This window comes from Corythoichthys intestinalis, chromosome 13 (genome assembly GCF_030265065.1).
Source record: "Corythoichthys intestinalis isolate RoL2023-P3 chromosome 13, ASM3026506v1, whole genome shotgun sequence".
NCBI classification, from domain to species: Eukaryota; Metazoa; Chordata; class Actinopteri; order Syngnathiformes; family Syngnathidae; genus Corythoichthys; species Corythoichthys intestinalis.
The window spans coordinates 21926703-22070063 of NC_080407.1; the positions used below are offsets into that span (position 1 = coordinate 21926703).

The 143361-nt window shown below is 40.1% G+C and overlaps 3 protein-coding genes and 3 long non-coding RNA genes across 6 annotated transcripts; 1 reads left to right on the top strand and 5 right to left on the bottom strand.

The window, feature by feature from the left end:
• Positions 1–6336: 6336 nt before the first annotated feature.
• LOC130928109 (uncharacterized) lies at positions 6337–8908 on the bottom strand. The gene is made up of 3 exons (XR_009066633.1): positions 8324–8908; positions 7600–7747; positions 6337–7330 (listed from the first exon to the last, which is right to left on the bottom strand). It is a non-coding gene; the product is annotated as an uncharacterized LOC130928109 (long non-coding RNA).
• A 6121-nt stretch (positions 8909–15029) lies between these two features.
• On the top strand, positions 15030–76486 carry LOC130927961 (zinc finger protein 160-like). The gene is given in 6 exon segments (XM_057854112.1): positions 15030–15436; positions 19789–19899; positions 35587–37557; positions 48431–48817; positions 62470–62862; positions 74974–76486. Coding segments are annotated over 6 exon segments (3963 nt in total). The 5' UTR covers positions 15030–15300; the 3' UTR covers positions 75939–76486.
• On the bottom strand, positions 16951–18928 carry LOC130928108 (uncharacterized). The gene is made up of 3 exons (XR_009066632.1): positions 18824–18928; positions 18496–18632; positions 16951–18257 (listed from the first exon to the last, which is right to left on the bottom strand). It is a non-coding gene; the product is annotated as an uncharacterized LOC130928108 (long non-coding RNA).
• A 24644-nt stretch (positions 76487–101130) lies between the features above and the next one.
• On the bottom strand, positions 101131–111600 carry LOC130928076 (oocyte zinc finger protein XlCOF6.1-like). Its single transcript, XM_057854303.1, has 2 exons — positions 111447–111600; positions 101131–102710 (listed from the first exon to the last, which is right to left on the bottom strand). The coding sequence occupies exons 1-2, from the start codon at positions 111556–111558 to the stop codon at positions 101482–101484; spliced, it is 1341 nt and encodes a 446-aa protein (XP_057710286.1). The 5' UTR covers positions 111559–111600; the 3' UTR covers positions 101131–101481.
• Positions 111601–117523: 5923 nt separating this feature from the next.
• Positions 117524–118916, bottom strand: LOC130928111 (uncharacterized). Its single transcript, XR_009066635.1, has 3 exons — positions 118721–118916; positions 118605–118655; positions 117524–118212 (listed from the first exon to the last, which is right to left on the bottom strand). It is a non-coding gene; the product is annotated as an uncharacterized LOC130928111 (long non-coding RNA).
• Positions 118917–119760: 844 nt separating this feature from the next.
• LOC130927965 (gastrula zinc finger protein XlCGF57.1-like) lies at positions 119761–124044 on the bottom strand (the record flags this gene model as incomplete). Its single annotated transcript, XM_057854119.1, has 1 exon — positions 119761–124044. A coding segment is annotated over one exon (1290 nt), but the record flags the coding sequence as incomplete, so codon positions are not given.
• Between the last annotated feature and the right edge of the window lie 19317 nt (positions 124045–143361).

Genomic DNA, 143361 nt, shown 5'->3' on the forward strand with positions numbered 1-143361 from the left:
TAATATTCCATCATTTATCCATAAACGAATGCCTTTTGGATTCATATCATGTCACTTCGTGTAATTACACACATTGCAACACCAGGATAATGAGAGAAATTTGGGTCAATTTCAAGCTAAAAAGACCCGCCCCCGAGATCCCGGAAATCTGGCAGATTGTGGGCGTGACATCAAAACAAGGAAACAACCGGCTCAGTGCTTTAGTACTGAATGCCGGCGATGATGGCGGACAATTACGTTTCTAGTTGCAGCGACGAATCCGACGTAACGAACATTCTTCTAACGGTGACGAGGAGAGTTATGAACCTTTCTTTGGTGTTTTCGGTTATCAATTTGAGCCCAAACGAAAGCCAATGCAGCCTAATGAAAGGATCATTGAGGGGAGCAATCACACTGATGAAACCCCGACAACAGTTCGTGTGGGAAACACCAAATGGTCTGTTATGCATTTCTTTTTGTGAAGCTGATACACCGTGACCGCAAAATAAAGTAATGTATAGAATAATTATCATTTAATATGCTATCATCGGTTTCGCTCCGCCAACCGACCCAAATATGAATGGGATTAGAGCTAGGGTCCCCGGTGTGATTTGGGTCTTTTTTTCACGGGCTGGTGTCCCTCTTTTATATTCAGTTGGACTCTCAATGTTATCCAATCATGCTAAAAAACTATTTACATCACAAACATACATGTGCAACACGGAAATGGCGTAAATTAACGCTTAACGACACGGCGAAGTCGTTAAGTGAGAGGGCTACGTGCAGTTGTGTGCGCCAAACATGGCAAACGTAAGTTAATATTCCTTTCTTTAAAGAAAGTTTGTAGTGTGTACTTAGGAATCGCTGCATTCGCGGTCCTTTTTAACGTTACGCGCATGCCAACTTTGTCAGAACACCGGCAATGTGCGGCAGAAAAATACAGCAAATATAAAATAGCATTTGTTTTTAGCCCCGTCGTGTTAAGAGCAGGGAAAAAATACAACTCACCCGCTGAATCAGTGGGAGGGCTGAGTTTGTTTCGTTGAGACGAGATGGGAGAGTGAGAGAAGCTAGCATCAAGCTAGCGATGTTGGAAATTGTAGCACAGTTTTCAGCGCGCTCCAAGCGATGTCGGCATATTCCGAAATGACTTTAATCCAGAACTTCGGTAGAGTTGTTGTCTCAAATGTACGTTTAAAGGGGATGTAGCGGCAAAGGGGGTGTGAGACATCAATAGAACCGTTATGTGCCAAGATAACAAATATTGATAAAGTTAACAAAAAAAACAATCACATTAATGAGCAATTATCGAAAATAGATCGAAAATGACGAACATTCCCGAAAGTGTTCCGGAAACAGCCGAATGGGGCGGCGACGTCACGACAAGTGATTGACAGTCGAGGCGGAGCCAGGTGCCATTGTTTTTTAACGACGAGAGAGTAGCGTTGGGGTTTGTTTGACGAAAACATCTCAAAAATGGTTCAAAACTGCTGTGCTATGTGGTGTACAAATAGCTATTTATTGGAATATAGTATCCATGAGTTCCCGAACGCGAAAAAAAAAGCTGGACTACGCAGACGATGGGTAAAGTTCGTCCGTGCAAAGAGGGCTAATTTTCTAGACACAGCCTCCGGCACGCTTTTCTGTGGTGCGCATTTTCCACCTGAAAGCTTCTCGAACTATGGACAAGTGAAATCTGATTTTGCTAAAAGATTGCTGCTCAAAGGAGATGCGGTGCCGACCATACACGCGCAGCGACCTAAATGTCCCGAGATATCAAAGAGGATGATGACTAGCAAAGGAGGCTAAGGCTAAGCAAAGGAGGGGAGCAGCCAAGCTCGAAATGGCCAGAGTGAGTACTCTTTTATAATAAAAAAAATGTCACGCATTGGATACAGGACTGGACAAATGTATACATTATCGTTCGTAAAATATATAGAACAAATCCTCTGATCCCATTCATATTTGTGTCTGTTGGCAGAGCGAAAAGCTATGATAGCGCAATAAATGATAATTATTCTATGCATTCCTTTATTATGCAGTCACGGTGTATCAGCTTCACAAAAAGAAATGCAAAACAAATCATTGGTGTTTCCCACACAATCTGCTGCCGATGTTTCATCAGTGTCATTGCTCCCCTCAATGACCGTTTCATTACGCTACATTGGCGTTCGTTTGGGCTCAAATTGGTAACCTAAAACACCGATTAAAGCTTCGTAACTCTCCTCGTCACCATTAGATGAACATTCGTTACGTCCTTCTACGTCGGATTCGTCGCTGAAACTAGAAACGAAATTGTCTGCCATCATCTGCGCCATTCAGTATTAAAGCACTGAGCCTTTTTCTTGTTGAAGAAACACCCCTCACTGTCAATTCTGAATTCTCTCTTATTGACAACGAGGGGTGTTTCTTCATGAGGGAACCTGGAATATGTGCAGGACGAACACAATGCATCAGGATAAACAGCTCAAAACACCTAATTCTCCCCTCACCAGAAGGAATTCTATTGATGCAGACAGGCGCTGCCCCCCTAGTGGCCGGTGGCACTCTCTTCACTTGTCGTGACGTCACGCACACAATCTGCCAGATCTCGGGCGCCGGTCGTTTTAGCTTGACAATCGAGCCAAATTTCTCTCATTTTCTTGTGTGTAATTACACGAAGTGGCATGATATGAATACAAAAGGCATGCGTTTATGGATAAATGATGGAATATTAAAATTTTCCCAGGGCACTACATCCCCTTTAAGTCGCCGTGATTTGCGATCTCTACGAGCTGATATTCCTGTTCCACAGACATGCTCGAATCACTCGATTTATTCACATATGGGTCACGAATTCACTCCTTCGCAGTTCGTGGGTCTTTAGTGATTGGGAAGTAGCATAAATTTTGTTTTCTTTGAGGTTGTAGGCACATCTTCTGGCTCATCAGGTTCCCGTTTCCCTGTAAAATTGCAAAATTAGCCCTCTTAGCACTGACGAACTTTACTCATTGTCTGCATAGTCCAGCTCTTCTCGCGTTCGGGAACTCATGGGTACTACATTGTGACAAATGGCTATTTGTAAACCACATAGCATGACAGGTTTGAACCATTTTAGCGATTTTTTTGATAAAACACGAACGCAACTCTCTCGTCGATAAACAACGATGGCACCTGCCTCGACCTTTTGTTTCCTTGTTATGACGTCTCCGCCCCATTCGGCTGTTTCCGGAACACTTTCGGAAATGTTCTTCATTTTCGATCTATTTTCGATAATTGCTCATTAATGTGATTGATTTTTTTGTTAACTTTATCAATATTTGTTATCTTGGCACATAACGGTTCTATTGATGTCTCACACCCCCTTTGCGTTTTCATACCCTTTAATAGATGAAAACAAAAATAATCCTAGGTTTCTGTTCAGCACTGTAGCAAGGCTGACAAACAGTCACAGCTCAATAGAACCTTATATCCCAACCACCCTTAGCTGTGATGACGTCCTAAAATTTTTTAACAATAAAATCGCAACTATTAGAAATAAAATAAATGAATTACTTCCAACTACTAGGTCTGTTAAAGTGCAGATTAAAAATTCAGAATCTCCTATAAACCCCTCTAAAATATTAAATAACTTTACCACTGTAGACCAAATTGATGTAATTTCAATTATAATGTCCTCCAAACCATCAACGTGCCTCCTAGACCCGATCCCAACCAAACTTTTTAAAGAGACCCTGCCTCTAAGTATTGATATTATCTTAAATATAATAAATACCTCATTAGTTACTGGCCACATGCCGCAGTCCTTTAAATATGCAGTTATTAAACCGCTTTTGAAAAAACCCACTCTTGATCCTGATATTTTGGCCAATTATAGACCTATCTCTAATTTACCATTTCTCTCCAAAGTCCTTGAAAGAGTGGTAATTAAACAGCTCTGTCAACACCTACAGGACAATAGTTTATTTGAACATTTCCAGTCTGGCTTTCGAGCTCATCATAGCACTGAAACTGCATTAGTCAAAGTAACTAATGACTTGTTACTAGCTGCTGACGTTGGATTAGTCTCGATCCTGGTTCTGTTGGACCTGAGTGCAGCCTTTGACACAACTGACCATAATATCTTATTGCAGAGATTAGAATGTGACATAGGCATTAGAGGAGCAGCCCTCTGCTGGCTTAAATCATATTTATCTAATAGGTACCAGTTTGTCTATGTAAAACAGCAATCATCACCGTACTCTAGAGTTAGTTATGGTGTGCCACAAGGATCTGTCCTCGGGCCCATCTTGTTTACGCTGTATATGCTTCCTCTAGGTAATATCATCGGAAAACATAGCATTAACTTTTATTGTTACGCTGACGACACACAACTGTATTTATCAATTAAACCTGAGCAGATCAGGCAAGTGGACAAACTAAGCACCTGCGTCCGAGATATAAAAACCTGGATGAGCACTAACTATCTTCTACTTAATCCTGAAAAGACAGAAGTCCTTATAATAGGCCTGAAAAGTGTGAGAGACTCTTTAGCTGCCCAGATAGTCACTCTGGACAATGTAAGTGTAGCCTCCAGCACCACAGTTAAAAACCTAGGAGTTTTATTCGACCCTGACTTATCGTTTAAAGCTCACATTAAACAAACCTGCAGAATGGCCTTCTTTCACCTGCGCAACATAGCCAAAATTAGAAATATTTTATCTAAAAGCGATGCAGAAAAATTAATTCACGCGTTTGTTACATTGAGATTGGATTACTGTAACTCCCTACTTGCAGCTTGTCCTAAAAGTTCTCTAAAAGGTCTTCAGCTTGTCCAAAACGCAGCAGCAAGACTTTTAACAGGAACCAATAGAAGAGAGCACATCACCCCTGTGCTCCAGGCCCTTCACTGGCTTCCAGTCGAGTTTAGAATTACATTTAAAATCCTCCTTCTTACATTTAAGACCATTAATGGGTTGGGGCCATCTTATCTCACCGATGCTCTGGTTCCATACCGCCTCAACAGAACACTCCGCTCTCAGAATGCAGGTCTACTGGTAGTTCCCAGGGTTTCTAAAAGTACTGTCAGAGCTAGAGACTTTAGCCACCAAGCCCCTTGTAGCTTCCAGCTAATATTAAAGAAGCCGAGACAGTCTGCACATTTAAGATTAGATTAAAAACGTTCCTATTCAACAAAGCTTATGGTCAGGCTAGTTGAAGTCTGAGTAGACTCAAAGTTTAGTCTAAGCTGCACTAGAAGCTATAAAGCTGGTGAAGTATAGCCACTGAGTTCTATCTCCTTTTTCTCACTCTACCTACCACTTATCTTACTTTATTTCTATTTTCCAATGTTAATATCTAGTTGTCTAGTCTCTTCATTACTAGTCACCCGGTGTCCCCTTTACCCCCTCCCCTCTGGGGAGGGACTATTTTTCAGCTGCAGCCTCCTGACTGTCCGGACCCCAAGCTGGATGGACGTCCTCGTTGCTACCCCCGTCTCATCTGGCTAGATGGACCTCTTCTTGTTCCTTTACTCCACTGCATCTTTACGGACTGTAACTTCGCCTGCTAATTCCCATCAGCGGTCCTGGGGCTTCCTGTCTATCCGTCCTGGGAGTGGATCTCTCCTGATTGTGGTACTCCCCAAGGTTTCTCATTTTCTCCTGAAGACTCTGGAGTTTTTGGAGTTTTTCCTTGCTGACATGGAGGGTCTAAGGATGGGGGATACCCAGGACTTGAATTTATTTATTCATCTTTGTTGCTTCATTTGCTGTGTCTGATTGTGTATCATATTTCCTCTGCAAAGCCCATTGAGACAACGTTGTTGTGATCCAGGGCTATACAAATAAAATTGAATTGAATTGAATTTTAAACACAGTGGAACATGTCTCTTATCAGAAACAAGAAATGCTGATTATTGGGGTGGACGCAGAGAAGGCGTTGGACTCTGTTTGGTGGACCTTTTTATACAAGGTATTAGACAAATTTAAATTTCACAAATCTGTAATTGATATAATCTCAGGAATATATAATAAACCATCTGCTAGAATAAAAATTAATGCGGACCTCACGGAGTCAATCGTATTACACAGGGGAAGCAGACAAGGATGTAATCTTTCGGCACTTCTCTTTGCGTTATTTGTTGAGCCGTTAGGTCAATGGATGAGGCAAAGAAAAGATATCAAAGGAATTATGATGGCTGGTGAAGAACAAAACCTTGCTTTATACGCTAATGATTTACTATTAACATTAACCCAACCTACACAAACATCACCAATAACAATAAAAGCACTTGAACAATATGGAACCTTTTCTGGTTATAAAATTAATGTAAATAAAACACAGGTATTAACTCTGAACTATAACCCACCCCATCATATTAAAGAGGAATATAAATGGAATTGGGATGCAGAAATGGTGAAATATTTTTATCAATCTGTCAGCAGTGAAATGCTCACAAAAGTGGGATACAGGCAACAAAACAATGTAAAAGTTATAGAATGTTTTAAAAACTGAAGCACTCCACAGGTGAAGAGGTTTATTGGTACTATGATATGGAAAATTAATTGGATGTAAATTGGCAATGGAGCCATTCTTGAAAGATGTTCACAAGCATGAATATAAGGAAATTGTTTTCCCATTTTTCATACAAATAATATGAATATTAGTATATCGACCAGAAAAATTGCATCATCTGATGTGCATGTAAATACTGAATGACCAACCTGATGAGCTTATGGTTAGTATCAATATGCATTAAGTGCAGAGGACCTGGAACAGAATATGTTCTCCTTGCAACACACGCCATGCTTGTCATTCTTGATAATACACCGACAGAGTCAACACGATGCATGGATGAAGCTATTCTTTGCCACTAAACTCTGTGTCCCATAGCTTGCAGTATTCCTTTCATAATTCTGTATCCCACATGCGGTGTCCTCGCCTTTACTGACCTCACCAAACTGTCAAGTTGTTCATTGGTTAGGTGACTGTAGGACAACTTGACGCAAACCCCTTTGTCATGCATCTGCCGTCTCACTGTTCTCTCAGAAACCCCAAGAAATTTTGCAATCCACGGCACTGGCATGGACATATCTACAAAGTTTTTAAGGTCTTGAATAGAAATATCAAGTTTTGGGCGTCCAGTCTCTCCATATAGCTGGTGAACCTGGTGAGTTAAACTTGTGTTGTTAATCCTAATAACCAATGTTGACAACTTAGTCAAAGCACTGATTTTATCGTGTGGCATCTCAATTTGGCTTGACAGTGTTCTTAATAGAACCATCTCCTGGTTGACCACAAACTGTAACTAGTCCACATCAAGCGGCAGTCTTTGTATGGCCTGTGAAACTTTGCCAAGAAGTCTCTGAAGATACACCCTTCTCAAGACCTCCTGCAATAAAAAAAAAAAAAGTGTATATATATATATATATATATATATATATATATATATATATATATATATATATATATATATATATATATATGGCTTAAACATGAATAGTACTCAAATGAACGTAGCTTATGCTAACTTGGAGCTTACCTACTCCTAGAGACATTAACAAAAATACCTTTCTGGATAACGCTACATCTCAGAAGTTAAATAGTTCCGGGATTTTGCCTATTTTTCTTTGCATTTTATCGTTAAAGAGTATTTCTTACCTGTGTGCCTGTACCTGCACCAGCAGGTTGCGCAGATGATGAGGACACCATTGTAAGGATTCAAGTTCTCAAACTGGCGCTGTTGCGCTGCGTTCGCGTTCTGGCTTGGATTTCGGACACATCGTTTCTTTAGGTAAAGGTTAACAACCTGGCATATTTTCCAAATGTTATTTATCAAAACTGACCAAGAATTGTCTAGAATGACATACAAAAGTCCCCCCCCCCCCCCCGCCCTTAGCATGACTTTAGCTTCAGGTATCAAGAAAACTATGTAGGCTACCCACGTTACCTGAAGGCAACATCATTCGGGGTTACTTTGATAGGCTGTCTCTCACAACTCAACACGCCTCTCGTCGAGGCCGCGCCCCCCCATGTTAAAACATGGCCAAAAGTTTTGAATCTGAAAAAAAAGATCTGAAAGCGAAAAAAAGATTCGAAAGTGAAAAAAAGATTTTAATGTGAAAAAAAATTGAAACTGAAAAAATATGATCTGAAAGTAAAAAAAAAAATTAAAACTGAAAAAAAAGACCTGATCGTGAACAAAAAATCTCTGAACCTGAAAATATAGACTCTGTAACTGGAAAAAATAAAATGTTTTTTTCGCTTTTGAAAGATTCAAGAATAAAACTTAAACATTCAGTATCAAACATTTTTTTTCAATCGTTTCTTTTTTTCAGATTACAAAACTTTTGGCCTTGATTTAACACCATAGATTTAGGCTTACCACACACTCTCCTGTTCGTGAAGTGTCGAGCTGTTAATTGGCGTCATGACGACATCTGCTGTGTCAAGCATATCGTCGTCATCTGACGCCTCAGGTTCAAACATGTAGGGATTAATTGTAGTTCATTTTTCCTGGGAGCCTTTGCCATCGGTAGCGTCACGTAAGAGCGATCCTGAATGGTTACCTTTGGTAGAAATATCACTGACATCGATGTGCTGCTATGCTAGCCGTGGATAGTCTTCTCTGTTGCGTCAGGAATCTACGTCACACTTCCGGGTTTGCGAAGGGACCATTAACGGAGTGCAAAAAAACTAAAAAAACGCAAATGATCCTTACCATTACGTGTTGATAATGTCATGGTTGTTTTGACGAACTCGTCCAAAATCCGGAAAGGTCTTCAGTTGCCCTTTAATGTGACAAATGTGGGGGAAAAAAAACATGAACGTAAAAAAAAGAGGTCAAAGCAACAACAAAAAAATTACATCGAAGCAAAAAACATTTTTTTCACGTCGAGGCAAAAAAAAAAGTTTTTACATTGACGCAAAAAGTACCACAGAGGATTAGGGCCAAATCGGGGAGTAATAAAAAAAGGGACAACGAGATTAAAGCTGTACTGGTGCGACGTCAATAAAATTATTACATAGGGTAAACCGCTGCGCACTTTATGTTCATGTACCCTAGTTGGGCGCTACGATGAAAAATCAGTATTATCTAATAATAATAATAATTAAAAAAAAAAAAAATAATAATAATATATAATATATATACCAAAAAAAATGTTATTCTATATCGCGTGTGCGCAAGGGTCGCAGTAGCGCACGGACACGCTGCCGTAGCTGGCGACGGGAGATATTGTGATTGCTCGCATCTGTTGTCGTTCCCACGTCTGGCTTCCACCCTGCAATCGAGAGATGCACTTGAGTACTTAAGTAATGAAGTAAGGAGTACTCGAGTACTTAAGTAATGAGTACACGAGTAATGAATTAATGAGTACTGAAGTATAATTACTTCAGTACTCATTACTTCACCTAACTTCACATTACTTATGTAGTACTCGAGTACTTAAGCATTGAGTACTCGAGCACTTAAGTAACAACTACTTCAGTACATAAGTAATGGGTACGTATGATATATAACTGCCCACGTGACATGGACCACGTAAAACTACAAAAGTACCTGCTTTAAAATGTACAAATAAAAATTAAAAGTATTTTCTCCTGATTCAAAAATGTAATATGCGTGTATATTATACACTCTCCCAAGGTGGTGGGAAAAAGAGGGCTAAGATCCTGTGGGACAGACTGATAAGGTGGTCGTGGCCAACCAACAGCTGTTGTGCCGAAAAATAGCCGCCCTGCGTGAAATATCCCCCCTTGTCGGGAGCGCGCACACGCCACTCGCACATCGATACACTACAGCGATTATACTCCAAATTCATTCAATGCTCGCTATCATTATTTGCTTTGTCATCGAGCCTGTAAAGAAATGACTTTAAAACAAGTTAAAAGAATTTACTTAGGCGAAATAAAAGTTTTCCCTTACCGATCGAAATAACACAGCCTCTCCATACCAATCGTTGGACACGTAAACGACTATCTTTTACAGTGAATATGTATTGATAAATGTTATGTGCTTTAATAGACCCTTTTACACCCAAGTAAACGGTCAATTTCTAATCAGACGAAACAGAAGGCGTTTTCTGCGGGCTTTGTGTTCATCATCACACCACACTTAGCATATGAATACATTTTGCTCTGCTTGAACTAATAAATCTCATACCTGAGCGATTCTCATTGGGATATGGTCGTGAAAACCTGTAGACAAATACATTTCTGTTCGAAGATGGTTATGTGGCCCAGTCCACGATTTGTTACCAAAATAATAATAATAAGATTAATAATAATAATAATAATACATTTTATTTATAACGCATTTTACATTTGAAAAACAAATCTCAAAGTGCACATTACCATGTAAAAAATAAGACTAAGAATAAAAGAGTAAAATAAAAACAGACAGAGATAAAATAAAAAACAAATCAGATAAAAGTAAGATAATCATAATAATTTTAAATGTCATTTAAAAAATAAATATACATTTGTTTAAAACTAGAATTATAAAAAATATAAACATTTGTTCAAAACCATTATTTAGCAGATTATGACATGTTCCCGTCAAAATCTTTTCTTTTTTTTTTTAAACATGAAAATAGTATTAACCTTAATGCACCATGAAGAAGGCAAGACAGAAGATGGATCGTTTGAGAATTATTGGTTGCCCTTGAAATTCACAACGGTTACTCATAGTTGGTCTACCATTTCACAGTTAAAAGTACTCCCTGCTGACTGCAACAGAACCTGTTTTAACCTGACCAAAACTGTCCCGCCTGTCTATTTCTGGCTGGGAAGGTCACACATCTATCAAACTCACTACAGTTACTCATACTAGGTCCACCGTTGCACAGTGAAAAACATTTCTTGCTGGCTGCAACAGAACCTGTTTTAAGAGGGAGGCCCATTTCAGGTCAAGTGCTGACCAAAACTGTCCCGCCTGTCTATTTCTGGCTAGGAAGGTCACACATCTATCAAACTCACTACAGTTACTCATACTAGGTCCACCGTTGCACAGTGAAAAACATTTCTTGTTGGCTGCAACAAAACCCGTTTTAAGAGGGAGGCCCATTTCAGGTCAAGTGCTGACCAAAACTGTCCCGCCTGTCTATTTCTGGCTCGGAAGGTCACACATCCATCAAACTCACTACAGTTACTCATACTAGGTCCACCGTTGCACAGTTAAAAGTACTCCCTGCTGGCTGCAACAGAACCCGTTTTAAGAGGGAGGTCCATTTCAGGTCAATTGCTGACCAAAACTGTCCCGCCTGTCTATTTCTGGCTAGGAAGGTCACACATCTATCAAACTCACTACAGTTACTCATACTAGGTCCACCGTTGCACAGTGAAAAACATTTCTTGCTGGCTGCAAAAGAACCCGTTTTAAGAGGGAGGCCCATTTCAGGTCAAGTGCTGACCAAAACTGTCCCGCCTGTCTATTTCTGGCTAGGAAGGTCACACATCTATCAAACTCACTACAGTTACTCATACTAGGTCCACCGTTGCACAGTGAAAAACATTTCTTGCTGGCTGCAACAGAACCTGTTTTAAGAGGGAGGCCCATTTCAGGTCAAGTGCTGACCAAAACTGTCCCGCCTGTCTATTTCTGGCTAGGAAGGTCACACATCCATCAAACTCACTATGGTTGAGTATGGTTGATTCAAATTCAAGACATCCTTTATAGTATATCAACTGCGTTGTTGTTGATAATATTACATCAAATATGATCTTAGTATTCTGAAACACAATTGATCATTTGTCCCTCACAATTGATCATTTGTCCCTCAAATCACCATATTTTGAACATTTTGAACTCTGTAGTACTGACTAGATACAGCAAGCCCAACGACACAAATATGGCTGCTGATTGACAATGCTGAAAATCTAGCTTTCATCACCGCTTACTCTGTGAACACCTTTGAGGTGAGGCCCTTAAAACCTATTAAGATGCATGGAAGGATTCCAATGTTTTTCAAACGCTCTAGAGAGTTGGAGGCAAATCTTACATCCTGTGTGTAAAAAAATATGGCGCACGCCATGGTTTTAAACTTTTTATGCAATAACCAGAGAACATACATGACAAAATTCAACACAACACAGCAAATTCACTCTTTCATAGTCAGTGTAAACCAGTTCCAAAGTGCAAACATGATATGAATTCTGTTGAAGGCCTTGCATCAATAGATCTCAATGGGAACAACCAAATAGTGTAAAGATTAAGCAATGTTTCCAAACACACATGTATACAAACAAACAAAAATAACAAGAGTAAATTACAATCAAATGAATAAATTAAATATAACATGTAAGTAATGTAAACAGTGCAAGCAAGTTTAACATATATGTATGGTATGAATATACTGTACATACAGGCTGGTTTAATTTTGACTATACAGTATAATATAAGAATTGTTGTTTCATGTATTTGATTTAGCCTTTCATCAAATATTGTATTATCAAATATATAATTCGAGGCACTGTTATTACTTTATTAATTCAGTGATTAAATATTGACATAGAAATGCAATGTAATCAACAAATGCAATGTCAACACCATAACCACGATTCAGATAGTCTAAGAGCTGAACTAATGTTTTGTTTGTCCTGGAGTCAGATTATTATGAAAATGTTTGATTGTGCAACGGTGGACCTAGTATGAGTAACTGTAGTGAGTTAAAACAGGTTCTGTTGCAGCCAGCAGGGAGTACTTTTAACTGTGCAATGGTGGACCTAGTATGAGTAACTGTAGTGAGTTTGATGGATGTGTGACCTTCCTAGCCAGAAATAGACAGGCGGGACAGTTTTGGTCAGCAATTGACCTGAAATGGACCTCCCTCTTAAAACGGGTTCTGTTGCAGCCAGCAGGGAGTACTTTTAACTGTGCAACGGTGGACCTAGTATGAGTAACTGTAGTGAGTTTGATGGATGTGTGACCTTCCGAGCCAGAAATAGACAGGCGGGACAGTTTTGGTCAGCACTTGACCTGAAATGGGCCTCCCTCTTAAAACGGGTTTTGTTGCAGCCAGCAAGAAATGTTTTTCACTGTGCAACGGTGGACCTAGTATGAGTAACTGTAGTGAGTTTGATAGATGTGTGACCTTCCTAGCCAGAAATAGACAGGCGGGACAGTTTTGGTCAGCACTTGACCTGAAATGGGCCTCCCTCTTAAAACAGGTTCTGTTGCAGCCAGCAAGAAATGTTTTTCACTGTGCATTGGTGGACCTAGTATGAGTAACTGTAGTGAGTTTGATAGATGTGTGACCTTCCCAGCCAGAAATAGACAGGCGGGACAGTTTTGGTCAGCACTTGACCTGAAATGGGCCTCCCTCTTAAAACAGGTTCTGTTGCAGCCAGCAGGGAGTACTTTTAACTGTGAAATGGTAGACCAACTATGAGTAACCATTGTGATTTTCAAGGGCAACCAATAATTCTCAAACGATCCATCTTCTGTCTTGCCTTCTTCATGGTGCATTAAGGTTAATACTATTTTCATGTTTAAAAAAAAAAAAGAAAATATTTTGACGGGAACATGTCATAATCTGCTAAATAATGGTTTTGAACAAATGTTTATATTTTTTATAATTCTAGTTTTAAACAAATGTATATGTATATTTTAAATGACATTTAAAATTATTATGATTATCTTACTTTTATCTGATTTGTTTTTTATTTTAGCTCTGTCTGTTTTTATTTTACTCTTTTATTCTTAGTCTTTTTATTTTTTACATGGTAATGTGCACTTTGAGATTTGTTTTTCAAATGCAAAATGCGTTATAAATAAAATATTATTATTATTATTATTAATCTTATTATTATTATTTTGGTAACAAATCGTGGACTGGGCCACATAACCATCTTCGAACAGAAATGCATTTGTCTACAGGTTTTCACGACCATATCCCAATGAGAATCGCTCAGGTATGAGATTTATTAGTTCAAGCAGAGCAAAATGTATTCATATGCTAAGTGTGGTGTGATGATGAACACAAAGCCCGCAGAAAACGCCTTCTGTTTCGTCTGATTAGAAATTGACCGTTTACTTGGGTGTAAAAGGGTCTATTAAAGCACATAACATTTATCAATACATATTCACTGTAAAAGATAGTCGTTTACGTGTCCAACGATTGGTATGGAGAGGCTGTGTTATTTCGATCGGTAAGGAAAAACTTTTATTTCGCCTAAGTAAATTCTTTTAACTTGTTTTAAGGTCATTTCTTTACAGGCTCGATGACAAAGCAAATAATGATAGCGAGCATTGAATGAATTTGGAGTATAATCGCTGTAGTGTATCGATGTGCGAGTGGCGTGTGCGCGCTCCCGACAAGGGGGGATATTTCACGCAGGGCGGCTCGTGATCATGGATAAGCAGCAGAGGACAGCTGTTGCCATCCCCGACGATCCCAATATCAGGAAAAAAGAACACGAGAAACGAATTCTTGCTGTGGCTTACCAGATCTGACATGTTCTGATTATGATTATGTTGTCTACTTTGCACCATCAGCTGTTTTATTCATTACAGTTGGCAAGTTTCTCATTTCGCTTTGAACTTCCATCATGCTTCAAACTCAGGGCTGCATAGGTTTATCGCTTCAGTGCACACAAAATTCAGATTATGAAAAATATGTGACAAAAAAAATACCAATATAAATATATCAAATGTTTGAATGTAAGGTATACAGGTTGCCATACACTGATTCTACTCACTCCTTGATGAGGGTGATACAGTCACAGCTAGCAAAGTGTAGCTTACAATTTAAAAGTATTATTGTAAATGTAATTTAGATGTTTAAGAATGAATATGTAGACCGATAAATATCATTGTATTTCTTGAAATTAAAATAATACCGCCAGAGGGCGGTGCTGAACGCACTGATTCCGGTGAAGAACTACACCTCCCATGATCCTTATAGGAGAAATGATAACGCTACGATCCCACTGTTGATTTTTTTTTTCTCTTATTCTGTCAAAATGAAGATTGAGTTTTATAAGAGAAACAATTTTATTTTGAAAGAGAAGTCGTTATTTGGCTGTTTTAAAAAAGAAAAATTATTATTATTGAATTAGGCGGGTGTGATTGGGCTGGAAAGAGACTGTCTTTCCCATCATGCAATCCTGGTCGGAAATGAAAAAGCCTGGCCAAGGCGGAGTAGTTTTTTCTTCGTGGACGTATTGTTTTTCCTAGATTTCAACCACTGAACTAAATCGAAGTCTCGACTACGTGTCCTGCATTAGCCACATTATGGAGTCAAACATCAGTCTTCAAGTCCGGGCACTCGTTCAAGTTTTGTCGCCTACTTTAGCCTAGCCTAGCTGGCCAACCGCTAACAAAGCTGCAAGGCACGACGTCAAGCGTTCAGAAATCAAAATATGTTCGCGAGAACTACACCGGCTGCATATAAGTTCCAAGAGGAACTCTGTGGAGTAAAAGAGGAGCTCCCACGTCACAAGGATTCGACTGTGTGCAAAATAATGCACGCAAAGGTTGTTCATCGCAGACTCGAAGGTTGGTTCACTTTCAATGATGCGGACCAGTGTGATGTGGGCCTTGTTTTCCCTAGTGTGGTAGAAAATGACAGTAAAATAAACACAAAGGGGCTGAAAACGAACATTTAGTGCAGGGAAAATGTAGCTCTTTAAAAACAAAAAAAACAAAACAAAAAAAAACAGCGGCCTTTCCTAAAACTTGACTTGGTCGCAGGCATGATGCTCTCAGTGCATTCGATTTTGTTGCCTCGTTTGCCAGCTTTAAGCCACATATTATGCAGATGTGACTGGGTTGTAGGCTCTTCTGTATGGAGGACCAGAGCTGCCAAAATTAAAATAAATCAATCAAAAGGCTAAATAAAAACGAATATAAATACAAAAATAAGAAATATGATACAAAAATTAAATGTAAATACAAAAATAAATATGGAAATAAATGGCTAATTAACTAAAAGTAGAAATAAAAAAATTGAATATATATACAAAAATAAGAAATTACATTAAAAATGTAAGAATAAATACAAAAATAAATATATTGATTGAAATAAATGTCAATAAATAAAAGCGCTTTGCCTTATATTATTTCATTGTCAGCGCCAACTTGCAAGTGGAAATGTAATTCAAATGAGGAGGCGTTCCTACATGTGTTGAACTATTCACCCATTGGTCGATCGACACGCTATTGCAGCAATCCTCTCGATCGACCTTGCCTGCCGGCCTGCCTGTTGCTGTCTAGCTTCGTAAAATAACGGGAAGAGACGAGAAGGTCTGTGTCCAAGCGATTACGGGAAGCTGGCAATCGATTGGATGAGGACAAGGTACGTATTAAATTGGTAATTTGGTGTGTGTTTTTTTTTTTTTTTTTTTTTTTTTAACTTTTTATTTAAGTTGAGGTGTGTTGAATCTATATCATTTTCCATAAGCTAATACCTCTCATTGGGTCTCAGGAAGGGGAGGCAAGGCAGGACACGGATAAATCTGCTAACAACATTAAACTCACAAGGAATAGTTTAGAGTTAGCGCAATTTAGTGGAGCTCAATTTACACATTCAAGTTTGTGTGGTTTACGCTCTTAAGGGCTTAGGTAGACGGCACCGGCTGGTGTCTCGTTTAATACTTTTGTAGCTAATCTGTTATACCATTTTGCCATTGTGTTGTCATCTATTTTCTTCTAGATACTTCCGAGGAAGGTTGGGGTGTCGTTCCTCAACAATAACAGACATCTCTCGTCCTCACTTATCTACATGCTTTTTTTTTTTTTACTCTAAAGCTTCCTGAAGACACAATTAATTTAAATTTCAGGGAATGCTGATGGTGAGCAGTTGGCCAGTATTAGGGGAAAAAGTTACTGACCTTAAGCGTCTCATGTTGGTGTCCAGTGGACAATTTTTTTTTTTTTTTGCATTCATAAACGAGTTAGTAGTGCTGGAAGTCCTTTTTTGTACATCAATTGCCTATTTATAATTTGTATTGTATCACACTGGTCATCAATAAAATGTTACTTTGCAGAAAAACAATCATTGCCTTTATTATTTCTTCACATTGCTGAGGTACTGTCACATCGACCACAACCAACATGCTACGCTGTCATTTCAAACAAGTCCAAATATTTGACGCAGGATGGATATTCTAACTGTAGACATTCAATACATTAGAACATTCTGACATCTGCTGAATTTCTTCAGGAGTCGAGGCCTGTCGCAGCTGCACTTCAGGGACTGACACCGACATGGGGGTGATGACCATGTGGACCATCACATATAACTCCAAATATGCAATTAGATGTTGAACCAACTAGTCCTAAAATATAACTAAACGTGCATACATCCTATATGGCAAATTTAGTTATTGATTAGCCTAACCTGTATCTGCCTAGCCCTAGACTGTGAAAGTGTTTATATCATTTAATTAAAAAGAAAAAATGGTTGAGGACAATGGACAAGACTTCAAAATGGAAAGGGTGACACTCAGATGTTACTTGTAGGTCATTTTACACATAACCTAAAGGTGAAAGTTCTGAATTTTTGACATTACCCATTCAGACATGCACTTTTGCAGCTGGGCAAAAAAAAAAAAAAATCTAAGCTCATTTTTACTCAAATATCAGAACAACGTGCAATTTTTTGGTCAGGGACATTTCATGCTTTTATTGGTTATTTTTAATGTTTTTGATGAGAAATTTGCACTTTACATTATCCCTTTTGAAGTTGAACTTGTTAAGCCATTTTCAAAGAGCCAACAAGCAAAGAGGGCGTGCCAAACCTCATGATTTGATTTTGATGGGTAAAATTTAATCCAATCATCTCCCAGAAGTGGCAACTAAAACTATACCAACATTTCTGCAATAACAGACAATGTGTTGTAGGGCCCAAATTTTTTTTTTGATTCTGAATTTTCTGAAAATTTGAGGGTTTCTTATTTTTGCAAGGCATAAACATCAACATTTAACTCATTGGCTGCCATTGACAGTGCTTGACACCCAATCCATTTTGACTGGGAGAGGCTGGCAGCGAAAGCACTCCAAATCAAAATGAATTAGATTCCTAGCTCGTAATAAAAAATAAAAGCATGAAATATTTAAACTTAATTTAAAATGGTCTATATTATATATGGGTTTATCTTTCCAGAATGGGTGAAAAAAATATGGTCTTAATTTATTTTTGTACTTTCTTCCTAGTTCCCCAACATAGAGCCTTAATTTATAAGTTTATGGTTGCCATAGATATGCCTTTGACTGTTGGGGGCTGGCACAGAATTTCTATGGCGAACAGTTTTTAGTTGTAGTGTGCGGATAATTCCCGGTGGATCCAGATGTGGCATGGATTGTTGCATACGAAGTCCTCCATGAAAAAACAGGAAAACAAGTTGCAATTTAAAAAAGTTGCATTGCATAAAAGCTGAAGAAGTAATTTCTTGTGTTTAAACAGGACTTTAATCAACAAAATGGTTTAACCCTCATGGCAAAATCATGATTCGGCTTGTTTGTTATTTTTTTTAACACAACTATTTCCTCTTGATACTTCATTTGAATGAATGAAAACTATAGTCCAAGTCAAAGTATTGATGACGTTCACTTACTTTGAACCTTTGTACGTTGGAACCGGAGATGTCCTTGCATCATTTTGAACCAAGAATTTGGATGAGATCCTGGGAATCCCTGTAATCATCCAGCATCCAACGTTGCGATGTCAGTGGAATTATTCAAGTCAGAGACTCTAAAAACAACGTTACATGGTGAGCAGGAATATTGTTTGCTTTCATGAGAACTTAGTTGTAACTTCTGCTAAGCTACACTGGAGCAGTTACAAATAGCTTTGATACCCGTAGCTGTCAGATATATATGGAGTGCAGCATGCCATACGAATAAGTTTTCATTTCAAAATATGCCACTGTCATACAAACTCACCTTATACCATGCTCTGACATTCGACGGTGGATATTCTCTCACTTCACACCAAGTAGGTCGGCTATTTCCCTTACTTTCAGACCCACGTCTGTCGTCTGTCGCAGGTATGGCTAGTAGATTTCAGAAATCGAATGTCGATCAGACGATCAACCAATAAGCGAATAGTTCAACCCATGGCACCCTTAGGAACGCCTCCTCATTTGAATTACATTTCCACTTGCAAGTTGGCGCTGACAATGAAATAAGTAAATATAAGGCAAAGCGCTTTTATTTATTGATTGAAATTTGTATCAATCAATATATTTATTTCTGTATTTATTCCCACATTTATTTTTGTATTCTCACTTTTTTTTAATGTAATTTCTTATTTTTGTATATATATTCATTTTTATTTCTACTTTTATTTAATTATCTATTTATTTTTAGTTTTTGTATCTTATTATTTTGTACTTATAGTCATTTATATTTCGCCTTTTATTGATTTATTTTTAATTACTTTTGTTTTTAATTTTGGCAGCTTTGGTCCTCCATATTTTATGAGACTCTTTTTGTTCATGTCTTCCTGATTTTTTTTGTGATGTTAAGCACTGTGAATTTATTTGTGCTAATGGCAAATGGTGTTATACTTGTATAGCGCTTTTCTACCTTTCAAGGCACTCAAAACGCTTTACACTACATCGCCATCTACCTACTGGTGACGCAGCACCAGTAGCAATGTGGGGTTCAGTATCTTGCTCAAGGATACTTAGGCGAGTTCATCAGGGCAGGGAATCGAACCCACAACCTCTGGGTTGGGGGACAACTACTCTACCACTGAGCCACATCCCCCCATTGTGTTGGATTGGATCACAACAAAACATGAACAAACAAACAAAATGGGCAAGGAGGAATTTTCTCCAACAGAAAACAGCTTTGGAGACACAAGTTAGCAAATAAAGAAATAAGATTTGTTTGTGGTCTTGCAGATCTATGTGTCAGCCAAGCCCATCGTCTTGAGCACCAGGAGTCTTGCGTCAAGGGGGAGGAGGAAGAGTCGCCATACATCAAGGAGGAGGAAGAGTCCGTTCCCATTCAAGGTCATCCCAGGCATTGTTTTTTTTCTTAAGATGAGAAAGAAATCCTTTTCATAAGTACAAAATGTCATTCAGTCTCATATAGTGGATTTGCTTTCTTAGTATCTGTGCAATGGACTTGTGAACCGACGTAAGGTTTACGCCACGGCATTGACTTGACTGTTGTTTGCAGATAGAAAGATTTCTTTCTACGTAAACAAATTTGCTTTGTTTGAAGTAATTACATGAGGTAGATTATTTACGCGCAATTACAAGTGTGGAACAGACACATTGAGTAGCGCAAATAACCACACCAAATCAAATGGAACATTTACTCATAGGGATGTGACAGTTAAAAGTGTGTGAAATTTCTGATTCTTAGATTATTTGCGATTCGGCCGCTAAAGATTCGAGAATGATTTACAAACATCCAAATTCCAATTATTTAAACATGCTCAGTAAAGCGGAACTAAAACACAGTCAGTGCGGTCTTCAGGACGCAATAAGGAACGGACCGAGCATACGCATCCACCACAACTCATGCCGTTAGATAGAAAAACGCCGACAGCCGCTACAAACAACGGCCAGTTGCTACAAACTTCGCCCACGTTGCTACAAATTACACCCGCTACGGTAGATATCACATGTATAGAGAACTAGATGCGAAATGACAGACTTGGTAGTGTTAGTAAACAGTTGCCATCTTAAAGCAGTTCACTTCTCAGGAAGGCCGTTTTGTAGCGAACCTAATTAACTTTTTATCTAAAATACTCCTAAATCGGCAAAATCTTGACTATAATAGATCTTTAAATGATGAAAAAGTTTTAAAACTTTCACATGTCGAAAGTAGACAGAACGGAACTAATGCAATAACGGGAGCAATTTTAACAACTTTAACGATAAATTCACAACATTAAAGTAATTGAATTTATCGGTAGTTTAAACCTGCTGATACAGAATGGGGAACGGTTAACTTGATACTGAAATAGTAGTTTATTTCAGCCGAGATGATTTTTGTACTATTTTTGTAACTAATGTACAAAACAATAAAAGCAGCTAATAGCTGGGCTCCGGGGGGGTTGTGCATGAATAATCGACTTTATCCCGCTGTCCTCAGTGTCCTCCCATAACCCCTTCTTATTTAATGCTTTCTCCTAATAAACGAGGCACGTTGAATGATCACAATGAGAGTATGTAAATGGTAAATGGAGAGTATTTATATAGCGCATTTATCTACATGGTTACCATGCCCAAAGCGCTTTGCAATAGCACACACATTCACACACCAATGGTGCTGCTGCCATGCAAGACGCTGCCAACCCATTGGGGGCAAATTAGGGTTCACTAGGGCACTTCGACAGAACTGCTGACCCTTTGCTCCCAGGACAACTCGAGCTACCAACTGCGCCACTGCCGCTGTCATACTCCCATGTGATACATTAAAACTTTTCAGACTCATCGACCGTGTCAACCAGCTGAACAGGACAGGTATTTAAAGGTTGCCAACAATTTCAAATGAACATTGACAGTCAAGTAAACACATAATTTCTCAACACTAGCTTTATTTTGGTGAAATTTACACAACGAATGCACGAAAATAAAATTCCTGCTGTGCAGTGTTGAACAAGTCGTATGTAGGTTACAATTTCTAAGGAACTTAAGGAAACATACATAACATGGTTGAAAATTAAAATAGGCCAAACCCTGATAACTGTAAAACAACACACAACTAATAACCAACTCCTGTCCCACTCAGAACAAGTCCAAATTGAATTGCACTGCAGTAACTCAACTATGGAAGCAGGTAGCCCGATATGCCCAATCCAAAGAGCAAGCACATTTTCTTTGGCACATTGTTCCAACGAGTCTGGCTTGTATTTGGACATTGTGGCAATAATAGGGAATGGGACGTACTATGTCATTGTTTGGATACGCCTCCATGCTGGTAATATCCTTTACTTCCTGTCCGGCAGACTCAACGGGGATTGTAACGTGTGGTAGAGCTAAGCGAATTCCTTCACTATATTAGAAAGAAAATACGGGTGTGTATTGTTGTGTTACCGGGTGCAACAGCGTCTCCCACGATAAAAAAAAAGGGCAAGGAAAACCGGTTTCACCGTTTTCCTGCATGGAGGACCAAATATCAGATCACGAAGGCACGACGGATAGCTTGGGTCGCAGCGGTTTGTCGGAAAAGCATTTCTTTTGATCATATTTCCGCTAGAATGAGAGTGTGTTCCCGTCATCTCTACTAAGTTGAACGATTTATGCACTGTTTTGGTTTCAATACGTTTTATTTTTTGTTTTTATTGTACCGTTGTGTAAATCTGCCTCGGTAGCAATACTCACCTACTACCACTACTCCCCTACCTTTTGTGTTCCTAGGTAAACCTGCAGATGAAATGCTGACAGCAGGGTACCCGCGGGTTATTAAAAACATTAAAAAAGCATTGAATTTAGTTTTCCATTATTAAAGGTATTAAAAGTATTAAATTAGCTGTTGTAAGTCTGGAATTTTTTCACCGTGGTCTTAATTTTCAAGAACATCTCAGTGCAACCTAAATTATATCCTTGACGGAAGTTTTTTTTTAAAAATCCATAACGAAGATGACGCACAGAATTTTTACGATGCGCCGCACTACAAATCAAAATGCAACTCGTGCGTGCCAAACCACCACAACCGGCAAAACGTAGAATCCATCCACCTCTGCATCGGGGGTGCGTCCATTTGTCGGTGGAACGAAAAACCCTGCAGGCAGAAGTATTGTGGATTCTGAACACCAAAACAGACCACCATGCATATACTTCAAATGAGTCCATTGATGATCTGTTTTGGAAATTACGTCATTTTTGGTCGGCATCGGCTGTTCACAATGTTGGTCATATTGTGTTTTGTTCCAGAAGGAGCGTTCCCGATGTCGTAACTGTCTTTAACGAATTTTCAGTTGGCAGAAAAAAAAAATGCACATTTTCTTAATGTTTAAATAGTCTACATATATTTTTGGCCATTATAAATGCATTTACACAATAAAATAACGCTGGAAAAGTTTGTTAAACATAATGTTGCTCACATCGTGTTTTTTTTCCGGAGGGAGCATTCCCGACTTCGTAACTGCAGCCAATTTAAGCTCATCAAGACTTTAAGATAGAGCTAAAATCGGGCCTAAAAAGTCCAGCCCAACCCGAACTGGTCTGCGAGTATTAAAGCCCGACCCGCGTTTAGCGTGATAACATTTGTGATGATGTCTGCATAAAAGCCTGTCTTTTATAAGTAATTCTCAGTTGGCAAGAAATAAAAACCGCACATTTTCTTAATGTTTAAATAGACTACATATTTTTATGACCATTATAAAGTTATTTACGCAACGAAATAACGCTGGAAAAGTTTGTTAAATATAAATAAACAGATGCGGTTTTGCGGACTCGCACAGGGGAAGATTAAAAAAGGCGTATAGGCACGCTCTGGCTCTGCAATGACCATACAGTGCCTTCTTTTTTTTTATCCAAATTATTTATCTTATAACAAGTATTCCTTAGTTTATCATTCATACATCGTTAATATATAGTTATTTCAAAAAGTTACCGAGAAAAAAACCTTGGCCCGGCCCGACGTAATAATTGACATTTTAATTTTGGTCATGTTTTCAGTTTAATTTAGCTGTTTCCAGCTTGCTATGTTTATAGTTGCGATGTTTGTTTACCTCTTTTCCTCTTACTGCGAAGAGGGAGGAGGTTACATCGGGCGCCACTATGATATTTAAGTCATCAGCCATCTGCTGTGACCCGGGAATTTAACGCCTGCTTTCATGCACACTGCTTCCCATGTCAGTCGACACAGGAAATTGTTTTCACACACAACTACTGCATGGTTAAGTCCCGCGATATTCCCGTTGTTTTGGAGTATGTATGTGATAGGGGCTCAAGTTACATCCAGATACTTTAGGTTGCAGTTTATGGGTCATGCGAAGGCAGTGGACCTGCTTAAACATTTCGGTTTGCCTTTCGAATAAATGTGAATTTTGCCGTTTTAACTCGAAAGTTAGCCATGTTCACTGGGGTCTTGGCAGGTGCACTAGCGGCTAGCCTGTTACAGAAGATGGCTGGTCTGAGTCCTGTCCTCCTCCTCTTTTTGTCCATAATTATTGTGTGCGTGTGTGTGTTTAAAAAAATTCTGACAGACCTTATAATGTTACTTTAATTGTGTTTTAATTGTATCTTCAATATATGTGCATTCTTTGGTCAAACACAGTTAGTAATTGAGATTAAATTTGATGTTCAGTGCTTTATTTATTTAATATGATTCAATATGATCTAAATAATGGGTGCGAGAAAATTATTAATTTTCAGTTGAAATGGCATTAAAAAAAGGTCTTAAAAGTCTTGAATTTAGATATATCAATCCTGGGGGGACCCTGGACAGTGTTGTAGACAAGAACTGGGACTGATAAGTTGCAATAGATTTATTTCAAGTAATGCAACTTCTTCAATACAAGATTTGAACTGACAGTTTAAAATCTTTAAATTAGTGCAAACAAGGCCCACCCTCTGACAGGGGCAGCAAATATTATATAATAAATTATAAGTAATATACAAATACAAGATTACAATAAACGTGTCTTTGTCAAAGCAGTTTAAACTATTTACTGGCCTTGGGTAAATTGCTAGACAGAATAAATATGTGCTTTAAAGTTTTTGCATTTCCATTTTAAGTATTGCAAGTTGTCCAACACAATATTTGAACTGACAGTTTAAAATCCTTTTAGTGCAAATGGCCCACACTCTGACAGGGGGCAGAAAATATTGTAATACATAATATAATACATTATAAAACGTTATATACTATATAAATACAAGATCACAACAAAACCTGTCTTTTTCAAAGCAGTTAAAAAAACATTCAGTGGCCTTAGGTAAATAAAGGCATATAAATATGTACATTACAGTTCTTGCATTTCTAATTTAGGTATTGCAACTTTTCCAACACTATTTGAATTGACAGTCTAAAGCAGACATGTCCAAAGTCCGGCCCGGGGGCCAAATGTGGCCCGTGGTTAAATTTCATCTGGCCCCCAGCCTCTGTCATAAAATCAATTACGTCTGGCCCGCACACAGACTTAATAAATTGGTCAGCAGTACTGCTACCAGCATATGAAGTAGCTTACACACTAAATGCTGCTCGTCATTTACCCACTAAAAGGCAGCAGCACTCTAAGCAACATTACCCCCCGTTACCCTTCATTCCCCATTTCTAAAATGGAGACAATCAACAAAAAAAAGAAAGTTGACTGTGACGGCCGACGCTTCAAAGATAGGTGGAAATTGGACTACTGTATTTCTTCTCTAAAATATGCAACAACTGTGTCTGCGTCACTTGCAAAGAGAGAGTCGATGTTTTTAAAGAGTTCAATGTGAGGCGATATTAACAAACAAGACACGCTGACATGTACGACAAGATTACAGGGAAGATATGTAGCGAGAAATTGAAGCTAGTTTAATTTTACAGCAGCAGTATTTCACAAGAGCCCGAGAGTCAAAAGAGAACGTCACAAATGCTAGTTGCGAGATTGTTGAAATAATTAATTTTGGGCTGTCAAACGATTAAAATTTTTAATCGAGTTAATCACAGCTTAAAAATTAATTAATCGTAATTAATCACAATTCAAACCATCTATAAAATATGCCATATTTTTCTGTAAATTATTGTTGGAATGGAAAGATAAGACACAAGATGGATATATACATTCAACATACTCTACATAAGTACTGTATTTGTTTATTATAACAATAAATCAACAAGATGGCATTAACATTAACATTCTGTTAAAGCGATCCATGGATAGAAAGACTTGTAGTTCTTAAAAGATAAATGTTAGTATAAGTTATAGAAATATTATATGAAAACCCCTCTTAATATTTTCGTTTTATTAAAATTTGCAAAATTTTCAATCAAAAAAATAAACTAGTAGCTCGCCATTGTTGATGTCAATAATTACACAATGCTCAATGGTGCTGAAACCCATAAAATCAGTCGCACCCAAGCGCCAGCAGAGGGCGACAAAACACCCAAAAACACAAGTAACAAGTGGACATGACACTGTGCTGTCATTTTAATCTGTTTCAGCGGGGCATGTGCGTTAATTGCGTCAAATATTTTAACGTGATTAATTTAGAAAATTAATTACTACCCGTTAACGCGATAATTTTGACAGCCCTAAATTTAATTTAAAAAAAAAAATAAAATAAAGCAAATGTGACACACAGAATGGCTTGCTAAAATTTGCTTAAATATATTGTTCTACGGAAAGGCCAAGGTCGGCCCTCCACATTTTTATCGCACCAAATCTGGCCCCCTTTGCAAAAAGTTTGGACACCCCTGGTCTAAAGTTTACATTAGTGCAAACAAGAATATATTATAAATAATAATAGAATATATAAATTCAATATTACAAAGGATCGTCTTTGTCAAAGTGGTTCAAAAAAACAAAAAAAAACACTTCACTGGCCTTAGTTAAATAGCCAGGCAGAATAAATATGTGTATTAAAGTTCTTGCATTTTCACAAGTTAAAAGCCCGCAGTCAATAGACACCAATCACCAACGTCACACAATCACGTGATCACTGTATTGTGCCGCCATATTGTCCATCATTGTGTGTCGTATTGTCAATGATCGTAGTTTGTAAAGGTGTATTCACTTGCAAATGATAGAAACCCCGTTGCTTTCAGATGCTGTAAACTCATTGGATGAGTTGCATAAAAGCCGTTATTTGGAAAAGCTTCGGTCGATCCAGTGCCAGATCCATGTTTGATGCCCAAACCGATGTTTTCTCCCGTCCGGTCCGGTCCCGTGCGTCAGAGCTCGTCCTGAGACCACAAAATTTCCAATCATACTCCAGTTTATGTCACGATGAGGAGTCGAGTAACCTAAATTGGCACCGGCCCGAATATAAACCGACATTTGGTCAGCTGACTGTCACCGTTGTCACGATTGTAAAATGAAATTTGATCGACAACGGGCCGGTGTGTGCTGAAAAATAGCTGCCCCGCGTGAAATGTTCCCCCTGCCGAGAGCGCTTATTTATAACGCTTTATTGACGTGAAAACATCAAATGTTTTCATGGACGCATTACAGTAATGGATTTACGACTGTAAGATCACTTTTAAATATGTTAGAAAGAATTCGTGGACTGGGCCACATAACCATCTTTGAACAGAAATGTATTAGTCTACAGGTTTTCACGACCATATCCCAATGACAATCACACAGGTATGACATTTATTAGTTCAAGCAGAGTAAAATGATACATATTCACGGTACAAGAAAGTCGTTTCCGTGTGGGCGCTGCCTTCAGGGGGGACATTTCATGCAGGGCGGCTATTTTTCGGCACAACACCTGTTGTTACGCTCACCTTCTTGCTGCGCGACCGTGGTGACGAGCTCCGTAGTCTCCTTATGATGAGGTCTGCGATCGTGTTGGCATCATATTGATGTTTTCGCAGCTGTCTAATGGCTGTCGACACAAACGCATCATGGACAGAAGACAGAGATAAACAAACCGTGCTGCTTTCGAGATTTGCTCTTTCAACAATGGGCACACAGCAACTACTAAAATGACCGTTTATCTTCTCTGTTACTGCAACCAACCGCCACACATCCCTTCACCATTTTAATTAATCAATGTTAACGATAGTCAGGAAGGTTTTTGGGTTCGTTTACTAGTCAGTGATTCCTTAGACAAGCAGAAAAACACGCAGTAATAGGAGGAATGTACGTAGCGGTAATATGTAAACACGATGAGCTGACGGACAATATGGCAGAACCAGTCCGGGGGGCGGAGTTGTCACGTCACGTGATTGGAGTCTATAGACAAGAAGGGCAGACCCAGATGGCGTCTGCTGCAGGGGCTTGTTTGACTCCGACACAGGACAAATGGAACCACTCAATTGAACAAATTTCTTTGGTCACTATCTCGCTTCTTGGATTATTTGACAATCGAGATGTGTTGTCAGCATTTCATATGCAGGTTTACCTAAGAACACAACAGGTAGGTGAGTAGTAGTAGTAGATGAGCATTGCTACTCGAGATGTCCCGATCCGATATGGGCAAAAAATGCGCATCGGTATCGGATCGGAACACGGGAAAAATTCCGATCCAGGTTTTTTTTTTTTTTTAAAGTCCGGTCCGGGTTTTCCAGCGCACCGATTTACATAATCCATTCCAGTTTTTGCTTCGGTTTCCCTAAAATCTGGTCCGCATTTCATGGCACACCTTCAACACACTACATTTACATTACCGTCTCCCAATTTACCGAGAGACTTTATCGGTAAAAAATGTCAGCTGTGTGGGATCATTTCACCTCAAAGGACGACAAAGACGAAGAGGCAGAGAGCAACATATGTCACAATAAAGTCAAGCGTAGTGGTAAAGCTGTAAGAAGTTTTAATGCAACCAACCTAATCAAGCATTTAGCGAAATACCACCACAAACAGTATGAGGAGTATGTTAAGAAAACCAAAGACAAAAAGAAAGGTCCTACGCAACTAACACTGGCAGAAACTTTTGCTATGCGTGACAAACTGGCACTCGACAGTCCCAAATCCCAGGAAATAACAAGAGTCATTGCCGAAGAATTCATTCTGGATGACGAGCCATTATCTCACGTGAGTAAAGACGCACCATCCAACACGCGATTCGGCCGCTGAAGATTCGAGAACGATTCACAAACATCCAAATTCCAATTATTGAAATATGTCAAGTAAAGCGGAACTAATACACAGCACGGTCTTCGGGACGCAATGAGAAACTGACCGCATTGCGTCCCGAAAGTAAACATAACTTGTCTTAGACCCGGGTAATGCCAATGCTCAACTCACGGCTTTAGCTCAACTCATGCCGCTGGATAAAAAACACAAGAATACCTGACTGCTGCTGACAGCCGCAACAAACTACGTCCACGTCGTTTTACTGGAGATAATAGATATCCTATGTATATAGAACCAGATGCTACACGACAGACTCGACTGCATTAGCAACATTGAAGTATTGAAAACCAGATGCGTTAGTAAACAGCCGCCATCTTAAAGCAGAAGACTTCCCTAGTAGGCTGTTGTGAACTTTCCAAGCGAACCTAATTAACTTTTTATCTAAAATACTCATAAATCGGCAAAATCTTGACTTGAATCTATCTTCAAAATAGTTTTAAAACTTTCAAATGTTGAAAGTAGACAGAAGGGAAATTATGGAATAACGGGAGCAATTTTAACATCCTTAACAGTTGATTCGCAAAATTAAATGAATTGAATGTAGTTTAAAGCTGCTGATACAGAATGGGGACTTGAGTATTTTATTTACTGTTTTAAAATGTTAACTTGATACTGAAATAGTTGTTTATTTAAACCTGAGAGGCTTTTTATACAATTTTTGTAACTAATGCACGAAACATTAAAAGCATCTAATAGCTTGGGGGATTTGGGGGATTTTCCACTGAGGTTCTTGGTGTGTTTTGCTTTTTTAAGACAGTTTACAATATTATTTGCACGTTTTACCAACTGACTATGCCATTTCTGTTTGTTATTTAGAATGTTTTGTGTTTGTCACTGAATAAACAGGTCAGTTTCTTGTTACCAACCGTTGTGTGTTATTCAAACTCACCTAATTCAGCTGGCTAGTTGTTATCAAGGGTACTAAAACCTTTTTCAACATGAGTCTGACAACTAAGTAAGGAGGCTAAATAACTTTAACACATGCTCAGATAGGTCGGTATCGGCCGGTATCGGATCGGAAGTGTTAAACAATATTGGTATCAGATCGGAAGTGCAAAAACCTAGATCGGGATGTCCCTAATTGCTACTGAGGCAGATTTACACAACGGTAAAAAAAAAAAACAACAAAAAAACGTGTATTGAAACCAAAACAGTGGATAAATCGTTCAACTTACCGGAGTAGAAATGGCGGGAACACACTCTCATTCCAGCAGAAATATGATCAAAAGAAATGCTTTTCCAACGAACCGCTGCGACCCAAGCCATCCGTTGTGCCTTCGTGATCTGATATTTGGTCCTTTATGCAGGAAAATGGTGAAAAGTGAGTCCAGTCTTCCTCGCCCTTTTTTTGTCGTGGGAGACGCTGCACCGGGTAACACAAAATTAGACACCCATATTTTCTTTCGAATACACCAAAGGAATTAGATTAGCGCTACCACACATTACAATTCCCGTTGAGTCTGCCGGACCGGAAGTAAAGGATATTGCCAGCATGGAGGCGTATCCAAACAATGACGTAGTACGTCCCGTTCCCTATACTAGACGACTGTATCCTGTTGTTGTTCTTGTTCTCTTATGGCATTTTGACCTCAGGGATCTGGATGGGGGGAGAGGGATGCATTTCCAATTCCAATTAAAACAATATTATATACCTGACAAGAGCATCTGAATATTTACAGTACTATGCGTGTTGTAATTCAACACATATTGGCTCAACCATGAAAAAGACTAATGTAAAGAGTCTGTAACTGGCCTGTTGAGCGTTTTATATAAACTCCTTGGCGATTGACGATTCAGTGAAAAATCGTCGTGGGAGCAAAAGTGGGAGAGCTGGCAAAGAATGTTAATAGTCGTTGTCAACCTACAAACTGACAACTTTACAGCAGAATAATGAAAAAGGTTCAATGTTTGAACGTCTATTACCGTCATTGCAAGTAAACGAGTTAACCCTTTAACACTGAACGTCTCAGCAGCGACGCATTTACGCATATCATTGACGCTTCGTCACGCTGTAATTACGTCACCCACGTGCCGCTGGTTGCTCTCATTTGAAAGTGCGGAAGTTGATGTCCACACCAGTTTTTATTTGAAGTCAATCGACCAAGTAAAACGGGAGATAATGTCATTTGAGTTTTATAGTTTTATTGCACATATAAATATGCATTAAAACGCTGCACGGACCATGTGTTTATCTCCATATTTCCATAATTTCTTGTCCTTTTTCAAAACCGAAAGCAGCACAAAAGACTACATATCCCACGAGCTGTTGTGATGTCAAGAATGACGAACCTAATGTGAACATTTTTAATAAATTGCCGAGCCAGGCGCCAACTAAGGAAAGGGAGACATGCGAAGTTAGCAAAGACCGGTTAGATTGAGCGAGCGACTTTAAAACCTGCAGAATGAATCGAAAACGAAATTTTACGCAAGCTATTGCATTATTACAGTAACTCAAGGAAGAAGATGAGCCGTATTTGTAATTGTTTTCCTCGGAAAAGTCGGCGTCTTGGCGAGTAGAAGTGACAGCAGCGCGCAAATGGCGAAAGAGTAGGCTGTGTGATGTCTGTTCAAGAGGAAACTTGAACTTGACTGAACTACTTGTCAGTATTTTTGAAAATACTTTTTTTCGATGTTATATTTTTTTCTTCACTATGAATCTTTTCAATTTTTATATAGACGTGTGTTCGAGATGCTTGATTGCATGTACGTATAAGCTTTTCATAAGGTGATGGGTACAATAGCTAACTTCACAAAGAGATATCCTCCAAACCCTTTTTGTGTTAGATGATAGATATAATTTTTTTTTTCCTCACTATTTTACACTGTATATAACCTGTTTTGACCATAGGCCAAAAACGCCTATGACCATACCTGCTGTTTGTGTTGAATTGTCAAACATAAAACTATTCAATCTTAGTTTTTTCTATCAAATGTTTATCCTAACAAATTGAATAAATATCATCAAGCTTCAAAACGGTTGGTCGAGCATGTTTGGTTGTCAATAGGACATCAACATTACAAATTTTGAAAAATTTGGACATGAAGTTCAAAGTGTCCTGAAAAAAGGTCATTGTAAATAGGCCTGAACGATATTGGAAAAAACTATTGTTGCAATTTTTTTGAGGTTTGCAATATATTGCGATATTATATTGCGATATTATATATATTTTTTAAAATCTTTTTTAAAGAAATTTTCACTAGATGACTTGAATAGCTGTTTGGAAATACTTTACTTGACACACCGTGACCACAGTGTATTCATATAATACCGTTTCATTTGTGAATGATGAAGATTGCTTTATGAAGGGATCTCGGAAGCCATGTCTGCACAAAATAGATCATTTATTGAACACAATATTTTACACTTCAACAGCAGCAAATACATTAAATGATAAATAAAAGAGCAGGTGCATTAGTCCCCTAAGTTTTTGACAAAATATAACAATAAATAAAAACTTCTGTAAAATAACAAAGTTGTAAACATATTTGAACAAAAATATTAAATATGACAAATAAAAGAGTTGTTCACAAACTATAAGAATAAAATAAAAACCTCAGTAAAACAACAAAGTTGTCAACATATTGGAACTTAAATATTAAATCTGACTAATAAAAGTGCAAGTGCATTAGTCCCCTGAGCTGTTTACACAAAATATTACAATATAAAACTGCAAAACGGCAAAAAAGTTGTAAAAATATTTAAACAAAAATATTAAGTGTCAAAACTTTATGTGCAGTAGTACTATATATAGTTATTTGAAAAATACGATTTACAATAAATTTAAATATAAAAGAAACAAACTCAATTGAACTTGTAAATAATTGACCTGAATAACTGCAAATAACTGATGAATAACAGAACCAAATATCCTGCCTTCCTGATAGCGGTCACATGAATAAAAAGAAGAAAAGACATTCCTCCAGCTGTGTTATATATTTGTCTGCATATCGTCCACCTTCTTTGCTCAGCAATTCTCAACTGGGTCTCATAGGTTTTTGGCCAAGACTACTAGTTTATCCACTATTGCAGGCTTGAGACAAGAACGTTGGCACGTAACAATGTTCCCACCTGTACTAAAAAGCCTCTGATGGGAAGGTCTTAGCAGGAATGCATAGATACCTGCGTTTTAAATGGTCCCACATGTTCGACAGATTACTTCGTGTTGATGCAACCATGGCGAGGCACTGTCGACAGGGCTGTTTTTTGTCCCTTATAGTCTTTTTCTTGCCAAAATACTTCCAAAACTCCTTTTGGAGACGGTCTTGCCTCGTTTCCTTGCTTCAACGTGTTGCTTTCTTGCTTTCACTTTGAGAACATCCCCTCCTCCCTCCGCTCTGCTGTTCGGCCCCTCCTCCCTCCACTCCGCTGCCGCGGGGGGAGGGAGAGGAGCCGCTGACTTGCTGGAGGAAAAGAGAAGCTGTGCGCTCTCCTTCCCTCTCCTTCCTCAAAACAAACGTTTGTGGATTTAAAAAAATGAAATGAAAAAACTATCGCACGTCCTTGCGATGGGACTATTGCGCATGCGCACATCGCGATGGCGATGTTTAAACGATATATCGTTCAGGCCTAATTGTAAACATTTTTTTCTTTGAAATATAAAGGCAACATCAAAGGCATGCAAATTCGGCCGAAATGGGCTTAGGTGTTAAAGGGTTAACTATCAAACAATGGGGAAAAAATGGGCTCCGTTACAGACTGTTAGGATAATCCAAAGTACAACCTTACAAACAGCAGGTCAATTAAGATTTTATGTCATTTTTAAACCTACGGGGAACAGCAACACGTCTTTACACTATGTATTTTTAGACAATCCAAATAGACCCTACCCACGTGACGTCACAACTCCGCTCTCCTGAATGGTACCGCCCAACTGTCCGTCAAAACATAGTGTTAACCTGTTACGGCTACGTACATCCCTCCTATTTACGGCGTGTTTTTCTGCTCCTTAACATTAATAATCAAAATAGTGAAGGCGTGTGTGGCTGTTGGTTGCACTAACAGAGAAGATGGAAGGAGAGACTTGAAGTTTTACCGTATTCCGAGGGATCCAAAGAGGAGAGCGAAATGGACGGCTGCAATTCGACGTGAAAACTGGGCACCAAAAAATCACCACAGACTATGTAGTAGTCATTTTATATCCGGTAAGATGCATTTGAGATATACTTAGAGGGTTTTGGGCTGACAAATAACCACAATTAAGATCATTGCTAGGCTAATCGCCGACAACATACACGTATGTATGTAGTAAGAGTGCTATCGCTAAACCATATAAACATTAAAAGCCTTAACTCCATTGACAAACGACATGAAATACATTAGACTTGACAGTGGATGTTAGCAATAACAAAAGATTTTGAATTGAAAATTTCGTAACTCACCTTTCCAAGCACAAGATAGATTCCTGCCGAATTTTCGTGGACGAGGACCTGTTTCACCCAACCAGCAACGAAGTATTTATAAGCCTCCAAGCTCTTGAAGTTTTTCAAATTTTCGTGAGAATAGGCTGATTTTGTGTGGACAAGATAATTGTAAATATCAGCGTAGCAGATGTCAGGCAGACAGGGCGAAGACAGTGGGTCGAAAAACATCGATTTGGGCATCAAATATGGATCTGGCGACTGTATAGAATGAAGCTTTTCCACATAACGCCTTTTATGCAACACATCCAGTGAGTTTACGGCATCAGAAAGCACCGGGTCTTCCATGAAATGCATTTTAAATTCCTCGATCAATTGAAACCAATGCTAATACAGAGACAAAATGACGGACAAGTGGGCGGAACCATACAGCGAGCACGTGGTTTTGTGACGTCGGTGGGTAGGGTCTATACAGGTGTGCTGTGTGATCAAATATGGCCAAATGTTCTCCCCATAACTTGATGTTAGCAGGCTGCACATTGTTTGCTTTCAAAGGCTTGTTAAAAATAGAAGGGCAAATAAACTAAAATATTAACTTAAACTCAGCTCTGGATTTACACCAAAAATGTGAAAACTACATGTTAAAATGATAACGGACCATTTGCTGAATAATACTATAGGTCTACGATATCTCAAAATGACTTGTAACAACTTACCTTTGCAAAAATATCAGTGTGTCGAACTTCAATGTGCCTTTTCAGATTCGTAGTACAGGTATTTTTTCCACCAAGTATGTGGCCACAGCCGCAACACATGTCTCCCACGGGGACAGTGCATGGCATGCTTCTTTCGGTCGGACTATAGTTAAAATGCGACTATGAATCTGCGCGCATGGAGCTGCCATTAAGGTTGATGTTAGATCACCGCTCATCTGGACTGCCTCAGGGGAAGGTGGGGGTGTGCCCAAGTCATGTGAATGACGGCTGGCTTGGAAGCAGGCTGACTGACTACAGCACAAAAAAAAAAAAACTGCGTGCACGACTATCAAATGTCGTTTTCAGGTCGTCATGAAAAAAAAAATGTTCGTTAACGACATGTTTTCGTTGTCTTCATTGTTGATGAAAACAACACTGTTTGATACCTGAGAGTATTTCCAAACCGCGGACATGTTGGCTGTGAGCCAGGCGTTTTTGCAAGATGGCGTCAGCCAGCATGTTGCTTCTCGCCGTGTTTTAATGAGATCATCACAATGGGACTAAGGTTTTTCACACGATTCAGTGGTAAACTTTTGGTCTTCAAAACATTTCAAGCGAAATTGCATTTTTAGCCATTTTTGGCCTATAGTTTTCAGCGTCGAATTTTCAATCGCATCTCTATACGAAACAATGTCTCTTATGTTTCAAAATGACATGACGTGTATTTTTTCCCTTTTATTTTTTAATGAATATTTTTTGAAACCCCACAATGCACTGAATCCGCGCAACGTGAACCGGGAAGTGGTGAGGGATCACTGTACTGGACAAAGAAAAGACTGGCCGATTTCACGGTGGTGGTCCATAAAATATATCAGTGGTTTTCTTGTGTCTTGTAGGTTTCATAAAATATCTTGGTGCTGAGCCAGAATCTCCTGGTGTTAAAGAGGATGTTGAGCTCCCCCAAATCAAAGAGGAGGAGGAGCCAGAGCCTTGTCAACAGAAGGAGAGAGAAGAGCACCTTCCAATCAAAAAGGAGGAGGAGGAGCTGCCTTACGTTAAAGGGGAAGAAGGTGTCGCCAGGTCGACGAGTGAGCCCATTAAGAGTGAACATGGTCCAAGAGAGGCAGGCACAAGGGTGCAGCCTCCAAGCGGCAGCAGCAGCAATACAACAGAAGGATTGCAAGCAGACATTTTCATCGCTCAGTCAGACAGAAACGGCACCACGTCACACTCGTCTTATAATGATAATGGTCATAAGACATCTCACAGTGACAACAAACTCTGCAAATCCCCTCGGGCGTATACGAGGAGCCACACTGGAGAAAAACCTTTTTCCTGCTCAGTTTGTGGTAAAAGATTTGCTCAAAAGCAAAACTTACAAATTCACGAAAGAGCCCACACTGGTGAAAAACCTTTTTCCTGCTCAGTTTGTGGTCAAAGATTTGCGATAAAGCAAAACTTACAAAGTCACGAAAGAACCCACACTGGTGAAAAACCTTTTTCCTGCACATTTTGTGGTCAAAGATTCAGTCACAAGAACAACTTAAAACGACACACAAAAACCCACACTGGCGAAAAACCTTTTTCCTGTTCAGTTTGTGGAAAAGGTTTTGTTCAGGCAGGAGACTTAACAAAACACACAAGAACCCACACTGGCAAAAAACCTTTTTCCTGCTCAGTTTGTGGTCAAAGATTTGCCCAAAAGCAAAACTTACAAAGTCACGAAAGAACCCACACTGGAGAAAAACCTTTTTCCTGCTCAGTTTGTGGTCAAAGATTCGCTCAAAAGCAATCCTTAAAAAGTCACGAAAGAATCCACACTGGCGAAAAACCCTTTTTCTGCTCGGTTTGTGATCAAAAATTTGCTGGAAAGAAAAACTTACTAAGTCACCAAAGAACCCACACTGGCAAAAAACCTTTTTGCTGCTCAATTTGTGGTCAAAGATATGCTCAAAAGCAAAGTTTACAAAGTCACGAAAGAACTCACACTGGCGAAAAACCTTTTTCCTGCTCAGTTTGTGGAAAAGGTTTTGTTCAGGCGGGAACCTTAAAACGACACACACGAACCCACACTGGCGAAAAACCTTTTTCCTGCTCAGTATGTGGTCAAGGATTCACTGAAAAGCAAAGCTTAACAAAACACTCAAGAACACACACTGGAGAAAAACCTTTTTCCTGCTCAGTTTGTGGTCAAAGATTTGCTCAAAAGCAAAGCTTACAAAGTCATGGAAGAATCCACACTGGTGAAAAACCTTTTTCCTGCACATTTTGTGGTCAAAGATTCAGTCACAAGAACAACTTAAAACGACACACAAAAACCCACACTGGCGAAAAACCTTTTTCCTGCTCAGTTTGTGGTCAAGGATTCACTGAAAAGCAAAACTTAACAAAACACACAAGAACACACACTGGAGAAAAACCTTTTTCATGCTTAGTTTGCGGTCAAAGATTCAGTCACAAGAGCACCTTAAAACAACACACAAGAACCCACACTGGCGAAAAACCTTTTTCCTGCTCAGTTTGTGGAAAAAGTTTTGGTCAGGCGGGAACCTTAAAACGACACACAAGAACCCACACTGGCGAAAAACCTTTTTCCTGCTGAGTTTGTGGAAAAGTTTTTGTTCAGGCAGGAAACTTGTCAAAACACACAAGAACCCACACGGGCGAAAAACCTTTTCCCTGCTCAGTTTGTGGTCAAGGATTCTCTCAAAAGCAACACTTAAAAAGACACACAAGAACCCACACTGGCAAAAAACCCTTTTCCTGCTCGGTTTGTGATCAAAGATTTGCTCAAAAGCCAAACTTACGAAGTCACGAAAGAACCCACACTGGCGAAAAATCGTTTGTGATCCAAGATATGCTCAGCAGCAACAATTAAAACAACACAGAAGAACCCACTCTAGTAAAAAATCTTTTTCCTGCTCAGTTTGTGGTCAAAAATTCAGTCACAAGAGCAACATAAAACGACACACAAGAAACCACACTGTGCTTAATGTGCCAATAATACTGCATTAAATCGACTTTAATATCAGAAAACATTGTCCAAAGAATTGAAATTGTATCATAAAATGAGTGATTTACACCCCACTTCTTCAAAGTACTTTTGTACATACTTGAAGAATACTACAATCTCCGGTTGGCTGTAAAATCCTTCAAGTTAAAGCCTGTATGTGAGGTTCCACCCTTTGAGTGGAGGTCAGAAAGGGGAAGATCAGAACTTTTGACATATAGGCTTAATTTTCAAGTTAGCGGGGGTTTAATTAGTCGGTGGAGGTGATTTTAACAAATTCTGTACAAAGTTGAGAATAATGGATACTGGCAGATCATAAGTCCATCTAACTAACTGACAACATGTTTTATTGAAGTTGCTAAGCCTGTCGTGACATGCAATGAGTCCATTTATCTTAAGGTAAATAAAAATGAGGGTGGTAATTTTCACGGCTGCGGAATGTCACCGCGTGCGTGTGTGCATACATTTCCTGTGTGCGTGCTGATGACATATAAGACTCCAGTTCTTTTAACAGATATTTATTTATTTAACAGCACCACAAGCAATGACAAAAAGCTTACGGTGAACATTTCAAAATAAACGTCACGCCATGTTCGTCATAAAAATAACGATTTTTGGACTTAATCCCACATACTTCAGAATTGATACTATAATATGTAAATACTATAACACTGTTATGTTACAATATGGATCCAAACACAGACTTTGAAATTAGAAGTATTTATTACAAAAACGAGAACAAAGGGAGCACGCCAAAATACGCGAGAGAAAAATGCAACGCAAAAAGGGCACGAACCTAGTCGGCGGGAGAACTAAGAGGAAGGCAACAATGGCCAGAAAAAGCTGTTTCAAATAACAGCAAAGTCCAACGAAAAATACTAACAGCAATGTGATAACAAAAAGATACAACCGTAACAGGCAAGAGATCTCCAGAAGACGCACACAGTGGTAAGCAAGCAAGTAGAATGTAATAGTCCGACACTCGTACACTGTGACAGCTGTCTCCAAATGTGCCACAGGTGTGGAGCACAGCCCTGCCCATCCAGCTGCATAATGTGCTGGAAAGGAAAGAAAAGAACTGAGAAGGCACATAAACATGACAAACACTACAGAATTCATATTCTACACTAAGAATAGCTTTAAAAAACACCCTTTATGAAAAATATGATTGGCAATGATTAGTTATAGTTATAATACGATTTTATATAGTAGTATAGCTACTATAATAATAATGCTAGATTTTTTTAAAGACTTGTTTTGAATAATGTTTGAAAGGTGAAGTCAGTGTTCTCAATCTGTTTACATTCCATTCTTTTGCACTAGTAAATGCCATCAGCATTTTACCTCATTGTTTATGTGTGATTAATTATTGTTATGTACATGTTTATTTGTACTTTATTAAAGAATTTAAATGTTCCAAAATGTTTTTGTGAATGAATAAGAGTCAACAAAAATTTCATTGCTAAAATAATTTTTTTTAAAAAGTATTAGATTAGCGGACTAATCATAAAAATAGTCGGCTGACTAACCGGGGGAAAATTACTCGTTTGGGACAGCCCTAGTGTACCGGAACATAATTCCACCACACCTGTCTCACCTTTTTAACCCCTGACCCATTTTCATGCCCGTTATTAAATAACTAACAAACTGCACAGAATTTGTTGAAATAAACTCCACCGACAAATTAAACCCCAGCCATGAACAGCCGAGTCAAAGCCCAGATCTTAATTCCACTGAGATGCTCTAGGGTGACTTGAATCGGGCTATACATGCAAGAAACCCTCAAACATCTCACTGCTGAAAGTATTCTGCGTTGAGGAGTGGGGCAAACTTTCTTCAGACCGATGTTATATCAGCCAAAGGGGGGTAACACTACCTATTAGGTGGTAGGGTGTCCTAACTTTTTCCTCAGTTAGAATATGCATTTTTGTTGATATATTTGGTTTAATGAGTAAAACAATGTTAATTTTTGTTGTTTACCTGCAATTAAATCACTTTTCCAGAGATAAAAACAAGATCACACATTGATATGTGAACATTTCTTAATAAAGAACCGAATATTTAATGGGGTGCCATAATTTTTTCACATGACTGTATGTCTGATCATTAATCTCTCCATTTTATCTGATATATCATCATTCAATGACTTTTTTTTTGGTAACTTGAGATATTACCAGGTAGGTTGGTAAATTTAATAAACAATTACATAATTTCAAAGGATTCAACAGCATCCGCTGCAAGGTTAGAAGGTCGTGAACATGATGACTTGGGAGAGGGTTTGAAGCCATCTATATCGGACAAAATTAGACATGCCACTAGGAATGCAAGCGCAGTATGGATCACATGATGCACATACTCCAGCTTTCCAGCAAAGAGCATGGCCAGAGCAGATCGCCTTGGATATGCCATACAGGAATGGGCATTCAGCCAAAGGCGGGTCTGCTCATGACATGTCATCCAAGAATTGGCGCCTTTTGCAATGCGCGTTGGCTCTGCGTCTCCACTCTCACAGTCCTGGTCGTTCGCTTACTCAAGTTGCAGTGAGTATGATTTTATCCTGTCAACAAACTCTTTAGATGTTACAGGAAACACGATAAAAACAATAGCAATAAAACTTGTTTTAATTTAGTTGGCCATTCATATTTGTAATGTTACCACCAGGTGGATCCCAACTGCATCATTTTCTATAACATGACATGTAATAATTATCTGGGAAAACGGTAAGTTTTAACCGTTTCTTTTTACTATATTGAGAACAAATGAAATCCCATTATCACTTATAAAATGCTATATCGGTGGATAATGTGCTTGCAAAAGACTTTTTGTTGCAATAGACAAGTTTCCTGAGCGAAACATGGGCGGCGCCATCTTTGAAAATTTCTGCTCCGAAAACACAGGAAAACACCTCTCTAAGCAGCTTTCTACTAGAGTTTACAGTTTAGCAAGTTCACACAGTTTAATGTTATGCTAACTCTGATGCAGGTCGGACTTTCAGTAGCAAATTTAGTGGAGTGTTCCCCACCTACACAACATTGGCATCTTTTTACATTACTGACAGTGGCTGGTGCTGCCGGCTGAAAAAAAAAAAACAACTTGAAATATCCCTCCTTTTTAAAGGGGGCGGGAAGGCGGCAAATTGACATGTATTTCAGTCGGGATTGTGTGAATGTGGGGGTTCTAGTCATCAGCCAATCAAACGAGCGTTTGAGGAAGAAAAAATGGACCGGCACATTCAGCAAGTGAAAAGGGATAAATGTAAGTCTGAACATAAAGTAATTCACTTAATAATGGTAGGGTCAATTCTATCCTAACAACACATGGGAAGACAATAATAAATTACCTTTGTAGCTGAATTCATTGTATAATCCAAATAAGATTGCTTAAAAGTTGGTGGGGACAATTTGAGCATCCTGAAAAGTAGCTAGTGTTTTTTCCCTACCGTCCCATTCCAAACCTACGCCCTTGCCCAATGTATGTAGTAAGAAGCATTTCAATTGCAATTAGACTAAGAAATAAAGAATGTATAATTGTAAAATAATTTTTAAAAAATTGCAGTTTTGCAGCGCCAAAAATCTTTAGAATATAATGTTAAAAGGACTTTATGTACCTCCAGCATTATGTCATGTCAAACAAATAGCAATTATGCATCAGCACAACAACAAAAAATGTCAATCATATCCACAAATATTTATGACATAAGAAAAAAGTGAATTATTCACATCCAAAACGATTTACAAAATGCAATTGCAAGCAAATATTTAAAATATATAAGAAAAAAAGTGGCAATTATTCACAAGCAAAAATTAACATTTTGTTTTGAATAATGTTTCCAAATTATATTTACAATGGGCGGCACTTTAGACCGTGTTTCTCCACTCCTGTATGGTTTCTTCAGAATCAGGACAATACCATTTCCCTTTTACTTGGCTATGACCAGTGGAGCAGTTTTTTGCCTTTCCACATTTTTGGCACCGGTATTGATGATTTTCTTTATATCGCCTTTTCTTTGGGGCTTCCCCTCTTGCCTCACGCTCCTGATCTTCAAGAGTGAAAGAGTCTGTGAATAGGCAAGATGGTAGTGAGTATACTGCTATCAGATGAGACACACTCAAATAGACACAAACCTTTCAGCTGCTTGCTGGCCAGGCACAGAACCAGCAGACTTGCGAGAAGTTCTCCAGGTTCCAGGCACGTTTTTAATTTTTTTATTTTAATGAATATTTTGGAGAAGCCTTGTCAGCTGGATGCAGCTTCAATATCTGGAAGATTTCATGTGTTGACAATGCTGTGACAGTTTAATTCAGGCCAACAAATCATCCACTGGCTCCCAATTAGCAATTATGCTGGCAAAAAAAGAAAGCACACAAAAACATCCTTCCAAAACCTATGTAAAAGAGATGAATTTATCAATGTGTCTGTGATCAAATGCAAGTTTAGCGGGTTGATGTTCAAAGCCGGCTTGAGTATCCAATGATGTATTAACAGCGCTGCGATCAGAGCTGTCAGAGACACCGCTTTCAGATGTGGCCTCCTGGAGGAAAAATGGAGGGCTATGCTTTTAAACAAGACAGTGAAAGGTTACATCATGAGAAAAGTTTCATTGCAATTACGCATACACAAAAAGGTTAACCTTAAACAACTAATATGGATAATTATTCATCTTAAAGTGCGTAGGAAAGGATAAATAAAACGTCTGAAATAGCATTATTATGTGAATTAGAATCATATTTTGAGATGATCCGACTATATACACAACAATTTGGCAAAGCGCAGATGACGAGAAATTAGTCTTTTAATCTGCCTTTTAGCCACGCCTATCATTATAGGGCTCTAGCGTCCCCAACTGGTGGATGACGTCAGCGGGAGAATAGTTTCATCTGATTTAGTATGCAGCCCATTGAGGGGGAATTATTCATAACGAGGAAAATGCGACAAAGAGAGCCGCAGAATGTCATTGTTTCAGTCTCTCTACTCCAATATTTTTAAATGATATTCTTTTTATCGAAGTATTTTTCCCAATTGCTAAATAAATGGTATGGTCATGAAAAATAACTATCTTGTGCTAAATGGAATATGAAATAATAAAAATGCATTTATGCAAAATTACTCCATAATGGTCAAAACTGTCGACTTCACCTTTACTGTCGAACCTCCCGAACGCTATATTATGCTGCCGTAGTTAGTCAGGCTTTTGACATTTCCCTGCCCCCCGGCTTCCGAGAATGTAAACAACCCAAGAGGCGTGACAGATAGCTGACATGCTAACCCGAACCGAGTGACGTCGCAAAGTCTTATTTTCGCTTTTCCAAGCGAAAAATCACACAAAACTAGCCCGGAGAGCCCTGGAGAGTACCGCCGGACAAACCGTCCAACGTCGGAGGAACGCGTAGCTGCCACATGGTCAACACATATATAATGAAAAATAATGCTTTACTACACGACGTGCAGTTGTTGTGCAGATTACATGACAGACAGAATGTGTCTTGGGTAGATAGAAAAGATCTCCTATCCATGATGAAATGTAAGTAAATAGTCCTTTATTTAAAGAAAATTTGCAGTGTTTACTTTGTAATCGCTGTATTCGCGGCTATTTTTAACACAAAGTTGCAATTTTCTGATTAGGTGGGAAATTTGACAGAACACCGGGCACACAAAGAGGGCAATAAACCGAGTATAGTGCTCTCCTGGCGGGGGGATGTGCGACAAGCCGCCGGTGTCATCTGCCGAGTGGAGAAGAAGCATGTCAGCCACAAAATGCAAGCCTCCTACGTATGGAAATGATCCCAGTATTTGACATAATACAAAACACGATGTTTACTCACTTGCTCGTAAGTCCAGTGGTCCCACAGTGATAGGGCTTGTTTTGGCCAATATCCACCGGTGAATGGGAACCTTTTGAAACCCCAAAAAGGCTCACGCCTCTCCCTGGTGCAGCAATTTTTTTCTGCAGCCGTTTGGCTGCTGTGTTGCGAAAAATAAACAAATTAATCTGCAAAATCAGCTGAATCCTTAGTCCTTTTCATACAACAGTACGGCTGGATAGTGAGAGGGGATTTAAAAAACTAAATAAATATAGCGATCACTTCCACACACATCCAAGCGGTTCATTTCATTCAGAAGCATAAAATAACGCGGAAAATATGAAAAAAATGCTTTTTGCTGTCATAGGCACTTTAATAAAAATGCAATTCGTGTAAATCAATTAATTGATTAATCCAACATTATAAACTGGGTTTAACTATTTGTCAACCTACTCAAAAGCAGTTATGTATTTATCAATAATAATTTTATTTTACAGTTGTCTTGAAGCTCAATGATGCTTTAAAACAAGGATGGAAGCACAATCACAAAAATAACAATAAAATATAAAAATAAAAAAGCATAGAATTAGAAGTTAAATTTGTGTATAAGAATCACATTTATAAGAGAAGAAGACAGACACAACAGTGAGAATGATAAAGTATCAATACATTAAAAGCAGATCGGAACAGACGAGGTTTTGGAGGGATTTAAACAGTGTTGTTAATAACGGCGTTACAATATAACGGCGTTACTAACGGCGTTATTTTTTTCAGTAGTGGGTAATCTAATTAATTACTTTTCTCATCTTGGCAACGCCGTTACCGTTACTGAGGACGGAAAGGCATGGGTTACTATGCGTTACTATATCGGTCGAAAAGTCTGAGGGAGACGGACTCACCGAGACGACAGAGCAGAGCAGGAGCGGGGAGGAGGCAAGAAAGTTGTGACGCCGAGCAAACGCGATGCTAGGTAGCTCCAATAATACATGTTGTAGCCGATAGCTGACAAACTACGCCCGCATGTTATGGTAGATATGGTAGACACGGTAGATATCACATGTATTGTATATAGATATAACTAGATGCAAAATGACAGACATGGCACTAAATGCGTTAGTAGACAGCCACCATCTTAAAGCAGTAGGCTTTTTTGGACGCCTCTGTTGTAGAGAACCTTCCTAGCGAACCTAAGTAACTTTTTATCTAAAATACTTCTAAATCGGCAAAATCTTGACTTGAATCTATCTTTAAATGATGAAACAGTTTTAAAACGTTCATATGTCGAAAGTAGAGAGAAGGGAACTAATGCAATAATGGGAGCAATTTTAACAACTTATAACAGTTGATTCAGGGTAAAGGGTAAATTAGGGTAAAGAAATGGACTCGGGCCAATTGTACCAAAGACCTCCACAAAAAACTTCACATAGTGTGGCCAATGTTTTTTTTTTTTTTTTTTTTTTTTTAGGAAAAAAAAAGTAATTATCACCAATTACTTTGCCAAGTAACTAATTACTCTTACATTCAGGTAATTGAGTTACTAACGCAATTACTTTTTGGGAGAAGTAATATGTAACTATAATTAATTACTTTTTTTCAGTGAGATTAACAACACTGGATTTAAAAGGAAGGAGAATTCAAATAAAACGCGCCATTTGTCACTGTTCTTGAGGTGACGTTAAAGGGCTATTTCCTTGTAAGGACTAATTGTAAACAGGATGGTGTGCCGATCAGAGCACAGGTAGAAAGGTGACATAAATCCACTGCTGAATTCACATGGCTTTCATTTGCTTAATAGTCATCCAAATCTTCCTTGATGTATAAAAAATGAGGAATTGTAACTCCGCAGGGAATAAGGTATGAAATTAGTCTGTTGTGGTGACCACTACTTTGTGAAAGAATTTACCTTTGGCTCTTATGTGGGGCATGTTGTGTCCGGGGGCAAAGTTGAGCATGGAGGCGTAGCCAAACAGTGAGGTAGTACGTCCCATTCCCTATTTCAATCAACAACAACAACAACAAAAAAAAGATTTTTACAATAATAATTACAACTTCCCTTTCAAAATAAAAATATTTCTGTTGTACAACTTAATCTGTATTTTGACATGATAGGGGAAAAAAATCAACAGTGGGATCGTAGCGTTATTGTTTCTCCTATAAGGATCATGGGAGGTGTAGTTCTGCACAGGAATCATTCAGTGTTCAGCACCGCTCTGTGGCGGTATTGTTTTTATTCCAGGAAATACAATAATATTTAACGGTCTATATATTCATTAAATTATCAAACATGTTCAGGTGGTTGCAGCTTAACGTTGCATTCGTAGGAACGGACGGAGAATAAGATTTCTTTCAGCCAAAACTCGGCGTGTTTATTTTTTCGACATGCATACTTTGGGGCTCCGTGCGTTGGACAATGAAAAGTACGCAAAAAATAAATAAGTACATAAATAAATAAAAAATTAAAATAAAAAACGCAAGCGCTGTCATACACGTGCGCGTCATGCGTCATGACGTAGAAGATGTGAGTGGCTGGAGTAGCCGTCCGATTGCTTTGGTAAAGTGGTGATTTGAAGACATTCCACTAAGCCCCACGACGCAATGTAATCGACTGAAAGGTGTCAGATATTTGTGGACAAGAATCAGTTCAATCTAGCTTCTGCCTCGAGTCGTTTGGGTGCACGTTGAAACTTTAAGGCCTGCTAAAGATAGCCTAGCGTAGTTTAGCAGCTAACAAAGAGAAACAACGCGCCTGGGATAAACACGTCGCCGAGCAAGCAAACGTCAAGTCCCAAAATGTCAGGTGAGTAAGTTGACGTATGACTCAATTGTCTCGCAAATACTATATGTAGTGGCCGGAAATGGCACACGGACACAATAATTTAATATATGCAGGTATGTTCCGAATAAACTGAACAAGAGGCTAGGACTGGATCAAAACAATGTGTTTATTTTGAATAAAAGAAACAAAAGACAAACGGGAAAGTGCCTGTGCAGAAAATCCTTGTTAGTGGGGCTGGTATAATTTAAAAGCAAACAATTTTAATAATCAGTGGCCTGCTAAAAAAAACACTGAAAACACTGCAACACTACAAAGCCACTTTAGTTAAAATCACAGCAAACGCCAGCCCCACAAACCCTATAAATTGCACAATCCCATTAACTTCATAAACAAATAAATAAAAACTATAAACTCGTAAGATACTAATTAGAAAAGGGAAAAAACAGTGACATGCCAGGGTCCTCCTTGAAGAATTGAGGACACACTTTGCTGATGAGGCCGAACAGGTGCCTGGATGCTTCTGCTGTCTATAGTGAGTATAGATCCACGAACGCCCCACGCAGCAGTCTTTGGCGTCCTCTCTAGCGCACCTGTGGTGAATTGCTCTCTTAATCGTGGGCTTGCCTCAAGAAAAGTGAGTCAGCGCCCCTTGCTGGTCGCTCTCTTTTTAAAGGTTCCCCTGGGGCACTTACGGCCATAAGGTTTCCCCCAAGGTCCTAGTGCCCATCCGGTTACATTCGCCCTCATTTTAAAAGGTCACTGTCCCAGTGACCTATTACAGCCAAGGTCTAAACATTGACTGGACACTTAAGTAATTGGCCGCATGTAGCCCCTGTAAATTAGGCTCTACGGTAGCCGATGTTTCATTTACCGATTTTGGGAGATGGAAGGGATTACTATGCTGCCCTGCTGTACTTCTTTTGGGGCGAGAATACGCTTGATCTGGTTCTACGAGCACCTTACTGGACCCAGCCTGACCCAGTCCCTCATTTAACTCATGCGATTGACTGCCCTGACGATGGGCCCCCAGTCTCTGCCTTTCCTGCTTCGGCTCAGAAGAAATGTGGGGTGGTGCTTTGCCATTCTGGCACTCTGGTGCAATCAAAAATATACAATCTTCTGAATCGCTGTCTTCTTCGTGGTTTAGGGTCAGCTGGTAGGGTTGATCATCAACCAAGCCATGATCAGGTAACTGTGGATTTTGGATACTTGGCGATATATTAGTTGTAGGCAGCACTCTGAGCTCTGACCGATGAAGGTTCTTTTCTGGTCCAAAGTCATCCATAGGTCGAATTTTATAAACGCGTCCTTCTTTGTCCAAGTTTTTCAGTACCTCATACACGACTGGGTCCCACACATCCTGGATTTTATTGCGTCCAATGGGGTGACTTTTCTTGTATACCAGAGTACCAGGAGCGAGGATGGTGTTTTCCGTCGGATGATAATTTCGATTTCTTCGTTCTGCTGCTTGCTGGAGCTGTTCGGTCACATGAGAGTAGATTGAATTCAAGTTAGTTTGGTGCACATCCATCCATTCTTGTACCGACCTGGGCATTGAGTCTTCTTGTGATGTTCCCAGCAAAAAATCCACCGGTAGTTGGGCCTTTTGTCCAAACATGAGTTCATAAGGTGAAAATCCAGTTGACTGATGCTCTGTTGTGTTATAGGCAAACAGCACTTGGGGTAAATGTTTTGGCCAAGTTCTTTTTTTCTCTGGAGGGAGGGTGCGCAGTAAATCATGCAAAGTTCGATTAAATCTCTCGCATTGTCCATTACCCTCTGGATGGTATGGCGTGGTTCTACTTTTTTCAATCCCATATAGGTGACAAAGCCTTTTTAACAGATCTCCTTCAAAACTCTTTCCTTGATCACTGTGAATGCGTTTTGGGACACCGTAGACATAGAACCATCTTTCTGTGAGCACTTTGGCCACTGTACTTGCGCGCTGATCGGGTGTTGGATATGCTTGGGCAAACTTTGAAAAGACATCGGTGACCACCAGTACATTTTCTCGTCCATCAGTAGCCTTTTCCAAAAGAGTAAAGTCCATAGCAATGACTTCTAATGGTTTTGATGCTGTCAGTCCTCCTCTGAATGTGCGGACCTTTGGTTGTACTGCTTTGGCCAGCATACAACGGTTATATTCTTTGCAGTATTTCTCGATGTCCCGCCCCATAAATGGCCAAAAACATCTCTGTCGGACAAGGCTTGTAGTGCGTTCAATGCCTTGATGGCCGTGGTCGTCATGGAGGCCTTTAAGCACTTCAGGTTGCAAGCATTGCGGCAACAAGAGCTGAAGAACAACTTGTCCCTCTCCTGGACTCTGAACTTGGCGATAAAGAATGTCCTCCTTTGCTTTAATCCTGTTCCATTGCTGCGCCAGTTTTCTCACCGCTTGCCCAACCTTGGTCAGCTCTGCTTTGGATGGGGGACTTCCTCTTTTCCAGAATTGCAGGAAGGGCCCAATTACTGGATCGGCAGCCTGAAGTGCCAGCAGATCAGCCTTGGGGCGGGATGGAAATGCCCCAATGGCTTCACAGGTCACAACATGGGGAACTGCAGGCAAGCTTAGAGTCTCTTGTCGAACTTCATCGGGCACCTTCATGCCGCTAAAAAGGGAAGACTGATCTGAGGGGTGTTGTTGTCGTGATAAAGCATCAGCATTGCGGTTACTTGGTCCTGGTCGGTACTTGATTTCAAAGTTGAATACTGCCAGCTCTGATGCCCACCGCTGTTCCACTGCTCCGAGCTTGGCTGATTGCAGATAGCTCAGGGGGTTGTTATCTGTGAATACGACAAATTTAGTGCCCAACAAATATTCTCTAAACTTTTGTGTGACTGCCCATTTCAATGCCAGAAATTCCAGCTTCCTTGAACTGTAATTGGACATGTTCTTTTCTGTGGGTCTCAGGCCCCTACTCGCAAATGCAATTGGTCGTTTTTTTCCATCCTGGTCTTGAGACAAAACTGCTCCTAATCCCATATAGCTGGCATCAATCTCAAGGACAAAGGATTTGGAAAAATCGGCATATGCCAACACTGGTGCGCTCACAAGAAGTTTTTTTAGTGTCTGGAATGCATTGTGACACTCACTGCTCCAGCGATCACCGATGCCTTGGCCATACGACTTCCCTTTCTTCTTGGTGCCTTCCATTTCAGCCACGAGTCTGTGGAGGGGTGCAGCATGCTTCGCAAAACTTTCCACAAACCGCCGATAGTAGGACGCAAACCCTAAAAAAGACTGGAGGTCTTTACATGTCAATGGTTGAGCCCATTCGGCCACTGCGCTGATTTTAGAAGGGTCAGTGGAGACCCCGGAAGCTGAAATTATGTGACCCAAATAGCGGACTTCTGGCTGGAAGAAGTGACATTTCTGAAGCTTTAATTTCAGGTTGTTCTCTGCCAGACGTGTCAGTACCAGACCCAATCGCTGTAAGTGCTGGTCAAAAGTTGAGGAAAAAATTACAATGTCATCCAAGTACAGCAAAAGTGACTGGAAGCTCTGGTCACCAAAAATGCGTTCCATCAGCCTCTGAAAGGTACTAGGAGCATTGCATAAACCAAAAGGCATACGGTTGAACTCAAAAAGCCCAAATGGAGTGCAAAATGCAGTCTTTGCCTTATTTTTCTCTGCCACTGGTACTTGATTGTACCCACTTGCCAGGTCCAAGGTGGAAAACCACTGGGCGCCGGTGAGCGCATCTAGAGATTCTTCAATCCGCGGCAAAGGGTATGCATCCTTCCTCGTCTTCGCATTAAGCAATCTGTAGTCGACACACAGTCTAATCTCTCCAGTTTTTTTAAAGACCACGACAATTGGCGAAGAGTATGGGCTGCAACTTTGACGCACAATACCTCTGTCCAGGAGCTCCTGAATGTGAGTTTTCACCTGGTCATATTGAGAGGGTGGAAGCCGACGGTAACGCTGCCGCACTGGAGCCTCATCTGTTAAGGGAATTTCATGCTCCACCAATGAAGTACATCCCAAATCGGCCTCTCCTCTGCTAAAAACAGCACTATGGTTCTGCAACAGCTTTACTGCTTGTTCATTTTGCACAGGGGAGAGGTTGGGCCATGACAAACTGGACAGATCAAGGCTAGGTTGAGTAACGGTGATCACCTCTTGAACCACAGCCACATCGTGGTCATCATCAGTCTCCTCCAAATGGAAGCTTTTGGATTGTGGAGTGTCAACGACATACAACTCGCCCAGATGTGTGTGCGATTTCAGCCAGGCATCTTCTGTCCCCACGTTTACTACAGGGATGTGAATGACACCTTGATGGACAGCAAGAAGGGCCGACGATATCATCACACCTGCTGGAATATTTCCCGTTACTGGAGGTTGAAGAAAAACAGATTGCAGGTTAATGTTAGCAGCAAGAGGGCAAAAAATGCGGATCCACGTTAAGGAACCAGCAGGGGCACGAACAGCTTTACTCTGAATTTTGGCTTTTCCTACATAACCTTGTCTGTTTATGGCTTCCACAAGCTGACACTTGACCAAGGTTTCCTTCCACACCTTGCTGGATGCAATAACAGGGGACTCCAAAAGACCAGAACCAAACTGGTCAAATAGTGCCTGGTAACAACGTTTTAGGATGTTCATACCAAGCAGGCCGGGCACCATCTGTCGTTGGGGAGGCTCCCCCTGGGGGTCTTCGACTACAAGTACACCCATTTGTTTTAGGGTTGTACCCATTACGCAGACGTCCAACTCCATATACCCTCTGTAGGGAATTTTCAGTCCATTTGCAGCCTTAAGACGCAGCCAGTGACATTTTTTTAACTGCCCGATTCCTTTAGATTTAAAATGCTCTTCGAAAAAACTTTCTCTGATGGTTGTGACCATTGACCCAGTGTCCAAAATGCATGGAACTCTCACTCCTCCCATGCTGACTTCCACTAAAGGACAGTCCCCTATGAGTCGAGATTGAGTTTCCCCTTGTGAGCCTTCAAGACCCCTTTCTGGTGCTTGGCTCTCTGCGCCAGAGGGGCCTAGTTTTCCGAAATCTGAGCAGCCGAGCCCCCTACTTGAGCATGCGTCCCAACCAGAGTCCCTTCCACGTTTTGTAAAGCTGTAATATTTACTCGACAGAATCTAGCAATATGGCCCCCCCGATTACAACGGCGACAAATTGGTTTACCATCTGCTTGGAAGCGATTAGCAGTCAGGGCTGCATTATTCTGAACGAGTGAAGGGCGTTGAGCAGTGACATGCTTCATAATAGTATCTAACTGAGCCTGCTGTTTGTGGAGGCACTCTTTTATTTCAAAAATCTCGTCGCGAGGATTAGCTGTAACTATGTTAGAAATCGCTTCCGAACTTTCCACAACTTGCGAGAATGAGTCACACGAATATGAACGAGATTTGGTTTTTCCACTTTGTCTACTTGCATCAGCCCAAATGAGGGCAACATGTCGAAGTCCCACAAATGTAGTGGCTGGGTGACGAACAACATGTTGCTTCAGCTCTCGGCGCAAGGTGTCATCAAGTACATGTTCAGTAAACTGATCACGCAAAAGCACATCAGCATTAGGCACACCACCAGGCGTTTTTCCTATCACAATGTCCATTAATGATTTTAGGGCATGGGAATAGTCACGCAATGATTCGCCTTCTCTTTGTGTACGTTGAAAAAATTGCAACTGTGAGGCAATATAGGTTTGAGAGCAACTATAATTTTCAGTTAAAATAGCAAATATTTTTTCTGGTGTGTCACGACTTGCTACTGGGTGAAAATTTACCTCGGCTTTCGCACTGCCTTCCAAATGATCAGTGATAAATAACAATTGTTCAGCTCTGGACATTGGCCTCACCTCCAGGCACCTGCGCACCTCCTCAACCCATTGTTCAATTGTTACCAAATCATTAGACATTTTGCCCGTAAACTTTGGGCATTTACGTTCTCTCGGTACACAAATATAACGAGGGTTCACCACATCATATTGATGGCTGTTACTTGGTCCCGCAGGAGGGTCGTCAGACCACGCCGCTGCCGTCAGCTGGGATTGCTCATGCAATTGCTCTCTCAATTGTTGATTGGCGATCTTCAGTTGTCGCAGCTCCTCCATAATGGCCTGTAGATCCTCCATGCCACTTTGAGCACGCGTCTGTCGCCTCGAAGAAGTTGGTGAACAACTCTGGGTCCCTCGTTGCTACCGGCGGGTCACTGTTTTTTCCCCACTCAACAATTAATGTCAAAACAACACTAATAAAACAGCCTAGCCTCAGTCCTGCCAACAACGCCAATTATGTAGTGGCCGGAAATGGCACACGGACACAATAATTTAATATATGCAGGTATGTTCCGAATAAACTGAACAAGAGGCTAGGACTGGATCAAAACAATGTGTTTATTTTGAATAAAAGAAACAAAAGACAAACGGGAAAGTGCCTGTGCAGAAAATCCTTGTTAGTGGGGCTGGTATAATTTAAAAGCAAACAATTTTAATAATCAGTGGCCTGCTAAAAAAAACACTGAAAACACTGCAACACTACAAAGCCACTTTAGTTAAAATCACAGCAAACGCCAGCCCCACAAACCCTATAAATTGCACAATCCCATTAACTTCATAAACAAATAAATAAAAACTATAAACTCGTAAGATACTAATTAGAAACGGGAAAAAACAGTGACATGCCAGGGTCCTATCAGATTAAGCAGAAATCATTAAGGCATGTACACAAAATATTGAAATACATTGCTTAAATACCTCCTTGAAGAATTGAGGACACACTTTGCTGATGAGGCCGAACAGGTGCCTGGATGCTAAAATTGAATGCCCAGATTAAGTTAATAACTGTGACAATTTCAAATAAAAGAAAATATTACCTTCTGCTGTCTATAGTGAGTATAGATCCACGAACGCCCCACGCAGCAGTCTTTGGCGTCCTCTCTAGCGCACCTGTGGTGAATTGCTCTCTTAATCGTGGGCTTGCCTCAAGAAAAGTGAGTCAGCGCCCCTTGCTGGTCGCTCTCTTTTTAAAGGTTCCCCTGGGGCACTTACGGCCATAAGGTTTCCCCCAAGGTCCTAGTGCCCATCCGGTTACATATACTTTACAATGTGAATGTTTAAAGACACAAAATGTCTGATGAGTGCTGTCACGCAGCACCCCATTTGTTGTTTTCTATCTTTACTGTTTTTGTTTTTGATCCTCTCTTACTAATAGGGAATGGGACGTACTACGCCATTGTTTGGATACGCCCCCATGCTGGTAATATCTAGTGATGGATAAACCGAAGCTTTCTGAAGCAGTAAATCAAAATCAAGCAATGTGTCGAAATGGTTCAGTGTTATGAAGCATTTGCCACGAATCAGTGTGGTGGTTCACGACACTGCTTCACCTCTGCTTTCTGTACCGCTGAAGTAAATGTATTGAACTGGTTCAGTGCTACGAGACATTTGACACAATTCAGTGTGGTGACATCTTCTGGACAAAAATATATTGAATTTCCATATAACCAAGTTACCAAGTGTCATCTGAACAACAAAACCTGTGGGTGCAGGGGCGGACTGGTAATCTGTGGGTTCTGGAGGATCACAGAACGGCCGGTGCCCTGGACGGCCGGCGGCCGCCATTCATTATGCATCACTGTTTTTATCCCCCCTATCCTCTGATTATCTACAGTTCGCATCCAATCCGACAGGTGGCAGCAATGCGCCTGGCTTTTCACCGCCAATCTGATAGACTAGGAACGACGAAAGCACAGAGTAGCCTTCATTGGTTCCTTCCTTGTGGAAGCAAAATAGCGACGAGTGTTAATGCACAATATGGATGGTGGTGGCAAAAAAACTGAAAAGAGCAGGGTGGCGCGGAGAAGGTTAGAGAGAAAAAATTAAAGAAACTGGAGAGTGAAGCATTAAAATGTCATAAATCGACAAATATTTTCGCAAGCAGCAGTCTGGCTGCAACGGCCACGTCGGGTAACAACAGCTCAGCTCCCGGCGATGGTGAGAGGGAGCTGCAGCCGCTCTGACGTGCAGACGGTGCTGGGAGAGAGAAAAGAAGAGGGAGGGGGCAACGATAAACTGTTGGAAGTTCCCCAGACAAGCGCAGGGCAAGTAAATTGGGATGAAGAGGGTTACTTGCTCTGTAAACTGGCAATTGTTATCCATCAGGTAGCTACATTTTAAATCAAATAAATGACAATTAAAGGGTTAGTGCCAGCTAGTCGATGTACCCGTTTGCAATCGTGTCAAGTTACAGTATGCTAGTCCTACTATCCCTCTCCTAAGAAAAAATATTTTAGCCGTAAAACAATGTATGCACACGCAGCATAGCAATATTAATCCAAAAGAAATATAACAAAATATTAATAAAATGAATGGTTTTACTTTAAAGTTTAGGTAGTTAAATTGATGTTATATACATTATTAATCATTTATATATCGTTTTGTTTTCTGGTTAATACTTTCCAATGAAGTTTATGTATACAGGATTTGTCTTGAAATGTGTATTGTATTTTCATTGAAATTTATTATTTGTATGGCAAGATTAATTATGGCAGGGGTCTCCAAACCGGTCCTCAAGGGCCGCTGTGGGGCCTGGTTTTTGTTTTAACCGATCGAGTACCGACAGTTTAACCAATGAAGTTTCTGCTAAAACAAGCAGCACCTGACTGCAATCAACTGATTACACTTGTAAGACACCAGATTGGTGCAGAGGTTTTGTCTTGTTTTGTTGGAATGAAATCCTGCGCCCGCCGCAGCCCTATGTGGAATAGTTTGGAGACCACTGAATTATGGCATAAACAATGAAGTCATTTTATAGACAGAGATCTTTAAAGATATATTATAACCAATTGGATACGTAAAACTTGCTTTGAAAAATAAATTATTTCATTTGTTTATTCAGGTTGATCATAGAGCTAGTACAGAAAATGAATCCAACTCCAGTTCAGCCTTGCAGTACTTTGAGCGCCCGTAGTCAGACAGTCACAGTCTAGACACATTTTCTTCATTTTTCTCTCAAAGTGCACGAAATTGGTGCATTTTACAATAAAATGTAAAAAAAAAAAAAAAAAAAATTCTCCCGGGAGGGGCATGTTCCCGGACCCCCCTATGGGGTCTGTGTTTCCCTTCGTATAGCGATTCTTATGGGCTGGGCTGAGTCAAAGTCCAGGGCTGCTTTTTAGTCCCAGTCCGCCCCTGTGTGGGTGGTATGGTGGTTGTATACTTTGTCTGATGTGCAAGCAGTAGTGGGTTTGACCCCTAGCCTGAAATTTATTCTTCCCCCAGATTAATTAAAAACAATAATAATGATAACGCTAACCAAAAAAAACAAAAACAAAAAAAAAAAGCTGTTGTGTTACTTTTAAATGAAATACGGAAATGCTTGTGCAATAAGGAACTCTTGATGGTAGGTGTATAGAATGCTAGTGACACTGGGATGGGGATTTGGGTGTTTCACACATTTTTATTTAAAAACAAAATCAGCTCAGCAGCATTTGGTTTCAGCCGGTTCCTCTTTTTGCTAATGACCTCTCCAGCTTTTGAGAATATTCTCTCACATGGCACGAACAAGTATACAAACTGGCAGATAGACAAACAAACACAAAAACTGACAAACTGACAGACACAAAAACTAACTTGTGTGTGTGTGTGTGTGGGGTGTGTGTGTGTGTGTGTGTGCGTATTGTATAAATCAGTGTATAGTGTGTCAATGAATGCCTATACTATGTGCATTTGCAAATTAATGTGTATTCTGATCTAATTTCACTTTACTCTCCATCGTTCTCAATATGATGTAATGTGCGCAAAAGCTCTCCTCACAACCCACAACATTTTGAGGGATATTTCTATTTATAAGCATTGTGAGTTTGACTGAACCAAATGGACTGACTCGACCCCTCGCTACCTGAGTGACACGTCTACGGCCACGACCGACACGCGTGTGACATCACAACGCTTGGCTTCCGCGGCCAGGTGTTTTTCCATGGAATGAAGCGAGACATCGGTACAACGTATCGGGATACTTATTACCGCGAGCGCTCGACACTTGTCGGGTGTCTGCTTCGAGCGTGACGTCACGAGCTGTTCCACCGGATCCAGCGAGACATCAGGACGACTGATTTATGATACTTCTGCCGCGAGCGCCCACAATTTCTGATAGGTGCAGATGTGGTTTACAGAAATTGTCAGCATCAGAAAATGTGATCCTCCTGTATTGTGTCTAAAATGAGTCAAATCACCCTTAAAGCTCTTTGCTAATCTGATGACAGTCCCCACTTCCCCTAGTACATCTTCTTTCAATTGGGCCTCAGAGCTGAAAATTGGGTTAATCGGCTATCGCAAAAGTGCAAGGGTCAATATTACAGCCCCACCTACAGTTGGGGCGGGTAAAAATTTCTGACGGCCACATTTGACCCTATCAGAAAATGTCATGATAAAATGTACAGACTCTGGGGTCCAATTGAGACGAGATGTAGTTGGGGGGAGTAGGGATAGTGTCAGGGGATCAGGAAAGAGCTTTAAGAGTGATTTGATTGTTCTTAGACACAGTAGAGGAGAATCACTATTTCCGACAGCCACATCTGTACCTACCGGAATATGTAATAATTAAATATTCAGCCTCTGGGGGTCCAGTTGAGAGAATATATAGACCCCACTCACCAACGTCACACAATGACGTGTTGCTGTATCCGGCCACCATATTATCCGTCAATTTGTCGTACAATTTATAGTGCAATTCATGGAAGCCCCGGTGCTTTCAGACGCTGTAAACTCGTTGGATGTGTTGCATAAAAGGCGTTATGTGGTAAAGCTTCGGTCGATCCATTCGCCAGATCCATATTTGATGCCTAAATCGATATTTTTTGACCCGCTGTCTTTGCCGTCTCTGCCTGACATCTGGTACCCTGATATTTACAACTATCTTGTCCACAGAAACTCAGTGTATTCTCACGAAACTTTGAAAAACTTTAAGAGCAGCACTCTAAGCAACATTACCCCCGTGTGACCCTTCCAATTTTCTAAAATGGCGACAATCAATAAAAAAAAAAAAAGTTGACTGCAATGGCCGACGCTTCAAGGATAGGTGGATATTGGACTATTTCTTCAATAAAATACGCAACAACTGTGTCTGCCTCATTTGCAAAGAGACAGTCGCTGTTTTTAAAGAGTTCGATGTGACGCGATATTAACAAACAAAACAAGCTAACATGTACAACATTACAGGGAAGATATACGCAGCAACTTGAAGCTAGTTTAATTTCACAGCAGCAGTATTTCGCAAGAGCCCGAGTGTCGAAAGAGAACGCCACAAAGACGAGATTGATGAAATTATGAATTTTAAAAAAAATAATAATAATAAAGCAAATGTGACACACAGAAGGGCTTGCTAAAATTTCTTTAAATATATTGTTCTATGTAAATCAGCCAAGGTAGCCCCCCGCATTTTTACCACACCAAATCTGGCCCCCTTTGCAAAAGGTTTGGACACACCTGTTTAACTGATGATCCGTAGATGAGGGCAGCTTCTTTCATTTGGTACCAGCTAAATATTATTAAAAAAATAATGATGGTCGAAGAAATAAGCATCTTGAATTTGCAACTGTATGTTGTCGGCGATTTGCCTTGCAATGATCTTAATTGTGGTTGTCAGCCCAATACCCTCTAAACATATATTAAGTGCATCTTACCAGATATAAAATGACTACTACATAATCTGTGGTGATCGTTTGGTGCCCAGTTTTCTCGTCAATTGCAGCAGTCCATCTCGCTCTCCTCTCCGGGTCTCTCAGAATACGGTAGAACTTCAAGTCTCTCCGGCTATCTTCTCTGTTACTGCAACCAACCGCCACACACGCCTTCACCATTTTGATTATTAATGTTAACGAGCAGAAAAACACTCCATAATAGGAGGAATTTACGTAGCGGTAATGCGTAAACACGACGAGTTGACGGACAACATGGCGCTTAGGCGTGGTTTTGACGTCATGTGAGTAGTGTCTTTAGTAGGGGGAGTAGGGATGGTGTCAGAAGATCAGCAAAGAGCTTTCAGAGTGACTTGATTGTTCTTAGACACAGTAAAGAAGAATCACCATTTCCGACAGCCACATCTGCACCTATGAGAAAACGTGACACTAAAAATATAGTATCTGGAGGTCGTTTTGAGGAAATATGCGTTCAAATGACAGTAAGGAGATGTCAAATAATTAAGGAATTGCCTTCGATGGGCTGGGAAGTAGTATAAGGAAAATACAGCGAAATCACACACGAACATTTACGCATTTACATTTATATCATTCATTGTCCTTATACATCGAAAATTGTGTATGCGTGAGTGTGTTAGGGAGAGTAATAAATTCATAAAATGTAATTTATAAGTGCAGATAATTTCATAATCTCAAAAATGCAGTACAGCAATGTAATTTATTAGATCACACATTTTCACAACGTCAAAAGTCATACAATAAATGTAATTCATTGAATGGGATATTTACATAATAACCTCGTCAGGAAGAATAAGAAGAAAAATTGCAATTTATTGCAGCTTACTATTTCACAATATCAAACGTAATCTGTTCAAGCAGAACTTTTCGAAACATCAAAAATTAATATATAACATGTCATTTTTTTGAAGCAGACATTTTCTTAATGTCAGCGTCATGATTAAATATGATGACGTTTATTCGATGAAAGGGAAAATAAGCCTTGGCAACTGCGAGTGTATAGCCTCATTTACGTATCAAATGGCAGTTTACACCATTAGCGTAAGTGGCCTTTTTCGATTCCTCATCTTCGTTGCTGTCGGGCTTGCTGTTGGCAATATTGCCCTCCTTCGTCACAGATTCTGCATGTACACTTTTTGCTGAAAAGTTGGAAGTGTTAGGTCCCTACCGTCCCTATGCAAACCTACGCCTTTGGTCCAAACTGTCAGGACAATACTCCAGATACAGTGGAGAGAACAAGTATTTGATACACAGTCAATGGGAAAACCCATTGGCAGTGTATCAAATACTTGTTCTCCCCACTGTACATATTTGCATGCTATTTGGCAGTGTGAAAGTGTACAACAGGTCTGGCTGCAGATAATGAAGGAACTGTCAACCTTTTCGAACTGCGGGATTCCATTGTCTACAGATCTTGCACTGCTCGGTGATCTGAATATGTCATGTAATCAGGCCCGTCTGCGACTGGCGACTTTAACGATCGCTAGAAAAACAAAACAATGTTGTTAGATTGGAAAAATAAACAAAATATTAACACAAACTAATGGCTAAATTTAGTCATTGAACATATAACACTGGAGCAAATATCTGCAAAACCGAACAAACAAATTGTACAAAGATAAAAAAATAATGGTCAAAATTCAGTAGAACGCTGAAGCTAGAATCATGATTCTTTCTTGCATGTGAAGTTGGGGTGTGACAAAATATCGAAATGGTGATATACCGTGATTAGAGCAGGGCGGTAAACCGAAAATTTACCGTCACCGAAATTCTTCACGATGACCGACGTCATTTTGACCATGACGGTAAATTCGGTAATTTATTAAAACAAGAAAATATAGTCTTTTCATCCCACTTTGACACTGTGTTGTTTGTCTATGTTCGTTCCCTTTTAAGAAAGCAGTCAGTGTGCTTACGTAGGGAGTCACGTGGTCATCAGGAAGTCAAACAAACAGAAGCCCGGTAGGCTAAAGCTAGCGGCTAACGCTACAAGCAAAACGTGATGGAGTGTGGCTTAAGGGAGGTTCACCAAACTTTCACCTGACATTTAGTAGACTCTTGGTGGCATCCAGACGGGCTTTCACCCGCTGTCCTCCCTCGTTCTCTCGATTTCCGGAGATGGTGCTTTCAGTGCTTTCTAGTGGTAGCCAGGCCACAGGCTAACGCTAACGGTTAACGCAAGTGGTTAACGCTACAAATGAACGTGATGGGGTCGGATAGCGGCTCTAACCTTGTCGAAACGGCTGAACTTAATGAGTGGATTGGGCACGGACTGCATCTAGCAATTACAATGTCGCGTTATTTTGTACCTGTCTGTGTGTGATTTCTCTGATAGCTTTTGTGATGGTAAAGCATTCAGTATAAAGTACAATCCAACAGTGAAACTTATAATTTGAACGATTAATGGCCCCAGCTATTTTTCTGTATGTGCTTAATTCTGTGTCATTATTGCCATCATAAAATCTTAAATGTTTCATTTGCAGAAGGTCAATATAGCTTTAATGTGTGTGTGTCTGGGGGTTAATGTGTGCGTGCATGTATTAAAAAATGCACTGTGGGAAAAAAAAAAAAAACCTGAAACCATGAAGTAAACACAGCAGCCATTAACAATAACTTATCTTTTTGAAGTGTAGTGTTCAAGCTGCAAGTCATTTGTGTTACAATGACATGTTTGCACAGGCATATTGATTTTGACAATGTACATTGTTCAAGCCATACACGCTGTTATAAATGTTCATGCTTGAATTCTTATTATTTACAATACATTTTTATATACTTAATGTTTAGACTGCATGTACAATTGTTAAATATATCAAATTGAAAGCTGTTAAATAAATGAACGAGAAACGGTTAATCTGTATTTCATGCACTGAATCAGATTTTCAAATTATATACCGGTAACAGTCTGCTTGGACGACTTTATCATCATTTATCGTTATCGAGGTAAATCTGCTCAATTTACCGTGATACGTGTTCAAGGCCATATCGCCCACCCCTAATCGTGATACTTTGTATCCCAAAAGGTTATCGATATACTCCTGCCAAGAAATGATATATCGTTGGGGCGCTTACAGGTCCCTTTTTGTTCATTTTAAGGCATTTACAGGTTTCTGTTGAGATTGAGTCACTCCCCTATTCATTTGGGGAACTTCTTGGCTCCAGTTCTGAAACCCAAATGAACTGGAAGTGACCCATACATGCCCCAAAATCATCACGAAGTGACCCATAAATGCCCCAAAATCAGAAAGGAGTGACTAAAAATCACTAGCAAATAAACAGATTCAGAACACTGTGAGTGACTTCAATTTTCCAACAGGATTCAAAACAATTCTTACATTTTCTTTTAGTGATATGTTTATATTGTCCTAAGCATCAGGGTGAGCACCAGCAGAGCAGATAAATAAATGTCACGCATCACTGGAGTGAAGTACGTGAAAAATGATGCACGTTGATAGGACGCTATGACTTAAGTATTAGGGCCAAATAAATAAAAAAGGGACTATGACATTAAAGTCGTACTATTGCTATGAGAAAAAAGTTGCATTATTACGTAGGGGTAGTTGCTGTGAGTTGCTATGCACTTTCGAGTACGTTCATGTACCTTAACTTGGAGCTACGACGAAGCATTAGTATAAATCCTCCTATTGATTATTATTTTTTTTTCACCTACAGTAGCCCGACGTAATTATTTGACTTTTAGTCTCGTACATTTAATTCAACGTTCATTCTCGGTGTAACAGTTCAATGTTTTTTCTCGTACTATGAGAATAAAAGTCAGATTATTAAGTACCTGAATAAGCAGCTACGTACTTTATGTAGTGCCTCTGTTAAAATAGACAATATTGTAGGCATCTTGTGTTTTACAATTAGTTTTACAAATAAGGAAATCCTTAATATTTTGACTCATCTACATCAAATGATGATCAATAGAAAGATGTATAATCTAAGGCTTCGTCATAGCTCCCAGCTAAGGTAAAGTGTGTAGCAGTTTACAACTGCATTACCCGCCCTAATAATGACTTTTTTCCTCGTAGCAATAGTACAACTTTATTCTCGTAGTTCTCTTTTACTTAAGGCTATATCACCCATTCCTATTATGGACTTACAAGAGACTGCACACGACAGTGGCACCCTCCTTTTATCCGTTGAATGAAGTCCATGCTTTGGCCACTCTGGTCTGCTTTTTTGACTTTGTGCAGCTTTCCTCACTTGCATCCTGAGCATGTGACATTCTCAACTTTCCACGCATGTATTTTATTTATTTTTTACTCGCCTTTAACCATCAATGGGATATTGTGCTTGTCGACACATTTACTTCATCAACTACGTCAACAACGTCGACTAATCGGGACGGCTCTATTACATTGTGTCGTAGTGGATCACAACAAGATACGAATAAATACAAAATCGTCACACAGGTTTACTTCTGAAGCAGTACTTTTTTTGTGGGACAGGTTATGGCTAATGAAGACATAAAATTTGGCCCATGTGTGATTATGGTCTTGGTCTTGCAGATGTCAGTCAAGCGCATCGTCCTGAATGCCTGGAGTCCGCTCGCATGGAGGTTGCTGAAGAGCCGCCATACATCAAAAAGCTGGAGGAAGAATTTGTCCACATTAAAGAGGAGCAGGAGGAGTATTTCATTAGAGTGGAGAACCCCCACATTGAGGAGCAGCAGCAACCTCATCCCCTCAAAAAGGAGGAGGAGGATCCTCCATATGTTAAAGTGGAGGTGGTGAACATCCCTAAGTGGACTAGTGAGCCCTTAAAGCATGAAGATGGAGGTCCGAGTGAGGCCAGCAGAGGGACGGAGCCTCCGGATGGCAGCAGCAGATCAAAAGAAGGTTCCCAAGCAGACATCGCTCGACCATCAGAGAGTGACGACTTCACATCACACTCGCTGTTCTGTGAGTATTACGTTACCCACCTTGAGGGGAATGTATATGGGGTCGAAACTGTCATTTGGTGGCATTCATTCAATCCGTTTAGTCTTTATACGACAGTGTGTCCAATCATTGTTGTTTTACAAATTATGACTGACTCATTTTAACATCGGCACACCAGCGCGAGTTTAAGGTGCAACACATCTCAGTGTTTCCCCCAGGATTTTTTTAAGCTGTGGTGGTGGGCTGCATCGGAGTCGGACCGCCTCACCATGTCGTGCCACGGCAAAATTGCGTCATATCATGACAAATTAATTCTTTTTCACATTTGTTTTTCAAGAAGAACCATAACAAAGATCTATTTGAAATGTTTCATTAGCCAGGCTAATGCTGTCGCTCTCAGCTACAGTACATGTACAGTGGGGAGAACAAGTATTTGATACACATTCAATGGGGAAACCCATTGGCAGTGTATCAAATACTTGTTCTCCCCACTGTACGTAAAATGCGTAGCTGATTACAGCTACATTACCCTATGTAATAATACTTTTTTTTTTTTTTTTTCTTGGAGCAATAGTACTACTGACATCTCGTAGTCCTTCTTTTTTCTTTTATGTGGCCCTAATATGTACGACATTAACACAACAATACTAGTCCTTCTGTTAATGGACCAATGGTGTATGTAGGTTTGCATAGCGACGTTAGGGCCATAAACACTAGGAACTTTTCAGGATGCTCAAATTGTCCCCACCAACTTTTAGGCTACCTTATTTTCATTATATAATGAGTTCAGTTATAGAGGTCATTTAGATTGTCTTCACATATTTTGTAAGGATAGAATTGACCCTACTTTCATTATGTTCAGACTTACACTGACACCATTTTGCCCCCCACAAATGCATGTTTGATTGGCTGTTGACTCATTAAATTCTCTTGTTTTCAGTGTAAGTATAATAGAAATAAGTGAAATTATCTGCCAGTGCTTCAAGTAAATGTTACTCCGATTTCTTGAAATAAGGAAAAATAGCTATCTGAAAATAATCTTAACACTGTTATTTTAAGCAAAAAGTGAGTGTATTTAATCTTTAAAAAAAAAAAGCTTTTTTTCGTCAGAAATGTTTTTAATTCAAAAAGTGATATTGTTCAAAACATTATTTGAAATCATTTCCCCCCTTGATGTTAGTGTAAATGACCAACATTTAGATGTATGGGCTTAATAAGAAGAAATGGTCAAATTTACCTAAAGTAAATTGAATAATCCGACCCATTAATCTGTTAGTCTTTAACACTCAAAACAAGAATGGAAAAAAGTATTCGAATAGATTTAAGAAAAATCATCAGATTAAAACGTGATAAATTTGCAGTGTGAAAGTTATTACAAGTCAATACAGATTTATTTTTGCATTGATCATTTAGTCTATCACTTAATTAGGTTCAAATTGGTTGTGAGAAATGTAGCCCTGATCCCCGTTCAACTTATCAGTTTGGTTTTATTAATGTCCTGTCCCCAGCAAAAAGTGTACATGCAGGTTATGGTGTTATATCATCCCCACCAATATTGAGACCAAACCTACGGCCTTGTAATGGACCCATTTCAAGGTGTAGAGGGGAAATTCTAATTACTGTGTAAAATGTTTTATTGGTTTCGGTGAGAAGGTGAATATCTTTTGTTGTTGTTGTTCGTGAACTACATTTCCACACAAACGCACATCGAGGTACCATTTAGCTCAGCAAGGAGAGGTATAAGATACATTTTTCGAGTGTCCCTGTTTTGGAATGTCGAATGATTACTGGCAATCTTGTTTGATAATCGCAGAATGTACAACGGGGAGAACAAGTATTTGATACACTGCCGATTTTGCTGGTTTTCCCACTTGCAAAGCATGTAGAGGTCTGTAATTTGTATCATAAGTTCTCTTCAACTGTGAGGGACGGAATCTAATACAAAAAAAACAGAAAATCATATTGTACAAATTTTAAATAAGAAATTTGTATTTAACTGCAGGAAATAAGTAGCCTTCAGGTTTCGGGGCTGCTGCCGGGCAACACGGACTTTCAGCTCCCTCCATAGATTTACTATCAGGTTCAGATCTGGTGACTGGCTAGGCCACTCCAGGACCTTAAGATGCTTCTTACGGAGCCACTCTTTAGTTGCCTTGGCTGTGTGCTTTGGGTCGTTGTCATGGTGGAAGACCCAGCCACGACCCATCTTCGGGGCTCTCACTGAAAGAAGGAGGTTGTCAGCCAAGATCTGGTGATACATAGCCCCATCCATCCTCCCCTCAATACGGTGCAGTCGTCCTGTACCCTTGGCAGAGAATCAGCCCCCAAAAATGATGTTTCCTCCTCCATGTTTCACGGTTGGGATGGTGTTCTTGGGGTTGTACTCATTCTTCTTTTTCCTCCAAACACGACGAGCCGAGTTTAGACCAAAAAATTCAATTTTGGTCTCATCCGACCACATGACCTTCTCCCATTGCTCCTCTGCATCATCCAGATGGTCAGTGGTAAACTTCAGACGTTTCTGGACATGCACTGGCTTCAGCAGCGGGACCTTGCGTGCGCTGTAGGATTTTAATCCATTACGGCGTAATGTGTTTCCGATGGTTTTCTTCGAGACTGTGGTTCCAGCTCTCTTCAGGTCATTGACCAGGTCCTGCCGTGTAGTTCTGGGCTGATCCCTTACCTTCCTCATGATCAGTGATGCCCCACGAGGTGAGATCTTGCATGGAGCCCCAGAACGAGGCAGATTGACTGTCAACTGGAACTTCTTCCATTTTCCAATAATCGCTCCAACAGTTGTTGCCTTCTACCCAAGCTGCTTGCTTATTTTCCTGTAGCCCATCCCAGCCTTGTGCAGGTGTATTATTTTATCCCTGATGTCCTTACACAGCTCTTTGGTCTTGGCCATTGTGGAGAGGTTGGAGTTTGTTTGTTTGAGCATGTGAACAGATGTCTTTTATACAGGTAACAAGTTCAAACAGGTGCAGTTACTTCCGGTAATGAGTGGAGAACAGGAGGGGTTCTTAAAAAAGAACTAAGCCGAAATATTTACTAGTTGGTAATGTATCAAATACTTATTTCCTGCAGTTAAATATAAATTTATTATTTAAAAATTATACAATATGATTTTCTGGATTTTTGTATTAGATTCCGTCCCTCACAGTTGAAGAGAACTTATGATACAAATTACAGACCTCTACATGGCTTGCAAGTGGGAAAACCAGCAAAATCGGCAGTGTGTCAAATACTTGTTCTTCCCACTGTACATCTATTAGAATATAATATTAGCCTTGTATTCCCCCAAGACTTTAGGGTTAAATGAAGACAGGAGAGGAGTTGCGAATTAGAAGTTTACTTGAATTCCATCCACGTTAATACAGACAGATGGGTTTGGTTCTGAAGTAGGGATGGGCGGATCGATACCAAAATATCGATATTTCGATCCAGCGCGTTGAGTTTTAGGTATCGATCCCCAAGCAAAAGTATCGATATTTCGAATTAATATATTATATTTTCTTTGTCTATTTTATGGGTATATTTTTGTGCACACTTTTTTATACTGCTTTTCCTGCAGGCTCACACAAATTTGGAATTATTATTTTCCTGTCCAAACTCAAAAATACAAAATACATAATTTATCTTATTCCACACAAAAAAAAAAACAGGTATAGGGACTTTAATAAAAGTGTTAAGTGAATGGTTTGTTAAATATTTACAGATTTAAACTATCCTGCTGCAGACTTCAAGATTCTCAAGGAAACTTACTGACCTAATGCTTTACTTGGCCTTATTATTATTTCTTATTCATTTACTATTATTTCTTGTTAATTTATGTTTAGTATTTATTTTAATATTTTATTTATTTTTCTGTGAAATATATTTTTCCATATTGTTTTGTTTCAAACAATTCAATGCTTGATTACTTATGTTTTGTTGCTATTTATTTTTATTTTGTTAAATGTCTGTTTCAATTATTTCAAAATCTGTTTGAATATTGTGTTAGAATAAAATTCAAAAACGGCAAGTGACTTGTTCATTTGGATTTGTTTTTAATGATCAACCATTAGAGGGCAGTAACATGCTACTATTAATTCGTTCTTTAATTAGATCAAAAATATTTAACTTGGGTAGATTAAATTTGATCAAATACAACGTGTAGCAGGGAAATGTTCTGTGCATATGAATTTAAAGGTCATGGTTAAAGAGTGAGACTGACTAATCAGAGTTTGTTGTTGATGGATTGGTTTGTGAGTTTGAGGGAAACTGCTTTGCTCGTTATTAAAAGCAGCAGTTTTCCATTGCAAAGCATATTTGACACAAAGAGACTTAATAGTTTTTGAGTGCTTAATGCAGTTGTACATTGGATATCATCAGAATGGCTGAGAACACTTCAGGGTTGTTATATCTATATCTATCCATCCATCCATCCATCCATCCATCCATACATACACACATACACACATACACACACACAGACACACACACACACACACATACATGAACTTCCGGTATCGATATCGGATCGGGATCGCAATATTTTGCCTTGGTATCGGATCGAATCCAAAAGCACTGGTATCGCCCATCTCTACCCTCTACGTCACAGTTCCCCGTCCGATCGTCTCTTAATGGGGCCTCGTAAAGTTACGGACGTTACAATACACAATGAATAGGTTGCCTGAACCCCTCACACTAGGCTGCCGCTAGTTTGAAACGGCCTTAAAAAAATGAAAATAAATAAAACATCTTTTTGCACGGCGTGGCGGGTTTAATTTTAGTGTGGTGGTGCGCCACAATATCTAATATGTAAAGGAAAGCCTGCATCTATGTGTAAACTTATGAAATGGAAGCGCGTGGAGAGTGATCGTCTGCAAAACAAGCATGTGCACCATGATTGTGTGAAAGACGAGCACGTGGCAGAAAACACTCAGGTGGCTTGAAATTCCGTTCTGAGACCCCCAATTCGACCATGTTTAAAAAATGTCAACATGCATGTCTGATTCATCATTGGAAACTTTAAAATATCTTTTTTTTCCGAGCAGGAGGGTATTTTTGACACCCTAAAAGTAGGTGAAATCATGTGCGCTAAAAATCGGACACCCGTACTTGTACATGTTAAATCATAAAGACTTCAAGTCACGTTTTGCAACAGAAAATGTATTAATATCAACAAAGGGGAGATAATTCTGGGGAGGTTTTTTTTAAATCGGCGAAACAGATAAAATCAACAACTACATCTTGAAGAGGAAGTTCCCCACACTTTGTAATTTCATAGTTAGCAGGGGTAAGGACTACCCATCTGTAGTAATCAGGTGGCCCTCCTTGGATGATGCCAACGTCTTCATCTCTGCCGTATGTATTGAGGCTTCTTAAGGTAATGCACAGGGAAGCCATTGTCATCATCATGCACTTCAACTGATACTCGGGACCTGAAACTGTCTGCGGTCCACGTCCCACCAGACTGATGTTATTCCAAACCGCCGCCCAACATTAATTTGTTGCAGTCTTTGTCGTTGTGTAGCCCATATTACAGCAATTGTGCGTTTTGGACTCATGAAGTATTCAAGGGTAATGTTTACAAATGCTCTCATGTGTAAAACGAGCAGAAATGTCTCGTCTGTATTGTTCGCGTCCATGGTTTACAAAACATTGCGGTATATTAAACATGTGTCAATTACCGCTTTGAAGGTATAACGTGGTATGAAAACGACACGGTTTCAAAATTACTAAAATTTTCCGTCATAACTTTCTTCTGGTATAAATTATCATCAACGACGTGGACAGCGCATTAACGTGACAAAAATAAGGTCAAGTGATGCAAAAAAATCAAACCGCGCGTGTGTGTGTACTAATGCCATCCACACGACAGCTCTGGATGCTAACTATCTCCATAATAATGTAACGAATCGGATTATACTACAGTGGGGGTATTTTCTTGCATTGCTGATTGCACCGCTTGACTTATGGAGGTGCGGCTGACAGCAGCCATGTATTGTATAATTTCCCAAAATAAAGAATTGCAACTTTACTAAGCAGGTGACATTTTGTGGACGTTACAATAATATTGGAATAAGTTGGATCACACAATAGTTTACCGTGAAGATCTGCAAACATTTTTTGACATTTTTTTCAAACACCCTCCTTCTCCGTCACTAGAGCAGGAGTGCTAGCTGTCACTAGCGAACTTGACGCATGTACGCTACTCCTCTCATCCCATTTTAAATGTTCATTTTGCTTTTGCTGCTCGTTTTGTGAAATATCGAAAGGGCTATACTTATCATTAATATTACGTTTGGGTTCAAATTGGAAGGGCAGAACCGTCGACATGTTTATGTCGTTCACGATTGACACTGTAAGTTCGGCAGCGAGCCCATGTGACGTCACCACGCTGCGACGTCAACAACAATAATGGCGACCTACTAGTTAAAATAATTTTACAAATTTTATTAAAACGAAAACATTAGGAGGGGTTTTAATATCAAATTAGTATAACTCGTACTAGCATTTATGTTCTAAGAACTACATGTCTTTCTTTCCTTGGATCCCTTTAATGGCTGCTAGTAAAATCTTCAACAGTTTTTTTATCATTGGCTTTCCAATTTTCCAGCTTCAAATCACCCAGTTACAGACATTCACATTTAAAAGGGATATGATGCCCGGAAATGTTCTCCAAATGTGCATGAATTTCAGTCCATTAGGGTGTAATAACATTTAGGGCTGCAGCTATCGAATATTTTAGTAATCGAGTAATCGACTGAAAATTCTATCGATTAATCGAGTAATCGGATAAAACAAATATATTTTTAGGTGAAGAGCAATTATAAATATACATGAGAAAACAAGACATTTCATCTAATCTTGAACCATTTTCAGTCAATCAATGTCTTTATTTTCGATGTATATTGTTGAAAACAGCCAACAATTGCATCTCAGATGTAACTAGAATTAAAAAAAAAAAGACATATTCACTGCTTTCACTCAAAAAACCTTTAGATCTTATTAAAAAAAAAAAAAAATATATATATATATATATATATATATATATATATATATATATATATATATATATATATATATATATATATATATATATATACACCTAAAAATGCCATTACGCTTGATAACACACATCACTTAAAAGTTAGGATTTTTTTCCCACGTGTTTCAATTGAATTTCTATTTGTGTCAAGCCATTTTTAAGTTCTAGTTAAGTTTTACGCTACTCTAAACTGTAAGTCCTGATAGGATTTTGAGTTTTTGCAGTGTTCAAAATAAATGTATGATACAGGCTGTAATGGAGCACATTAGGGACCAGTGCTACTTGGTGTTTTATCCAACAATGGCTACTAAGCTAAAATTGATAGTTAGCATTATTGAGTTTTTATTTTACACCCTCATCACCCCATAAAGCTATGTTATGTTAAAGCCTGTATGTAAGACACGTTAGCCACGCATCGAAAGTGGTCATAATTAATAGAAACCTAGCCCTCCGCAGGGCTAACGTTACGTGAGCTAGTGACTCAGACAGTAACTTTAATCTTATTTATTAGCTCTACTGCTTTAAGATGGCGGCTGTTTATTAACGCTGCCCAGACGCGGCCGAGTCTGTCGTTTTGCATCTAGTTCAACATACATGTGATCTCTATGGGACTCATCAGATGCTACCTGCTACCAACTTAACATCATGCGGGCTAGTTTTTAGCAACGTCAGCGTAGTTTGGAGCGGCTGTCGGCTGCGGAAATGTTTTTTATATTTTTTTATTGCTTCTTCCTCTACGCACGTGACGTCAGCGCGTTGTCCCGCATTAAAAGTAGTCCGAGCGAAACGTGATGCTTAGAGCTGTCAAAATAAACGATTACTCGAGGTGAATAAAATTACTCGGATCAGTTTTTAAACTCGAGTTACTCGAGTTGCTCGAGTATTCGTTTCAGCTCTAATAACATTGCATTTCCAAAATATATGTGAGTAGTTCGCTCCATTTGGTCCAGAGACTCTCCAGCAGGCGTCTCCTTTACCCAGGTGTTGTTTTTGGACTGGGGTTATAGACCCTACTCACATGACGTCACAACCACGCCTCCGCGACATATTGTCCGTCAGCTCGTCGGGTTTAAGCATTACCACTACGTAAATTCCTCCTATTATGGCGTGTTTTTCTGCTCGTTAACATTAATAATCAAAATGGTGAAGGCGTGTGTGGCGGTTGGTTGACGTAACAGAGAAGATAGACGGAGAGACTTGAAGTTCTACCGTATTCCGAGAGACCCGGAGAGGAGAGCAAGATGGACTGCTGCAATTCGACGAGAAAACTGAGCACCAAACGATCACCACAGATTATGTAGTAGTCATTTTATATCTGGTAAGATGTATTTAATATATATTTAGAGGTTTTTGGGGTGACAAGCACAATTAAGATCACTGCGAGGCTAATCGCCGACACCATACAGTTTCAAATTCAAATGTTTATTTCTTCCACCCTCATTATTTTTTTAATAATATTTAGCTGGTACCAAGTGAAAGAAGCTGGCCTTGTCTCCGGATCATCAGTTAAAAAGGTGTGTCCAAACTTTTTGCAAAGGGGGCCAGATTTGGTGTGGTAAAAATGTGGGGGGCTACCTTGGCTGATTTACGTAAAACAATATATTTAAACACATTTTAGCAAGCCCTTCTGTGTGTCACGTTTGCTTTATTATAATTTTTTTAATTCATAATTTCAACAATCTCGCCTTTGTGGCGTTCTCTTTCGACACTCGGGCTCTTGCGAAATACTGCTGCTGTGAAATTAAACTAGCTTCAAGTTGCTATAATTTCTCGCTGCGTATCTTGTAATGTTGTCGTACATGTCAGAGTGTCTTGTTTGCTAATATCGCGTCACATCGAACTCTTTGAAAACAGCAACTGTCTTTTTGCAAATGAGGCAGACACAGTTGTTGCGTATTGTATTGAAAAAATAGTCCAATATCCACCTATCCTTGAAGCGTTGGCCATCGCAGTCAACTTTTTTTTTTTTTTTTTGATTGTCGCCATTTTAGAAAGGCTGAGTTTCTGTGGACAAGATAGTTGTAGATATCAGGGTAGCAGATGTCAGGCAGAGACGGCGAAGACAGCGGGTCGAAAAATATTGATTTAGGCATCAAATATGGATCTGGCGAATGGATAGACTGAAGCTTTTCCACATAACGCCTTTTATGCAACACATCCAATGAGTTTACAGCGTCTGAAAGCACCGGGGCTTCCATGAATTGCACTATAAATTGCACGACAAATTGAAACCATTGAGAATACGGATAAACAATGACGGACAATATGGCGGCCGGATAGAGCGACACGTCATTCTGTGACGTTGGTGAGTAGGGTCTATAAAGTATCTGATAATATTTTTCCAACAGAATTCGTGCCATACATTCAAGCCCGTAGTGGTCCATTGTAGCTGGCACATTCTCCCAACTTTTTTTTCCTCAAGTGGCATAATTCCTTCCCCTTCTCATTTTTGTTTTATATAATGAGTATTATCCATCTTTGTTGACCTCATAATTTTATACAATTTGGAAATAATTTTATTACAGGTCTTCGACTCAAAGAGATCTACAATTTCTTGTAGAACCAGAGTTTCTTGTCTAGTTATGTTCTTTGTTACATCATGGTGATAATAGTGTCTAACCTGAAGGTATCTGTAAAAGGCCGTTTTTGGATATCAAGGTTTCAAAATCCTGAAATTGAAATTGAATGAGTGATATGAAGTCAAACCTTTTTGAAATCCGCTTTTTAAACCTTTTATCTGTTTTGTTCGGTGTAAATTCTGTATCTGTAAAGCACACCACCTTAACCTTTTCAATGAGTTCTCAATTCTACATTTTTTGCAGATCTCCTGCCAGGCCTGCAGTAAATGATGGGTCATGTTGCCACCTGCAATGTTCAAACCTTGCCACGATACAATGTCGGCCATCAAAGCAGACATTGCAGACCCTTCAGCCTTGTACATTCAGTTTCTTTCCAACGTGTATTGTCTGTTGGGGAACATGGACAAATTAGAGGTCGAAGCTGGGCTGCGTAGAAATAATCTTGTAAATTCGGAAGTCGCATTCCACCGTTATCTTTACTCAATTGCAGTGTTTTAAATTTGATTTTAGCCTGTTTTCCCCGCCACAGATATCTTGAAATTAACCTCTCCCATTCCAAAAATTGTTTCAATAGGATCCTAATAAGTAGACATTGGAAGAGGTAGAGCAGTCGTGGAAGTATGTTCATCTTAATTGATTCTATTTTTGAACTCAGACTCAAGAAGGGTATGTGATTCCATCTTTGATAATCTGCTCTAAATTTAAGAGATTATAGTTAAATTTGAATAAATTTGTCATGTCAATTGAACCCGCCTCCCAGTTCCAGTCTGAACCCGTCTCCGAGTTCCAGTCATACATTATTTTAACATGTGGTGGAGGATCATAGTTAAATGTCAGGGCTTGCGTTTTATGTATGTTCATTTTATATCCCAATAGCCTGCCATATTCCTCTAACATAGTCAGTAATTTAGGTAATGTCTGTCTATCAGGCCTATTAATAATGTTATCTGACTTAATGGGATGATGTCATAATTCCTATTATCGGACCGATAATTATCGTGCACCTCAAGTGAAAATATATTAAAAAGGCGATATATTGTGATACTTTGTAGCCCAAAAGGTTATTGATATGCTCTCATTGAAACATCCTTTTGATGATGATGAAGCTTTTTATTTCAAGCATGCACAAAGAAACCGAAATACAATATAACTCATCTTGGTGTTGGCTATCGACCTCGTACTTACAACGTTGCGCATTCGTTTTCTGTTTGGGAGGCTTTCATAAAAACGTAGTCGACACACAAATACTGAGAGTCTCATGGTGCGGTCGAACAATAAACACAAGTTTTAATGAATGAGTCACACACATTTCACTATCCGACTCCATTATATACCTCATATTTTACCATCAATTGGGCGTTAACATCCCCTTATTGGATTATCAAAGACTTGAGTAGACTAAGGGGGATCATGTTACACTAACTGGGCTTACTTTTATGACACCAAATGGTGTATGTTAAAACGAACCAGAATGTGAATGCATGATTGCCTTAACTAAGAGTAAAAGGCTACATAATTGCACGCAAGTAAACATATGAGTACATAACACTAAGAAAAATTATTTGTGCTCGACAGGGAGTGGGAAGAAGAAAAACTAATTTAATCCCACCCCTGATCTCATCGTCCAGCAGTCTTATTTCGTGGGATACTCCTGTCCTTTGACTTTAAATCCACACAATGAAGAGACAGGAAAGAAAGAAAAAAGAAGAAGACAAAAACAACTAAACCAATAGACAACCGACTAGACCAACAGAGTTGAATAATAATTCTCAATATATATAAACCAATTCTCCAAGAACAGCGTCAAAAATTGTCAATAAATGTCATTACATTGTGATCAGACCTTTATACAACAATTTAAATTTTTGGATATTTTGACAGTGCTTGAAGTGTTTGTCTATTTTTTCTCCTTCAGATAGTATTGATCAGGGTCATGGTCCGGAATTCCTGCAGCCAATTCTGAACCAATATTTACACACAAGAAAAAAACTATAGACAAGTTTCCTGAGCGAAATGTGGGCGACGCCATCTTGGATAGTGTCTGCCTCGAACTTCCGGTTTAGAAAAAAAACATCAGTTGCGGTCGAAGTTGGCAAAGTGTTGACGAAGTTAGACCTGCGAAATGAAGTCAGAGGAACCAACGGAATCTTCAAAAATGGATTCTGCACGACGTAGATGAGACGTAGATGAGATTGGATTATTGTTCTTATCACTTCGTTGATCATTCGTGGACAAAATTATGACAATAATAACATTGGACACCGAATTTTCGGTCGCATCTCTATGCGAAACAATGTCTCTTGTGTCTCAAAATGAACTGACGTGTATTTTTTCACTTTTATTTTTTTGATTAATATGTTTTCTTTAAACCCTGCAATGCACTGAATCTGCACAACATGAACCGCGAAGTCGTGAGGGATCACTGTTCTCATTTTCAAGTTTTGCACAAAGAAAAGACTGGCCGGTGAAACGGTGGGGGTCCATAAAATATATCATTGGTTTTCTTGTGTCTTGCAGGTTTCAGAAAATATATTGGTGCTGAGTCAGAATCTCCTGGCGTAAAAGAGGATGTTGAGCTCCCCCAAATCAAACAGGAGGAGCCAAAGCCCTGTCAACAGAAGCAAATTCCAATCAAAAAGGAGGAGGACGAGTTGCCATATGGTAAAGAGGAGGAGGAGCATATCACCAGGTTGACTGGTAATCCCTTGAAGAGTGAAGATGAAGGTGTGAGTGAGGCCGGCAGAGGGGCGGAGCCTCCAAGCGGCAGCAGCTCAACTGAAGGATTGCAAGCAGACATTTTCATCGCTACATCAGACACAAATGCAACTACGTCACACTCACCTTACATTGATGTTGGTCATAAGACATCTCACGGTAACGACAAACTCTGCAAATGCTCTCAGTGTGGGAAAACCTTTGCTAATAAGTATAATTGTCGAATGCATATGAGGAGCCACACTGGTGAAAAGCCTTTTTCCTGCTCGGTTTGTGGTCAAGGATTCTCTAAAAAGCAACACTTACAAAGTCACGAAAGAACCCACACTGGCGAAAAACCTTTTTCCTGCTCAGTTTGTGGTCAAGGATTCTCTCGAAAGCAATGTCTACAAAGTCATAATAGAATCCACACTGGCGAAAAACCTTTTCCCTGCTCAGTTTGTGGTCAAAGATTCGCTCAAAAGCATCACTTACAAAGTCATGAAAGAACCCACACTGGCGAAAAACCTTTTTCTTGCTCAATTTGTGGTCAAGGATTCTCTATAAAGCAAAACTTACGAGGTCACAAAAGGACCCACACTGGCGAAAAACCTTTTTCCTGCTCAGTTTGTGGTCAAGGATTCTCTCAAAATCGAAACTTAAAAAGACACTCAAGAACCCACACAGGCAAAAAACCTTTTTCCTGCTCAGTTTGTGGTGAAAGATTTGCTCGGAAGGATCCAAAGAAGGGCCACGTGTGTGTTGGTGTGAGAAGCAGTGGCCAATGACTCTTTTGCCTGTCATGCATGCTGGCTTCATCAAATTTTGCATGCAGGTTAGGTTATGGTTGGGGGTTACGTTGGTATTCGTGGTACACTTTATTTTTGTGATTGCATTTCTGTTTGGACTTTGCCATTTTGTGTTTTACCTTTACTAGCCATCGACGTCTTTCCTTTGGCTCTCTCGCCGACTGGCATCATCATCATAATCTCAAAAAATTCAAACTACACTTTTCGCATTTCATATTTGAAACCGCAGAGCCCAAATTCCAAAAATTCAAAATCATTCATAAATATTGTCATTAAATAAATATGGAAATTTAGAATACATTGTTCCATATTGCAAAAATAGTTTAAAAAAAAAAAAAAAAACTGGCTCACAAATGAGTTTTTTTGTGTGGGGGCTAATGTAAATATATATATATATATTTTTTTCAATTACTCTTACTACTCGTGATTGACAGAGTATGAGGGCCAAATAAAGAAAAATGAAGAAAGAAAAAGAAAAAAGGACTATGACAGTCAAGTCGTGTTCTTACAATTTTTTTTTTTTCCTTGTAGCAAGTCAAATTTTGGTATCTCTCTCTTTTTTTTTTTTTTTTTTAATATCTAAATAAAACAAGGAATCATTTCTGTATTTAAATTTGCTGATCATATACAGTGGGGAGAACAAGTATTTGATACACAGTCAATGGGAAAACCCATTGGCAGTGTATCAAATACTTGTTCTCCCCACTGTATGTTTTGTGTTGAAAATCTTGTTGTCTGTTAATAACATGGTCACCACCGGACACCTACAGTGGTCGCATTGAATAATTGGAATGGAAAAGTTCACTGTTGCCATGGTTTTTTTTGTAATAAATTCTACACAAACTTCCTCGTCTGTGTTGGATCCATATTGTACGGCTCACCGTTTCATTACAAAGTTAAGTGGCATTTTTTATATCATACTCTCAAACTACAGTTTTCACATTTAATATTTCAAAGAGCAGACCCCAAATTCCAAAAATTAGAAATCATTCAAAACTCTATCATTAAATTGATATGGAAAATTCGAATATATTGTTCAATATCGCAAAAATACTGATTAAACAAAAAATTCTGGCTCACAAATGATTAATTTGTGAGGGGATAAATGTTACCATGGCGCAAACATGAATTTTCAATATACAAAAACAGTGAAATTTTCTAAAATTCAATTGGAGGTCGAAAATGAACAGGATTATGATGACAGTTCTATAATAGTGCCCAGTGGGGGGAAATTAGTTAAGGATCTAGACCAGGGGTGGACAAACCGGTCCTCAAGGGCTGTAGTGGGTCCTGGTCTTTGCTCCAACTGATCCAGCAAGGACAGTTTAACCAATGAAGTTTCTGCTGAAACAAGAAGCACCTGCCTGTGATCAACTGATTGCGCCTACAAGACACCAGAATGGTAAAAAGGTTTCCTCTTGATGAGTTGGAACAGAAACCCGCACCCACTGCGGCCCTTTGTGGAATAGTTTGTCCACCCTTGATCTAGACTGAGGAGTCCAGAAAGGAAATCTATCATTGGTGTCTTCAAATAGGTAGGATATGTTTTGTAGCCATAATATTATTTGTTGTGGTTTATTTGTGTGCAATTTATTTTAGCGTTGTGAAAATGGGGTGTTAAATCGAGGCTTATTGGACCTTTTAGTTTTCAAATGTGTTTGTGTGTCATTGCGCCATCTAGCTATGGGGATTTGCATAATAATACACAGGCACTTTTATTTCCAATACCAGAACACTAGTTTAATCAGAACGCTGTCTTTATAGTAGCCTAGTAGTATCACGTAAACTATCCGGCATGCGTGTATACTGCCATGTATAGAGACAATGCACGAGCATGACAAATTTTGACTGATTTTTGGATGGGTAAAACTAAAACAGATCCTCAGCACCCCCTGCTGTGAGTGACTTCCAGCACCCCTGAACCAGCCCCTGCCGATCAAAAATCTTGACTCTGTTTCGAAGTGCTTGCACCTCAGCACTTTTTTATTGTTATTCATAATTAATATCTTATTTTTATTCAGTCCACTACATTTAAATGTACTTTTCAAATTTTATACTAATATTCAGAGGTGGGTAGAGTAGCCAAAATTTTTAATCACGTAAAATTAGCATTTCTTCTAAATAATATTACTTTAAGTTAAAGTAGTCATCCAAAAATGTACTCAAGTATAAGTAAAAAAAGTGTTCTTTCAAAATACTCAAGTAATAAGAAACATTGTTAGTAACTGTTTACAATGTCAGATTTAAAAAAAAAAAAAAGTATATATAGATTTATTTATAGTATATGGTAATCCGTTTTTTCTTTCAACACAACTTCATCTACATGAACTGTTATTATTATCAGTATAGTATGGCATGTTACAATGGAGTATGAGGGCCTAATAAAGAAAAATGGTGTTGGGGACAAAATAAAATGTTTTGGTATATCATTTTTGTTAAAAAAACAAAAAAAAACCAAATATCTACTGTAATACATAAAACACACAAAAATGTGTAACTAAATTTATGTTGAAAATGTTTTTGTTTGGTAATAACATGGTCACCATCTGACACCTTGCTTGCTACAAGGGTCACTTTGAATAAGGCACGATTGGAACGGAAAAGTTCACTGTTGACAGAGGAGGCGTTACCATGGCGCAAAAACAATTTTATACTATACAAAAACAGTGAATTTCTCAAAATTCAATTGAAGGTTAAAAAATGAAGATGATTATGATGATAGTTCTATGATAGTTCACCCGTTCAGCTCCTTGGTTCACAAAGGAGCTGAGATCACTAAAAAGGACTGGCCGAGTCCTGGAGCAGGCCTATGTTACATCAGGCTGTTGGTGCATAAGTTGGCCCACCGGAAACAAATGGAAATATGCCAAAAAACTCTCCAAGGCCAGGTTAGCACACTACTCCAACATTATTAACAGTAACTGGTAACTCCAAACAACTCTCCACCACCGTCAAACACCACCTCAAACTACAGCACACCACAACCAGACAGCCTCACAGTGCAACAAATTCATGGACTTCTTCGCTTCCAAAATACAAATATTTGCGCGTCTTTCTCCCACACTTACAGTTCTGTCCCATTATGTGACATTGCACCCGTCACCCACGACCTGTCTCACTTTTCCCCCACAGTGCAGCAGGAGGTCGAGAAGGTCATCAGTATATTCAAACCATCCACTTGCTCCCTAGACTCCTCCCCTTCCCCTCTGCTTAAAGCACACTGTCACTCCATCAGTCACTTAAAAACAAAAATCTTTCTCTTCAAACCTGGCATGTTCCGGCCACCCTCAAAACTGCTATCATCAAGCCCCTCCTCAAAAAACCCACTCTTGATCCTAATCCTCTGTCAAATTATAGACCCATCTGCAATCTCCCCTTCATTTCCAAAATTCTTGAAAAAATTGTATCCATCCAACTTCACAATCACCTTAAATCAAACCGTTTATATGAAGAATTCCAATCCGGTCTTCGTCCATTCCACAGCACCGAGACAGCGCTCATCAGAGTCACCAATGACCTTCTGATGACCTCTGACTCTGGTTGTACTTCTCTCCTTATCCTTCTCGACCTCTCTGCTGCATTTACTACTGTTGATCATCACATCTTCCTTCACTGCCTCCAACACGATAAAGGTACATATCTCTGGCACTGCCCTTCAGTGGTTTGATTCGTACCTCACGGGAAGGACCGAGTTTGTAGCCCTGGGGGATGCTAAATTCCGCCCTAACACTGTTATCTGTGGAGTCCCCCAGGGCTCTGTGCTTGGTCCAACCCTCTTAACCATTTACATGCTACCCCTTGGTCGTGTTGTCAGCAGGCATGGAATACAATTCCATTGTTATGCTGATGACACACAACCATATTTCAGGGTCACTCTGTCCTCCACCCTTCCTCCCCTGTTTCTCAACTTGACTCCTGCCTGGAGGAGATCAAGGCTTGGTCGAATAAAAACTTCTTGCAGCTGAACAGCTTCAAAACAGAAGCTATTCACATTGGTACTCCTCACCAGCTCCGTTCCGCCCCCATTTCCTCAGTCTCCTTTTTCGGCCACAAATTTTCCTTCTCCCCTTCTGTGACCAATTTGGGAGTCAGGTTTGACCCCCATCTTAGCTTTAACAATCACATCAATTATATTTGCAAAAACTCCTTCTTTCGCCTCCGCAATGGGTTTCCCCTACACATAAAAGATAGTGGCGCCCTGCCACACCAAAATAAAAGCCGCCACGCCTTGCAAATTAGATTTTTTTTTTTAATTTAAAGTTTCATTTTAATTTACAATATTTATATGCACCTTTATCAAGGTTTCATCAGCCGTGATTGCGTACATCCGTCCGCCGAACCAGCCTGATAGCACAGATATAAGTATGCCAGCCCCTCTGCTATTGAATGCGTTGTTGACGTTAGCGTAGCTCATTCATTCGACGAAAGGTCCGATCCGAAAATACTGTAATGCCCGGATAGGGAGATGAAGGAAAGGAGTCAGTATTGGCTTACCACTTTATTGTGGCAACAATAATAAAGAAAAAGAATAACAAAATAAGAGCGGGCTGCCGTGACATGCGACCGCTATCTTTCGCTATCTCTTTGCCTTAAAAAAACAACATTAAAAAAAAAACATCTCATCTACAGGGCGTGGTGGCTTTTATTTTGGTGTGGCTGTGTGCCACAATCTTTTATTTGTAGGGGAAACCCTGGCAATATTGCCAAACTCTGGCCATCTCTCGGCCGTCCTCCTGCAGAGAGACTCGTCCATGCCTTAATATCCTCCAGGTTGGACTATTGTAACGCACTCCTCATCGGGATCCCTGGAATTTGGACCAGAACGGCTGTTTTTGGATGGGGAAAACCTAAAACAGATTCTCAGCTTCCAGCGCCCCTGTACCAGCCCCCGCCGATGAAAATCTCGTCTCTACTTCGAACTTTAAAGTGCTTGCACCTCACCACCCTTGTTTATTTTTATTCATAATTAATACCTTGTTTTCATTCAGTCCACCACATTTAAATATACAGTGCCTTGCAAAAGTATTCGGCCCCCTTGAACCTTGCAACCTTTCGCCACATTTCAGGCTTCAAACATAAAGATAGAAAATTTTAATTTTTTTGTCAAGAATCAACAACAAGTGGGACACAATCGGTAAGTGGAACAAAATTTATTGGATAATTTAAACTTTTTTAACAAATAAAAAACTGAAAAGTGGGGCGTGCAATATTATTCGGCCCCCTTGCGTTGATACTTTGTAGTGCCACCTTTTGCTCCAATTACAGCTGCAAGTCGCTTGGGGTATGTTTCTATCAGTTTTGCACATTGAGAGACTGACATTCTTGCCCATTCTTCCTTGCAAAACAGCTCGAGCTCAGTGATGGTTGGATGGAGAGTGTTTGTGAACAGCAGTCTTCAGCTCTTTCCACGGATTCTCGATTGGATTCAGGTTTGGACTTTGACTTGGCCATTCTAACACCTGGATACGTTTATTTTTGAACCATTCCATTGTAGATTTGGCTTTATGTTTTGTATCATTGTCCTGTTGGAAGATCAATCTCCGTCCCAGTCTCAGGTCTTGTGCAGATACCAACAGGTTTTCTTCCAGAATGTTCCTGTATTTGGCTGCATCCATCTTCCCGTCAATTTTAACCATCTTCCCTGTCCCTGCTGAAGAAAAGAAGGCCCAAACCATGATGCTGCCACCACCATGTTTGACAGTGGGGATGGTGTGTTCAGGGTGATGAGCTGTGTTGCTTTTACGCCAAACATACTGTTTTGCTTTGTGGCCAAAAAGTTCCATTTTGGTTTCATCTGACCAGAGCACCTTCTTCCACATGTTTGGTGTGTCTCCCAGGTGGCTTGTGGCAAACTTTAAACGAGACTTTTTATGGATATCTTTGAGAAATGGCTTTCTTCTTGCCACTCTTCCATAAAGGCCAGATTTGTGCAGTGTACGACTGATTGTTGTCCTATGGACAGACTCTCCCACCTCAGCTGTAGATCTCTGCAGTTCATCCAGAGTGATCATGGGCCTCTTGGCTGCATCTCTGATTAGTTTTCTCCTTGTTTGAGAAGAAAGTTTGGAAGGACGGCCGGGTCTTGGTAGATTTGCAGTGGTCTGATGCTCCTGCCATTTCAATATAGAGCTCCTTGAGATGTTTAAAGCTTGGGAAATCTTTTTGTATCCAAATCCGGCTTTAAACTTCTCCACAACAGTATCTCGGACCTGCCTGGTGTGTTCCTTGGTTTTCATAATGCTCTCCGCACTTTAAACAGAACCCTGAGACTATCACAGAGCAGGTGCATTTATACGGAGACTTGATTACACACAGGTGGATTCTATTTATCATCATCAGTCATTTAGGACAACATTGGATCATTCAGAGATCCTCACTGAACTTCTGGAGTGAGTTTGCTGCACTGAAAGTAAAGGGGCCGAATAATATTGCACGCCCCACTTTTCAGTTTTTTATTTGTCAAAAAAGTTTAAATTATCCAATAAATGTTGTTCCACTTCACGATTGTGTCCCACTTGTTGTTGATTCTTGACAAAAAAATTAAATTTCATATCTTTATGTTTGAAGCCTGAAATGTGGCGAAAGGTTGCAAGATTCAAGGGGGCCGAATACTTTTGCAAGGCACTGTACTTTTCATATTTTATCCTGATATTAAGTGATAGTTATTAACCATTTCTATTCATTGTTACCCAATTTTCAAACAATTTACGAGGGATGGGACAATACAACTCACGATATCATTCGCCTCGATATGGAAGGGTGACGATATAATACAGCAGGAGCATCACTGTTTTTTTTTTTTTTTTTTTTTTTTTAACAGGGGGGGGCTGAGCCACCAGCAGATGCACAGAATCTAAGTGAACATTGCCTACAAGCACAAAACCTCACAAACATCTAACAAAGACTGATAATTTATTCATTATTATCATTATTGTTGTTTGTCTATTTTTTAATACAGTAGAACAACAGGAAAACAATGGCTAGAATTGCAATTTACTTGGTAGATTGAAGCATCAAAGATTGCTGACTGTTTTTTGTAGGGGTAGTAAATTGGTCTATCACTCTGCTCTGATTCCTACAGGTCAATAAAGGTTGTGGAGTGACTATTATTAGTGTAATATTATGACTATTTACAGATGATATTCATATGTGTATGAGCTCAGCTCCTGTACTCATCTATGCGTAAAGTGAGAAACAACTGATACTCCAGAAGGAAGTCACCCCATAGATAATGGTAAAAAGAGTGCACACTTAACTCTATAAGCGACCAGGACCTTCACAGCTCCTGTACTCATCTATGCGTAAAGTGAGAAACAACTGATACTCCAGAAGAAAGTCAACCCATAGACAGTGGTAAAAAGAGTGCACACTTAACTCTATAAGCGACCAGGACCTTCACAATGCATTTCAAACTAACTAGCAAGCAGCATCTAAGTGGCAGCAGCAGCAGCTAAGTAGCAGCAGCTAAATAGCAGCGTTATTGTAGAGCCGGGATGAAACTTTTGACCGCAAAACAACAAAGGTAAGATGTTCGCAGATTGTCTGTTGTGTGCAAGTCAGGTTTTTATTTGTCAAACACGGAGCAGTTGGTTTATTAATTACATGGGACTTTCTGCTGTTAGTCGAGGGCTAAATATTACTACCAGCAGCGATAAATATTCACTTTCTTGGAAAACCTTATTACAGTAAAGAAAAAAAAGTATTTGAACACGTACTGTTTTGTGAGTTCTCCCACTTGGAAATCATGGAGGGGTCTGCAATTCTATCTAAAGAGAAAAATCCAGAAATTACAATTTATACATTTTTAAAGATTTATTTGTTTGATACACCTGCAAATAAATATTTGAACACCTGAGAAAACAAATGTTAATATTTGGTACAGTAGCCTTTGTTTGCAATTACAGATGTCAAACTTTTCCTGTAGTTTTTCACCAGGTTTGCAACACTGAAGGGCGGATCTTGGCCAACCCATTTGTCAGGTTCCTGGCTGTCGCTGAGAAATACGGAGTTTGAGCTCCCTCCAAAGGTTTTCTGTTGGGTTTACATAGGCACTGGGGCGGGGGGGTCACAACATGTTCATGACCCTGATATGCAGTGTCAACAATAAAATTAACTCACATGAATATTTATAATAATATGTTAAAAATGAGTTTGTTTTTTTGTTTGTTTCCCATCATTCTCGAGAGAAATTCTAAATCAGGCTGCGTATGACAGCTGTACTTTTTGCCAAGATTGTCATCCATTGAACATGCTACGCCCGCAGGTGTCGTGCCAATGTAGTTGCCCCCGTCAAAATTTGCATCACCTGGGCGGATTCCCTGATTTGCTTGATATCTGTGTTTTGGTGTTGTAGGTATCTACAAGGTTTTAAAACATGGCCCATCCATCAAAAAACACAACTTTTTTTTCTGTCGTATAACATAACATATGTAGTGAACGTAATAAAAGGAGCAGTTTACTGTTTTACTCGTAGGATGACCTATTACTGTTTTTACTGTAATTCAAATCCTGTATGGAGTTTCTCTAGTTTAATAGGCGTTAATGTCAAAAAATATATCACTGTAGTTCTTTTCTGGCTTCAATTAATTGTTTAAGTCGACATAACTCATAACTAATGTGTGTGTGTGCACTCCCGCGGACAGGGAATACAATTTTTGACGGGGGTAACTCCATTGGCAAGACACCGGTGGTGTCTCTGTTGTACAATTAGCGTCTTTAGTGGGGCAAATTGAAACCCTGCTCACCATTTTGGTGGGGCTCTCTGGCGTTTCATGGTCCACATTTTCAATCCTTGGTTCTTGTTCAGTAGTTGTCGCTTTTGAAAGTTTAGGTTTGAAAAAATTACATGTATCCATCTTGCCTCTTCAGCCCTGGGTGGTTTTGGCTAAGCAAATGACCGTCTAAGGTGGTAGTCACATGATCTGTTCGAAAAATAATTTTGACCCAGTATATAAAAAAAAAAAAAAAGTTATTTTAATGTTTTATTGCTTTGGAACTTTCATAGACAATAATTTACCAGAAAACTTAAAAAAATAATAATTAAAATCATATATAGGAAAAACAATTACATGCGATAACACTTTTTGGCCACTGAGTTGGGGGGGTGCTGACCCCCCCTTAAACTCCGCATATGGATTAAGGTCTGGAGACCGACTAAGCCGGGGGTCGGCAATCCGTGTTTTTAGAGCCGCCTGCTGCTCTTTAGCGCTGCCCTAGTGGCTCCATGGAGCATTTTCAAAATGTTAGAAAGTGGAAAAACGTGGTTGAGGGAAATATATTTTTTGTTTTGATATGGTTTCTGCAGGAGGACAAAAATGACACAAACATTCATAATGTTTTCCAATCCTGTAAAAATTTGCAGAATAAATATTAAATTTCAACATTTCTGTCAACGAAGATTTGCTGCATAGCCTACGACACATTTTTCTATCAGCAGGGTGGGATGCCAGGCAGGTGGCTATTGTAAACAAATCGGCAGCAGACTACCCACTTGGGATTGAGAGAAAAAGTGTGATTCCATTACCTCTGAAGAACCTAAAAATAGATTTAAGAAGTGGATTGCATTGCCAAACCCCACTACTACTGCTGCATGTTTTATTGCAACCCGGGAGATAGTAAAGCGTGGTAAACCATTCACAGATGGTCAGTACACGAAGGAGACATTCGTCAACATATCAGAACACCTACATATTTGCATACTTCAAAAACAAAACTGAGATAATAAAGAAAATCAAAGACATCCTCAGATAAGGGGCATGTTATGCACGTTCCATTTTGTATTTCTACAATTTCATAAAAGCAATGAAACAATTAATATTTGAGTGAAGTTAAACTTGAGGTAGCATCATACAACAAGTAGTCACGTGATGTGTTGGATGCACTGCAGGGAAAGGAAACATGAAATTATGAAGGCTCATTCTGTATTTTTCGCTGACTTAGTCATTTTGATAGGAGGCTAATATAGCGAATACAGATAAATAGAGCATGTGTTGCCTTCATTATTAGGCTTATTTAAGGTTTTTTTGCGGTTCCAGACATATTTGTTTTTTGGTCCAATATGGCTCTTTTAACATTTTGGGTTGCCGACCCCTGGACTAGGCCATGCTCGAACCTTGTTGTGCTTCTTATGGAGCCACTCCTTGTTTTCCTGACTGTGTGCTTCGGGTCATTGTCATGTTGGTAGACCCAGGCACGACCCATCTTTAATGCTCTGACTGAAGGAAGGAGGTTGTTCCCCAAAGTCTCATAATACAGGGCCCCAGTCATCCCCTCTTTAATACAGTGCACTCGTCCTGTCCCATCCGCAGAAAAACACCCCAAAGCATGATGCTACCACCTCCATGCTTCACGGCCGGGATGGTGTTCTTGAGAGTACTTATCATTCTTCTTCCTCCAAACATGGTGAACGGAATTATGACCAAAAAGTTCTATTTTACTGTCATCTGACCACAAAACTTGCTCCCATGACTCCTCTGCATCATCCAAATGGTTATAGACAAACTTAAAACGGGCCTTGATATGTGCAGTTTTAAGCACGGAAACCTTCCATGCCATGCATGATTTCAAGCCATGACGTCTTAGTGTATTACCAACTGATACTTTGGAAATTGTGGTCCCAGCTCTTTTCAGGTCATTGACCAACTCCTGCTGCGTAGGTCTGGGCTTTTTTAGGATCATTGACACCCCACAAGGTGATATCTTACATGGGGCTACACTCCGGTTGAGACTGACCGTCATGTTTAGCTTCTTTCATTTTCTAATGATCGCTCCACCAGTGGACCTTAATTAACCTTAATACTGTTATTTCTGGACTATTGGGCGCCCCTGATTACAAGCCTCAACCAGTACATTTTTAAAGGAAAAACCATTTTGTACATACATAAGCCTCTCCTCCCTGTAAGCCGCGTGTGCCCACTTAGTAACCAGAGACATTGACAAAAAAAATATACAGTTTTCAAAATTTTAATAACACACCTTTACTTTTCGTTCCAAACAGCGCCGGCAAACACGGCAGTTATATAGCAGCGGCACGGAAGTTACATAGCTTCAGCATGGCGGTGCAGCACTAATTGTGCTGGTTAATAAAAACATAAAAGTCTTTGTTAGCAATCTTCATCTTCCTCCTGTGCATTCAAACCATGGAAGTCTTCAACCTCAGTGTCGGATATGGAGACGCTCGGATGCACTTCGCCACGCACCTACTCAGTCTCTCCTTCGCTGTCGCCTTCAATGTCTCCCATAATGAGGCAAATTTACTCCTAGCCCGTGCTGTCCTCGTCGCGCAGCAGAATGGCCCCTTCGAAACCCGTTGGTGATGGAGGACTCTTTCACAGCACTTCACGCTGCCAGGCTCCCCTGGAAAACCTGTGCAAAAGCTGCTCTTTGCATGCGGCGAGTCTTGGCAAACGATCTCTCGCCACTTGTCATCAAAGCTTCCCATACAACTCGGATGGCCAACTGAATTTCTTCGAGCATTTTCCATGATGCAGGTATACCAATTCTACTCATGCACAAAGGCGGATGCACAACGCACAAAGTTAAACTACTGTTAATAGTGCAAACTAGCGTCTTCCTCCACACATATATTCCACGTGTCTCACTCCCACATTCCATGCTCGAGCGCCCCTGGCGGCCGTCAGAAAAATAAACAAATTGGCCGCATAATTGCACACGCTGCAGGACCCAAAATGAGGGAAAAAAGTAAAAGCTTGTCGTCCGGAAATTACGGTACATGGAGTGGAGGTGGACTTTTAATAGGCGGACTAACAGGTCGTCCAGGGTCAGAATTCCAGCTGATAGACAGGTGTTCAAATACTTTCCAGCTGTATCACACTAATAAATTGTAAAAAAGAATGCCTTGTGATTTGTGGATTTTTCTTTTTAGGTTATCTCTCTCACAGAGGACATGCACGTACGGTGAACATTTCAGACTCCTTCATGATTTCTAAGTGGGAGAACTTGCAAAATAGCAGGGTGTTCAAATACTTATTTTCTTCACTGTATGATGTATATTAAATATAATAGAGTAGCGTAGTATAGGTAAATATTAGTAAATCATAAATAATTCATATGGCCATTAGGCCCAAATAGTTTTTATTAAATTGTGATGATACAACAATAGCAACGATAGAAAAAATAAAATAAAACACTTAAAGGGGATGTAGTGCCCTGGGAAAATTTTAATATTCCATCATTTATCCATAAACGCAGGCCTTTTGTATTCATATCATGCCACTTCGTGTAATTACACACAAGAAAATGAGAGAAATTTGGCTCGATTGTCAAGCTAAAACGACCGGCGCCCGAGATCTGGCAGATTGTGTGCGTGACGTCACGACAAGTGGAGAGAGTGCCACCGGCCACTAGGGGGGCTGCGCCTTTCTGCATCAATAGAATAGACCCTACTCACGTGACGTCACAGCCACGCCCCCGCGCCATATTGTCCGTATACTCGTCATGTTAATGCATTAGCGCTTCGTAAATTCCTCCTATTATGGCGTGTTTTTCTGCTCGTTAACATTAATAATCAAAATGGTGAAGTCGTGTGTGGCGGTCGGTTGCAAAAACAGAGAAGATAGACGGAGAGACTTGAATTTTTACCGTATTCCGAGAGACCCGAAGAGGAGACCGAGATTGACTGCTGCAATTTGACGAGAAAACTGGGCTCCAAACGACTACCACAGATTATGTATATCTGATAAGATGCATTTAATATATATTTAGAGGGTTTTGGGCTGACAACCACAATTAAGATCATTGCTAGGCTAATCGCCGACAACATACACTCAGACGTTGTGAATGAACTACCTGAAAATTTCTAATTATAAGGGGATAATCAGACAGTTGCCATACAATTAATTTACAATTTCACTATTGAGGTCAAAAGCCAAAAAATAAATTCAACTAGGGACAATCTGGAGTAGTGCTATCGCACTTCATATTTATTACATATTATATATGCAGTGTTTCCCACAGGATTTTAGGAGACTGTGGTGGGAGGGTCTCTGACCAGTGTTTCCAATAAGATTTTTTTAAACTGTGGTGGTGGGCTGCATCGGAGTAGGACAGCCTCACCATGTCGTGCCACGGCAAATTTTTTTTTTTTTTTCATTATTTTTTTCCCCCAAGAAGAACCATAACAAAGATATATTTGAAATATTTCATTAGCTAGGCTAATGTTATAGCTCTCAGCTACGGTACATGTATGTAAAATGCGTAGCTGATTACAGCTACGTTACCCTATGTAATAATGCGACTTTTTTTCTCGTAGCAATAGTACCACTTACATCCCGTAGTGACTCAGGGCTGGCAACCCAAACTGTTGAAAGAGCCATATTTGACCCCCCCCCCCCAAAAAAAAAAAAAAAAAAAAACTGATACAGTATGTTTGGAGCAGCTAAACATTAAAAGCCTTGTACAAGCCTTATAATTATCAATACTAGCTATATTAGCCTACTATAAAAATGACTAAGTTGGCTAGAAATACATAATTAGCCTTCATGATTAAATGTTTATTTTCCCTGCAGTGGATCCTATAGCGCACCACGTGACTACTCTGTTGTACAATGCCACCACAAGTTTAACTTCATTACGATATTAATGAATTGAAAGAATGTGTGTCATGTTTGTCCTCCTAGAAATCATATTAAAACAAAAAATATATTTCCCTCTCCCATCTTTTTCCATAAAAAAAAAAAAAAAAAAAAAAAACTCAGAAGCAGCGCTAAAGAGCCGCATGCGGCCCGAGAGCCGCGGGTTTCAGACCGCCGTTGTAGTCCTCCTTTTCCCTTTTTATTTGACCCTCATAAGTACTACATTACCACAACAATAACAGTCCTTCTGTCAACTGACCCATTTACAGGACTGGGGGAATTCTAATAGCCGTGTAAAGAGTTTTACTTGATTCGGTGAGAAGGTGAATAGTTTTTTCCCCGTTGTTCGTGAACTAAATTTCCACACAAACGCACATCGAGGTACCATTAACTTAGCAAGGAGAAGTATGAGGGTCATTTTTCGAGTGTCCCAGAGCTCGCGAAATTGGGGGGGGGGCGCATTTATCCAAGTTTCGTCAGCCGTAATTGTCTGAAGTTGGCGCGCCGGTGTTGTGCCGAAAAATAGCCACTCCACGCGAAATGTCCCCCCTGACGGGAGCGCCCACACGTCACTCGTACAAACAGCCTTTTCTTACCAATCGATGGACACGGAAACGACGTTCTTGTACCGTCAATATGTATCATTTTACTCTGCTTGAACTAATAAATATTTTACTGTGACCAACGCTCTGAAAATAGAGCAAGGCTTTATTTTGGGCCCCGCCTCTCCGCGCAAGTTCAGTCAAAGTTTGCTCTCCGTCCAAGACGGCCGTCCACCGCTCACTTTCGCCGAAAAGTCCGATCCAAACTATTGTAATGCCCCAGATGTGGGGAAGAAGGAGAGAAGTCTGTATTTGCTTACCCACTTGATTGTGGTAACAATAATAAAGAAAAACAATAACAAAATAACAGCGGGCTGCTAAGACATGCGACCGCTATCTCTCGCTATCTCGCTCGTTCTCCCATTCTTCCTACTCGTTCCCCTTGCGTCTCTTAAATAAATAAATATATAAAATACTACTTTAAAATGCTACTCTACTACCTCTCGCGCGGGTAGTAGAGTGGAGTGGGCTACAGCTGTGTAATCGGCTGACTGACGCATCTGATTATTATCTCTTTTTTTTTTCGGCGGGGGGGGGCAAACGAGACTGTGGCGGGCCCAAACGAGACTGGCGGGCTCTCGTTCATTTGTGGGAAACACTGATATGTATGTAGTGAGAGTGCTATCGCTAAACCATATAAACATTAAAAGCCCTAGCTCCATTGACAAATTATATGAAATACATTAGACTCAGCAGTGGATGTTAGCAAGAACAAAAGATTTTGAATTGAAAATTTCGTAACTCACCTTCCGAGCACAAGATTCCTGTCGAATTTTCGTGTACGAGGACCTGTTTCACCCAACCAGTAACGTAGCATTTATAAGCCTCCAAGCTCTTTAAGTTTTTCAAACTTTCGTGAGAATAGGCTGATTTTTATGTGGACAAGATAGTTGTAAATATCAGGATAGCAGATGTCAGGCGAAGCCAGCGGGTCGAAAAACATCGATTTAGGCATCAAATACGGATCTGGCGAATGGATAAACTGAAGCTTTTCCACGTAACTCCTTTTATGCAACGCATCCAATGAGTTTACAGCGTCAGATAACACCGGGGCTTCCATGAATTGCTCTATAACTTGCTCGACTAATTGAAAACAATGAGAATAGGTTTAAAAAATAGGTACAATATGGCGGCCGGAAACAGCGACACGCCCATTTTGTGACGTAGGTGAGTAGGGTCTATTCCTTCTAGTGAGGGGAGAATTAGGTGTTTTGAGCTGTTTATGCTGATGCATTGTGTTCGTCCTGCACATATTCCAGGTTCCCTCATGAAGAAACACCTCTTGTTGTCAATAAAAGAGAATTCAGAATTGACTGTGAGGGGTGTTTCTTCAACAAGAAAAAGGCTCAGTGCTTTAATACTGAATGGCGGCGATGATGGCAGACAATTTCGTTTCTAGTTTCAGCGACGAATCCGACGTAGAAGGACGTAACGAATGTTCATCTAATGGTGACGAGGAGAGTTACGAAGCTTTAATCGGTGTCTTAGGTTACCAATTTGAGCCCAAACGAACGCCAATGGAGCGTAATGAAACGGTCATTGAGGGGAGCAATGACACTGATGAAACATCGGCAGCAGATTGTGTGGGAAACACCAATGATTTGTTTTGCATTTCTTTTTGTGAAGCTGATACACCGTGACTGCATAATAAAGGAATGCATAGAATAATTATCATTTATTGCGCTATCATAGCTTTTCGCTCTGCCAACAGACACAAATATGAATGAGATCAGAGGATTTGTTCTATATATTTTGCGAACGATAATGTATACATGTGTCCAGTCCTGTATCCAATGCGTGACATTTTTTTATTATAAAAGAGTACTCACTCTGGCAATTTCGAGCTTGGCTGCTCCCCTCCTTTGCTTAGCCTTAGCCTCCTTTGCTAGTCATCATCCTCTTTCTTGATATCTCGGGACATTTAGGTCGCTGCGCGTGTATGGTCGGCACCGCATCTCCTTTGAGCAGCAATCTTTTAGCAAAATCCGATTTCACTTGTCCATAGTTCGAGAAGCTTTCAGGTGGAAAATGCGCACCACAGAAAAGCGTGCCGGAGGCAGTGTCTAGAAAATTAGCCCTCTTTGCACGGACGAACTTTACCCATCGTCTGCGTAGTCCAGCTTTTTTTTTCGCGTTCGGGAACTCATGGATACTATATTCCGATAAATAGCTATTTGTACACCACATAGCACAGCAGTTTTGAACCATTTTTGAGATGTTTTCGTCAAACAAACCCCAACGCTACTCTCTCGTCGTTAAAAAACAATGGATCCTGGCTCCGCCTCGACTGTCAATTTTCCTGATGTTGCTATCGCTCGGGATCGCTACATTTATCACTACTGCTGTCTTCTGATGTTTATCCACCACCACTATGTCAGGCTGGTTGCCCATCACCAGTTTGTCTGTCTGGATCTGGAAGTCCCACAGGATCTTGGCTCGGTTATTCTCGACCACCTTTGGAGGTGTCGCCCACCTTGACTCTGGGGTCTCCAGTCCGTACTCGGGACAGATGTTCCTGTACACTATGCCTGCTACCTGGTTATGTTGTTCCATGTATGCCTTGCCTGCCAGCATCTTACACCCTGCTGTGATGTGCTGGACTGTCTCCAGGGCCTCTTTGCATAGCCTGCTCCTGGGGTCCTGTCTGGTGTGATAGACCCCGGCCTCTATCGATTTTGTGTTTAGGGCCTGTTCTTGTGCTGCCATGATCAGTGCCTGTGTGCTGTATTTCAGTCCGGCCTTTTCTAGCCACTGGTATGTTCCCATGTCAGCTACCCCCTCAATCTGTCGGTGGTACCTACCATGCAGGACTTGTCCTTCCATGATATCTCCTCAGGGTCCTCCTCTTTACTGGGCTTCTGTTGCCTAAGGCATTCACCGAGCAGGTCATCACTGGGGGCCATTTTCATGATGTACTCGGAGGGATGTAGGTTCCTCCTGGATAGTGGCTCTGATGCTCACTAGTCCTCGGCCTCCCTCTTTCCGCTTTGTGTAGAGCCTCGGTATGCTGGACTTAGGGTGAAACCCTCCGTCCATTGTAAGGAGCTTCCTTGTCTTTTTTTTTTTTTTTTTTTTTAAATCTGTCATGTTCAGCTGTTGACCAGGGAAAGAGGGGGACGGGGTGGGGGAGTCTATAAAATAAATGATTTAAAGGGGTAGAGTGTACACAAATCAGCTCTGTGATCTAAAACCCAGTAATCATGTGAATCCCTTGTGAGTGTAACTCCGTTGGCGACCGACTCTACGCCGCCCCATCGCCAGTCCCGCACCGGGACCCCCCCACCCGAGCGCGACCCATCACATCCAGCCGCACGCGAGCCCCACCAAGCACGCGACAGCCACACAGACGAGCAGAGACGCCACGGGGACGCCAACCCAGGGCCCCGGCCCCCACCCTGCCAGCCCAGCGAGGGCGGGCTGGCGGGTGGGGGGGGGAGTTTGTTCAGCGCAGCCCATCCCTCCTCCCGCAGCCCAGCAAGGCAGCCATCGTTAACCCCCCCCCCCCCCCCCCGGGATCCATGGTGGTTCCCCAGGCCACCCACACACCCATCAACTGGCCTTCAGGGATGGCGAAAGGGGACGCACCACCAGCCCCACCCCGTCCACCAATCCGGCCCACGAGCCACGGCCGCAGCCCCCCAACCGGCACGACACGCCACGGGACCCCCAGGGGCCCACCAAGCCCAGGGCAGGGTCCACCCACCGGAGCAGGCAACATCCAGCCGATACATCGGCGCACAGCCAGCGACCCGTGACGCAGCACAGGTCGGATACCCAGTCAGACAAGAGAGGGGAAGGCGGAGGCAGGAGGTCGCAGAGGAGCCGTGCGGTGCGACGCGAGACCGGAGCCCTGACCTCCCCCCACTCCCGTGGCCGGCGACCCAGGCAGAGGGGAGGCCACCACGCCCCGGGAGCCACGCCATAGAGAAAAAATGTGGGACCCACCTACCACCGTATTACTGTGGCTGCAAGGTTCCCGGCTGGCAGCCATTACCCAGCACCGTGATGGCATTGTGAGGGGAGGGTAGCTCAATGTATGCATTTAAATAGGAGAGCTTGGCTTGGGGCAGTGGGACCGCAGTATGAAATTTCTACCCAGCCGCGCGTCCCTCCGCTCTTTGCTGGAGCTCTTGTGTGGAGTATGATGTGTGTGGTGTATTTAAAAAAAGGTGCAGGAATGGCGGGGCCTGCCGTGAGGAGGTAACCGTGAGCACCCCCCCCCCCCCAACAGGTCCCTACCATCCCACAACCTTGGGGTGTGATGCATTAAAAACGGGGGAGCCGGGCCGGGACTGTATGGATATTTACAGTGCCGAAGTGAGAAGTGTTTGAGTTAAGAGGCAGGATCGCGTGGGCGTGGCTCCGTGCACCGAAACCACCAGCTGCAGGGCGGGAGAAGCGCCAGGGCCCCGATCAGCCCCTGCCCCAGACCACCCAAGGCGCTCGGCCCCGCCAGCAGGAGGGCAGTGACAGCCGCCACGGTCCAGAGAGGCGGACAGGGCCGGAGGCAGACCAGATGGAGGCGCAACCCCCCCACACCTACCCCTGGGACAGCACAGGTGCGCGGTATGACACCAGGGGGCACCTCCCCGATACCCGGTACAAGGAGATGGACAAGGAGCTTCCTTGTCTTGATGTCGGTAGCCTGCATCTCTTCCAGTGGCTAGGATACGATTCCAGCAGGGTATCTGATTACTGGTAGGGCATAGCTGTTAATGGCTTGGATCTTATTCTTGCCATTCAGCTGACTCATGAGGATCTGCCTCACCCTCTGTAAGTATTTGTTTGTGACAGACCACCTAGTTACTTTCTCATGGTTCCCATTTGCCTGTGGGATCCCCAGGTATTTGTCCCTTTCCTGCACATCAGTTATGTTGCCTTCAGGTAGTTCAGCCCCTTCAGTTGAGATCACCTTCCCAATTCTGGATACCATTCGCTCACATTTATCTAGTCCGAATGACATCCCGATGTCATTGCTGTATATCAGGGGTGCCCAAGTCCGGTCCTAGAGAGCCCCTATCCAGCTTATTTTCCATGTCTCCTTCCTTCAACACACCTGAATCAAATGATCAGATCATCAGCAAGCGCTACAGGAGCCTGATAACGATCCTGATCATTTGATTCAGGTGTGTTGGAAGAGGGAGACATGGAAAACAAGCTGGATAAGGGCTCTCGAGGACCGGACTTGAGCACCCCTGCTGTACATTTCGTGAGGTGAATCAGGGACTCGATGTCACGCTGGTTCTTGGCATAAAGCTTGATATCATCCATGTAGAGGAGGTGACTGATGATTGTACCACTTCAGAACTGGTACCCGAAACCACTCTTGGTGATGATCTGCCTGAGGGGTTTAGGCCTATGTGGAACAGCAGAGGTGACAGAGTGTCTCCTTGGTAGATACCACATTTGATGCTCACATGGGCAATTGGCTTTGAATTGGCTTCTAGAGTTGTCTTCCACATCCCCATTGAGTTCTGGAGGAAGGTCTTTAGTGTCCTGTTGATGTTGTACAGCTTCAAGCATTCCAGTATCTATATGTGTCGCATGGCTCCAACAGATACCAGGAACAACGTCCGACATCTCCGTTCAGAAGTGCGCAATCCTAGGGACAGCTAAGATCCTGCGCAGAACCCTCAAGCTCCCAGGCCTCTGGTAGAGGACCCGAGCTTGAAAGAAGAGACCATACCGCCCGGGTGGACGAGACGACGATTTCACACACATATATTATAAGTTTTTGTTAGCTGTTTGTGAATTTTTATGCTTGTACGCTATGTTCACTTTCATCTTGTATAACTCATGGGGGCTAAGCCCCCCCCCCTCCCCCCAACGTCCTAGTGACGCCCCTGCCTGAGTCTATATCTTAGAATCTGCTTCATAAATAAGGAAATCCTTTATCTTTTGGCTCATCTAAATCAATAATCAATAGATGGGTTTATATTGACGCTTCATACATGTACGTAAAGCTAAGTAATAGTTTTACGACGTAAGTGACGTCATAGCGAATTGGAATAATATGGTGCATCTACCAAGTCTATATTTATTAGGGCTCCTTGATTGCAGGTTGAAAGCAAGATGTGGGAACGACCACAGCTGCGAGCAATCACAATGATCTCGACCGTTGCCAGCTACGACAGCGTGTCCGTGCGCTGCTGCAACCCTCACGCACACGCGATAATATTATTATTATATTTATACATGATAAATTATTATTTAATTATTATAATATAATAATATTGATTTTTCATCGTAGTGCACAGCTAGAATACATGTTCGCAGCGGTTTACCCTATGTAATAATATTATTGTCGTCGCACCAGTATAGCTCTAATCTCGTCCTTTTTTTCTATCTCCCTGATTTTGTCCTAATCCTCCATCGTATTTTTTGCTTCGAAGTAAGAAAAATTTTTTTTCCTCGATGTGAATTTTTTTTTTTCCTTTCATTGGAATTTTTTTTTGCTTGGGCCTCTATTATTTTCTTTTACCTTCCTGTTTTTTCACATTTTTCACTTTAACAGGTGCAATAGTAGTAGTAGTTGTGGTTGAAGTTGCGTTATACATCCACTAGATGGTATTGCTCTGCTTCGACTTGAAAAAATGTTTTTGCTTTGACTTCAATTTTTTTTTTTATATCTTCCGTGGTTTTTTTTCTGTTTGACAGAAGAAAATCTTCCGTGTCCCTTAAAGTGCATGTGACACGAAAAAGCATGTTTATTTCATAATAAATGCGGTATTTTATGCCGCATGTATTTATGAATGATATGGACTGCTTGCATGTGCGTGGAAGCAATCGCTATATTTATTTAGTTTTTTGAAGCCCACGCCATGAAAATGAGTGACTTCCGGCTTCGGTATTGCATTGAGGAGGAGGGCACTGTGACGTGTACGGGTGAAGGCGTCCTCTTCACTAGACAGCGTACTGTTGTGTATGAGGACGAAGGATTCAGCTGATTTTGCGGATTCATACGTTTATTTTTCGTATCACGCCAGCCAAACGGCTGCAGAAAAATCATTCTGTGTGAGGGAGAGGCGTATACGCCTTTTTGGAGTTTCAAAAGGTTCCCATTCACCATGTATATTGGCCTAAACAAGCCCGACTACTGTGGAACCATTGGACTTACGAGGAAGTGAGTAACCATCTTGTTTTGTATTATGTCAAATACGAATACAGCGATTACAAAGTAAACACAACAAAATTTCTTTAAATAAAGGACTACTTACGTTTGATCATTGATAGGCATTAGCATGGCACATAATGGCATATTAGCTGCACGTTAGCTTCACAACAACTGCAGCCCCCCTCCTCCGGGGAACGAAAAAATTGCTCTCCGCCTGACGGTTTGCCAATCCGCGAAGACAATCGACAACGCAGTCGCCATGTCAAATAATCCGGGCTAGTTATGTGTGATTTTCCGCTTCGAAGACTTTGAAACATAACTCTGTTTGGGTTAGCATGTCGGCTAACTGTCACGCCTCTTGCTTTGTTTACATTCTCCGAAGCCGGGGAAGGGAAATGACATATGTCCGATTTAGGTGTCATAAAATATCGTTCGGGAGGTGCGACAGTAAAGGTGAAGTCGACAGTTTTGACCATTATGGAGTAATTTTGCCATGTCGTCTTGAATAAGTGCATTTTTATTATTTAATTTCCATTTAGCACAAAACGTTATTTGTCATGACCATGTCATTTATTTAACAATTGGGGAAAATACTTGGATAAAAAGAATATCCTGTAAAAATATAGAAGAGACAGAAACAATGACATTTTGCAGCTTTCTTTGTCGCGTTTTCCCCGTTGTGAATAATTCCCCCTCGACGGGCTGACTGGTCCTTTTTCAAGCCATTTATATAGCTATTGGGGAAAAATACTTGGATAAAAAGAATATCCTGTAAAAATATTGGAGTAGAGAGACTGAAACAATGACATTTTGCGGCTCTCTTCGTCACGTTTTCCTCGTTCTGAATAATTCCCCCTCAATGGGCTGAATAGTAAAACCGATGAGCCCAGTCTCCCTCTGACGTCATCCACCTGTTGGGGACGCTAAAGCCCTATAATGGTAGGTGTGGCTGACCGGCAGATTAAAAGACTAATTTCTCGTCATCTGTGCTTTGCTAAATTGTTGTATATAGTCGAATCGTCTGAAAATATGATTCTAATTCACTTAATAATGCCATTTAAGACTTTTTTTCTCATGTCGTATGCTCTTTAAGGGGCTTTTTAATTAAAAAAAAAAAATTTTTTATGTCTTATTTATGTACTTATGTTTTATTTCCTCTTTTTTTCTTCTTCTTCCATTTCCCCTAAGGGGCTCCGTATTACAATACTGATACTTACTAAGATGAAGTTGTGCTGAAACAAAAAACTGTTTACCATATACCATAAATAAATCTATAGACCCTACCCACGTGACGTCACAACTCCTTCCTCCTGACTGGTGCCGCCCAATTGTCCGTCAACACATCATGTTTCCCTGTTACGGCTACGTACATTCCTCCTATTTACGACGTGTTTTTCTGCTCGTTAACATTAATCATCAAAATGGTGAAGGCGTGTGTGGCGGTCGGTTGTAATAACAGAGAAGATAGACGGAGAAGACGGAGAGACTTGAAGTTCTACCGGATTCCGAGAGACCCGGAGAGAAGAGAGCGAGATGGCTGCTGCAATTCGACGAGAAAACTGGGCTCCAAACGATTACCACAGATTATGTAGTAGTCATTTTATATCTGGTAAGATGCATTTAATATATATTTAGAGGGTTTTGGGCTGACAACCACAATTAAGATCATTGCTAGGCTAATCGCCGACAACATACACGTATGTTTGTAGTGAGAGTGCTATCGCTAAACCATATAAACATTAAAAGCCCTAACTCCATTGACAAACGACATGAAATACATTAGACTTGACAGTGGATGTTAGCAATAACAAAAGACTTTGATTTGAAAATTTCGTAACTCACCTTTCCAAGCACAAGATAGGTTCCTGCCGAATTTTCGTGGACGAGGACCTGTTTCACCCAACCAGCAACAAAGTATTTATAAGCCTCCAAGCTCTTAAAGTTTTTCAAACTTTTGTGAGAATAGGCTGATTTTGTGTGGACAAGATAGTTGTACAGTTCAGGGTAGCTAGCAGATGTCAGGCAAATACGGCGGAGACAGCGGGTCGAAAAACATCGATTTAGGCATCAAATATGGATCTGGCGAATGGATAAACTGAAGCTTTTCCACATAACGCCTTTTATGCAACGCATCAAGTGAGTTTACGGCATCCGAAAGCACCGGGTCTTCCATGAAATGCATTATAAATTGCTCGATCAATTGAGACCATTGATAATACAGACACAAAATGACAGACAAGTGGGCGGAACCATACAGCGAGCACGTGATTTTGTGACGTCGGTGGGTAGGGTCTATATATACCATTATTTTTTTTAAAAAATCTGACATTGCAAACAGTTACTCACAATGTTTCTTATTACTTGAGTATTCATTTCAACGAATACTATTTTTTACTTATACTTCAGTACATTTTTGGATGACTACTTTTACTTAAAGTAATATTATTTAGAAGAAATGCTACTCTGACTTGATTACAAATTTTGGCTACTCTGCCCACCTCTGAATAATAGTATAAAATATGAAAAGTACATTTAAATATAGTGGACTGAATAAAAACAAGGTATTAATTATGATTAAAAATAAACAAGCAAGCACTTTAAATTTCGAAGCAGAGTCAATGAGATTTTTATTGGCGGGGGCTGGTACAGGGGCGCTGGAAGTCACTCACAGCAGGAGGTGCTGAGGATCTGTTTTAGATTTTCTAATCCAAAAACAGCATTTTCAGTCCAAATGTGTCATGCTCGCTTATTTTCTCCATACATGGCATTACACACGCATGCCGGATAGTTTACGTGATACTACTAGGTTACTATAATGACAGCATTCGATTTCACCTAGAGTTCTGGTATTGGAAATAAAAGTGCCTGTGTATGATTATGCAAATCTCCGCAGCTAGACGGCACAATGACTCACGAACACATTTCAAAACTAAAAAGGTCCAATAAGCCTTGGTTTAACACCCCCTTTTCCCAACACAAAAATAAATAGCTCAATAGCAACAGCAAATAGTATTATTATGGCTACAAAAATATCCTACCTATTTGAAGGCACCAAAAATAGATTTCCTTTCTGGACTCCACAGTCTAAATCTGCAGCAAACTGTTCCCCACTGGGCACTATTATAGAACTATCATTATCTTCATTTTCGACCTCCAATTGAATTTTAGAACATTTCACTGTTTTTGTATAGTACTGTTTTTGCGCCATGGTAACGTTAATCCCCTCTCAAAAAACTCATTTGTGAGCTAGAATTGATTTTTTTTTAATAATTAGTATTTTTGCAATATTGAACAATATATTCAGATTTTCCATATTTATTTAATGACATTATTTTTAATGATTTTGAATTTTTGGAATTTGGGGTCTGCTGTTTCAAATATTACATGTGAAAAGTGTCCTTTGAAAGGGAGAGTATGATATAAATAATGCCACTTAACTTTGTAATGAACGGTGGGCCGTATAATATGGATCCAACACGGACGAGGAAGTTTGTGTAGAATTTATTACAAAAAAAAAACCCTCCCTGTAGGTGTCAGGTGGTGACCATGTTTTTAACAAACAAAAACATTTTCAACACAAAACATATAAAAACTCCAAAGTTAAATACAGAAATGATTCCATGTGTTTTATTTATTTAGATATTTATTTTTAACATAAATGATATACCAAAACTTGATTTGCTACAAGAAAAAAAAACTATTCTTGTAGTAAGAACACGACTTTACTGCCATAGTCCTTTTTTCTTGTTCTTCATGTTTCTTTATTTGGCCCTCATACTTTGTCAATCACGAGTAGTAATAGTAATTGTTATAAAAACATATTTACATTAGCCCACACACAAAAAACCTATTTGTGAGCCAGGACTTTTTTAAAATTATTTTTTGCAATATTGAACAATAAATTCTAACTTTTCATATTTATTTAATGACAATATTTATGAATGATTTTGAATTTTTGGAATTTGGGGTCTGCGGTTTCAAATATTGAATGTGAAAAGTGTAGTTTGAAAGGGAGATTATGATATAAATAATGCCAGTTGGCAAGAAAACCAAGGGAAAGACGTTGATGGCCAGAAAAGGTAAAACACAAAATGAATAAGTCCAAACAAAAATGCAATCTCAAAAATAAAGTGTACCACGAATACGAACGTAACCTCCAACCCTAACCTGCGTGCAAAATCTGATGAAGCCAGCATGGTTGACAGGCAAAACAGTCATTGGCCACTGCTTCTCACAGCAAGGCACACGTGTCTCTTCATCCGATCCCTCCGAGCATACCTTTGACCACAAACTGAGCAGGAAAAAGGTTTTTCGCCAGTGTGGGTTCTTTCGTGATTTTGTAAGTGTTGCTTTTGAGAGAATCTTTGATCACAAACTGAGCAGGAAAAAGGTTTTTCGCCAGTGTGGGTTCTTTCGTGACTTTGTAATTGTTGCTTTTGAGCGAATCTTTTATCACAAACTGAGCAGGAAAAAGGTTTTTCACCAGTGTGGGTTCTTTTGTGACTTTGTAAGTGTTGCTTTTGAGAGAATCCTCGACCACAAACTGAGCAGGAAAAAAGTTTTTCGCCAGTATGGGTTCTTTCGTGACTTTGTAAGTGTTGCTTTTGAGCGAATCTTTGATCACAGACTGAGCAGGAAAAAGGTTTTTCGCCAGTGTGGGTTCTTGTGTGTTTTTTTAAGTTGCTCTTGTCACTGAATCTTTGATCACAAACTGAGCAGGAAAAAGGTTTTTCGCCAGTGTGGGTTCTTTCGTGACTTTGTAAGTGTTGCTTTAGAGCGAATCTTTGATCACAGACTGAGCAGGAAAAAGGTTTTTCGCCAGTGTGGGTTCTTGTGTGTATTTTTAAGTTGCTCTTGTGACTGAATCTTTGATCACAAACTGAGCAGGAAAAAGGTTTTTCGCCAGTGTGGGTTCTTTCGTGAATTTGTAAGTGGTGCTTTAGAGTGAATCTTTGATCGCAAACTGAGCAGGAAAAAGGTTTTTCGCCAGTGTGCGTCCTCATATGGACATGACAAGTTTGCTTGGTAGCAAAGGTTTTCCCACACCGAGAGCATTTGAAGAGTTTGTTTGTCATGTGAGATTTCGTATGACCATCATCATTGTAAGGTGAGCGTGATGTGGTGCCGCTTCTGTTTGATGGAGCGATGAAAATGTCTGCCTGAAATCCTTCTGTTGAGCTGCTGTTGCAGCCGCTTGGAGGCTCCGCCCCTCTGCCAGCCTCACTCGGATCATCTTCACTTTTCAAGGGCTCACAAGTCGACTTGGCGATATGCTCCTCCTCTTCCTCCACTTTAACGCATGGCAGCTCTTCCTCCTCCTTTTTGATTGGAAGTTTCTTCTGTTGACAGGGCTCTGGCTTCTCCTCCTCTTTGATTTGGGGGAGTTCAACATCCTCTTTAACAGCAGCAGATTCGGGCTCAGCACCAAGATATCCTCTAAAACCTGAAATACACATGAAAACCACTGATATATTTTATGGACTACCAATCTGAAGCAAATACAGTGATCCCTTGCGGTTTCGTGGATTCAATGCATGGTGCGGTTTTAAAAAGTATTTATCAAAAAAATATGCGGTTTAATTTTGAGGCGCAAGAGACATTGTTTCGCATAGAGATGCGTCCGAAAATTTGGCGCCGAAAACTATCGGCCCAAAATAGCTAAAAGTGCAATTTCGGTTGAAATGTTTTGAAGATGAATCATGTGAAGAACCATAGTCCTCTTGTGATGACGTCATCAAAACAGTGTATTGCAAACATTAATGAAGGAAAAAGATTCATACTTGCATTCGTGTTTATTTATTTTGAAAATTGTCCTCATATTTATGCATTTGTGTTCGTATTTAGGCATTGGTATCTGTAACCACCAAATTCTGATGTCAGATTTTTTTGGTAGGTGCGTGAATACAACTCTCTTTTCGATGACTAGGAACCTTTTCTGTGGACTAATTCAAGTTTACGGTTACGAATCAAAAGAAATGAAATAACGTCACATTGGTCTCGGGGAAAACTAATTGATACTTTAATGGCGCATATGCCGAAAAAACAAAACTGGCTGACTGCAGTGTTGTGCGCGGAGCTAACCTGTCAGTTGCAAGCAATGAATCACTGGTAAAGTCAATAACGTGCTTGTCTAATATTTATTGGTTGAATATAAGCATTTTATTATGATTAAATGTTTTCTATTGTCACTGTATTATGCTATTGTTTGTCTTTGTACTTGTGAGAGTATGTTTATTAAATATATCTGAATGATTAGACTCATCACCCAATTACCGTAATTTTCAGACTAAAATGCGCACCTGACTATAAGCAGCCACCCACCAAATTTGACTCAAAAATGGCATCTGTTGATAGATAAGCCGCACTAGGGGTGGCGTGGCTCAGTGGTAGAGTAGTTGTCCCCCAATCCAGAGGTTGTGGGTTCGATTCTTCGCCCTGATGAACTCACCTAAGTATCCTTGAGCAAGATACTGAACCCCACGTTGCTCCTGGTGCTGCGTCACCAGTAGGTGAATGGCGAGATAGTGTAAAGCGCTTTGAGCGCCTTGAAAGGTGGAAAAGCGCTATATAAGTGTAACACCATTTACCATTTACTAGACCATAAAGTTGCAGTTGTCTTCAATGTAATATGGGGTATTTACACCAAAAGATATAAACCGATAACACTTTATTTGACAGCGGCATCATAAGACCAAATGAATCACCACAAAGCTTTGAACCAATTGGCTGCTATGCTTCATTCCGTCATGAAGCTTCATTTAGCCATCACTGCTGTCGTCCAAGATGCCTAGCACTCATTGCAGCGCTACAGATGTACTAAATGACAATCAAAATTCATGATCTGATCTAATTATTTCTGCAGTTACTGTTCCAGTTGTTTCATTAATTGCTAGTTCTGTGATTTGCTAACGCTTTATTTGACAGTGGTGCCATAAGACTGTCATAAGACCATCATAATTATGTCATGACACTGCCATGAGCATGAAACAATGCTTGAGACAGATATTTTGTGTCATCTGACAAATTATCACACTTTTGCATGGATGTAAAGAATCAGAGCTGGACATACAGTTGTGGTCAAAAGTTTACATACACTTGTGAAGAACATAATGTCATGGCTCTCTTGAGTTTCCAGTTATTTCTACAACTGATTTTTCTCCGATAGAGTGATTGGAACAGATACTTCTTTGTCACAAAAAAACATTCATGAAGTTTGGTTCTTTTATGACTTTATTATGGGTGAACAGAAAAAAGTGATCAAATCTGCTGGGTCAAAAATATACATACAGCAGCGCTAATATTTGGTAACATGTCCCTTGGCCATTTTCACTTCAATTAGGCGCTTTTGGTAGCCATCCACAAGCTTCTGGCAAGCTTCTGGTTGAATCTTTTACCACTCCTCTTGACAGAATTGGTGCAGTTCAGTTAAATTTGATGGCTTTCTGACATGGACTTGTTTCTTCAGCATTGTCCACAAGTTCTCAATGGGGTTTAAGTCAGGACTTTGGGAAGGCCATTTGGAAACCTTAATTCTAGCCTGATTTAGCCATTCCATTACCACTTTTGATGTGTGTTTGGGGTCATTGTCCTGTTGGAACACCCAACTGCGCCCAAGACCCAATCTTCGGGCTGATGACGTTAGGTTATCTTGAAGAATTTGAAGGTAATCCTCCTTCTTCATTATCCCATTTACTCTCTGTAAAGCACCAGTTCAATTGGCAGCCAAACAGCCCCACAGCATAATACCACCACCACCGTGCTTGACGGTAGGCATGGTGTACTTGGGGTTAAAGGCCTCACCTTTTCTCCTCCAAACACAGAACTTTCCTCCAGAAGGTCTTATCTTTGTCCATATGATCAGCAGCAAACTTCAGTCGAGCCTTAAGGTGCCGCTTTTGGAGCAAGGGCTTCCTTCTTGCACGGCAGCCTCTCAGTCCATGGAGATGCAAAACACGCTTGAATGTGGACACCGACACCTGTGTTCCAGCAGCTTCTAATTCTTGGCAGATCTGCTTTTTGGTGATTCTCGGTTGAATCTTCACCCTCCTGACCAATTTTCTCTCAGCAGCAGGTGATAGCTTGCGTTTTCTTCCTGATCATGGCAGTGACAAAACAGTGGCATGCCCTTTATACTTACAAACAATTGTTTGCACTGTTGCTCTTGGGACCTGCAGCTGCTTTGAAATGGCTCCATGTGACTTTCCTGACTTGTTCAAGTCAATGAATCGCTTTTTCAGATCCATGTATGTATATTTTTGACCCAGCAGATTTGATCACTTTTTCTGTTAACCCATAATAAAGTCATAAAAGAACCAAACTTCATGAATGGTTTTTGTGACAAAGAAGTATCTGTTCCAATCACTCTATCGGAGAAAAATCAGAGTTGTAGAAATAACTGGAAACTCAAGAGAGCCATGACATTATGCTCTTCACAAGTGTATGTAAACTTTTGACCACAACTGTAAATAGATTTAGTGACATAATTTTCCAGATGGCACTAAATGACATCTGTCATATGCATTCATTAATGCCCATGATAGGGTCATGGCATACTTATGACAGTCTTACGGCAGACTTATGACGCCACCATCAAATAAAGTGTTACCTATTAACTAGACCTGTCCCGACTAATCGACGTCATCGATGATGTAAATGCGTCGACAAGCGCAACATCATGTCGACGGTTAATGAAGGGTTAAAAATACATATGTGTGGAAAGTTGAGAAACGCGGACGCTCGGTATGCAAGCGGGGAAAGCGGCACAAAGGCAAAAAAGCACACCAGAGTGGCAAAAGCGTGGACTTATTTAAACTAAACAAAGGAGGGTACACTGTTGTGAGCGGTCTCTTCAATGCAAGCTTGCCAGCACTTCGGCCGTGAATGAACACCTGAAGTGCCTTCACCCAGTTGTAATTTTGGAAGACGACAGGAGACAACAAGGTGGCAGGTTGTAAGTCCATATAAGCAGTGTTGTTAATAATGACGTTCGAGTATAACAGAGTTATTTTTGTCAGTAGTGCGTAATCTAACAAATTACTTTTACCATCTTTGCAACGCCGTTACTGAGGATGTAAAGGCGTGTGTTTGCAGTTCGGTTGAATGACGCAAGAGATGTCTGAGAGACAAAGAGAGCAGGGAAAGGGAAGCTTTTGTTACTGGCAGGCCGGACCGCCAGGCCTATCCGGGCAACCAGGGGTTAGGGTTAGCCTAGCCGAGCATGCGCTCCTCTCCGGTTCGACTCAGTCAGCAACACGGACGGGAGAAGAGAGGCCCTGCTTCGTCTAGGGGTAGAAGGCGGGCTGGCTTTTACCCGCCAGGGAGAGCCATACCGAAGGCTGCCACCGCCGTCGCTGCCGGGGAGGCAAAGCACAAATTCGGTCTACCAGGGGCAAGAAACCAAAATTCGGTCTACCAGGGGCAAAGACTATAACTACCAGACCATGAATCGGTCAACTTTTTTTTTTTTTTACATACAGTTAGTGGCATTCAGGTGGGTACAATTAATTGAAAATAGTCGACTGTTTTTCTGTTGAGTATGTATGATCATCACCAAGTGGGGGTTGTCCTTGTGGATACATAATAATTTCTGTTTTTTATTACCAAAAATAGTCTCTAGCCCTAAACTTTTCTTGAATGACATATCCACCTTGTGTGATTAAAAAAAAAAAAAAAAAAAAAAAAAAAAAAGGCAACACTGGCCTGCTCTCGTCCATGACTGCACTAATCTTACTGTATATTATAACGTATGTATGTAGATGAAGTGGTATACTATAATCTTAATGCTACGTATTTTTAATATGTGGATTTTTTTTTTTTAAGATGTGTTTTGAATCATGTTGGAAAGGTGAAGTCACGGTGTTCTAAATCTTTTTACATTTCATTCTTTTGCACTAGTTAATGCTGTCAGCATTTTACCTCATTGTTTATTTGTGATTTTACATTTCATTCTTTTGCACTAGTTAATACTTTCAGCATTTTACCTCATTGTTTATTTGTGATTTATCACTATTATTTGTGTTTATTTGTACTTTAATAAAGAATTTAAGTGTTCCAAAAATGTTTTTGTGAGTTAATAAGTGTCAACAAAAATTTAATTGCTAGATTAGTAAAAATAAATAAATAAAATAGAAAATATATATAAATATTAGAATAGGTGACTCATCGTTAAAAAAATCTGCTGAGTAATCGGGAAAAAAATTACTACTAACAATAAATCACCTTATAGTCCGAAAATTGTGATATCTACCTACCGCCGTTATCCTAACACTGCTGATTCACACCCTATTTTTGTTGTCTTAGGAGAGTATTAAATGTTGTTTAATACCAGAAATTCTTGATGAAAAATGCCTTAGGCGGGAATATAGGTCAGGTGGTCAAAATTAAGACCTCCCAATGAGTAAAATTGATCCATTCCATGCACTTTTAGCTTTCTTGATTGAATTAATTAATTTATTCTCAGTGGTTCTTCGCTGATTTTATTTCTAAAAAAACTGATTTAAATGCAGCTAAATAATTATTCAAATTTGGTGAATTTAGCTCAGTTCCGATGGTTAAATAAATAATATAACGTAAGCTTGTTAACGACGCAGATAACGTTGCTAGTTAAGATGGCTAACTCATTTCCGCTCTACCATTAGCCTACTTTGTAGTCTTCCGCCATTGTTAACATCTGTTCAAAATAACATTTTCATAATACAGCCTGGTGTGTTTTCTCCCTGGCGACTTTCTGTGCTGAGAGAGTGTGTGTGTGTGTGTAATGTGTCAATAATGATACGAGTCATACGAGTCTGTTTCTCACGCTCGCTCTCCATTAATATTCAACCAATTAATATTAATCGTAGCAGTGGAATGTGTTTTACATAAAATCAATTTGATCATATCATAGACTTCATAATTGGTCACATTCCCAAGACACTGCTCCACGCCTTCAAGTAGGGGGCCGTCCTACACTCCACTTCAGTCGGTCACAGTTATTCTCAAAACACATGCAGCGATCCAACACCGGATTTAGGTTGAAAAAGTACGAAAGCTGTACTGATACAAACAGGAAGGATTTTTTCAGTAGTGATTTGTTCGAGCATTCAAGGTAATTAATATATTTTTCGTACCATGCATGCATTTTGAAACGTGAAATAAATCAATGGGAGAAATTAGCCGCTACGATATTGGCGTCATAGTCCACAATATTTACATAAAATAAATGCTAACTGCACGTTTGTTTTTTTTGCTTTAAACCTAGAATCGAGGCTGTTTTACGTCCATATCTATAAAGAATTTAGGGATATAAGCATTTATTCACGAGAATTTTCAACAGAAAAAGCTCTATGTTTTCATAAGGCGGCCTCTACATTTGCTGACTGTCTAGCATCATAGTTTGCAATATTTACGTAAAATAAATGCTAACTGCATGTTTTTTTGCTTTTAACCAAGAAACGAGACTGTTTTACATCCACAAATATAAAGAATTCAGGGATTTAAGCATTCACAAAAATTTTCAGTGGAAAGAGCTCTTTGTTCACAGAAGGCCGCCGCTACATTTACTTACTGACAAGCATCACAGTTCGCAAAATTTAGGTAAAATAAATGCTAACTGCAAGCTTTTTTTTTGTTTGTTTTTTTTTGCTTTCAACTAAGAATCGAGACTGTTTTACGTCCATATATATATAAAGAATGAGTTTATTTGACAGTGGCACTTTAAGACTGTTATAACACTGCGATGAGCATTAATCAATGCTTATGACAGATATCATTTTTGTGTCATCCAGCAAATGATCTCACATTTAAATGAATGTAAAAGTTACAGTAGTTAGATAAATTGCCAGATAACACTTAACGACATCTGTCATATATCATATTCATAAACGGCCGTGATAGTGTCATGTCATAATTATGACGGTCTAACGGCAGTCTTATGACGACGCTGTCCAATAAAATGTTACCATTGACCCAATAAATTAACAAATAACTGGACGATAAGCCGCAGGATTCAAATTTGAGGGAAAAAAGTAGCAGCTTATAGTGTGAAAATTATAGTACCTAAATTTTGATATCTACCTACTATCATTACCCTTACACTGTTGATACACACTTTAATATTGTGCTAAAAATCTTAAAATATGACCCAGACCAATGAGAGTAATCAATGTTGTTCAATGCCAAGTTTACAAAATTCTTGATGAAAAATGCCTTGGACGGCAATGTAGGTCAGGTGGTTAATACTAAGCCCACCTATTGAGTAAAATTGATCAATTTTTTTTTAGCAATTTTGACTTTTTTGATTAAATTAATTTAATTTTACTCAATGGTTCTTAGCCTATTTTATTTAAAAAATAAAAAATAAATATTTGAATGCAGTTCATAAATTATTCAATTTTGGTGAAATCAGTTCAGTTCTGTTTTTATCTATAGTACTGTATACTCATATTTATTTTGCAAATGTTACTTAACCCTGATCAGTTTCTACAGTGCATTGCGCGTAATATATATATGTATATAATATAATTACTTCAAACAAAGCAAATCATTTACATAGAGGGAAATCTTTTGTCGATGGAGTGGTGAACCTTATGTCGGCTAACGAGTCCATTGCACGGCCTCTAAGTAAGCAACACCACGATATAAAAGGAATGAAAAATACTATATAAGACTGAAAAACATTTCTGTACGAATGAGGAAAAAGCAGTGCTTGGGATGACCTTTAATGTGTATGAATGTATGTTTTTCTGCTTGTCTGAGGAATCACCGCCTAGGAAAATGAACCCAAAAACCTTCCTAACAATCGTTAACATTGATTAATCAAAATGGTGAAGGCATGTGTGGCGGTTGGTTGCAGTAACAGAGAAGATAAACGGTCATTTTAGTAGTTGCTGTGTGCCCATTGTTAAAAGGGCAAATTTCGAAAGCAGCACGGTTTGTTTATCTCGGTCCATGATGTGTTTGTGTCGACAGCCGTTACACAGCGGCGAAAACATCAATATAATGCCAACACGATCGCAGACATCATCAGACGGAGACTACGAAGCTCGTCGCCACGGTCGCGCAGCAAGAAGGTGAGCGCAACAACAGGTGTTTTGCCGAAAAATAGCCGTCCTGCGTGAAATGTCCCCCCTGACGGGAGCGCCCACACGGTAACGACTTTCTTGTACCGTGAATATGTATTATTTTACTCTGCTTGAACTAATAAATGTCCAACCTGTGTGATTGTCATTGGCATATGATCGTGAAAAGCTGTAGACTAATATAGTTCTGATAAAAGATGGTTATGTGGCCCAGTCCATGATTTGTTACTAAAATACAGTACCAATATTTTGTGTAATTTGTTTAAAACCGATCTTACAGTCATAAGTCCATTACTGTAATGCGTCCATGAAAACATTTGATGTTTTCATGTCAATAAACCGTTATAAATAAGCGCTCCCGTCAGGGGGGGACATTTCACGCTGGCCAGCTATTTTTCGGCACACACCGGCCCGTTGTCGATCAAGTTTCATTTTACAATCGTGACAACAGTGACGCTCTGCTGACCAAATGTCGGTTTATATTCGGGCCTGTGCAGATTTTGCGTACCCGACTCCTCATCGTGACATAAACTGGAGTATGATTGGAAATTTTGTGGTCTCAGGACGAGCTCTGACGCACGGGAGGGGACCGAACGGGAGGAAACATCGGTTTTGGGCATCAAATATGAATCTAGCGACTGGATCGACCGAAGCTTTTCCAAATAACGGCTTTTATGCAACTCATCCAATGAGTTTACAGCGTCTGAAAGCACCGGGGCTTCCATAATTTGCAAGTGAATCCACCTTTAGAAACTACGATCAATGACAATACAGACACACAATGACGGACAACATGGCGGCACAATATAGCGATCACGTGATTGTGTGACGTTGGTGATTGGGGTCTATACATCTTCAACACCACAAAAAATTCTTATTTCATCATTTGCAAACTTGTGTCCCCAAAGTTGATTTCTGTTGGAAAAAAATCATCTTTGCCATTTTTTTCTTTATTCGTGTTTTGTTGTCTTCAGATCCGGAACAAAAGTCATTCATAGTGCTTGACATCACATTAACTGCGATTGAAAATTGGAATCCCTTGACAGCACTACTATTAATATTAATAATTAATTCTAATCACCGCGATCCGTCATGTACAATATACTTATCATGTACTGTACCTTCCAGTCTGTGAAGAACAACTTCAGCATGCATTAGTTTGCCAACAGTCGAGTGTCGGTGACGTGGGGGCTCCTCTTTCACTTCACAAGGATGCTCCTGTCCCGCGGACATTTTCCCCACTTGATTTCTGAATACTAAGACGAAGATTAGCTAATGATTTTTGAGACCATAATGCCGGACACGTCGTCGCGAAAAGAGGAAAAAATGGCGAGTCTTTATCTTTTATCTTCTTCATGTCTTTATTTCTTTGATCTCTTTCTGTAATAAAAAAGCCAATACGGAGAGCGGCAGTAGCAAGCGAGTCTACATCGTACAGCCAATCACGGGATTAGCGCCAAGAAAGTCAAAATCTGCGCAGCCAATCATGAGCGTGGTCCGATTGCGGAAGAGGAGGGCTGTTTATCGTTGTCAAAGCACTTTACATTCAGACACTTTCTTGGAAGATTTACGTTCGCGAATTCGTTAGCATATTAGCGTCGGTCGCTAATGGAGTTGTATGTGTATTTTTTTTTATAGCATCGCGATGCATATACAATATTTATGTTGCATGATCTGTATTATTTGCTGTGTACGGTAATTTCCCATTACGGCCGCTTGATAGCACCGTTCATCTATTTGTTGTGAGCGAATTCAGTCATGATATGCTTGTTAGTGCATATGTGCATTTGACTGTATTTTCCTGTTTAATTTGAAATTTATGAAAGTATTTTAGCTTATTCCTTTTTTGTTGTGTTGTTTACAGACTGATTTCATACCGTATTCCCTGTGGAGTTACAATTTCTCATTTTTTATACATCAAGGAAGACTTGGATGAATATTAAGCAAATGGAAGCCATTTGAATTCAGCAGTGGATTCATGTCACCTTTCTACCTGTGCTCTGATCGGCACACCATCCTGTTAACAATTAGTCCTGACAAGGAACTAGCCCTTTAACGTCACCTCAAGAACACTAACAAATGGCGCGTTTTATTTGAATTCTCCTTCCTTTTAAATCACTCCAAAACCTCATCTGGTCCTATCTGCTTTTAATGTATTGATACTTTATCATTCTCACTGTTGTGTCTGTGTTCTTCTCTTATTAATGTGATTCTTATACACAAATTTAACTTCTAATTCTATGCTTTTTTAAAATTTTTATATTTTATTGTTATTTATGTGATTGTGTTTCCATCCTTCTTTTAAAGCACCATTGAGGTTAATAACAACTGCAAAATAAAATTATTATTGATAAATACATAACTGCTTTTGAGTAGGTTGACAAATAATTAAACCCAGTTTATAATGTTAAATTGATCAATAATTGATTTACACGAATTGCATTTTCATTAAAGTGCCTATGACCGTAAAAAGCATGTTTTTTCCCATATTTTACGCAGTATTTTATGCTCCTGAATGAAACAGACCGCTTGGATGTGTGTGGAAGCGATCGCTATATTTATTTAGTGTTTTGAATCCCGCGCCATGAAAATGAGTGACTTCCGGCTCCAGTCTCGAGTTGAGAAAGAGGGCGCTGTGACGTGTACAACAGAAGGAGTCCTCTCACTATCCAGCCATACTGTTGGATGAAAAGGACTAAGGATTCAGTTGATTTTGCGGATTAATTTGTTTATTTTTCACAACATGCCAGCCAAACGGCTGCAGAAAAATTTTGCTGCACCAAGGAAAGGCTTGAGCCTTTTGGGGTTTCAAAAGGTTCCCCTTCACCGGTGGATATTGGCCAAAACAAGCCCTACTACTGTGGGACCATTGGACTTAGGAGCAAGTGAGTAAACATCGTGTTTTGTATTATGTCAAATACTGGGATCATTTTAATACGTAGGTGGCTTGCATTTTGTGGCTGACATGCTTCTTCTCCACTTGGCCGATGACACCAGCGGGTTGTCGCACATCCCCCCTATGAGCACTATGGAGGAAGTCGGCGTGATGTCACGATGACGTCACCTTGCTTAGCAACGTGTCGCCATTTTGTGAAGTGGGAACGCACAGCTAAACATTCCATAGACAAACGTCTGAAATTCATATATTTCAGGTGTGTTTTGCGTCTTTTTTCCTAAAAACGTCTTAAACGTGGCTTACTATCATCACGAGTCACTGCCGACAGACACGAGGAGGCGATGCAATTTAAAATTAGCGTTTATTGGCGTACAAAGCTGCCGATACAAAGTCGCAGCTGATAGCTGGATAAACAAAGGAATGGCCTGCAGTGGAGTTCGGAAACATCTACAACTACCTCATAAAGTCACTCAGTAAGTTGACCTTTATCATTTACGTGGAATATGTACTGTGTGGAACTGAGAAAATTGGTTGTATATACGAAGTGATTATTTCTGCCGTTACCGGTAATTCGCCTCCAAGCGTTATTTAGCCGTCAACACGTCACGGCAAAATAACCAATTCCCACCAGGCCAATAATATACCGATTGACTAATCATAGCTGTTCACGGCAAAAGAAAAAAAAATGCTTTGCGAGTTGCCGGTTAAGGTAAAAATAACCACTGCCTAGACTATTGAATCTACTATTGAATCGTAGCAGCTAATTGGGGCAAAAAATAATCGATTAAACTCACCAGTAATAAAATGTCGGCTGCAAACGTCAATGTGCTTGGATTTAGGTTCCCACAGGCGAAAATAGTCCACGGAACCGTCTTCTTTTACTGTTCCTTGATTAATTGCGCTCAGCCATTTGTTTCTCCTTTACTCCTCACTTGGAAGAATGAAGAACTTCAAATGCGGCTCCGAACTCTTCCTTATGTGACAACCCGCAACAGAGCAACTTTTAGTCATTCCGACGGAAAAAAGACCGCAAATAAGACAAAATTTCAACGAGTTTGTATTACAAGCAACTGCTTGTGACTCGTCTTTTGCCCCATTGTCAATATGGCGACGCTTTGTTGTGGCTGGTAACGTCATTAAATGCCCGGATGTCTGACTTCCTCTATACTCGGTTTATTGCCCTCTTCGTGTGCCCGGTGTTCTGTCAAATTTCCCACCCAAATTTCCCGTTTCAGAAAATTGTGTTAAAAATAGCCGCAAATACAGCGGTTACAAAGTAAACACTACAAACTTTTTTAAAATAAAGGACTATTTACTTACATTTCATCATGGATGGGTAGATAGAAAAGATCTCGTAAGACACATTCTGTCTGTCATGTCAGCTGCACAACCACTGCACACCGTGTAGTAAAGCATTATTTTCATTATATTCGTGTTGACCATGTGGCAGCTGCGCGTTCCTCCGATGTCGGCCGGTTTGTCCGGCGGTACTCTCCAGGGCTCTCCGAGCTAGTTTTGTGTGATTTTTCGCTTGGAAAAGCAAAAATAAGACTTTGCGACGTCACTCGGTTCAGGTTAGCATGTCGGCTATCTGTAACGCCTCCAGGTTTGTTTACATTGCCGGGGGGCAGGGACATGTCAAAAGCCTGACTAACTACGGCGGCATAATATAGCGTTCGGGAGGTTCGACAGTAAAGGTGAAGTCGACAGTTTTGACCATTATGGAGTCATTTTGCATAAATGCATTTTTATTATTTCATATTCAATTTAGCACAAGATTGTTATTTGTCATGACCGTACCATTTATTTAGCAATTGGGAAAAATACTTAGATAAAAAGAATATCCTTTACAAATATTGGAGAGACTGAAACAATGACATTTTGCCGCTCTCTTCGTCGCATTTTCCTCGTTATGAATAATTCCCCCCCAATGGGCTGCAAACTAAATCAGATGAAACCATTCTCCTGCTGACGTCATCCACCTGTTGGGGACGCTAGAGCCCTATAATGGTAGGCGTGGCTAGATGGCGGATTAAAACTCTAATTTCTCGTCATCTGCGGTTTGCCAAATTATTAAATATAGTCGAATCGTCTCAAAATATGATTTTAATTCACATAATATAATAAATGCTATTTAACCTTTGTTTTATCCTGTTGTACGCACTTTGATTAATAATTATCCATTTGTTGTTTATGGTTAACCTTTTTGTGTATGTGTAATTACAGTAAAACTGTTCTCATGATGTAACCTTTCACTGTCTTGTTTAAAACCATACCCTTCCATTTTTCCTCCAGGATGCCACATCTGAAAGCGGTGTCTCTCACAGCTCTGATCGCAGTACTGTTAATACATCATTGGATAACACGGACTCAAGAACATCAACCCGCTAAACTTGCATTTGATCACAGACACATTGATGAATTCATCTCTACTTTTACATGTTTTGGAAGGATGTTTTTGTGTGCTTTTTTGCCAGCATAATTGCTAATTGGGAGCCAGTGGATGATCTCGTGGCGTTTGTTGGCCTGAATTAAACTGTCCCAGCATTGTCAACACATGAAATCTTCTAGCTGCATCCATCTGACAAGGCTTCTGCAAAATATTCATTAAAATCAAAAAAAGAAAAACTTGCCTGGGCCCTGGAAAACTTCTCGCAAGTCTGCTGGTTCTGTGCCTGGCCAGCAAGCAGCTGAAAGGTTTGTGTCTATTTGTGTGTGTCTCATCTGATAGCAGTATACTCACTACCATCTATATTATTCACAGACTCTTCCACTCTTGAAGACCAAGAGCATGAGGCAAGAGGGGAAGCCCCATAGAAAAGGCGATATAAAGAAAATCATCAATACCAGTGCCAAAAATGTGGAAAGGCAAAAATCTGCTCCACTGGTCATAGCCAAGTAAAAGGGAAATGGTATTGTCCTGATTCCGAACAAACCATACAGGAGTGGAGAAACACGGTCTAAAGTGCCTGCCATTGTAAATACAATTTGGAAACATTATTCAAAACAAAATGTTAATTTTTGCTTGTGAATAATTGCCACTTTTTTTCTTATATATTTTGAATATTTGCTTGAAATTGCACTTTGTAAATAGTTTTGGATGTGAATAATTCCCACTTTTTCATCATGTCAAATATTTTTGGATATTGTTGACATTTTTTGTTGTTGAATAATTTCCAGTTTTTATTTTGTGCTCATGCATAATTGCTATTTGTTTGCCATGGCATAATACTGGAGGTACATAAAGTCCTTTTAACGTTATATTGTAAATATTTTTGTCGCTGCAAAATTGCAATTTTTAAAAAATTATTTTACAATCATACATTGTTTATTTCTTAGTGTAATTGCATTTGAAATGCTCCTTACTACATACATTTAGACAAGGGCGTACGTTTGCATAGGGACGGTAGGGATATAACATTATTAACTTTTCAAGATGCTCAAGTTGTCCCCACCAACTTTTAAAGGGGAACTGAAGACCTTTCCGGATTTTGGTGTAATTTTATGAATATAAACTTGGGACAAGTTCGTCAAAACAACCATGACATTATCAACACGTAATTGTAATGATAATTTGCGTTTTTTTAGTTTTTTTGCACTCCGTTAATGGTCCCTTCGCAAACCCGGAAGTGTGACGTAGGCAACAGAAGACTACCCACAGCTAACATAGCAGCAACAACGATGTCAGTGATATTTCCACCAAAGGTAACCATTCAGGATCGCTCTTTCGTGACGCTACCGATGGCAAAGGCTCCCAGGAAAGATGAACTACAATTAATCCCTACATGTTTGAACCTGAGGCGTCAGATGACGGCGATTTACTTGACACAGCAGATGGCGTCATGACGCCAATTGACAGCTCGACACTTCACGAACGGGAGAGTGAGTGGTAAATCCAGCATCGTGATTTTTTTTATTAGAATGCGATTACATGGTTGTATAATTTTCCATGCTCTACACATAGCTAAAACTGGATATTAGGTAATGGGACAGCTCCTACCGATCTAAATATGATAAAGCTAGCCCAAATGTGGCTAAATGAATGCTCTACACATAGCTAAAACTGGATTTTAGGTAATGGGACAGCTCCTACCGATCTAAATATGATAAAGCTAGCCCAAATGTGGCTAAATGAATGATATGTTATTGATATTTCAAAATAAATGACAAAACCATTTTATTTTCCAGGTGTTGCTGTAAACCGTCAAGTAATTACCCTTCCAAGAGTATGCCTGTGTCATCAGGAGATCCCAGACGTGAGAGCCAAACTTGCGAGGCTGAAGCACTGACAGGGGCATGAATTTCATTAAAAAAATAAAACCATAAATTGTTAACAACATTGACACATTTTGTTGACTGTTTAATGTATTCTATTGGTATATAATATTTTGTAATTATATTACATTCTGAAAAAATATTCAATAGGCCGCAATAATAAATGATACCAGGTTTATGTTGAATCAGCATTAGCTTTCGTTGTCAGATTGTGACACATGTTATACCAAGCACACAACGGCACACATCAAAGAGCATAATTTTAGTAAGCAACACAAAGTTAGGATAGCAACGGACTAGCGCAACATTGAAAAATGATAATGGCAGTGGGAAATATGTATTTACTCTTCTCTGTAGCATGAAGTGTTCTCTATACAAAGATAATGCATTATCATTAAAATATGAAGGTAACTTGATTTTTCTTTTAAAAAATGTGTACTGTATATATGACTAGTTTATGATTTCATATCATCAAAATTTGCTACATTTATTTCTCCTAAATCATCGTCATCTGATGTCGCAGACGGAAGAAATTCAGCATCTGGCAGGCCTCATAGGATCTCTTCAGTCGTCATCGCTGGACACCGCATCACTTCGGTCATCATATGACTCGACCCACTCTCTCTTGATTTTGGGAAACTGGGTGGCAACTGACTTGCAACGCTTTTTTCATCGTGTTGAGGGTTTCCGCCACTTAATTTTTTATGTTTGGCTTCCTGGAGGAAAAAAAAAATCACAGCAGCATGAAAATATTGGATGAATCCCAATTTTAATTTAATAATAATTTCTTGGTGATCAAATAATAATGCCCCAGTCATAGCAGCATCTATTTGATGCTATTGTTCCCTCTTCAAATAGGCAGACCTTGATGTTGAAATATAAAAAACGAGCCAAGGACCTATTTGGTGCTGGGGACATTTGAATTTACATAACACCTATTGATATAGTAAGAAAATCACATGAGTAGACGACATGTCAGCCAACCTATCTACTTATGACAGGCCAACAGCAAAAAAAAAAAAAAAAAAAAATGTCGCACTTCAACAAACTGGCAGTAGGAGTCCCCCTCGTTTATAAAAAAAAGAAAAGCCATTAATGTTCTACTTACGTCTTTGGAAAACCAAGGTTGCATTGTTGTAGGTTTTCAAAGCTGTCGTGGCTGAAATGATGAAAACAATGAGCCGATTGGGGACCTGTATGCATGCTAACAAAAACGGTCCAAACCTTTGCAGAAGTTTTTTTTTGGACCACTCCTAGAGTCTCGAGTCTTCCTGTGAGTAATTCATATCGCTACACGTAGAGATGGCATGACGAATCCCGCGAGTAAAACCCAGAAAATGTTTGCAATATATGGCGAGGATAGCGTGGTGCTATATTTCCGTGTTCAGAGTGGTGGCGAGGCTTCTTGGAAGTTACGTCACGAGGTAGGGGTCGGCAGAACGGCGCGTCCCTCGTTGCTATGGTGTTGCTATGGCCATAACTCAAAAACTACGCGGTCAATTATTTATTTTTTTTTATGTGACTTTTTGAGAGAGCGAATGACGCATTTAATACAATTCAACTGAGTAAAACACTTAAGAGCGAAATCTGAAAAGCTCTTCAGTTCCCCTTTAAGCAACCTTATTTGCATTATACAATGAATTCAGCTATAAATGTAATTTATTATTGTCTTCCCATGTGTTGTTAGTATAGAACTGACCCTACTATTATTAAGTGAATTACTTTCATTATGTTCAGACTTACATTTACCCCTTTTCACTTGCTGAATGTACCGGTCCATTTCTCCCCCGTCAAACGCTCGTTTGATTGGCTGATGACTAGAACCCCCACATTCACACAATCCCGACTGAAATACATGTCAATATGCCGCCTCCTTCGCCCCCTTTAAAAAGGGGGGATATTTCAAGTTTTCTTTTTTGGGCCGGCAGCAGCAGCCACTGTAAGTAATGTAAAAAGATGTCAGTGTTGTGGAGGTGGGGAATACTCCACTAATTTTGCTACTGAAAGTCCGACCTGCATCAGAGTTAGCATAACATTAAACTGTGTGAACTTGCTAACCTCCAAAATTCGAGTAGAAAGCTGCTTAGAGAGGTGTTTTCCTGTGTTTTCAGAGCAGAAATTTTCCAAGATGGCGCCGCACATCTTTCGCTCAGGAAACTTGTCTATTGCAACAGAAAGTCTTTCGCAAGCACATTATCCATCAATTTAGCATTTTATAAGTGATAATGGGATTTCATTTGCTATTGTGTTCTCAATATCATTGAAAGAAACTGTTAAAACTGTTTTTCCAGATAATTATTAAATGTCATGTCATAGGAAATGATGCAGTTAGGATCCATCTGGTGGTAAGATTACAAATATGAATGGCCAACTAAATTAAAACAAGTTTTATTGCTATTGTTTTTATCGTGTTTCCTGTAACACCTAAAGAGTTTGTTGACAGGATGAAATCATATTCACTGCAACGTGAGTAAGTGAACGAACAGGAGAGTGGAGACACAGAGCCAACGCGCCTTGCAAAAGGCGTCAATTCTGGGATGATATGTCATGAGCCGACCCGCTTTGTGGCTGAATGCCCATTCTTGTATAGCTTATCCAAGGCGATCCGCTCTGGCCATGCTCCTTGCTGTAAAGCTGGAGTACGTATGTGCATCTCGTGATTAATACTGCGCTTGCATTCCTTGTGGCACATCACCAGAACATGCACGCCTCACAGTGCGTCAGTGGAATGGCTAATTTTATCCGATATAGATGGCTTCAAAACCTCTCCCAAGTCATCATGTTCACGGCCTTCTAACCTTGCAGCGGATACTGTTGAATTCTTTGAAATTATTTGATCGTTTATTAAATTTACCAACCTACCTGGTAATATCTCAACAAGTTACCAAAAAAAAAAAGTTATTGAATGATGATATATCAGATAAAATGGAGCGATTAATGATCAGACATAGAGTCATGTAAAAAAAAAATGATGGCACCCCATTAAATATTCAGTTCTTTATTAAGAAATGTTCACATATCAATGTCTGATCTTGTTTTTCTCTCTGGAAAAGTGATTTAATTGCAGGTAAACAAGAAAAATTAACATTGTTTTACTCATTAAACCAAATATATCAACAAAAATGCATATTCTAACTGAGGAAAAAGTTAGGACACCCTACCACCTAATAGCTAGTGTTACCCCCCTTTGGCTGAAATAACGTCGGTCTGAAGAAAGTTTGCCCCACTCCTCAACGCAAAATACTTTCAGCAGTGAGATGTTTGAGTGTTTCTTGCATGTATAGCCCGATTCAAGTCACCCTAGAGCATCTCAGTGGAATTAAGATCTGGGCTTTGACTCGGCTGTTCATGGCTGGGGTTTAATTTGTCGGTAGAGTTTATTTCAACAAATTCTGTGTAGTTTGTTAGTTATTTAATAACGGGCATGAAAATGGGTCAGGGGTTACAAAGGTGAGACAGGTGTGGTGGAATTATGTTCCGGTAGACTAGGGCTGTCCCAAACGAGTAATTTTCCCCAGGTTAGTCAGCCGACTAATTTTACGATTAGTTGGATATATTAATCTAATAATTTTTTTTTTTTTTTTTTTTAATTTTAGCAATGAAATGTTTGTTGACTCTTATTCATTCCCAAAACATTTTGGAACATTTAAATTCTTTAATAAAGTACAAATAAACATGTAAATAACAATAATTAATCCCACATAAACAATGAGGTAAAATGCTGATGGCATTTACTAGTGCAAAAGAATGGAATGTAAACAGATTGAGAACACTGACTTTGCCTTTCAAACATTATTCAAAACAAGTCTCAAAAAAAAAAAAAAAATCTAGCATTATTATTATAGTAGCTATACTACGATATAAAATCGTATTATAACTATAATTAATCGTTGCCAATCATATTTTTCATAAAGGGTGTTATTTTAGTGTAGAATAAGAATTCTGTAGTGTTATAGTATATATATAATAGTATCAATTCTGAAGTATGTGGGATTAAGTCCAGAAATCGTTATTTACTGTATATGACGAACATGACGTGACGTTTACTTTGAAATGTTCACCGTAAGCTTTTTGTCATTGCTTGTGGTGTCACTAATAGATTTTTATTTTTCATTTTTTTGTTTGCAAATGCTGTTAACCAGCGATTTTTCATGTTTGAAGTGTCACCTTTTAACCGCAGGTTTGCTTTTGGAGATGACTGCCAATGTTTTGTAGCCGGTTAAAGTACAGTAGATTGTCTTTTTTCCCTATTAGTCTAAATGTAGCAATGCTAACGTTTGTTTATTATAGATATGTTTCTTATTTTGTATGTCCAAACTGTAATTCTACAGCATGCTGATGACCAATAAATATCGGTTAAAAGAACTGGAGTCTTATATGTCATCAACACGCACACACAAATGTATGCACGCACGCACGCGGTGACATTCCGCAGCCGTGAAAATTACCGCCCTCATTTTTATTTACCTTAAGATAAATGGACTCATTGCATGTCACGACAGGCTTAGCAACTTCAATAAAACATGTTGTTAGTTAGTTAGATGGACTTCTGATCTGCCAGTGTCCATTATTCTCAACTTTGTACAGAATTTGTTAAAATCACCTCCACCCCCAATTAAACCCCCGCTAACTTGAAAATTAAGCCTAATGTCAAAAGTTCTGATCTTCCCCTTTTGGACCTCCACTCAAAGGGTGGAACCTCACATACAGGCTTTAACTTGAAGGATTTTACAGCCAACCGGAGATTGTAGTATTCTTCAAGTATGTACAAAGGTACTTTGAAGAAGTGGGGTGTAAATCACTCATTTTATGATACAATTTCAATTCTTTGGACAATGTTTTCTGATATTAAAGTCGATTTAATGCAGTATTATTGGCACAGTGTGGTTTCTTGTGTGTTGTTTTATGTTGCTCTTGTAACTGAATTTTTGACCACAAACTGAGCAGGAAAAAGATTTTTTACTAGAGTGGTTTCTTCTGTGTTGTTTTAATTGTTGCTGCGGAGCATATCTTGGATCACAAACGATTTTTCGCCAGTGTGGGTTCTTTCGTGACTTCGTAAGTTTGGCTTTTCAGCAAATCTTTGATCACAAACCGAGCAGGAAAAGGGTTTTTTGCCAGTGTGGGTTCTTGTGTGTCTTTTTAAGTGTTGCTTTTGAGAGAATCCTTGACCACAAACTTAGCAGGGAAAAGGTTTTTCGCCAGTGTGGGTTCTTGTGTGTTTTGACAAGTTTCCTTACTGAACCTTTTCCACAAACTCAGCAGGAAAAAGGTTTTTCGCCAGTGTGGGTTCTTGTGTGTCGTTTTAAAGTTCCCGCCTGACCAAAACTTTTTCCACAAACTGAGCAGGAAAAAGGTTTTTCGCCAGTGTGGGTTCTTGTGTGTTGTTTTAAGGTGCTCTTGTGACTGAATCTTTGACAGCAAACTAAGCATGAAAAAGGTTTTTCTCCAGTGTGTGTTCTTGTGTGTTTTGTTAAGTTTTGCTTTTCAGTGAATCCTTGACCACAAACTGAGCAGGAAAAAGGTTTTTCGCCAGAGTGGGTTCTTGTGTGTCGATTTAAGGTTCCCGCCTGAACAAAACCTTTTCCACAAACTGAGCAGGAAAAAGGTTTTTCGCCAGTGTGGGTTCTTTCGTGACTTTGTAAGTTATGCTTTCCAGCAAATCTTTGACCACAAACTGAGCAGGAAAAAAGTTTTTCTCCAGTGTGGTTTCTTTCGTGACTTTGTAAGTTATGCTTTAGAGCAAATCTTTGACCACAAACTGAGCAGGAAAAAGGTTTTTCTCCAGTGTGTGTTCTTGTGTGTTTTGTTAAGTCTCCCGCATGAACAAAACCTTTTCCACAAACTGAGCAGCAAAAAGGTTTTTTGGCAATGTGGGTTCTTTGGTGACTTCGTAAGTTTTGTTTTCCAGCAAATTTTTGATCACAAACCGAGCAGAAAAAGGGTTTTTCGCCAGTGTGGGTTCTTTCGTGACTTTGTAAGGTTTGCTTTTGAGTGAATCTTTGACCACAAACTGAGCAGGAAAAAGGTTTTTCTCCAGTGTGGGTTTTTTCGTGACTTTGTAAGTTTTGCTTTTGGGCAAATCTTTGACCACAAAATAAGCAGGAAAAAGGCTTTTTGCCAGTGTGGGTTCTTGTGTGTTTTGTTAAGTCTCCTGCCTGAACAAAACCTTTTCCACAAACTGAACAGGAAAAAGGTTTTTCGCCAGTGTGGGTTTTTGTGTGTCGTGTTAAGTTGTTCTTGTGACTAAATCTTTGACCACAAAATGTGCAGGAAAAAGGTTTTTCACCAGTGTGGGTTCTTTCGTGACTTTGTAAGTTTTGCTTTATAGCAAATCTTTGACCACAAACTGAGCAGGAAAAAGGTTTTTCACCAGTGTGGGTTCTTTCGTGAATTTGTAAGCTTTGCTTTTGAGCAAATCTTTTACCACAAACTGAGCAGGAAAAAGTTTTTTCTCCAGTGTGGCTCCTCGTATACGCCCGAGAGGATTTGCAGAGTTTGTTGTCACTGTGAGATGTCTTATGACCATCATCATTATAAGACGAGTGTCACGTGGTGCCTTTTCTGTCTGACTGAGTGATGAAAATGTCTGCTTGCAATCCTTCTGTTGTTTTGCTGCTGCTGCCGCTTAGAGGCTGCACCCTTGTGCCTGCCTCTCTTGGACCATGTTCACTCTTCATGGGCTCAGTAGTCGACCTGGCGACACCTTCTTCCCCTTTAACGAAAGGCAGCTCCTCCTCCTCCTTTTTGATTGGAAGGTGCTCTTCTCTCTCCTTCTGTTGACAAGGCTTTGGCTCCTCCTCCTCTTTGATTTGGGGGAGCTCAACATCCTCTTTAACACCAGGAGATTCAGGCTCAGCACCAAGATATTTTATGAAACCTACAAGACACAAGAAAACCACTGATATATTTTATGGACCACCACCGTGTCATCGGCAAGTCTTTTCTTTGTCCAGTACAGTGATCCCTCACGACTTCCCGGTTCACGTTGCGCGGATTCAGTGCATTGTGGGGTTTCAAAAAATATTCATTAAAAAAATAAAAGGGAAAAAACACACGTCGTGTCATTTTGAAACACAAGAGACATTGTTTCGCATAGAGATGCGACTGAAAATTCGACGCTGAAAACTATAGGCCAAAAATAGCTAAAAATGCAATTTCGCTTGAAATGTTTTGAAGACCAAAAGTTTACCATTGAATCGTGTGAAAAACCTTAGTCCCATTGTGATGATCTCATTAAAACACGGCGAGAAGCAACATGCTGGCTGACGCCATCTTGCAAAAACGCCTGGCTCACAGCCAACATGTCCGCTGTTTGAAAATACTCTCAGGTATCAAACAGTGTTGTTTTCATCAACGATGAAGACAACGAAAACATGTCGTTAACGAACATTTTTTTTTCATGACGACCTGAAAACGCGTCTTTGATGACTTAACGTGACAAAAAGATTTAACAAAAGGACAAAAAGACAATTTATGTCTGACGAGACAACAATGAGATGAAAATGTGCCATCGAGGCCGTCATATGTTCACGTGACATTTGATAGTCGTGCACGCATTTTTTTTTTTTGTGTGCTGTAGTCAAGTCAGCCTGCTTCCAAGCCAGCCGTCATTCACATGACTTGGGCACGCCCCCACCTTCCCCTGAGGCAGTCCAGATGAGCAGTGATCTAACATCAACCTTAATGGCAGCTCCAGGCGCACAGATTCATAGTCGCATTTTAACTATAGACCGACCGAAAGAAGCATGCCATGCACTGTCCCCGTGGGAGACGAGTGTTGCAGCTGTGGCCACATACTTGGTGGAAAAAAATACCTGTACTACGAATCTGAAGTGGCACATTAAAGTTCGACACACTAATATTTTTGCAAAGGTAAGTTGTTACAAGTCATTTTAAGATATCATAGACCTATCGTTTTATTCGGCAAATGGTCCGTTATCATTTTAAGATGTAGTTTTCAAATTTTTGGTGTAAATCGAGCGTTGAGTTTAAGTTAATATTTTACTTTTAAACATAGGGGTGTCCACATGTGCACTTGGCACCAGGACACCCTAGGCCGCAGTTCAATGATCGACTTTGTAATCGTGTCATCGGACTTGCGGCCACGTTTTGGACACTCAGGTGAAGAGAGGGGCGGAGCTGTCAACTGATCACCACCTGGTGGTGTGTTGGCTCCGATGGTGGGGGAAGTTGCTGGCCAGACCTGGCAGGCCCAAACGTATTGTGAGGGTCTGCTGGGAACGTCTGGCAGAATCCCCTGTCAGAAAGAGTTTCAACACCCACCTCCGGCAGAACTTCTCCCTTGTCCCGGGGGAGGTGAGGGACATTGAGTCCGAGTGGGCCATGTTCCGCACCTCCATTGTTGAGGCGGCCGATCGGAGCTGTGGCCGTAAGGTGGTTGGTGCCTGTCGTGGCGGCAATCCCAGTAAGGGATGCCGTCAAGCTGAAGAAGGAGGCCTATCAGGCCTTTTTGGCCTGTGGGACTCCGGAGGCAGTTGACAGGTACCGGCTGGCCAAGCGGACTGCGGCTTCGGCGGTCGCCGAGGCAAAAACTCGGACATGGGAGGAGTTCGGCGAGGAAAACGACTTCCGGACAGCTTCGAGGAAATTCTGGTCCACCATCCGGCGTCTGAGGAGAGGAAAGCAGTGCACCATTAACACTGTGTATAGTGAAGATGGTGTACTGCTGACCTCGACTCGGGACGTCGTGAGTAGGTGGGGAGAATACTTCGAAGCCCTCCTCAATTCCACCAACACGCCTTCCTTTGAGGGAGCAGAGTCTGGGGACTCTGAGGTGGGCTCTTCGATCTCTGGGGTTGAAGTCACTGAGGCGGTTGGTAAGCTCCTCGGTGGCAAGGCCCCAGGGGTAGATGAGATCCGCCCGGAGTTCCTAAAGGCTCTGGATGTTGTGGGGCTGTCATGGCTGACACGCCTCTACAACATTGCGTGGACATCGGGGACAGTGCCTCTGGATTGGCAGACCGGGGTGGTGGTCCCCCTTTTTAAAAAGGGGGACCGGAGGGTGTGTTCCAATTATAGAGGGATCACACTCCTCAGCCTCCCCGGTAAAGTCTATTCAGGGGTGCTGGAGAGGAGGGTCCGTCGGGAAGTCGAATCTCGGATTCAGGAGGAGCAGTGTGGTTTTCGTCCCGGCCGTGGAACAGTGGACCAGCTCTACACCCTCGGCAGGGTCCTCGAGGGTGCATGGGAGTTCGCCCAACCAGTCCACATGTGTTTTGTGGATTTGGAGAAGGCGTTCGACCGTGTTCCTAGGGGAGTCCTGTGGAGGGTGCTCCGGGAGTACGGGGTACCGAGCCCCTGGTAAGGGCTGTTCAGTCCCTGTACGACCGGTGTCAGAGTCTGGTCCGCATTGCCGGCAGTAAGTCGAATTCGTTCCCAGTGAGGATTGGACTCCGCCAAGGCTGCCCTTTGTCACCGATTCTGTTCATAATTTTAATGGACAGAATTTCTAGGCGCAGCCGAAGCGTTGAGGGTGTCCGGTTTGGTGGCCTCAGCATTGCATCTCTGCTTTTTGCAGATGATGGTGTGCTGTTGGCTTCATCAAGCCGTGACCTCCAACTCTCACTGGGGCAGTTCGCGGCCGAGTGTGAAGCGGTTGGGATGAAGATCAGCACCTCCAAATCCGAGACCATGGTCCTCAGCCGGAAAAGGGTGGAGTGCCCTCTCCGGGTCGGGGATGAGATCCTGCCCCAAGTGGAGGAGTTCAAGTATCTTGGGGTCTTGTCCACGAGTGAGGGTAGGAGGGAGCGGGAGATTGACAGGCGGATCGGTGCAGCGTCTGCAGTGATGCGGACTCTGCACCGGTCCGTTGTGGTGAAGAAGGAGCTGAGCCAAAAGGCGAAGCTCTCGATTTACCGGTCGATCTACGTTCCTACCCTCACCTATGGTCACGAGCTGTGGGTCGTGACCGAAAGAACAAGATCCCGGATACAAGCGGCCGAAATGAGTTTCCTCCGCAGGGTGTCCGGGCTCTCCCTTAGAGATAGGGTGAGAAGCTCGGTCATCCGGGAGGGGCTTTGGTGTCGAGCCGCTACTCCTCCGCGTTGAGAGGAGCCAGTTGAGGTGGCTCGGGCATCTGGTTCGGATGCCTCCTGGACGCCTCCCGGAGAGGTGTTCCGGGCATGTCCCACCGGCGGGAGGCCCCGGGGTCGACCCAGGACAAGCTGGAGAGACTATGTCGCTCGGCTGGCCTGGGAACGTCTTGGAATCCCGCCGGAGGAGCTGGCTGAAGTGGCTGGGGAGAGGGAAGTTTGGGCTTCCCTGCTGAAGCTGCTGCCCCCGCGACCCGACCCCGGAATAAGCGGAAGATAATGGATGGATGGATGGAGTTACGACTTCGGGAACGCTCCCTCTGGAACAAAACCCAATATGACCAACATTGTGACAGCCGATGCCGACCAAAAATGACATAATATCCGAAACAGATCACCAATGGACTCATTTGAAGTATATGAATGGTGGTCTGTTTTGGTGTTCAGAATCCACAATACTTCTGCCTGCAGGGTTTTCGTTCCACCGACAAACGGACGCATTCCCGATGCAGAGGTGGGTGGATTCTCCATTTTGCTGGTTGTTGTGGTCTGGCACGCTCGAGTTGCATTTCGATTTGTAGTGCAGTGCATCGTAATAATTCTATGCGTCATCTTCGTTATGGATTTAAAAAAAAAAAAAAAAAAAAAACCTTCGTCACGGATATAATTTAGGTTGCACTGAGATGTTCTTGAAAATTAAGACCACGGTAAAAAAATTCCAGACTTACAACAGCTAATTTAATACTTTTAATACCTTTAATAATGGAAAACTAAATTCAATGCTTTTTTAAATACTTTTAGTAACCCGCGGGTACCATGTACCAGCATGGAGGCGTATCCAAACAATGACTTAGTACATCCCATTCCCTATTATTGCCACAATGTCCAAATACAAGCCAGACTTGTTGGAATAATGTGCCAAAGAAAATGTGCTTGCTCTTTTGATTGTGCATACCTGCTTCCATAGGTTAGTTACTGCAGTGCAATTCAACTTGGACTTGTTCTGAGTGGGCCAGGAGTAGGTTATAAGTTTTGTGTTGTTTTACAGTTATCAGGGTTTGGCCTATTTTAATTTTCAACCATGTTATGTATGCTTCCTTAGAAATTGTAACCTACATACGACTTGTACAACACTGCACAGCAGGAATTTTATTTTCGTGCATTCGTTGTGTAAATTTCACCAAAATAAAGCTAGTGTTGTGAAATAATGTGTTTACTTGACTGTCAATGTTCATTTGAAATTGTTGGCAACCTTTAAATACCTGTCCTGTTCAGCTGATTGACACCGTCGATGAGTCTGAAAAGTTCTGTCGAAGTGCACTGAACCCTAATTTGCCCCCAATGGGTTGGCAGCGCCTTGCATGGCAGCAGCACCATTGGTGTGTGAATGTGTATGCTATTGCAAAGCGCTTTGGGCATGGTAACAATGTAGATAAATGCGCTATATAAATACTCTCTATTTACCATTTACATACTCCCATTGTGATCATTCAACGTGCCTCGTTTATTAGGCGAAAGCAGTGAATAAGAAGGGGTGGGAAGGGGAAGACACCGAGGACTGTGGGATAAAGTCGATTATTCAAGCACAACACCCCCCCCCCCAGCCCAGCTATTAGCTGCTTTTATTGTTTCGTACATTAGTTACAAAAATAGTACAAAAATCCTCTCTGGCTGAAATAAACTACTATTTAAGTATCAAGTTAACCGTTCCCCATTCTGTATCAGCAGCTTTAAACTACCGGTAAATTCAATTACTTTAATGTTGTGAATTAACCGTTAGAGTTGTTAAAATTGCTCCCGTTATTGCATTAGTTCCTTTCTGTCTACTTTTGACATGTGAAAGTTTTAAAACTTTTTCATCATTTAAAGATATAGTCAAGATTTTGCCGATTTAGGAGTATTTTAGATAAAAAGTTAATGAGGTTCGCTAAAACAGAGCCTTCCTGAGAAGTCTACTGCTTTAAGATTGCAACTGTTTACTAACACCAACAAGTCAGTCTTTTCGCATCTAGTTCTATACACATATGATATCTACCGTGGCAGGTGTAATTTGTAGCAACGTGGGTGAAGTTTGTAGCATTTGGACGTTGTTTGTAGCGGCTGTCGGCGTTTTTCTATCTAACGGCATGAGTTGTGGTGGATGCGTACTCTCGGTCCGTTCCTTGTAGACCCTACCCACGTGACGTCACAACTCCTTCCTCCTGACTGGTGCCGCCCAATTGTCCGTCAACACATCATGTTTCCCTGTTACGGCTACGTACATTCCTCCTATTTACGACGTGTTTTTCTGCTCGTTAACATTAATAATCAAAATGGTGAAGGCGTGTGTGGCGGTCGGTTGCAATAACAGCGAAGATAGACGGAGAAGACGGAGAGACTTGAAGTTCTACCGGATTCCGAGAGACCCGGAGAGAAGAGAGCGAGATGGGCTGCTGCAATTGGACGAGAAAACTGGGCTCCAAACGATTACCACAGATTATGTAGTAGTCATTTTATATCGGTAAGATGCATTTAATATATATTTAGAGGGTTTTGGGCTGACAATCACAATTAAGATCATTGCTAGGCTAATCGCCGACAACATACACGTATGTATGTAGTGAGAGTGCTATCGCTAAACCATATAAACATTAAAAGCCCTAACTCCATTGACAAACGACATGAAATACATTAGACTTGACAGTGGATGTTAGCAATAACAAAAGATTTTGAATTGAAAATTTCGTAACTCACCTTTCCAAGCACAAGATAGATTCCTGCCGAATTTTCGTGGACGAGGACCTGTTTCACCAAACAAGCAACGAAGTATTTATAAGCCTCCAAGCTCTTAAAGTTTTTCAAACTTTCGTGAGAATAGGCTGATTTTGTGTGGACAAGATAGTTGTACATATCAGGGTAGCTAGCAGATGTCAGGCAAATACGGCGGAGACAGCGGGTCGAAAAACATCGATTTAGGCATCAAATATGGATCTGGCGAATGGATAAACTGAAGCTTTTCCACATAACGCCTTTTATGCAACGCATCAAGTGAGTTTACGGCATCCGAAAGCACCGGGTCTTCCATGAAATGCATTAGAAATTGCTAGATCAATTGAGACCATTGATAATACAGACACAAAATGACGGACAAGTGGGCGGAACCACACAGCGAGCACGTGATTTTGTGACGTCGGTGGGTAGGGTCTATTGCTTCCTGAAGACCGCGCTGACTGTGTTTTAGTTCCGCTTTACTTAGCGTGTTTAAATAATCGGAATTTTGATGTTTGTAAATCATTCTCGGCCGAATCACAAATAATCTAAGAATCAGAAATTTCACACACCTTTAACTGTCACATCCCTATGAGTAAATGTTCCATTTGATTTGGTGTGGTTATTTGCGCTACTCAGTGTGTCTGTTCCACACTTGTAATTGCGCGTAAATAATCTATCTCATGTAATTACTTCAAACAAAGCAAATTTGTTTATGTAGAAAGAAATCTATCTGCAAACAACAGTCAAGTCAATGCCGTGGCGCAAACCTTACGTCGGTTCACAAGTCCATTGCACAGATACTAAGAAAGCAAATCCACTATATTAGACTGAAAGACATTTTGTACTTATGAATAGGATTTCTTTCTCATCTAAAGAAAAAAAAATCAATGCCTGGGATGACCTTTAATGGAAACGGACTCTTCCTCCTCCTTGATGTATGGCGACTCCTTCTCCTCCCCCTTGATGCAAGAAGACTCCTGGTGCTCAAGACGATGGGCTTGGCTGACACATAGATCTGCAAGACCACAAACAAATCTTATTTTATTTGCTAACTTGTGTCCCCAAAGTTTTTTTCTGTTGGAGAAAATTCCTCCTTGCCCATTTTTTTTTGTTTATTCGTGATTTGTTGTGATCCAACCCAATACAATGGGGGGATGTGGCTCAGTTGTAGAGTAGTTGTCCCCCAACCCAGAGGTTGTGGGTTCGATTCCCTGCCCTGATGAACTCGCCTAAGTATCCTTGAGCAAGATACTGAACCCCACATTGCTACTGGTGCTGCGTCACCAGTAGGTAGATGGCGATGTAGTGCAAAGCGCTTTGAGTGCCTTGAAAGGTAGAAAAGCGCTATACAAGTATAACACCATTTACCATTACCACAAATAAATTCACAGTGCTTAACATCACAAAAAAATCAGGAAGACATCAACAAAAAGAGTCTCATAAAACATGGAGGACCAAATGGATGGGATTTTATTCACACATACGAAAGTGACCTGGATCGAATTTTAAATTGGTCCACTTTTATGCGAGTTTTCCCGTTCAGTCGAGTTGGAGAAACACGAAAAAATCGGATATGTGCTAGATTTACAACTGAAATGGTCCTACAGATGTTGGTTGATGGAGAGTCAGTGACGGGGTTGGACTCAAGTGTCCAAAATTTTTGATGATGAGGACCCAGACTATTGTCCAGGTGGCAGTGGCAGTTGTCCACCTGGAAATCTGACTCATAAGATTCCACTTATGTGTCCTCTGAAGAATGAGTTGGTAGGGCTTTTACTAGAGAGAATTACCTCCCACCCAGGGCAGAAAACAGAGCCACAATAGCCTCAGAAATTGGTCAGTGCCTCCACAAGGGCTTAGCACCGCTGTCTAACCAAAAAGATGCATGGGAGCTCTTCATCATTGATGATAAAATACAAGGAAGGATAAAGTCTATTGCTGGTGTTTTTTTTTCTTCCAAAAATGTTAATTGAAACAAAGATATTTCAAGCACGAAATCATTCTTGTGTGGCCCCAAATATCATACTAATATCTGAAACAGATCACCAATTGACTCATTTGAAGTATATGAATGGCGGTCTGTTTTGGTGTTCAGAATCCACAATACTTCTGCCTGCAAGGTTTTCGTTCCACCGACAAACGGATGCATTCCCGATGCAGAGGTGGGTGGATTCTCTGTTTTGCCGGTTTGGCACGCACTAGTTGCATTTCGATATGTAGTGCAAAAAAACAAAAAAACTTTGTCACAGATGTAATTTAGGTTGCACTAATTTGTTCTTGAAAATGAAGACCACGGTGAAAAAATTCCAGACTTACAACAGCTAATTTAATACTTTTAATACCTTTAATAATGGAAAACTAAATTCAATGCTTTTTAAATACTTTTAATAACCCGCGTGTACCCTGTACAATACAAATAATAAACAGGCAATTGACGTACAAAAAAGTACTTCCAGCACAACTAACTCATTCATCAATGCAAAAAAAAAATTGTTCACTGGACACCAACATGAGACACTTAAGGTCAGTAACTTTTTCCCCTAATACTGGCCAACTGCTCACCATCTGCATTCCCTGAAATGTAAATTAATTGTGTCTTCAGGGAGCTTTAGGGTAAAAAAAAGCATGTAGATAAGTGAGGACGAGAGATGTCTGTTATTGTTGAGGAACGACACCCCAACCTTCCTCGGAAGTATCTAGAAGAAAATAGATGACAACACAATGGCAAAATGGTATAACAGATTAGCTACGAAAGTATTAAACGAGACACCAGACGGTGACGTCTACCTAAGCCAGGGGTGGGCAAACCGGTCCTTGAGGGCCGCAGTGGGTCCTGGTCTTTGTTCCAACTGATTCAGCACACACAGTATAACCAATGAGGTTTCAGTGGAAACAAGGAGCATCTGACTGCAATCAATTGTTTGCACTTGTGAGAAACCAGATTGGTGAAAGGCTGTCCTCATGATGGGTATGAACAAAAACCAGCACCCACTGCGGCCCTTTGTGGAATTAATTGCCCACCCCTGACCTAAGCCCTTAAGAGCGTAAACCACACGAACTTGAATGTGTAAATTTTGCTCCACTAAATAGCGCTCATGCTAAACTATTCCTTGTTAGTTTAATGTTGTTAGCAGATTTATCCGTGTCCTGCCTTGCCTCCCCTTCCTGAGACCCAATGAGAGGTATTAGCTTATGGAAAATGATATAGATTCAACATACCTCAACTTAAGTAAAAAGTAAAAAAAAAAAAACACACCAAAGTACCAATTTAATACGTACCCTGTCCTCATCCAACCGATTGCCAGCTTCCCGTAACCGCTTGGACGCTGACCTTCTTGTCTCTTCCCATTATTTTACGAAGCTAGCAAGCAACAGGCAGGCCAGCAGGCAAAGTCGATCGAGAGGATCGCTGCAATAGCGTGTCGATCGACCAATGGGTGAATAGTTCAACACATGCAGGAATGCCTCCTCATTTGAATTACATTTCCGCTTGCAAGTTGGCGTTGACAATAAGTAAATATAAGGCAAAGCGCTTTTATTTATTGACATTTATTTCAATCAATATATTTATTTTTGTATTTTGTTCCACATTTATTTTTGTATTCATTCTTACATTTTTAATGTAGTTTCTTATTTTTGTATATTTATTCATTTTATTTGTACTTTTAATTAGCTATTTCTTTCCATATTAATTTTTGTATTTATATTTAATTTTTGTATCATATTTCTTAATTTTGTATTTATATTCATCTTTATTTACCCTTTTATTGATTGATTGATTGATTTTTAATTTTGGCAGCTTAGGTCCTCCATACAGAAGAGGAGCCTACAACCCAGTCAAGTCTGCATAATATGTGGCTTAAAGCTGGCAAACGAGGCAACAAAACCGAATGCACTGAGAGCATCATGCCTGCGACCAGTGTTGTTAATAACGGCGTTACAATATAACGGCGTTACTAACGGCGTTATTTTTTTCAGTAATGAGTAATCTAATTAATTACTTTTCTCATCTTGGCAACGCCGTTACCGTTACTGAGGCGGGAAAGGCGTGCGTTACTATGCGTTACTAAGTTGGTTGAATAAAAAAAAGTCTGAGAGAAACGGACTCACGGGGACGAGAGCAGAGCAGGAGTGGGGAAGACGCCGTCGCAACCGCGATGCTAGGTGGCTTCAATAATACCTGACTGCAGCCATAGCCGACAAACTACGCCCACATGACAAGGTAGATATCATATTATAGAACTAGATGCAAATGACAGACACTGCTGCATTGCCAACATGTTTTAAGGACTACATGCGTTTGTAAACAGCCGCCATCTTAAAGCAGTAGACCTCTCAGGAACTTAGGAAGGCCCTGATGTAGAGATCCTTCCTAGCGAACCTAAGTAATTTTTTTAAATCTAAAATGCTCCTAAATCGGCAAAATCTTAACTTAAATCTATCTTTAAATGATGAAACAGTTTTAAAACTTACACATGTTTAAAGTAGACAGAAGGGAACTAATGCAATAACGGGAGAAATTTTAACAACTTTAACGATTGATTCACAACTTTAAATGACTTCCACACATAGCAAAGGTTACTAGCTAGTTATCGCAATACCCTTGTGTCTAGTTAAGTGGAGGGTAAAGAATTGGGCTAGGGCCAATTGTCCCCCAAACCCTTTAAGCTTCGCATTGTGTGACCTGTTTTTTTTTTTTTTTTGAGAAAAAAAAAATATCACTAGTTACTTTGCCAAGTAACTAATTACTCTTACATTCAGGTAACTGAGTTACTAACGCAATTACTTTTTGGGAGAAGTAATTTGTAACTGTAATTAATTACTTTTTTAAAGTAAAATTAACAACACTGCCTGCGACCAAGTCAAGTTTTACGAAAGGCCGCTGTTTTTAAAAAAAAAAAAAAAAAAAAAAAGAAGAAGAAAAGGTTGATTCCGCGTATGGAGAGCTACGTTTTCCCTGCACTTAATTTTCGTTTTCATCCCCTTTGTGTTTATTATACTGTCATTTTCTGCCACACTTAGGGAAAATAAGGCCCACATCACACTAGTGCGTATCATTGAAAGTGAACCAACCTTCGAGTCTGCGATGAACAACCTTTGCGTGCATTATTTTGCACACAGTCGAATCCTTGTGACGTGGGGGCTCCTCTTTTACTCCACAGAGTTCCTCTTGGAATTTATATGCAGCCGGTGTAGTTCTCGCGAACATATTTTGATTTCTGAACGCTTGACGTCGTGCCTTGCAGCTTTGTTAGCGGTTGGCCAGCTAGGCTAGGCTAGGCTACAGTAGGCGACAAAACTTGAACGAGTGCCCGGACTTGAAGACTGATGTTTGACTCCGTAATGTGGCTAATGCAGAACACGTCGTCGAGACTTCGATTTAGTTAAGTGGCTGAAATCTAGGAAAAACAATACGTCCACAAAGAAAAAACTGCTCCGCCTTGGCCAGGCTTAATCATTTCCGACCAGGATTGCATGATGGGAAAGACAGTCTCTTTCCAGCCCAATCACACCCGCCTAATTCAATAATAAAAAAAATAAATAAAAAACAGCCCAAATAACGACTTCTCTTTCAAAATAAAATTGTTTCTCTTATACAACTCGATCTATATTTTGACAGGATAGGAGAAAAAAATCAACAGTGGGATCGTAGCGTTATCATTTCTCCTATAAATATTATTATGGGAGGTGTAGTTCTTCACCGGAATCATTTTGCGCGCTCAGCACCGCCCTCTGGCGGTATTGTTTTAATTTCAAGAAATACAATGATATTTAACGGTCTACATAGTCATTCTTAAGCAACTAAATTACATTTACTATAATACTTTTGACTTGTAAGCCCCACTTTGCAAGCTGTGACTGTATCACCCTCATCAAGGAGTAAGTAGAATCAGTGTATGGCAACCTGTATACCTTACATTCAAACATTTGATATATTTACATTGGGATTTTTTTTTTGTCACATATTTTTCATAATCTGCATTTTGTGTGCACTGAAGTGATAAACCTATGCAGCCCTGAGTTTGAAGCATGATGGAAGTTCAAAGCAAAATGAGAAACTTGCCAACTGTAACGAATAAAACAGCTGATGGTGCAAAGTAAACAACATAATCATAATCACAACATGTCAGATCTGGTAAGCCACAGCAAGAATTCATTTCTCGTGTTCTTTTTTCCTGATATTGGGATCGTCGGGGATGGCAACAGCTGTCCTCTGCTGCTTATCCATGATCACGATGTCTGGTTGGTTGGCCACGACCACCTTATCAGTCTGTCCCACAGGATGTTGGCCCTCTTTTCCCCACCACCTTGGGAGAGTGTATAATAAACACGCATATTACATTTTTGAATCAGGAGAAAATACTTTTACTTTTTATTTGTAAATTTTAAAGCAGGTACTTTCGTAGTTTTACGTGGTCCATGTCACGTGGATAATTATATATCATACGTACTCATTACTTAAGTACTCAAGTAATTGTTACTTAAGTACTCGAGTACTCAATGCTTAAGTACTTGAGTACTACATACGTAATGTGAAGTTAATTGAAGTAATGAGTACTCAAGTAATTATACTTCAGTACTCTTATACTTCAGTACTCATTAATTCATTACTCGTGTACTCATTACTTAAGTACTTGAGTACTCCTTACTTCATTACTTAAGTACTCAAGTGCATCTCTCGATTGCAGGGTGGAAGCCGGACGTGGGAACGACAACAGCTGCGAGCAATCACAATATCTACCGTCGCCAGCTACGGCAGCGTGTCCGTGCGCTGCTGCGACACTCGCGCCCACGCGATATAGAATAACATTATTATTATTTTTATATATTACAAATACTATTATTTTATTATTATTATTTTTACTATTATTATTAGATAATACTAATTTTTCGTCGTAGCGCCCAGCTAGGGTACATGAACGTAAAGTGCGCAGCGGTTTACCCGATGTAATCATTTTATTGTCGTCGCACCAGTACAGCTTTGATCTCGTCGTCCTTTGTTTTTTTACACTCCCTGATTTGGCCCTAATCCTCTGTTGTACTTTGTGCTTCAATGTAAATACATTTTTTTTGCCTCGATGTGAAAAAAATGTTTTTTGCTTTGATGTAATTTTTTTTTTTTTGCTTTGACCTCTATTTTTTTCTTTTACATTCATGGTTTTTCATTTCACATTTGTCACATTAAAAGGCGCAGTAGTAGAAGTAGTAGTGGTTGAAGTTGCGGTATACATCCACTAGATCAGGGGTCAGGAACCCATGGCTCGCGAGCCAGATATGGCTCTTTTGACGGCTGTATCTGGCTCGCAGACAAATCTTCAGTTATTAAAAAAAAAAAAAAAAATCGTTATGTAACTGGAAGGGCGCTAGGACCTTGGGGGAAACCTGGTGGGCGTATGAGCCACAGGGGAAGCGTTAAAAATACCAATCAGTAAGGGGCGCTCACATATTTTCCATTAGCAAACTAGTGATCAAACGACATTCGGGACACTCCAGGTGCGGCAGTGGAGAACGTCTGAAGTCTGATGATGCGTGTGGCAGTCGGTTGAAATAATAGCTATGGATCTGTAGCGTGATGCAGACAGGGATGAAATGCTTCGGTCTGTTGCTACACATTTAATTTTCCTTTCTTTTCATTTTTCTTGTACAGCTGAAACAAGAAAAAAACAACATCCGTCTCGCATTGCTGCACACACACGGCTCATTTCTATTCGCGCTGAAATGTGGATTCTTACATAATTATATTAATAAACAAATACAAGTTTTTTTGACAAAACATTTAACTTCTGCATTTTTTCTGCATTACTTACTTTGTTTTCATGGCTGGGTTAAAACAAAAACAGTTGCGCGATGTCTGTAAAAGGGGGTTTTGAGGGTAAAATGGGCAAATTAAAAATAGTTTGGGGGCTTAATGTGCCATGAATCTGCTACGGCAGCATATAGACATATTGTTCTATCAAACACAACAGTTGTTTTGGCTTAAAATACAGAAATTTCTTTTAGATAGGAGTGCAAGAGCAGAAACTGCTTTTTCAGTCTTGTCTGTGTTTTCCGCCATATAGACACATCAGATTATAAAGCAATACTTTTGAGAAAATTGAAGGCTTTTAAGTGCGATGTATAGTGCGGAAAATGCGGTAGGTAGGTGTTTATTTGACAAAAAACATTTGCGCTTATAGTCCCCCCCAAAAAAATGTAACCGTACAATTCGAGCAATTACAGCTGCCATTATTTTATATTACCGTAAATTTGTTGTTGTGATTGCCCACAGTTTTTTAGTCCACATACAAAATATTGTACCAACTGACACGAACCTCCTCATTTCGGTCACTGTCGGATGAGTTTTTTTACGATTCCGTACATATGTATAAGCATGATCTTCTTCTCCAAACCACTGACAAGTGCTCCCTCAGACATGCTAACAGATGAATTATCAGATAATGGATCTTCACAATCCACTTGAGATGTTGAAAATTGCTCTTTTGTGCGGATGTAAAATCTAAGCAGCCTCAGTTTGGTCTTTTCATACAGTCTGGAATTGTTTCATCTGGAGAAATCTCCTTTCTTCTAAAATCACAGACCTCAAACGTAAAGTCACCAACTTCTCCTTTGGATGAAATTCCATCTGGGAAAAACAACTCCTTTCCCAATTCCAAAATCTGAGCAACCGTTGCTGTTTTTTCTGTGGTAGCATGTCTCGTTCCTCTGCCATCTTTTGTCTTCACTTAAAAGTCCTCATTAGTATTAAAATGGAGCCATCCAATTTCAAACTTTCTGCAAATCTTTTCTGCAGAGACCTGTTTTTGCCGTGCGATTACCATTCCCTGACCCCCAATTTTTGGGCACAGTACACCAGGTACGTCTTTTTTTCTTGATCTTATTTTGTCTCTTAAACTTTGTAAAAGAGTTTTTTTATTGGTGCTGAACATTTTTTGTTGGCAGAAGGCAAGGGTAGCTACTCGATCACCATATGAAGTGATATATTTGCCAATTTGCTCATCAGTCATGATGGAAATTACTGCCATATCAACCTGCAAACAGAAAATTTGAGTAAATACATCAAATTTAGCTCAATAAAGATAAATTCACAGAGTAGTGGCACAAAACTACAACAGCTTTAAATACCATATTACACATAATTGAAAGTGTCAGCACATAAAAGGTATTTTTGTATGAAGTGTTAATTTTAAAAGTCAATAGTAGCCTACTGCTAGAATGAACGACGGTCTCACGGTTTGTAACCATATCGTATTAATATTCCGTGATATACACTTAGGAGCTCCGTAAGAAGACATACAGAGCATTTTCTTGACGCTTAACAATGCATGTGATAACCTATTTTACATTACAGACACAACGGTAGCAGCAACATACAGTATGAGGTGTCCATGTCCATGCTTTTTTGACATCGATAATGTTGACAGTGTAAATACACACCTTGTCTGTTTTCATGCGCGTAATAGCCACGTGAGGGATATCTATTGACCGCAAGAACCCTTCCAAGTCGTCCTCCATGTCGTCCTGCTTCGACTTCCTTATAATAATACCAGTTCATGCAGATGAAGTTGTGCTGAAATAAAAAGTTTAACAAATACCATAAATAAATCTATAAATACCATTATTAAAAAAAAAAAATCTGACATAGTAAGCAGTTACTCAAAATATTACTCATTACTTGAGTATTCTTTTCAAGGAATATTTTTTTTACTTATACGTGAGTACATTTTTGGATGACTACTTTTACTTAAAGTAATATTATTTAGATGAAACGCTACTCTTACTTGATTACAAATTTTGGCTACTCTACCCACCTCTGAATATTAGGATAAAATATGAAAAGTACATTTAAATGTAGTGGACTGAATAAAAACAAGGTATTAATTATGAATAAAAATAAGTGCTGAGGTACAAGCACTTTGAAGCAGAGTCAAGAAATTTTCATCGGCAGGGGCTCGTACAGGGGCGCCGGAAGTCACTCACGCAGGGGGTGCTGAGGATCTGTTTTAGTTTTTCCCATCAAAAAACAGCCCTTTCGGTCAAAATTTGTCACGATCGCTCATTTTCTCCCTACGAGGCGTGCACGATGGCAGTACACATGCATGCCGAATAGTTTACGTGATACTACTAGGCTACTATAAACACAGCGTTTGATTTCACTTAGACTTCTGGTATTGGAAATACAAGTGCCCGTGTATTATTATGCAAATCCCCGCAGCTAGACGGCGCAATGACACACGAACACATTTGAAAACTAAAAGTTCCAATAAGCCTCCGTTTAACACCCCCTTTTCACAACACTAAAATAAATTGCACACGAATAAACAACAACATATAATATTATGGCTACAAAACATATCCTACCTATTCGAAGACTCCACAGTCTAGATCTGCAGCTAACTTTTCCCCACTGGGCACTATTATAGAACTATCATCATAATCATGTTCATTTTCGACCTCCAATTGAATTTTAGAAAATTTCACTGTCTTTGTATCGTGAAAATTCATTTTTGCGCCATGGTAATGTTTATCCACTCCCTAAAAACTCTTTTGTGAGCCAGAATTGATTTTTTTGTGATTAGTATTTTTTCACTTTTGAACAATATATTCTAATTTTCCATATTAATTTAATGACAGTATTTTGCATGATTTTGAATTTTTGGGGTCTGCTTTTTCAAATATTAAATAAGAGAAGTGTAGTTTGAAAGGGAGAGTATGATATAAATAATGCCACTTAACTTTGTAATGAAACAGCAAGCCGTATAATATGGATCCAACACAGACAAGGAAGTTTGTGTAGAATTTATTACAAAAAAACCATGGCAACAGTGAACTTTTCCATTCCAATAGCGCCTTATTCAATGCGACTCCTGTAGGTGCCAGGTGGTGACCATGTTCTTAACAAACAAAAACATTTTCAACACAAAACATATATAATCTGCAAAGTTAAATACAGAAATGAGTCTGTGTGTTTTATTTCTATCGATATTTATTTTTAACAAAAATGATATACCAAAACTTGACTTGCTACAAGAAGAAAAAAAAACAATTGTCGTGAAAACACGACTTGACTGTCATAGTCCTTTTTTCTTTTTCTTCATTTTTCTTTATCTGGCCCTCATATTCTGTCAATCACGAGTAGTAATAGTAATTGAAAAAAAATTATACTTACATTAACCCCCACACAAAAAACTCATTTGTGAGCCAGTATTTATTTATTTATTTTCTATTTTTGCAATATCGAACAATGTATTCAAAATTTCCATATTTATTTACTGACAATATTTATGAATGATTTTAAATTTGGGGTCTGAGGTTTCAAATATTAAATGCGAAAAGTGTAGTTTGAAAGGGAGAGTATGATATGAATAATGCCAGTCGGCGATAGAACCAAGGAAAAGACGTTGATGGCCAGAAAAGGTAAAACACAAAATGGCAAAGGCCAAACAAAAATGCAATCACAAAAATAAAGTGTACCACAAATACAAACGTAACCCCCAACCCTTACCTAACCTGCATGCAAAATCTGATGAAGCCAGCATGAATGACAGGCAAAACAGTCATTCGCCACTGCTTCTCACGGCAACATACGCGTGTCTCTTCATCCGATCCTTCCAAGCGAATCTTTGACCTCAAACTGAGCAGGAAAAAGGTTTTTCGCCAGTGTGGATTCTTATGTGTACTTTCAAATATTGCTTGTGAGTGAAATTTTGATCACAAACTGAGCAGGAAAAAGGTTTTTTGCCAGTGTGGATTCTTATGTGTACTTTCAAATATTGCTTGTGAGTGAAATTTTGATCACAAACTGAGCAGGAAAAAGGTTTTTCGCCAGTGTGGGTTCTTGTGTGTTCTTTCAAGTATAGACCCCACTCACATGACGTCACAACCACGCTTCCGCGCCATATTGTCCCTCAGCTCGTCGTGTTTACGCATTACCGCTACGTAAATTCCTCCTATTATGGCGTGTTTTTCTGCTCGTTAACATAATAATCAAAATGGTGAAGTCATGTTTGGCGGTTGGTTGCAGTAACAGAGAAGTTCTACCGTATTCCGAGAGACCTGGAGAGGAGAGCGAGATGGACTGCTGCAATTCGACGAGAAAACTTGACACCAAACGATCACCACAGATTATGTAGTAGTCATTTTATATCTGGTAAGATGCATTTAATATATATTTAGAGGGTTTTGGGCTAACAACCACAATTAAGATCATTGCGAGGCTAATTGCCGACAACATACAGTTTCAAATTCAAGATGTTTATTTCGTCCGCCATGATTATTTTTTGAATAATATTTAGCTGGTACCAAGTGAAAGAAGCTGGCCCCCTCGTCTCCGGATCATCAGTTAAACAGGGGTGTCCAAACTATTTGCAAAGGGGGCCAGATTTGGTGTGGTAAAAATGTGGGGGGCTACCTTGGCTGATTTACGTAGAACAATATATTTAAACACATTTTAGCAAGCCCTTCTATGTGTCACATTTGCTTTATTATTTTTTTAATTCATAATTTCAACAATCTCGCCTTTGTGTCTTTCTCTTTCGACACTCGGGCTCTTGCGAAATACTGCTGCTGTGAAATTAAACTAGCTTCAAGTTGCTATAATTTCTCGCTGCGTATCTTCCCTATAATGTTGTAAATGTCAGCGTGTCTTGTTTGGTAATATCGCGTCACATCGAACTCTTTGAAAACAGCGACTGTCTCTATGCAAATGAGGCAGACACAGTTGTTGCGTATTTTATTGAAGAAATAGTCCAATATCCACCTATCCTTGAAGCATCGGCCATCGCAGTCAACTTTTTTTTTTTATTGATTGTCGCTATTTTAGAAAAATGGAAGTAAAGGGTCACACGGGGTAATGTTGCTTAGAGTGCTGCTCTTAATGTTTTTCAAAGTTTCGTGAGAATAGGCTGAGTTTCTGTGGACAAGATAGTTGTAGATATAAGGGTAGAAGATGTCAGGCAGAGACGGCGAAGACAGCGGGTCGAAAAATATCGATTTAGGCATCAAATATGGATCTGGCGAATGGATAGACTGAAGCTTTTCCACATTACGCCTTTTATGCAA

What these genes read in the sequence shown, in the direction of transcription:
- LOC130928076 (XM_057854303.1), bottom strand. Translation starts at nt 111,558, where the DNA reads ATGTCCGCGGGACAGGAGCATCCTTGTGAAGTGAAAGAGGAGCCCCCA. An exon ending in TGTTCTTCACAGACTGGAAG is followed by an intron (nt 102,711 to 111,446) that starts GTACAGTACATG and finishes TGTGTATTTCAG; the next exon opens with GTTTTAGAGGATATCTTGGT.